Source organism: Mustela lutreola, chromosome 16, assembly GCF_030435805.1.
Source record: "Mustela lutreola isolate mMusLut2 chromosome 16, mMusLut2.pri, whole genome shotgun sequence".
Taxonomy (NCBI): domain Eukaryota; kingdom Metazoa; phylum Chordata; class Mammalia; order Carnivora; family Mustelidae; genus Mustela; species Mustela lutreola.
In genome coordinates this window covers 59,091,024-59,224,075 of record NC_081305.1, presented here as the reverse complement: position 1 = coordinate 59,224,075, position 133,052 = coordinate 59,091,024, and the positions used below count along the sequence as shown (strand labels likewise).

At 42.4% G+C, this 133,052-nt stretch overlaps 3 protein-coding genes, 1 non-coding gene and 1 pseudogene across 15 annotated transcripts; 1 reads left to right on the top strand and 4 right to left on the bottom strand.

The window, feature by feature from the left end:
• Positions 1-18,703: 18,703 nt before the first annotated feature.
• Positions 18,704-60,904, bottom strand: ZNF112 (zinc finger protein 112). Of its 9 annotated transcripts, none has more exons than XM_059152037.1 (8): positions 60,784-60,904; positions 59,468-59,565; positions 49,826-49,968; positions 45,001-45,167; positions 44,865-44,912; positions 41,564-43,245; positions 37,061-37,156; positions 18,704-22,904 (listed from the first exon to the last, which is right to left on the bottom strand). In XM_059152037.1, the coding sequence occupies exons 6-8, from the start codon at positions 41,595-41,597 to the stop codon at positions 20,422-20,424; spliced, it is 2,613 nt and encodes an 870-aa protein (XP_059008020.1). In that variant the 5' UTR covers positions 41,598-43,245; positions 44,865-44,912; positions 45,001-45,167; positions 49,826-49,968; positions 59,468-59,565; positions 60,784-60,904; the 3' UTR covers positions 18,704-20,421. The 9 variants fall into 9 exon arrangements, with proteins under 9 accessions (XP_059008020.1, XP_059008015.1, XP_059008021.1 ...); XM_059152032.1 differs by having other exon boundaries at positions 41,564-41,690; XM_059152038.1 differs by lacking the exon at positions 45,001-45,167.
• LOC131819069 (U6 spliceosomal RNA) lies at positions 23,831-23,938 on the top strand. Its single transcript, XR_009349048.1, has one exon. It is a non-coding gene; the product is annotated as a U6 spliceosomal RNA (small nuclear RNA).
• LOC131817723 (large ribosomal subunit protein uL1-like) lies at positions 48,024-60,715 on the bottom strand (annotated as a pseudogene).
• Positions 60,905-73,361: 12,457 nt separating the features above from the next.
• On the bottom strand, positions 73,362-93,555 carry ZNF285 (zinc finger protein 285). Its single transcript, XM_059152174.1, has 4 exons — positions 93,488-93,555; positions 84,801-84,858; positions 79,393-79,519; positions 73,362-75,822 (listed from the first exon to the last, which is right to left on the bottom strand). The coding sequence occupies exons 1-4, from the start codon at positions 93,538-93,540 to the stop codon at positions 74,168-74,170; spliced, it is 1,893 nt and encodes a 630-aa protein (XP_059008157.1). The 5' UTR covers positions 93,541-93,555; the 3' UTR covers positions 73,362-74,167.
• Positions 93,556-97,581: 4,026 nt separating this feature from the next.
• ZNF229 (zinc finger protein 229) lies at positions 97,582-114,638 on the bottom strand. 4 transcript variants are annotated; one of them, XR_009348696.1, is made up of 6 exons: positions 114,598-114,638; positions 106,963-107,208; positions 106,753-106,811; positions 101,986-102,112; positions 99,020-101,577; positions 97,582-98,602 (listed from the first exon to the last, which is right to left on the bottom strand). XR_009348696.1 is itself a non-coding variant. In XM_059152172.1 (5 exons), exons 2-5 carry the CDS (start codon positions 107,195-107,197, stop codon positions 99,344-99,346), a joined length of 2,655 nt encoding a protein of 884 aa, XP_059008155.1. In that variant the 5' UTR covers positions 107,198-107,208; positions 114,598-114,638; the 3' UTR covers positions 98,865-99,343. The 4 variants fall into 4 exon arrangements, 2 of the variants coding, with proteins under 2 accessions (XP_059008155.1, XP_059008156.1); XR_009348697.1 differs by having other exon boundaries at positions 97,582-98,599; XM_059152172.1 differs by lacking the exon at positions 97,582-98,602 and having other exon boundaries at positions 98,865-101,577.
• Positions 114,639-133,052: the final 18,414 nt, after the last annotated feature.

Here is a 133,052-nt window from a genome sequence, read left to right as displayed (position 1 = left end):
TTACACGGTGAAGTTAACCAAGATTTTTAGCGGGAGCAAGTCGGGGGATGGTGCTAAAAATGGAAAACGTGAAATTGACTTAGGCTGAACCTAAGTTCCTTAGGGGACTTTGGATCTCAAAGCTGCATCAAGTGTCGGCTCCTTGGATATCACCGTTACGACCGTCGATAATACGGAGTTTATTGCTAATCGCGGTGAGGGAGAACACCGCCGCAGCGGACACAGCAGCTCCACGGGGCCGCGAAGTCAAGGTTGGAATTCACTGAGAATTGCAAGTTTGGTTTCAATGCAACGAACTTGATTAGGTTTGCGTAAGGTTCATGGTACTACAGTCCAGGATTGGGGGGAGCGGGGAGGGTTTTTAGGTGCCAGGTGCTGCTGCTTGCTTTCGAAGAGATTTAAGGTTAATGGAAGATTGAAGATTGATGGAACCTGTGGAAGTTCCCGTGATGAACAATCAAGAAATCTGCTTGGACGGGAATCCCCTGGAACAGTAAAGGCGTGCTAATGACAACAGTTATGTTAACATAGACGGTATACTGTGGGGAGGGAGGGAGGGAGGCAGGAAGTTTCATTCCTCAGTGTCCAAGCTATCCGCACGATGTGTCTTGTGGGAAGGGAAGGGAAAGAGATAAGGGGAATGTGCTTGACTCCTCTGCCTCCTTTATTGTCCACAAGGCACCTAAGGGCTATCGACACTGTTTTGTGGCATGAGCTACTCATCCTAATAAGCTGAGAATTTGCAAAAAGTTGAAACATTGATTATGTTCCAAAGAGAAATATCTCGAATTTCATTTACAAAAATGAGTTGTATTAAAAAACGATTCAAGTGACTTTAAAGATCTAATTGGCTTTATGTAACGATTCTTGAATTAAGCATCATCCCTTCTAGTAAATAGAAGGGAGCTCCCAGGAGCTGCGCAAATGGTCCATACAAGGAGGTGATTAGGGAAAATTAAAAAAAAAAAAAAAAAAAAAAAAAAAGGAAGAAGGAAGGAAGAAAGAAAAGGAAGAAAAGAAAGGAGGATTATTTCAGGTCAGGTTACCTTGTCTTAGGGGAAGGCAGGGCAGGGAGTCTCATCAGGCAAATTAGTCCACTCCTGGGATAGAAGTCTTAGTTTGCCATCCTGGGGACAAGTGATTCCCCCTTCACTCGTTCATCGTTCGTTCCTTCCTTCCTTCTTCCCTCTCTTCCTCCTTCCCTCTCCCACTCTTTGCTTTCTCTCCCTTTCTTTTTCTTTCTCTCTCTCCTTTCTCTTTCTTCTTCCCTCTCTCTCCCTCTCTCTCTCCCCCTTCCTCCCCTTCCTTACTTCCGTTCCTTTTTTCCTTTCCTTTCCTTTCAAATAGTTGTGGCAGATGAAAATAGCTCTATTGCAGGGAACTTCAGAAAATACTGTGGCGTGTGCTTTTTATAAAATTTAAATTGTTTTGTAATTCAAGTTCAGCTTCAGATTATTTCATTACATAGTTTTACTATGTACTATTCTGTTCCCGAATAAAGTGTTTTGTGATTGAATAACCCAAGTGAAACCAGGAAGCCACGGTTTTTCTCCTCAGCTGGAAATGTATTTGTAGCTTTTTATTATGAAAGTTTTCAAACATTTACAAAAGCAGAGAGAATAGTAAAATGTACCTCATATACTTATATCCTAAATTTAATACCGTTTTAACCATCTCATTCATATATCATTTTAAAAAATATTTTATTTATTTGACAGACAGAGATCACAAGTAGGCAGAGAGACAGGCAGAGAGAGAGGAGGAAACAGGCTCCCTGCTGAGCAGAGATCCTGATGTGTGGCTGGATCCCAGGACCCTGGGATCATGACCTGAGCCAAAGGCAGAGGCTTTAACCCACTGCGCCACTGAGGCGCCCCTCATTCATATATCATTTTTATTTTTTAATTTTAGATACGGAATCTTAGAACAAATCCCTGACATCGTGTTTTTAACTCCTCAACACTTCGGTAAATATTTCCTTAAAATATTTTATTTCAAAACCACAGTATCATTATCACACTCAGTAATAATTACCAATAAACCCTTCACATCTCCCACTACCTGTAGAACTGTGCGCAGAGTTAGGGGTCTCCAGAAAAAGAAAGCGGAGGTACGGCTTTCATGACAGAAGTTACTTTAGGCCCCCAGCTGTTTTCCATTATCTCCGCTCTACTTGCCTTAGCACACTTCTTGCAAAACTTCCTAGGAGGTGTCAGAATTACAAAGATATGCAAAAACCTCAGTAGTTGTGGATTTTTAAGGGAACAATGAGAATGCAAAAACTAAGTCTCTAGCAGCCCAGGATATAGCCTAACCATATCAAAGATAATAAACCAGCAGTAGAACTCCAGTGCTGTTTTCTTTCTTTCTTTTTTAAGATTTTATTGATTTATTTGAGAGATAGACACAGTGAGGGAAGGAACACACGCAGGGGGACTAGGAGAGGGAGAAGCAGGCCTCCCACCGAGCATGTGGGACTGGATCCCAGGGCACTGGGATCATGACCTGAGCCAAAGACAGATGCTTAAGACTGAGCCACCCCGGTGTCCCATACAGTGCTCTTTCAAAAGCAAACAAGACCCCGTGTTCCTTACCCAGGACGAAGAGCTCAAGACCTCATCCAGTTTATACCAGCTCTCAGAGCACAGCCCCATACCCTTGTCCAACAGTTACCTCTGCTTCATTATTCCACTAAAGTCTTCACCCTTGGAGGAGCACACGATTCATTTACATAATATGGGACGCCTGTATAGGCATGTTTTTTAAAGAGCATGCGCAACCTTGGGCCCACCTTTGCATATAATGACGAAGCTCCCTCTGCTGAATATTCATCCTAACCCCTAAAAAGAAACCTCTCATCCCTGCTGGGGGAGTCACAGCTTTAGGAGCGAGTCCCTGTGATCTCCTTATCTGCTGCAAACAAAATTTCCTTGGCGGGTCAGCTCCACCCAGTGTAGTCTCTAACTCACCAAGGAGCAAACTTGCATTAGTTTGGTTGCAGAAACAAACTAAAATGGGAGTCTCTCATGTCAGGGACAAAATGGAGCTGGTGAATGCAAGTGCGAGAAAGGAAACTTATAACCTGACCTTGAAGGAGTGTACATCTCTTCTCAGAAATCAACAGAAGACACCAGCCAGTTTCCAGGCCAGTTTTCCGGGTCTGTTCATGGCCATCTCTGGACCTCCTTTCCTTGACTCCGCTACCCTGATTCAAGTAAAAAAGATGACTAGGCAACCAATGAACTAAAAAAAGCCAAATGACTTTTACATGTATCCCATAAATATCTCTTAGCCTGTGAACAACTCAGAATTCATTGTTTCTGTAGCCTTGAGTTTCCTGGTTTGCAGGTCAAAAGGCTGGCAGTAAACTCATCCTTCCACTTCTGTTTTACTCAGTATGTAGAAATTGCCTTGACAATTGACATGCCCAAGCCCTATTCAAATTTTTCACGTCCAAAATCTCTCATAACTGCTCTGTTTAAGTCAATGTCCAAACAGAATCCATTCATTCTATTTATCTGCTCAGGCACATTTATTCTTGAATACTATCCTACTGTTCCTTTTTTCAGATCTTTGGCCTGCTGAGGAATTGTGTCAGCTGTCACGATGTCCCACATCTGGGATCTCTCCAATTATTTTTTGTGTCATTAAACAATTTGTTTCTCTATCTTATGTGTTTTCTGTAAAGTTTATTATTTTAAGTTTATTATTATTATTATTTAGTAATCGCTACACCCAGCTTGGAGCTCGAACTCATGACCCTGAGATCAAGAGTTGCATGCTCTTCTGACTGAGCCAGACAGGCACCTCTATTTCTTAAAGTTTTATTTTTTTCAAGATATTATTTGAGAGACAGTGAGAGAGAGATAGAGAAAGAGAGAGAGAGAACGAGCATGAGGAGGAGTGGAGGGAGATGCTGACCCGCTGCTGAACAGGGAGCCTGACACAGGGCTCGATCCCAGGACCCTGGGATCACGACCTGAGCCAAATGCAGACGCTTAGCCAACGGAGCCACCCAGGCGCCCCTTAAAGTTTTTAATTCCATTAGTTAACACACACTATTATATCAGTTTCAGGTGTACAACATAGTGATTCAATTCCTACAAATCTACAGTCCTGATTAAAGTACATCTCTTTTGCCAAAAAACCATGGATGATACTAGAAATATCTGAAAAAGATGAACTGAAACCAGTTCCAAATCCTGGGCAATGTTCCTCTGAATAGGAAAATAAGTAACAGCAAATATGTGAAAAATAATGGTTTTAAAGAAAAGAAACTTTTTTTTCTTTTTTTTAAAGATTTTATTTATTTATTTGTCAGAGAGAGAGCAAGTGAGAGCGAGCATAGGCAGACAGAGTGGAAGGCAGAGGCAGAGGGAGAAGCAGGCTCCCTGCAGAGCAAGGACTCGATCCCAGGACGCTGGGATCACGACCTGAGCCGAAGGCAGCTGCTTAACCAACTGAGCCACCCAGGCGTCCCAAGAAAAGAAACTTTTTAAGGATTAACCATTTTAAGATCAAAGGATTCCTCCCCAAAGTAAAAATGTTTGGTAATATCTGTTTTGCAGTTTCTTATATTAAACAGGATCAGTCTGATTATAGGAAAGACAAAAGGACTGCCAAATTAGAAAATATAACAGAGACTTCCATTTTGAGTAATGGTAAAATAGGTAATTCCTGTTAGTTTACACACACACACACACAGAGTCTGTTGGTAAGCATCAGTAAATTGACAATGTGTACAGAATGAATAAGCCTGTAATTCAGGAGAACAGGGAGGCCTAGAGAGAAAGCAGGTTACTGGGAGCTACTTTTCCCCTCAGGGGCGTAGGCCAGTTCTGAAAACAGTAAGGCTGAGAAGCAAGACTCTTATCTTTGACATGGTCATATGTGTAGGGTTATAAAAGTTTGAGTCCAGGACCTGCCAAAAGTAGGTAACTGATAAAACTCCTATATTTTAGGGTTTTTAAAAGATTTTATTTATTTGACAGAGAAAGATCACAAGTAGGCAGAGAGGCAGGCAGAGTGGGGGCGGGGGGGGAAGCAGGCTCCCTGCTGAGCAGAGAGCCTGATTCAGGGCTCGATCCCAGGACCCTGAGATCATGACCTGGGCTGAAGGCAGAGGCTTCACCCACTGAGCCACCCAGGCGCCCCTAAAACTCCTATATTTTGTACTGGATAGCAGGAACCATTGCACCTAGGGGAAGAGTAAATAGCCTATAGATCTGCCCTGGCAGGGATCTGAAGCCCAAATCCAAATTAGCTATATCCTTGAAGCTATAGAAAAAGAATCCTGAATTTGCTAATGCCCTCAGCTATGTGAGAGTCAAGTGGATATCCTCTTTGGACTAAAGATATCATCCTAAGCCTGAAATCATTTTGACAAATTTTAAAATACAATGTTAATATCAGACAAAATACATATATTTATTTATTCATTTATTTAAAGATTTTATTTATTTGTCTGGGAGAGAGAGAAAGGGAAAGAGAGAGAGAGAGAGAGAGCGTGCATGAGCAGCAGGAAGGGTTAGAGGGAGAGGGAGAAGCATGCTCCTTGCTGAGCAAGGAGCCAGACATCGGGCTCGACCCCAGGACTCTGGGATCATGACCTGAGCTGAAGGCAGAGGCTAACCCACTGAGCTACCCAGGCGCCCCAGACAAAATATATTTTAAGGTAAAAAAGCATTGATAGACCACACAAAAGTTGCATGTGTATGTTCATAGCCTATTATTAATAATAACCAAAAAGGTGGAGGGGCCCCTGAGTGGCTCAGTGGGTGAAGCCTCTGCCTTCAGCTCAGGTCATGATCTCAGTGACCTGAGGTCGAGCCCCGCATCTGGCTCTCTGCTCAGCAGGGCGCCTGCTTCCCCCCCCCCCCCATCTCTGCCTGCCTCTCTGCCTACTTGTGATCTCTCTCTCTCTGTGTCAAATAAATAAATAAAATCTTAAAAAAAAAAAAAAAAAGGTGGGGGGGCGCCTCTGCTCAGCTCTCTGCTCAGCGGGGAGCCTGCTTCCCTCTCTCTCTCTCTCTCTCTGCCTGCCTCTCTGCCTACTTGTGATCTGTCAAATAAATAAAAATCTAAAAAAAAAAAGGTGGAAACTATTATCTATCAACGGATGAATAAGTAAGTAAAATGTGGTTTATCCACACGATGGAATATAATTTGGCCATAAAAAAGGAATGAAGTACTGATACATGGATGTACTTTGAAAACATGCCAAATAAAAGAAACCAGCCCAAAATGCTACATAGTATATGATTCCACATATATGAAATGTCTAGAATAGGAAAACTCATAGAGACAGAAGGTAGAGCAGTAGCTTCCAGGGGCTGGGAGGAAGGCAGAACGCGGGAGTGACTGTGCATAGGGATTGAGTTTCATTCTGGAGTGATGGAGATGTTCTGGAGTGAGAATAATGGTTGCACATTCTATTAACATACTGAAAACCATTGAATTGTATACTTTAGAAGTGTGAATTTTATAATATGTGAATTATATCAATACAACCACTTTAAAAGCATTGCTAGAGAGACTCTTCATAGTGATAAAATGTTAAATTCACCAAGACCATAGGACACTTCTAAATTGTATGCACCTGTGTAATAAATAGTTTGGCTGAAATTTGTCTCCAGGTCCTGGAAGATAGGCCTTAAATCCTTAGAATCTTCTGAGTGATAGGAATCTTTCTTATTCATGGTGGGGGGGGGTGTCCTCAGACTATACCTGCTCGTTTATGCTGGAAAGATGAGTTATGGGGAACCCCTAGATAGTCTGTGATGATGGATGGAATGGGGGCTGATCACACCAGAAAAACTAACCATGTGGTTCGAGGGTTGGGATTTGAGCTGGGTAATATTAATCTGTAGGTGGAAAGGAGCCTAGAGATCGAGGCACAAGACCAATGATTCAATCAATCATGTCTACGGACACTGAGGCTTGGGTAAGCTTCCTTAGTTGGCAATATTCTGAGTATTGTCACACGTCTGTTTGCTGAGATGGCAACATGTCCCTCCCAGACCTCAGCTTATTTGTCTCCCCTTTTGGCTGGTTCTGTTTACATACTTTTGCTAAAACAAAACTGTAATTCATATAGTGTTTTCCTGAGTTCTGTAAGTGGTTACAGTGAATTATCAAACCTGAAGTGTTGGTGGTCAGCTGGTCAGAAGTAAGGGTGGCAATGGAGTCCATGAACTTGCAGCTCTGGTGAGGACTTGAAGTCTTATGAGGACTGTGCCCCTAAAATATGCAATCTGACTTACCTCTGGGTAGTTGGGATGAGAGGTCATTGTACCACTGTACCATGTAATAACACAGGGGAATACTTTGATGATCTCAGGGTAGGAAAAGTTAACAAGTACATAAAGTTCCCCAATAATAAAAAAAAAAGATTGCTATATTATACCCTATTCAAATTAAGAATGCATCTGTTCATCACAAAACATTATGAGACCTCATTTTAACAGTGAACAAAAATACTTTAAAAATCCCATTTCTCAGACATTTGGGAAAGCAGGAACACTGACTGGATATTTGATGATGTCAAGGAATGTTTTATGCGTTGGGGCAGAGAGAAGGAGAAGAAGGAGGAAAAGAAATAGAGAAGAAGAGAATGTATTGTGGTTATGTTTTAAGAATAAAATTCTTATCTCTTAGAGATACATGCAGATGAAATGTGTGGAAATTGCCTCAAAATAATACAGGCTGGGAAAAGCAGGTGGAGATAGAGATAAAATAAGATTAGCCATGAGTAGTTATTTGTTAAAACTCAGTAATAAGTATATAATGGTTCATTATATTATATGCATTTACATTTTTTCTTAAAAAAAAAAAAGGTTAGGGCGCCTGGGTGGCTCAGTGGGTTAAAGCCTCTGCCTTCGGCTCGGGTCATGATCTCAGGGTCCTGGGATCGAGTCCCGCATCGGGCTCTCTGCTCAGCGGGGAGCCTGCTTCCTCCCCTCTCTCCACCTGCCTCTCTGCCTACTGTGATTTCTGTCTGTCAAATAAATAAATAAAAAAAATCTTAAAAAAAAAAAAAGGTTATAAGAGAGTAAAATGACAAAATGTTAATTTCACCAAGACCATAGACAAGTAAATCCAATACCATAGACATAGTAAATCACGGGATGGGAGAAGATAAGTGCAGTACATATATCTGACAGAGGGCTTATATTAAAAATATAAAAATAGCTCTTACAAGTCAAGAGGCACAAGCCAATAGAAAAACAATCAAGACACCTTAAAGGCAGAATACAGGAATAGGAGTCCTGAATGGGTCCCTCTTCTCCCCTACTTCTAATTCCCAGTTACCTGTATCTTTTGAGGCAGCCCACAGCTGCTGGGACCTGTAGGTGAATAACACTGCCAGCTTCCCTATAGCGCAGGTGAGGGAGCCAGAACTTTCTTCCTCTTCGTTGGAAAAAGTCTCAGTGAGTGTCTCAAGAGTGAGGAAGTGAGGATGTCAGTGTCTAGTCTGATGTCAAGGTCTGAGAAGTTTTACTGTGCCCAAGAGGTGTATACATTCCAGTTCTAACGGATTATGTAATAACTAAATTTAAATTAATTGTTTGAAAGGAAGCAAGGAAGAAATAAAGAAAAAAAAGCAAATATCCAGAATGATGAAGTCTGGCAAGAATTATAAACTTGGGGCATTGAGGTACTTACTTTTTTCCATTTGTTCCTTCATTAAACAAATATTTTTTAAAAGATTCATTTATTTGGGGGCGAGGGGCAGAGGGAGAAACCATGCCATGTCAGCCATGAATCACCTCCTCTTATTGAATCCCCCAACTCAGGGTGACATAAGCTCTGCCCTAGGCAAGTAGGCCAAGAAGACCTTCTCTCTCCATTTCCCAGTATAGGGCTATCATCTCCACCCAGGAGGACAGGCTAACATCATTTGTCTTTCCTTCCAGCTTGATGATGCGGAAGCTCTATTCCAGGCAAGTACGGTTGAGAAGTCTGGGACTCCTTTCCACACTCAGTCCCTACCTGGAGTGAAGGTTCTTCTCCAGATGTGGCAGACCAGAAAAATGGACCCTGATTGATCCTGCCCCAGCTTGCTCATGGGACAGAAGTCTTACCTCAGGAGAGGCTAGCTGATAAACCAAGGGCTCCTATCTCTGTATAATACCCTGCTTATAGAGAGGAGGGTCACTGTCCCAGCTCCCAGAACCAGAGAAGTGTGAAACATTCTGCCCAGGAGGAGAGGTAGACCATAAGAACAGAGAACTCTGCAGCTCTCCCTAAAGGGACTGGCTTTGTTTGAAAGAGTGTGGATGAGTTCAAGTCCAAGATCATTGTTCAAAACAAGGGAGATTTTGGAGAAGAGGAATTAAGAGGAGGTTAGTACCTCCATGGGAGCTACAATAGAAACAGAATACCTCTTAGAGGCTTGACAGAGAGAACCAGAGTGAGAGAGAGAAATGGCTAAGAAAAGCCCTCGTCAGGTTGGGGCAAGACTCAAAGGCCTACAAAAGGGCCCAAGGATTTACTGGTGAACTCCACCAAATATTTAAAGAAGAATTAACACCAGTTCTTCACAAACTCTCCCAGAACACAGAAGCCAGGGATACTCTCAATTCATTCTATAAGGCCTGTATTACTCTGACACAAAATCAACAAAAGTATCACAAGAAAACTAAAGATAATAGTCCTTGCAAATATAGATGTAAAAATCTTCAATGAAATACTGGCTAACTTAATCCAGCAGTACATAAAAGGGATTATACAGAATGACCAGTGGGATTTATCTCAGGAATGCAACGTTGGTTTAAAACCTGAGTATCATTAATGCGATGTACCACACTGATAGAATAAGGGACAAAATCCACCTTATTAACTCCTTAAATACATGAAAAGCAGTTGACAATAAAACAATTTTAAGAAGAGTCTATAAACTAGGAATAGAAGAAACTTCTTCAATTTGATAAAAGACATCTGTGAAGAAAACACATTCAGCCAACACTGAATGTTTTCAGGAATAATGCAAGGATATCTGCTCTTGCTACTTCAGTTCTGTACTGGTGTTTCTAGCTAGGACCAGCAGGCAAGAAGAAGAAAAAAAAGCATACAGATAGAAAAGGAAGAATGCAACTATATTTGCATATGATAAACTTGTATATTGAAAATCCTAAGAAGTCAACTTAAAATTATTAGAACTAATGAGGAAGTTCAGCAAGACTGTAGAAGATCAACATAAAAAATTAATTTCTATACACTAGCAATGGACAATCCAAAACTGAAATTAAGAAAAGATTAATATTTACTTAATAATTTCAGATATCCCATTTCACGTAGATTTACTGCTTTGGCAAAGTGACATTCACTGCAAAATCTAAAAGACAGAAGAAACCCACATAAAATCCTCCCTATCAGAACATTTATGTGAGGTATCCTGCACATGTTATCTGATGCACGTAAACACGCACACACACATTTTTTTATATTAATCTGTGAAGATTGAAACCTATTTTCTGTAAATTACATTATGTTTTGTCATGGTTTTAAAAGATTTTATTAAGTAATTTCCACACCCAATGTGGGGCTTGAACTCACAACCTCAAGATCGAGAATCACAAGCTCCACTGTGTAAGCCAGCCAGGTGCCCCATGTTTTGTCACGTTTATGCCATCATTTTAACAACTCCTTGTTGTTACAGGAATATACCAAGTCTTTTCGGGCTCTATTGATGAACACTTGTTATATCCATTTGTAAAAGCGCAATGACATCATTGATACTTATCTTTTCTGTTTTAAATTTCCTATTCTAAGGTTTGTAGATCTAAGAGAGACACATTAAACAGTTTAAAATATACTGGCCAATTCCTTTTCAACGTCTGTGTATGTTTTTACTGGCACCCACAGAGAAAAGTGTGTAAAGATGCCAACCTTGGGGCGCCTGGGTGGCTCAGTGGGTTAAAGCCTCTGCCTTCAGCTCAGGTCATGATCCCGGGGCTCTGGGTTTGAGCCCCACATCGGGCCCTCTGCTCATCAGGGAGTCTGCTTCCTCCTCTCTCTCTCTCTCTGCCTTCTTTTCTGCCTGCTTGTGATCTCTGTCTGTCAAATAAATAAATAATATCTTTAAAAAACTTTTTAAAAAAAGATGCCAACCTTGCCCCAATAATGAATACATTTGAAAATTAAATGACCAGAAGTGCCTGGGTGGCTCAGCAGGTTAAGGGTCCAACTCTTGATCTCAGATCAGGTCTTGATCTCAGGGTCATGAATTCAAACCCCATGTTGGGATCCATGCTGGGCATGGAGCCTACTTTTAAAAGAAAAATTAAATGACTAAATGTTAATAATTTAAAAAAACCTTTCCTTTTGGGGATTGGGATGAATACTTGATAGGGAACTTGAGAAAACTACTGTCCTTGAAGTTGAACATAATCCTACCTGAAATGTTGCTGGAAGAAATGCTCCCATACTCTGAATACAACCATAACTAAAGCCTTGGGACACCTGGGTGGCTCAGTCATTAATCATCTGCCTTTAGCTCAGGTCATGATCCCAGGGTCCTGGGATGGAGCCCTGCATCAGGCTCCCTGCTTGGCAGGAAGCCTGCTTCTCCCTCCCCCACTTCCCCTGCTTGTGTTCCCTCTCTTGTTCCCTGTCAAACAAATAAATAAATGAAATAGTTTTTTAAAATAATATAAAAGCCTCAATGAAACTATGCAGAATAAAAAAGCAATTACCAATTGCTGAACTTTACTTGCTTGAGTTTACTATGACAATTTTGTCATTAGTAACTACTTTTAACACTTTCTAAGTGCTACATTAAAATTCTATTTGAACACTGTAGTGGGGACAAAAGATTCAAGTGTTATGTAGTATCCTATTACTGATAGGCTAAAAAAATAATTTTCAGTTAGGCTGTACTGTCATAAAAATCACAAAGAATAGTTAAACTCATATTGTATGTAAGCAGTGGAACACCAGACAGAGTCCCAAATGATAAGAACCCAACTTGAGAACACTTCTATAAATTAGCCAAAGACAGCCCCTGTGTATTGGCTCTGTGTTGTTTACTTCTTCATAGCAGACTGGGACTGTTAGCTTAGAAGCCTGCTAGTGCCACACTCAAATCCAATTAAACGCATTCATTTGTTTTTGTTTTAATTAATTTTATTTTTTCAGTGTTCCAAGACTCACTGTTTATGCACCACACCCAGTGCTCCATGCAATATGTGCCCTTCTTAATACTCACCACCAGGTTCACCTAACCCCCAAGCCTCTCCCCTCCAAAACCCTTAGTTTGTTGCTCAGAGTCCACAGTCTCTCATGCTTCATCTCCCCCTCCGATTTCCCCAAATTCACTTTTCCTTTCCTTCTCCTAATGTCCTCTATGCTACTCCTTATGCTCCACAAGTAAGTGAAACCATATGATAATTGACTTTCTCTGCTTGACTTATTATACTCAGCACAATCTCCTCCAGTTCCGTCCATGTTGATGCAAAAGTTGGGTAGTCATCCTCTCTGATGGATACATAATATTCCATTGTATATATGAACCATGTCTTCTTTATCCATTCATCTGTTGAAGGGCATCTTGGCTCTTTCCAGAGTTTGGCGATTGCGGCCATTGCTGCTATGAACACTGGAGTACAGATGGCCCTTCTTTTCACTACATCTGTATCTTTGGGGTAACAGTGTCTTTTGAAAAGCACAAGTTTTAAATTTTGATGAAGTACAGCTGATCAATTTTCTTATATGGATCATACCAAGAATTCCGTGACTAACTCAAGGTGATAAAGAAAGCTATCCCACATTTTCCACTTTTTACTGTTTAGGATTTACATTTAGGTCTAAGACCCATTTTGAGTTATTTTTTTCATATGGTATGATGTATAGGTTGAGAGTCATTCTTTTGCACATGGATGCTTAATTATTCCTGAATACTTTGCTGAAAGATTATTTCTCCCATTAAATTGCTTTGGCACAGTTGTCAAAAGTCAACTGAGCACATATATTTGGGTCTATTTCTGGACGCTATTATGTTCTACTGTTTTATGTGTCTATCCTTTCACCAATATCACACTATCTTGATATTAAGTCTTGAGATCAGATAGTGTGAATCTTCCAATATTGTTTTGCTTTTTTATTTTTTAGTTCATTTTTATTTCTTTGCTTCTTGCAGATTTTAGAAATAGCTTGTCAATTTCTGCAAAAACTCCTGCTGGAATAGTGAGTGGGACTTGTTGCACTTATAGATCAATTTAGGATAAATTGCTTAACAAAATTGAGTCTTCCATTCTATGAGAAACTCATATCTATTTGTTTGAATGATCTTTTAATTTTTTCATCAGTACTTTGTAATATGCAGCATAGGGAACACACACACTCATGTCCCCTGCTCACCACCCCCCAATTATATATTTGGTGCTATTGTAAATGGTACTGCTTTTTTCTTTTCTGATTTCAATTTCCAATACTTCAGAACAAGTATAGTGATTTCTGTATATTAGTTTTTTATCCAGTGACTTTGCTGAACTAATTTGTTAGTTCTTTCGTTAATTCCTTGAACTTTTCTGCATAATCTTGGCTTCTGCAATTAGAGTTTTATTTCTTCCTTTCCTATCTTTTTTTTTCTCACCTTAGTGTGTTGGCTACTACCTCCCATATGATGGTGACATAGGGTGGTGAGAGTGTAAGTCCTTGCCTTGTTTGCAAACTTCAGGTGAAAGGATCCAATCTTTTTTTTTTTTTTTTTTCCATCTAGTGGTTTGTATTTTATTTATATTAACTAACCAGAATTAAAATGAAAACTTTAAAAAAGAATTCAATCTTTCACCATTAAAAATGATGTTATCAATATTTTTGCCAATGGCCTTTATCAGCTTGAGGAAGTTTCCCTTTAATTCCTAGGTTTTGGGTTTTTTTTTTAAGTCATGAATTAATGTTCAATTTTGTCAAAACCTTCTTCTCCTTCTAACTGAATTAGACAGTTTGACTTCTGTATATTGAAATAATCTGCAATTTCAGAATCTATACCACTTGTGATGAATTATCCTTTGTAGAAACTGCTAAATGATATTTTGTTGGGAATTTCCACATCTATTGTATTGAAGAATATTAGTACTTTTCTGCTTTTATGTCACTGTTGGATTTTGTTATCAGGGTAATGCTGCTTCATAAAATGACAGGTATCGTGTCTATAATTTTTTTAAGATTTTGATTAGAATTAAAATCATTTTTTTTCTGATGTATTTGGCTAGAATTTGCCAGTAAAGCCATTTGCCCCTAGGTTTTCTTCGCTAGATGGGTTTTTTTCTTTTTTAAAGTTTTAAACAAAAAAGCTAGTAGAACTAATTACTTTAGCAAGTTATTAGTTTTAGAGGTAGAATTTAGTGATTCATCAGTTGCATACAACACCTAGCTAAAATGCTAGATGGTTTTTATCTATACATTCAACTTATTTAGGAGATATAGGACTATCCAGGCTCACTTCTTGTGTATGCTTTGATAATACGTGTCTTTCAAGGAATTCATACATTTTGTTGAAATTGTTAATTTTATCAGCATAAAGATGTTTCTAATATGAAGTTTGTTCCCAACATTTTCAGGGACCTTGACATCTGGAAGCCATGCACTGGGTTGACATTCTAGAACTGCTGCTCCTGGTGGTTGGTAACAGGTATCACTTACTTGATACAATTTAATTCCATTTGGAATAGAGAACATACTTTGCATGATTTTACTTTTAAGTTTGGTCTGGTTTGCTTTATGGTCCAGAATACGATTTATATTGGCAAATGTTCCAAATCACTTGAAAGTAATGTGTATTCAACCACTATTGGATGACGTTCTCTAAATGGCAAATAAGTCAAGCTGATTGGTAACGTTGTTCAAGTCTTCGATATCCTTACAGATTTTCTGTCTTCTTGTTTTGTCAATTACTAAGGGAACTATTTAGTTTTCCAAATATACTTGTGGGTTTCTATCAGTTCTTGCTTCATGAATCTTGAAACACTTGTTAGGTACATACACATTTAGAATTGTATGTTACTTGCTAATATTCCTTGTATTAACTCTTTGTTGGTATGAATATAGACAGTCCAGTTTTCTTTTGATTTGTTTTAGCATGGCATACCTTTTTTCATCCTTAGTCTTTTAGCCTACTTACCTCTTTATATTAAAAACTTTCTCTTACAAAAAATATAAAGTATATCTTAGGTTTTGCTTTTTTATCCAATCTGATGATCTGTTTTAAGTGGTGTGTTTGGAACATTTACATTTAATGTAATTATTGATATCACATGATTTAAACATCATGCTAATGTTTACTATTTCCACCATGTGTTATTTGTTCAATTTTCCTGCTTTTGGATAGTTTTTTTTTTTAATAATTCCATTTTTTCTCTACTTCTGGCTTATTATATACCAGTTTAAGATTTTTAATGGTTGCTCTGGGGTTTATAATATGCACCTATAATTTTTCACAGTCTACCTTCTAATATTATGTGGATTCATGTAGTGTAGAACAGCAAGCTTCCAATTACTCTCTGCTCTGCCTTATGGTATTGTCACATTTTTCTTCTTGTATATGCTATAAACTCACAAAACAGCTCACACTTGTGCTTTAATGAATATTTTCAAGTGGTTAAAAATAAGAAAAACTATTTTATATTTGCCTTGATTTTAAGCATTTTCAAAGTTCGTTTATTCATTCTGTCTCAATTTCTATCTCTTTCTCTTTCCATTTCCTTCTCTTTCACTTTTCTTTTCTTCTCTCTTTTGATCCGAATTTACTTCTGGTATAATATTCTGTAGAAATTCCTTTAACATTTCTTTTTTTTAAAAGATTTTTATTTATTTATTTGACAGAGATCACAAGTAGGCAGAGAGGCAGGCAGAGAGAGAGAGAGGAGGAAGCAGGCTCCCTGCCGAGCAGAGAGCCCGATGCGGGACTTGATCCCAGGACCCTGAGATCATGACCTGAGCTGAAGGCAGCAGCTTAACCCACTGAGCCACCCAGGTGCCCCGAAATTCCTTTAATATTTCTTAAAGTACTGATCTGCTGGTAGTGAATTCTATTGGCTTTTATTTATCTGAAAATATTTATTTTTGCATACTTCTTTGAGAAACATTTTCATCGGGCTAGGAATTTTTGATTAGCACTATTTTGTTTCAGAATGTTAAAGATACCACTCCACTGACTCTGGCTTGAATGGTTTTTGGTGAGAAGTCGGCTTTTTTTCTCATCTCTGTTCTTTGTATGTAATGTGTCCTTTTTCTCTGCCATCAATATTTCCTTTGCTTTGTTTATTTTTAGCTATTTAGCAATAATAGATCAAGTTTCCTTTCTTGTTTTTTGTTTTTAAATCCTGCTTGGGTACTCAGAGGTTCTTGGACTTGGCAGAGGTCTTGTTTTATTTTTGGGGGAAATTCTCTGCTATTATCTATGCAAATATTTTTTTCTCTCATCTCTTCCTAGATTTCCATCACATTTATGGGACCATAAAGAAGTTTTCCCATGGTTCTTTGATACTTTATTCTTTGTTCTTCACACTTTTTGTTTTAGTTTGGATGATTTCAATTGATCTATACTCAAGTTCTGACACTTTTCTCAGCTTTGTTTTGAGCCTACTCATGAGTCCTTCAAAAGCATCCTTTGTGATACATTTTCTTTTCCAGCATTTCCTATTTGATTCTTCATTAATTTCTACTGAAATCCCCCCATCTGTTCATGTACATTGTCTGTCCTTCTCAAAGAAGCACTCAACACATAAAATTCTGATATTTCCAAAATATGCTCATCTCAATGTGTAGTTTATTAATTAGTCTATTGCTGCTTGGCAGAGGATTATTTGTTCTTTTCATTTTGTAATTTTTTTGATTGCATGCCAAATAGCATGTATGGAACAGTGGAGACTCAAGTAAGTACTATATATATATATATATATATATATATATTTTTAAAGGTTTTATTTATTTATTTGACAGTAGATGGAGAGGCAGGCAGAGAGAGGGGGGGGGAGCAGGCTCCTTGCTGAGCAGAGAGCCTGATGCGGGACTCAATCCCAGGACCCCGAGATCATGACCTGAGCCAAAGGCAGTGGCTTAACCAACTGAGCCACCCAGGCGCCCCAAGTAAGTACTATATTTGTCTTCAACTGGGCACTGCTATTCTGCTAGGATGTTAGGATGAACCAATCTGGTAAGGAACAAAGTTGGAATTAGATTCTGCTGTTGCAATAGTTATCTTTAGTACACCACTTCACATTTTTTCTGTTACCTGGTGTTTAGGGCAGGGGCTGGAGTGCTGGAGGATTTTTCTCAATGTTCCTTCTTCACCCTCAGCTTTTGGCCATCCCTGTGTACCTGTGCCTATCTTTGCCACAGGATTCTCTATGTTCTTGCCATTTTCCCAATGTTGCCTGCTATTGCTTAACGCTAAGAGCAAGTCATCCTGTTTATGCGAAAGAGAGATATTCTTTATTGTCCTGGCTTAGTCTCAGTTTTGAGTGGAGATTGGAGAGGACAGATTTTATGTATTTGGGGGAGCCAGGACTACATAACCCCCAAAATGAGACAGAAGTGCTCTTCCCTCAGCTGTGAGCAAAAAAGGTAATACTGCCATCTTCTGACCAATCTAAAGACAAGAATTCACACCAAAGGACAGGAGTGAGAGAATTAAAGAAAAGCAAAAACGAAGCTTCCTTGGCTGACCCAGACCCAAGTCTTACCCTGCCAGTATCTTTTCATTTATATGAGCTGAGAAATATGTTTGGTTTAGGCAACTCTATGTTACATTTAAAAAAAAATATTTTATTTATTTCTTTGACAAAGAGACAGAGCAAGAGAGAGAACACAAGCAGGAAGAGTGGGAGAGGGAGAAGCAGGCTTCCTGCAGAGCAGGGAGCCCAGTGTAGGGGCTCAATCCCAGGAACCTGGGATCATGACCTGAGCCAAAGGCAGATGCTTTATGACTGAGCCACCCAGGTGTTCCTGTGTTACATTTTTCACTACTTAAAACTAAAATCACCCTAAATGATAAAATCACCATGAGCTCTCATGATCTCCCTTTGTAAGTGATGACAGCAAAGAAATGCATTAGAAACCCTGATTTCTGATGATATAGTGCAACTTGAACTAGCCCCTTGGAAGCCAGGTTAAGTGAGTACTTTGGTCACCTTGTTCATCCAATGAGGGAAATGTGATTGAAAGATTATAATGCAGGGGCACCTGGGTGGCTTAGTGGGTTAAGCTTCTGCCTTCAGCTCTCATGATCTCAGGGTCCTGGAATCGAGCCCCGAATCGGGCTCTCTGCTCAGCAGGGAGCCTGCTTCCCCCTCTCCCTCTGCCTGCCTCCCTGCCTGCTTGTGATCTCTCTCTGTCAAATAAATAAATAAAATCTTAAAAAGAAAAAGAAAAATTATAACGCACCAATTTATAACACTACTGAATTGTACTAGGGCATTCTAGGCTAAATTGAGACCTAAAGAAATTTCACAGAAAGAGAAAGGTGCTGACACCCAATTTATCCGTTTCTCCCCAAACCCAGGGAATTTTGAAAATTAACTTCAGGGATTTTTATTCTTTAGTTTTGACCATAATGCCACCTACTGAAATAGAGTAATCACATTTGCGTTCTTAACCATTGGGAATAATATCTCAGCAGTTCATTAATTCAGTAAAGTTGGTAAATGTTAGTTGAAAAAAGCTATAAATGCAGTACAAAAAAGAAAAGACAAAGCCAAAATTTTGCTTGTCAGAGAAAACCATTGTATATATGATGATGAGTAATCTTTCATACAACATCTATGAGGCATGTGTTTGAACACATATGTATACAGACTTAAATAACTGGATATTATGAAGGTACAATCACATTTTCACTGCACAATATGCATGATTCTTTGTCATTTTTGATTGATGCCTTACTTTCTGTCACTCCATTTGATAGGAATTTAGAGAAATTTATTCAAACCCTTACTTATTTCCAGTTTAAAAAATTACCCACATTCTACAATTTTTTCTATTAAAATTGCTTTATCATAAATTATTATTCTATGTTTCCAGGTGGGTATGCACATTTTACATATATATACATAGTATTTCCATAGATATATATGTATGTATGTAAAATGTGCATACCCACCTGGAAATACTATATATCCTATATATGGTGTACATACACTATATATATACGTGTACATATATAGTATGACTCTGCTCTAACAAACTTGTGTTGTTTTCAAACCCACCAATAGAATGCATTGTTTTTGGAAGATAGAGACTAGCAAGTAAAAGGCAATCTTATCTTAATAACCAATACATTTCATAAGATGTTCAGAAAAATCCAAGATTTTTCCTTTCTTCGTGTGAGTGGGAGGACAGGGATGGAGAACTTGATAAAATTAAAGCCCTCCAAAAGCATCACAGATTCTAACTAAGGAGGTTTGAATTGGACAAAGACTGTAACTCTTAGAAATCAGTCAGATTAAAAGAACTTTGATGTCAATATGGAGACTAAAGAACCAAAGTATTATAATTTTGACATTTATTGAAAAAGTATTTTTCATTAGTAACCATTTCTGACACTTTTCAAATCTTACAGTAAAACTCTACCTTAACACACAGGGCAGGAGTAAAAAGTCAATTATGTAAAATGCAGTGTAACAAAAAACACTGTTTTTCAGTTTGTACTGTCATTTAAAGTGCACATACATGTGTACACACACACACACACACACACACACACACACAGTGCTAAACTTAAACTGATGATATACTGTATAGAAAGAGACTACATGGTAAGAATTCAGCTCCTCCTGTTTAAGACAGGACAAAGGATGGGAGCCAATCCCTGCAGGGTTACAGTCAAGTTCACGTAATTTCAGACTGCAATATTGCTTGATATCCAGTATTTCAAGGAATGTTTTCACATTTGAAGTGCTTATATCAAGGTTACTTGCAGGATTCCTCCTCCAAGCATTTTTAAATGTCTTTCTGTGTGTGGGGGGGTGGTGGGGGGATGAACTTAATAAAATTTTTAAATAGGATACTTTTATACATTTTTAGTCATTAGGCAAAAAGTACTGAGCACATACAATGAGTTACACAATGTCATGGTTTTGTAAACTCAGTAATGAATGAAGCCTCTTCCCTCACTAAGCTTGTATTAGATAGGACATGGGTTTAGGCACACTCGTCATTGTACTTTTGTTACTCTTATCTTTCAAAAGCCCTAGTGCAACGATAGTTAAAGTCACGCACAATGCCTGTTAAAGTTGTGACAAAATTCCTTTATGGTAACTCTCCAGTTAGATGTCTCTGCTGTGTGGTCGGACTATTGTGAATGTCGAGGTTGGGCAGAAATATTACATTTTCATTAAAGAAATTTTTTCTACTATAATAGCTGTAGCGATTGGAAAATTTCAGTTCCTAGTTGAGGGTTTCAGAACAAACAGAACTGTTTTATAGAACTTCATTTCTGTACGGATTCTCTGATGGATAATCCTTACCATACTCTTCACTTTTATAGAATTTATCACCACTATGGACTCTCTGATGAATAAGGAGACCTGAGCTCCAACGGAAACCCTTACCACATGCATCACATTTGTATGGTTTCTCTCCTGTGTGGACTCTCTGATGAGCCTGAAGGTTTGATCTCTGACTGAAGCCCTTTCCACACACCTCACATTTGTATGGTTTTTCCCCAGTGTGGACTCTGTGATGAGCTTGAAGACTTGAAAACCCACTGAAACCCTTACCACACTGTTCACATTTATAGGGCCTCCCTTCTGTGTGGACCCTCTGATGTGCTTGAAGGCGTGAACTCTCACTGAAGCCCTTTGTGCATACCTCACATTTGTATGGTTTCCCTCCTGTATGGACCCTCCGATGTGCTTCAAGGCGGGAACTCTGACTAAAGCCCTTCCCACACATCTCACATTTGTATGGTTTCACTCTAGTGTGGACTCTCTGATGACCTTGAAGATAAGCTCTCTGACTGAAGCCCTTCCCACATACCTCACATATATATGGTCTCTCTCCAGTGTGGACACTCTGATGGCTTTGAAGGTATGACCTCTGACTGAAGCTCTTACCACACTCATCACACTGGTATGGCTTCTCTCCTGTGTGGACTCTCTGATGGGCCAGAAGAGTTGAGGCTTTACTGAAGCCCTTACCACATTCTCCACATTTATAGGGTTTCTCTCCAGTGTGGACTCTCTGATGAATTTGAAGATTAAAGCTCCAACTGAATCCCTTCCCACACTCCTCACATTTGAATGGTTTTTCTCCAGTGTGGACTCTCTGATGGCCTTGAAGGTGTGAGCTCCGACTGAAGCCCTTCCCACACTCTTCACACTTGTATGGTTTCTCTCCAGTGTGAACTCTCTGATGGCCTTGAAGGTATGAATTGCGACTGAAGCCCTTCCCACACTCTTCACATTTGTATGGTTTTTCTCCAGTGTGGACTCTCTGATGGGCTTGAAGGTATGAACTCCGACTGAATCCCTTGTCACACTCCTCACATTTATAAGGTTTCTCTCCTGTGTGGACTCTCTGATGAACATTAAGAACTGACCTATGACTGAAGCCTTTACCACAGGCATTGCATTTGTATGGCTTCTCTCCAGCGTGGGCTCTCTGACGATCTTTAAGTTTTGAATTCCAACTGAAGCCATTCCCACAATCCTTATAAGCTTTCTCTCCAGTGTGAATTTTCTGATGACCTTGAAGATATGAATTTTGGTTGAAGCTGTTACCACATGCATAATGTTTATATGGCTTTTCCCTTGTGTGGACTATCTGAAGGTCCTGAAAATGGGAGGCCAGACTGAAGCCATTACCACAGTCCTCGGAATTATAAGGACGCTGAATGTTAAGATTTGAGCTACAAATAAAACCCTTCTCATATTCCACATCTGTGTATAGTTTCTCTTCGGTGTGGGTTTTCTGGTGAACTTGAAGACAAGAACTCTGATGAAAGACATCCCCATTCTCTTCATATTCATGGGGTTTCTCCACAGTACAGACCCTAAAAATACTGTTAAGGTCTAAGCTATGACTGAAGTCTTTCTCATAAATATTGCATCTACAGGAAGTCTCCCCCGTGTGAAGTTCACAAGTGTTGAGAGAGGGGCACTGACTGAAGTTCTCACCATATCCACATTTACATGGCTTCTCCTCTGTATGTTCTCTATGTTCTCTCTGATGGGACTGCAGGTGTGAACTCTCAAAAATACAACCATCTCCTCTATGAACACTTTGATTAATACAAAGAGCTGAACTGTAACTGCAACCCTTTCTACACGGACGGTAAGAATGCGTCTTCCCTTCTAAGTGTAACTGCTGATAAACTTCCGAGCTGGAATCATCACTGAAGGCTTTTCTGTACTCATTACAGGAATAGGGCTTTTGCCCTGTTTGAATTAAGTCTTGATTAAGCAATGAAACCTTCATGATGTTCCCTCCACAATTATGGCAGCTGTAGTTTTTTTCTGTTTGGTGCACTTCCACATTGTCATTGTGATGTGATACCCAACTGGTGCTGTCACACTTACAGAAATTATTTTTCATCAAAATTTGCTGACATCTACACTGATAATTATGTGACTCTGTCAGATACATTTTCCTCCAGGAATGCTGGGATCTCCAAGATGGAAATTCTTGACTTTCTAGGCAATTGGAAACATCCTCTATATGAGTCAATATACAGTTCTCCTCTTCAGAAATATGAACTGGCACTCCTGCCCAAAGCTTGCAGGGGACATTGCCTTGTTTTTGCAACTGAGAAATATTCCCTTGAAAAATTTTCATGGAATCTACACACCTGGTTAACCTGTCTGCACCCTGTTGCCAGGTCTGCCGGGAAGAAACCTCTTTGGGAGGAATGTAGTGTAATCCCACTTCTTGATTACTCTCCATATTGTGTTGACTCTTGGCTCCTATAATAATAAAGAGAATTTAGACATGTGCACAAGTGAATTTTTTATCCAGAGATTTTCAAGATTTTGCACTTAGGTCATGACATGAAACTTTAATGGACTATGGAAAAATTCATGTTACTTTTTTTTAAAAAAGATTTTATTTGTTTATTTGACAGAGACAGAGATCACAAGTAGATAGAAAGGCAGGCAGAGAAAGAGAGGGAGAAGCAGGCTCCCTGCTGAGCAGAGAGCCCGATGTGGAGCTCAATCCCAGGACCCTGAGATTATGACCTGAGCCAAAGGCAGAGGCTTAACCCACTGAGCCACCCAGGCACCCCTCATGTTACTACTTCTTTTTTTTTTTTTTTTAATATTTTATTTATTTATTTGACAGACAGAGATCCCAAGGAAGCAGAGAGGCAGGCAGAGAGAGGAGGAAGCAGGCTTCCTGCTGAGCAGAGAGCCCGATGTGGGGCTCGATCCCAGGACCCTGGGACCATGACCTGAGCCGAAGGCAGAGGCTTTAACCCACTGAGCCACCCAGGTGCCCCTCATGTTACTACTTCTTTTTTTTTTTTTTTAATTTTTTTTTTTTAAATTTTATTTATTTACTTGAGAGAGAATGAGTGAGAGAGAGCATGAGAGAGGAGAAGGTCAGAGGGAGAAGCAGACTCCCCAAGGAGCTGGGAGCCCGATGCGGGACTCGATCCTGGAAGTCCGGGATCATGACCTGAGCCAAAGACAGTCGCTCAACCAACTGCGCCACCCAGGTGCCCTCATGTTACTACTTCTAAGAGTACTTAGAAAGTAGCTCTTCTTTGGTTATATTCAGGAATATAAGTAGGACCCACATAATTCAGGCTATCTGTATGCCTCAAAATCAGGGCTTTGCAACACAGCCTAGAAACATCAAACATGGTAGCCCTATTAAAACCATGTAAGTAGTGCTCGCTTCGGCAGCACATATACTAAAAATTGGAATGATACAGAGAAGATTAGCATGGCCCCTGCGCAAGGATGACACGCAAATTCGTGAAGCGTTCCATATTTTTAAAAGAAAAAAAAAACCATGTAAGTATTATCATGGGTTTATCATGAGTTGCCTGGAGATCCCACAGACAAACTAGAAGGCGGTCTTCTCAAATTGGAAAGAATAGGATTCAAGCAGACAAATGGTTTTTGTACTGATAATAACTTCTGCTTTTTTTCTCTGGCATGTGGGTATGGCAATGTTTTAGTTTGTGTTAGGAGATAGTGTTAAATGCTGTGCAAAGGTAAACACAGAGGTATCATATGGACTCTCTAATAAACTGTTTATCATCATGAGAATAAACTATTCTTCTAAGTCACTTTATGCTATATCACTATATCATTTTCAACTCTTCAGAAAAAATGGTATGGTATATATGAACCATTATCATTTTTTTTTTAAGAACCATATTATATTTATCCATTTGTTGAAAGGCGTCTTGGTTGGCTCTTTCCACGGTTTGGTGATTGTGGCCATTTTTGCTATGAACATTAGGGTACATATGGCTCTTCACTGCATTTGTATCTTTGGAGGGTTTTAGAAGGGAGCGGGGTTGGGGGTTAGGTGAGCCTGGTGGTGGGTATTAAGGAGGGCACGTATTGCATGGAGCGCTGGGAGTGGTGCATAAACAATGAATCTTGGAACACTAAAAACACAAAATTAAATTTTAAAAAAGATATTTCACAATTAGCAAAGGACATTGTATAGATCATAATGTGAAACCCTGTGACAGAATTCAACTCCAAAGACAGAAAAAAAAAAAAAAAATGGAGGTAGAGGGAGGGAGCACAGCCAAGTTCCCTCACACCTTCGGGTGTCCTTTGAGGCAAATCATCAAAAACCAAAACTCAATGAACACTGACCTTTTCCTGGAAAAATACTTTTTTTTTTTTAAAAAGATTTTATTTATTTATTTGATACAGAGAGAGAGATCACAAGTAGGCAGAGAGGCAGAGAGAGGAGGAAGCAGGCTTCCTGCTGAGCAGAGAGCCTGATGTGGGGCTCGATCCCAGGATCCTGGGATAATGACCTGAGCTTAAATCAGAGGCTTTAACCCATTCAGCCACCCAGGCACCCCTGGAAAAATACTTTAATGTTTAGGGATTTTGAAGTACCAAAAGACTTGAAGACAGGCACATTTTGGTGGAGATGGTCAGTCACTTAGTTATTAACACTCTGCTTATAAGCAGACAGCAAATCCTAATATCCTGGTAAGAAGTATCCTTCCTGCAGAAAATGGATGCAGCAGGGCTGACATAATAATGTACTTTTATCTAGAATATTCATTTATTGAAGAGTGACATAAAAGAGTTGATACTGAAAAAAACATGTCATAAACCCCAGATATTTAAGAGGAATATAAAGTGAAACAATCTTTTAGTTCCTATTTTGGAAAAGAACAACTTGAAGCTTTTATTTTTTTCTTCTTGTTACAGGCTTGGTTTTATTATTATTTTTTAAATTATGTTCAGTTAGCCACTGTATAGTATGTAATTAGTTTTTTAAAAAAAATATTGTATTTATTTAAATATTTTAAATTTAAATTATTTAAAATTTAAATTATTTTTAATTATTTAAATTATAAAAATTTAAATTATTTTAAATATTTTATTTATTTATTTGACAGACAGAGATCACAAGTAGGCAGAGAGGCAGGTGGAGAGAGAGAGAGAAGCAGGCCCCCTGCTGAGCAGAGAGTCTGATGCGGGACTGAGATCACTCAGGAGCCACCCAGGCGCCCTGTAATTAGTTTTTGATGCAGTGTTCAATGATTCATTAGTTAAGTATAATACCCAGTGCTCATCACGACACGTGCACTCCTCAATACCCATCACCCTGTTACTACTCCCTCCACCGTCTTCCCCTCTGAAACCCCCAGATTGTTTCTCGGAGTCCATAGTCTCTGATGGTTCATCTCCCTCTCTGACTTCGCCCCCTTTGGATTTCCCTCCCTTCCCCTATGGTCCTCCATGCTACTGCTTATGTTCCACATATGAGTGAAACCCTATGATAATTGTCTTTCCCTGCTTGGCTTACTTCACTTAACAGAATCCCCTCCAGTTCTTTTCTTTAAAAGATTTTACTTATTTATTTGACAGAGAGAAAGGGGTGGGGGTCGAACAAGCAGAGGGAGCAGCAGGCAGAGGGAGAAGCAAGCTCCGCGCTGAGCAGGGAGCCCAATGCAGGACTCGATCTCAGGACCCCGGGATCATGACCTGAGCTGAAGGTAGGCACTTAACCGACTGAGCCACCTAGATGCCCCAACACATACTTTTTCTAATACTTGGCAGCCCATTAACTCTCTACAGCATCCAGAAAAGAAAGCAGTAAAAAAGGATTCTTTTCATACATGAATACTATCCTTAAACATAATCATTCTTCCTTTTCTACCTGTGTTTGTCTGTCTGTCCACACTACAACATATTATCTACCAGGATGAACTCTTTGATTCCAGCAAACAGGAGTTACTCAATAAGCATATGGCGAATAGATCCCACAGTGACTCATTCTCACTCTCAGAATTATAAGGGCATGGATACATGTTGTTGTTCATGGGAAAGAAACTGGTGACGGTAATTCTGCCATAAAGTTGAAAAGCTGTCTAAGAGGCAGGGCTACCATTAGGGGATCACCTGCTGATGAGAAAAGCCAAGGTCACAGGAATCTTGTGGATTGAGTTTTTTTAATTTTTAGAATAACTTAAAATAGTGTATTTTTTCTTGTATAATATCTACAGGTAACACCTCATTATCCCCAACTTAAAAAAAACAAAGAAAAAAGAAAATGCCACACTGATGCCAGGGTGGCATTAGAATTGGAGGCACTGCAAAGACTGCAGGGTAAAACTTTATGGCACATCCACACGTGCTCTTCTTTGTACTTAAGAAACAATGCGAGTGGGGCACCTGGGTGGCTCAGTGGGTTAAAGCCTCTGCCTTCGGCCCAGGTCATGATCCCAGAGTCTTGGGATCGAGCCCTTTGCTCAGCAGGGAGCCTGCTTCCCCCTCTCTGCCTGCCTCTCTGCTTGTGATCTCTGTCAAATAAATAAATAAAATCTTTAAAAAAAAAATTTAAATAAATAAATAAATAAAATAAAATACATTTAAAAAAAGATGAAGTGAAGGGACATACTACAGGAGGCAGATAAAGTAAATAGCTTATGTATGAGAAGCTTGGCATCTAGCTAGATAGAGTTCATCATGATGCTTAGTTTTGCTCGGTATCATCAGAAGCACTCAGTATGCATCCATAACGATACAGTTTAATATATCTTTTGGGACTGACATGGTGGCTTAAGGACATGATGGCAGCTTGCTATAACCAGTTTTTTGGGGGGGTGTTAGACGTAAACAATGATTCTTGGAACACTACACCAAAAACTAATGATGTACTGTATGGTGGCTAACATAATAAAAAATAATTTTTAAAAAAAGCTCTTTCAATAGACAACTGTACATCATTTATGACATGACCCCTCTCAAATATTTAAGAGATTAAAGTTTCCTTTTGATGAGTGGCTTTCTAATGTTAAAGTAATACAGGAAGGGGAAAAAAGGTTATTTCACTTGGTTTCAGGCTCTATGGAAAAATTATGCATTTAACGACAGTAACCTGAACTTCCTTCAGCCAGGGGTGCATACCAGAACACCTTGTCATTTCCTCCTCTTCTCTCAACGTTTAAGTTCTATCTTAGTATCAAAGGCCGGGTGCCGATGAGAAACTGTGTTAAGTCAAATTCATAAATGAACTTTTCTGATGGAGAAAATACACACTGCAAAAGAGCACTAAAAGACCTCATCTCAAGGAGGAAAGCTGAGAATTTATTTCACCTCCTTAGTGATCTTGCTTTAGAGATGGAGAAAGTCCATCATTCCAGCATCTTCTATGAACCAATTCAACAACAAATGTTATACATGTTGTAATACCAAACAATTCCTTTATTTTTTTTTAAGATTTATTTTTTAAGATTTTATTTGTCAGAGAGAGAGAGGGAGAAAGAGAGAGCACAGGCAGACAGAGTGGCAGGCAAAGACAGAGGGAGAAGCAGGCTCCCTGCCGAGCAAGGAGCCCGATGTGGGACTCGATCCCAGGACGCTGGGATCATGACCTGAGCCGAAGGCAGCTGCCCAACCAACGAGCCACCCAGGCGTCCCCAAACAATTCCTTTAAATTTAATAGTTAGCTAGTTAGAGCTAATGAATTAAGAGAAAAAAAATCTCAATTTATATTTTCTTTTTCTCTCCTCTTTTTTTTTTTTTTTTTTAAGATTTTATTTATTTATTTACAGACATTTATTTACAACCCTCAGTTTGTTTCCCAGAGTCTTACGGACCTTTTAGACAGCAAGAGAAAGGAAGGCACTTATTGGGCAGTAGAGGATACGGATAAACACTTGCACAGCTTGCCACTCCCTTCACCACATCTGAGACTTAGCTCTGGGAGAATATATTTAGCCTTTGGAGGATTTCTTGGGTCTCCACTGCTTTTCCTCACCATTGAATGAGCTTGATCTTTCTGTTTTGGCAGGTTATTAGTTATCGATTCAGTTTCCTTATCAGATTGTCGATTTCTTCTCATGTTAAGTTTTGGCAAATTAGGCTCTTCATGGAATTGGTCCATTGCATCTTGTTTATCAAATCTGTGGGCTTAGAGTTTGCCTACAGTATTCCTTTATTATCCTTTTAATGTCCATAGAACCTGGGTGATGTCTCCTCTTCCACATTTGGGATTAGTAATTTGTATCTTCTCTCTTCTTAGTTGGCCTGGCTAGATGCTTACTGATTTTAATTTTTCAAAGAACCAGCCTTTGTTTTCTTTTTTTTTCCTCTATTGGTTTCCTGTTTTCAATTTGATTTTTTTCTCTAATTCTTATTATTTCTTTTCTTCTGCTGACTTTGGATTTAATTTGCTCTTTTTTTTTTTTTTTTTTTTTTGCTCTTCTTTTTTTAGTTTTCTAAGGTAGAAGATTAGATGGTAGATTTTAGATCTTTCTCCTTTTTTAAAAAATATTTTATTTATTTATTTGACAGAGAGAGAGAGAGAGATCACAAGTAGGCAGAGAGAAAGGGGGAAGCAGGGTCCCTGCTGAGTAGAGAGCCCGATGCAGGGCTCGATCCCAGGACCCTGAGGTCATGACCTGAACCGAAGGCAGAAACTTAACCCACTGAGCCACTCAGGCACCCCAGATCTTTCTTCTGTTCTAATATAAAATGGCTCCAATTCCATGCCACAAGGCTATAATTTTAGAATCAGTTTTAATTCAGTCTGCAGGGGGAAACATATAATATATGGAAACAAAAACAGGTTATGTAGAGTGGGAGCAGAGGGCAAAATGTAGAAAATCCCCTTTATATGAGAGCATAAAATTCGCAGGGCTACCACAGCCTAAGATTTGATATCAGAACCACTATTAATGAACAAAAAAGTTATAAGAAAAACAGACTAAACATATATATAATTTAAAAACCAGATTTGTATATTTTATTAGCAACATGACATTTTCTCCATATCTTCCTTATGTCTGAAGTTAGTTAAGGCAAATGTGTTAAGTTTTCTATTAAAAAGTAAATCTTAGGGGCACCTGGGTGGCTCAGTGGGTTAAAGCCTCTGCCTTCAGCTCGGGTTATGATCCCAGGGTCCTGGGATTGAGCCCCACATTGGGCTCTCAGCTCAGCAGGGAGCCTGCTTCCTCCTCTCTCTCTGCCTGCCTCTCGCCTACTTGTGATCTCTGTCAAATAAATAAAATCTTAAAACAAAAAAAAAAAGTAAATTTTGGCAGGGAATTTTAACTCCAAATAAACATCAGTTTGGCACCTGTAAGATGTCCCTAAATATTTATGAAAGGTTGTGTTAGAACTTGAGGTTTAGGGGCGTCTGGGTGGCTCAGTCAGTTAAGCATCTGACTTTGGCTCAGATCATGATCTCAGGATGCTAGGACTGATCCCTGCATCGGGCTCTGTGCTCAGTGGGGAATCTGCTTCTCCCCTTCCTCACTGCCTCCCACCCTCTCATGTGCACTCGCTCTCAAATAAATAAATAAAATATTAACAAAAAAAGTCCTTGAGGTTTAAATTATGGTTAACATATAAAGTTAAACTATGGTTGTAATTATTAACACAGTGATGTTTGATATCCTAGTAAGCAAGAAGGGAATTAAAATTACTGAAGGAAACAGCTGAGAACAGCTGAGACCCACTGATAGGAATGGGGAGTTTCTTTGTTCAGTGCCAGACAATAATAATCTAAAGAAAGAGAATTAGGGGCGCCTGGGTGGCTCAGTGGGTTAAGCCTCTGCCTTCGGCCCAGGTCATGATCCCAGGGTCCTGGGATCGAGCCCCACATCGGGCTCTCTCCTTGGTGGGGAGGGAGCCTGCTTCTCCCTCTCTCTCTGCCTGCCTCTCTGCCTACTTGTGACCTCTCTGTCTCTCTCTGTCAAATAAACAAATAAAATCTTTAAAAAAAAAAAAAAAAAAAAGAAAGAGAATTAAAGATGAGGAATTCTTGAGAGACTATGGACTCTGAAAAACAATCTGAGGGGTTTGAAGTGGCGGGGGGGTGGGAGGTTGGGGTACCAGGTGGTGGGTATTATAGAGGGCACGGATTGCATGGAGCACTGGGTGTGGTGAAAAAATAATGAATACTGTTTTTCTGAAAATAAATAAATTGAAAAAATTAAAAAAAAAAGATGAGGAATTCTTAGGGACTGTCTGTAAGAAAAACACCAACTTCTCAGCTGTTCTTTTTCACTATAGGGAGTGACAATCAGGTTGGGACAGAGAAGGAGATCAGAGTGCAAGAAAATATCTGTGAGAGATTATTTAAAGATAATGCTGAAGAAATCTGGCCCACCAGTGGACTCATGGCACTTTATTTTTATTTTTAAATTTAATTAATTAATTAATTAGAGAGAGAGAGAGAGAGAGAGAGAGACCAGGTGGAATAGCAGAGGGAGAGGGAGAAGCAGACTCCCCACTGAGCACAGAGCCAGACACTGGGCTCGATCCAAGGACCCGAGGATCATGACCTGAGCTGAAGGCAGACACTTAACCAACTGAGCCACTCAGGTGCTCCTCACAGCATTAAAAAATAAGGCGGGAGGAGGGGGGAAGAAATAAGAGAGGGAGACAAACTATGAGAGACTCTGGACTCCAGGAAACAAACTGAGGGTTGCAGAAGGTGGGGGTATTGGGTAACCGGGTGATGGATGTTAAGGAGGGCATGTGATGTGACAAGCACTGTGTGTTCTATGCAACTAATGAATCACTGAACCACATCAAAAACTAATGAAGCACTGTATGTTGGCTAACTGAACATAATATAAATAAATAAATAAATAAACGGATTAGTGCCATGAAGCCAAGAAAGCTTCAATACTGAAAGAGCCTAATGTGTGTTCTGAAAATACTTTGATCTTCATTGAAGGGGAAGTTTCTGGGTTTCTTCAAGGTGTTCAAATGCTGGTACTGGCCTCAGGGTCCCTCAGCAGAAGAATCATTAGAACCAGAAGAGCTGTGCCACTTTGGGGTATGTGTGTGTGTAACACACGTGCACACATGCAGTCATGCCCAAGTTGCTCCTGGTAATGTGAATGTGGAGGTTTCTCTGCAGTAGTTGACAGATACAAAAATCTCACACAACACTCCTGCTGGTATATCTGACATCCTTGACATGTGCTTTGGAGTCTGTCATTCCATCCTCAGACTTTCTAGGAGCCTGGACAGTAGGAAGGATTATAAACTGGGAAGGACTGAGATATATTTAGCATCTCTTGAGAAATAAAACCGAGCCACAAGGACATGAAATGTACCCCTGGTTGAGGGGGAGCACTGCCTCTCTGTGGACTTGGGGGGGCCTCTTGCCAGATACTATGCTCACTGATGTATAGAGTTGCTGCTTTCCAGTCACTTCCCACAGAGAAAATTAAAATTGCCAAATACTTTTCTGAAAAGTTTAGTGGATTCAGATCTAGCTGTAGCCAGCCAATTACCAAGAGGAAGAAGAGCACGATAATTTGTAGGGAGCACCTTCTTACTTAAAGATGAGGGGATTCCTGGGGGGGCTCGGTCGGTTAAGCCTCTGCCTTCCGCTCAGGTCATGATCCCAGGGTCCTGGGATGGAGCCTCGTGGAGATCCCTGCTCTGCCCCTCCCCCTGCTCCTGCTCTCTCTTGCTCACTCTCTCCCTCAAATAAATAAAATCTCAAAAAGAAAGAAAGAAAGAAAGAAAGAAAGAAAGATGGAGGTTACTAAAAGTAAGGATCTCATGGTTAATGAAGTGGATGGTTTGGATATTATGGGAGATGACACTCTCTCATAATGCAAATGAAAAACAGAAACAACTTGCTATAGAAGAAAAAGAAAAAGAAAACCAAAGCCCTTGGTTTGTGGAGCCATGATGTCTGTCTGGCCCTATGGACCGAAACTTCGCTTTCCATCCCTGCTCTGGGAGTTTCATTTTTCATCAGCAGCCACAGGCACTGTTAAAGTACAGGGCTGGTAAAGGGCCATCACTCAGAGCCCCTGGGGACTGTGACACCTCATGGAAGCGAGGGCTGCAGGTGGCTCTAAGAGGCTGATGGCTGTACCTCAGACGGAATTAACCTGGCAGTTCCACAAAACAGATTCTGTTTACTTATGTGGCTTGATAAGTTGACTGTATATACACCCAATCACTTGTTTTACTGTAAGTAAAATTATTTTGCTTATCACTTTCCAAATATGAGACATGATTTATTGACTGGCAAGGAAGGCCGTACTTTGGAAAACAGATTACGAGATATTGCCAGATATATTTGGAACGTATGACCTAGAACAGCGTGAGAACACTAGTGGTGAGAAACCATTTGTGAGGCTTAAAATCGATTTAGTAGGTGATGCATGTAACTTAAAAAAAACCAGAAGATATCCGCGGTACACTGCATGTCCAGATATCACTGCATGAAATACTTGTTTCAGATGTGCAGATATATACGTATACATACATCTGTCTATACAGGGTTATATTACATAGCAGGGGACGTGACTGGAAAAGTACGAAAACCACTGGTCTAGATATTTGAGGAAAGTATAAACTTCACAATGAAATAATAGCAAGGCTCAAATGCAAAGTTCAAATGTGGAAATGTGGAAAAATATCAATGAGTAGGTTTGTACCTTTTAGTTTCATGCCTACACGGGCTAAAGTTTCAAAATATAAGGAACAAATTAGCACTTGAAATAGATTCTTTCTCAGGGGCGCCTGGGTGCCTCAGTGGGTTAAAGCCTCTGCCTTTGGCTCGGGTCATGATCCCAGGGTCCTGGGATCGAGCCCCGCATCGGGCTCTCTGTTCAAGTGGGGAGCCTGCTTCCTCCTCTCTCTCTCTGCCTGCCTCTCTGCCTACTTGTGATCTCTGTCTGTCAAATAAATAAATTAAAAAAAAAAAAAGAAAGAAAGAAATAGATTTTTTCTCTCCCTCAGGATATGTGAACCTTGAGAGTTCAGCTTCTTTTTTTCTGTTTACAATGGCCTCCAGCTGAAAGTTATACCCTAGATCCTCAAGAGAACGAAGATTTGAAGAAAAAAAAAAAATCTGGGCATTTCTTTAAGCTAATAATAAACTATTGGATAAATTAAGAAAACAATCCCATTTACAACTGCATCACAAAGAATAAAATATCTAGGAATAAATTTAACCATGGAAGTGAAAAACCTATAGGTTGGAAAAATTACAAGACACAAAATTAATGAAAGAAATTGAAGAAGACACAAATAAATGGAAATATATTCACGCTCATGGACTGGAACAATTAATATTGTTAAAATATCCATGCTACCCAGAGCAATTACAAATCCAGTATAATCCCTATCAAAATCCAATGGTATTTTCTGCAGAAATAGAACAAACAACCCCAAAAATTTGTATGACAAAAGATCCCAAATAGCCAAAGCAATCTTGAGAGAGAACAAAGTTAGAGGTATCATACTCCCTTATTTCAAACAGTATTACAACACAACGGGAATTAAAATAGTGATGAGCACTATGTTATATACACAACTGATGAATTACTGAACACCACCTCTGCAACTAATGACATACTACATGTTAGCTAATTAAATTTAAATAAGTAAAAAGATAATAAATAGTATGGTATTCATATAAAAAAGGCACAATGGAAGATCAATGGTACAAAGATCAGTGGAACAGAATAGAGCCCAGAAATAAACCTGCACTTATATGGTCAGTTAATTTACAACAAAAGGAGCAAGAATATGCAGTGGGGAAAAGAAATCTCCCCAACAAATAGTGTTGGGAAAACTGGACAGCCACATGCAAAAGAATGAAACTGGACCACTTACTTACACCATACACAAAAATGAACTCAAAATGGATTAAAGACTTGAACATAAGAAACTAAAACCATGAAACTCCTAGAAGAAAACACAGGCAGTAAGCTCCTTGACCTCAGTCTTGGTGATTATTTTATCTGACACCAAAAGGAAAAGCAACAAAAAAATAAAAGGTGGGACCACAACAAACCAAAAAGCTTCTGCAGAGCAAAGTAAACCATCAAAAAAATAAAAAGGCAACCTACTGAATGGAAAAAAATAACTGTAAATCACATAGCTGAAAGGCTAATATACAAAATACATGAATAATGGCTACAACTCAATAGCAAAAAAAATCCCCAAACAGACCACATAGAAAATGCGCGGAAGATCTGAATAGATATTTTTCAAAAAAGACACAGATGGCCAATAGACAAGAAAAGATAGTCAACCGTCACTCATCATCAGGGAAATGCATATCGAAGCCACAGTGAAATACCACCTCACACCTGTTACAATGGCCAGCATCAAAAAGGTGAAAGAGAGAAAGTGTTGGCCAGGATGCAGAGTAAAGGGAAGCCTCATGCACTGTTGGTGGGAATGGAAATTTGTGCAACCACTACAGAAAATGGGTTCCTCAAAAAATTAAAAAGAGAACTACCATATGATCTAGTAATTCCGGAGAGTGGGAGGGGTGGGGAAAAAAAAAAAAAAAAAAAAGATCTAGTAATTCCACTGCTGGGTACTTATCTGAAGAAGATGAAAATGTTAATTCAATAAGATATATACATTCCTGTGTTGATGGCAGCATTATGTACAGTAGCCAAGATAGGGAAACAACTGAAGTGTCAATCAATAGATGAATGGATAAAGAAATTGTGGTGTGGGGGTGCCTGGGTGGCTCAGTTGGTTAACCCTCCACCTTCAGCTCAGGTCATGATATCAGGGTCCTGGGGTCGAGTCCCGTATCGGGCTCTCTGCTCAGCAGGGAGCCTGCTTCCCTCTATCTCTTTCTGCCTGCCTCTCTGCCTGCTTGTGATCTCTGTCAAATAAATGAATAAAATCTTAAAAAAAAAAGAAATTGTGGTGTGTATACACACACACACACACACAACACACAAATATATTACATACACACACTGGTGTGTATATATACATATATATGCACGCATATATATATAGGTATGTATGTATATATACATATATGTGTGTATATATATACATACATATATATACCTATATCTACCTATAATATTGATAGATAGGTGTATATAGATATAGACAGATAGATAAATATAGATATAGGTATATATATATAGTGTAATATTACTCAGCCACAAGAATGTAATCTTTTTTTTTTTTAAAGATTTTATTTATTTATTTGACAGAGAGAGATCACAAGTAGGCAGAGAAGCAAGCAGAGAAGGGGAGGAGGGGGAAGCAGGATCCCTGCTGAGCAGAGAGCCCCACGTGGGGCTTGATCCCAGGACCCTGAGACCATGACCTGAGCCGAAGGCAGAGGCTTTAACCCACTGAGCCACCCAGGTGCCCCCCCCCCTTTTAAAGATTTTATTTATTTATTTGACAGACAGAGATCACAAGTAGGTAGAGAGGCAGGCAGAGAGAGGGTGGAAAGCAGGCTCCCAGCTAAGCAGAAAGGCCGATGCAGGTCTCCATCCCAGGACCCTGAGACCATGACCTGAGCCGAAGGCAGAGGCTTTAACCCACTGAGCCACCCAGGTGCCCCCACAGGAATATAATCTTGCCATTTGCAACAACATGGATGGACCTCAAGGGTATTATACCAAGTGAAACAAGTCAGACAACGATAAACACTGTATGATCTCTCTTATGTGTAGATTAAAATACCATAAAAAGATACCAAGTTTACAGACTCAGAGAACAGACTGGTCGTTTCAAGAGGAGGGGGTTGGGGACCGGAGATATAGGTAGGTATTATATATATATTTTTTTAAGTTTAAAGAAACTGAGTAAGAATTTTAAGAAAACTGCAGCTGGGTCAAGAGACTCTTCAAGTGTTAGAGGGTAAGAGGATGAAAAGAGAGGGTAGAATGGAAAGATAAAGAACTGGGCATTTGAACAAGGAAGTCAATGCAAGAGGGTCTCAGTTGAAATTGCTACCTGGGAAGGACCAGTTATGACGCTGGCACAGATCACTTTTGATATTGACTCTAGTTGACTGGCTTTTCTTAATCTTTTAAGGATAATGGCTACCTAATTTTTTTCTTAAAAATTTTATTTATTTGACAGAGATCACAAGTAGGCAGTGAGGCAGGCAGAGAGAGAGGAGGCAGGCTCCCCGCAGAGCAGAGAGCCCGATATGGGGCTCGATCCCAGGACCCTGAGATCATGACCTGAGCTGAAGGCAGAGGCTTGAACCCACTGAACCACCCAGGCGCCCCAACGGCTACCTATCTATACTCAAGCACACCTACACCATTAGAATTAGGATAGGCCTTCATCAGAAAACAAACAGCATTCTAGAATATCCTTTGATTGTGCTGATTTATTCTATGCCTGCCAGCTGTCCCACGGAGGACTGAGGACAGTTAGGGCCTTGCATCTGTTAACCAATTCATTCACTCAAGGCAAAGAGAAAAGCAAGTCGAGTAACCCGAAGCAGAAGCATAATTATGATGGTCTGATGGGCAGCAGTGAGGCAGAGCAGAACAGAATGAATGAGCAGAAGTAAACACCTATAGACAAATATGGAAAGCCAGAGGTGGCTGAGGGCATAGACAGCTTAGGGCCTGACATGTTCTGATTCATGTCTAAGGAGAGAATCTCTAGCTGCTGTGTTACTGCAGGACGGTTCTTACCTAAATATCCATCTCTTTGGGTTTCTGTCTCTATCATCAAGAGCTTTTCTTCTCTCTCCAGCTGGAATATAAGGTCTGGCTTGAAGGGCTGGTTCCCTGAAGAAAGGCAAGGAGAGCAGAAGTTTAAAGTTTTGATGAAGTCCAACTGATCTTTTGTTTGTTTGTTTCTGAATCATGCTTTTGGTGTCTACGAACTGTTTGCCTAACCCAAGGTCAAGATTTTCTCCTGTGTTTCTTTCTAGAAGTTTCATACTTTTACAGTTTCCATTAGGTCTTTTACCCACTTTGAGTCAATTTCTTAGTGAGATGCAAGGCATGGGTACAGATGCATGCAGAAGTCTAAATGTTGGGGCGCCTGGGTGGCTCAGTGGGTTAAGCCGCTGCCTTCGGCTCAGGTCATGATCTCGGGGTCCTGGGATCGAGTCCCGCGTCGGGCTCTCTGCTCAGCGGGGAGCCTGCTTCCCTCTCTCTCTCTCTCTCTCTGCCTGCCTCTCCATCTACTTGTGATTTCTGTCAAATAAATAAATAAAATCTTAAAAAAAAAAAAAAAAAAGAAGTCTAAATGTTTCAGCACCCTCTGTTGAAAACACTGTATTTTCTCCAGTAAATTGCTGTGACACCTGTAATACATCTAAAATAGTTTTAGGGGAGGGTGCCTGGGTGGCTCAGTGGGTTAAAGCCTCTGCCTTCGGCTCGGGTCATGATCCCAGGGTCCTGGGATCAAGCCCCGCATGGGGATCTCTCTCAGCAAGGAGCCTGCTTCCTCCTCTCTCTCTCTCTGCCTGCCTCTCTACCTACTTGTGATCTCTGCCTGGCAAATACACAAATAAAATCTTAAAAAAAATTAAAATAAATAAAATAAAATAGTTTTAGGGGGCGCCTCGGTGGCTCAGTAATTAAGCAGCTGCCTTTGGCTCAGGTCATGATCCCAGGGTTCTGGGATGGAGCCCCATATTGGGCTCCCTGCTTGGTGGGAAGCCTGCTTCTCCCTCTCCCCCTGCTGTTCCCCTGCTGGTGCTCCCTCTCTCATGTGTCTCCCTCTGTCAAATAAATAAATAAAATCTTAAAAAAAAAAAAAGTAGTTTCAGAATGGCTTCTTCCATCTCACTGCAATAAGCAAATCCACGAGAAATTCTTCAGGACTGCAGTTTGTTTTCCCATCCCCCTCCCACTGCACCTAACACTAAGGGGACACAGTCATGTGCTGTGCTCCTTAGCTACGTCCCTAAGTTCTTTCTTTCTTCGCTCTCTTCAGTGTGGTTAGGGTACCAGTTTCAAATCTAATTAATTTCATTTGTTTCATTGTTCTTTTAGTTTTAGATGATCATACTTTTGCATTCTTATTTTTTGTCTTTCAAGATTATATTTAAATTCTAGTTAGTTAACATAGAGTGTAGTGTTTGTTTCAGGGGTAGAGTGCAATGATTCATCAGCTGCATTTAACACCCAGCGCTCAGGTTGCCTGGGTGGCTCAGTGGGTTAAAGCCTCTGCTTTCAGCTCAGGTCATGATCCCAGGGTCCTGGGATCGAGCCCTGCATCGGGCTCTCTGCTCGGCGGGGAGCCTGCTTCCTCCTCTCTCTGAATGCCTCTCTGCCTACTTGTGATCTCTGTCAAATAAATAAATAAAATCTTTAAAAAAAAAATAATAACACCCAGCGCTCATTACAACAAGTGCCTGCCTTAATGCCCATCACCCAGTTACCCCTCTTACTTGTTTCTTCTTATTTAATTTGTATAATGCATTGAACTAATGGATTCTCAAAAATCCAAACCAGGCAGAAAGGCACACCCAAAGGTGTGTGACACATATCTTCCACACTCTTACCTCCTACTCACTATATGAGACTGGCTTCATGAATCTCTAATTAATCCTTCTTGGATTTCTTCTTATAAAGACAAGCAGATAGACGGAGGTTTCCTTATTTCCCTTCTTTCTTACACGAATTGCAGTATACTATTAACGCTCTTTTGCATTTTGTTATCTTTGGGGAAAATTCCTAGAAGTGAATTGCTAGGAACGTTGCTGGATAATTATCAAATTCCCCTCCTTCAGGGCTGTTTCATTTTGCTTTCCTACTTCTGATGCATGAGATTTTATTTATATTCATATTTATTTTTATATAAATTTATTATATTTATATAAATATTATATATTTATATTTATATTCCCCGCAAATTCCCCCACAAAACTCCAGTGTTGAGTATTTGAATTTTTGCGCATCTCACAGGCGAGAACTAGTATTTCAGGATAATTTTACTTAACATCTCCCTTATGTTTCATGAAATGGAACATCTACTCATGCGTGTAGACACATATGCACATGAAATATGCACATGCACACGTCTACCTTCTAGGTCTACCCACCGAGACCAAGAAACAAAGCCACCGCAGTAGCAGTGACAGTACCCAGCATTCAGATCCTGTTGTTAAAAATCACTCTCCAAGAAACAGATGACTCCAGAGCTGGGGTTATGAAACAAAAGATTAACACAGAGCAGCATCTATGCCATAAAGTAAAGGAAGTGCTCAAAAATATGGTGGGGGCATATCACAAAAGGCCAAATTTGGAAAAATTTCAGCACCGAAGTAATTACAGTAATATTATAAACCATTTTTTACAAAAAGAATTCACAAGTCTCGACAAATACATAAATAAGTAATTAAGGCACGTGGGGCTCCTGGTTACTGTAGAAGGCCAAGAGCTGACTGCCAACTGCGAAGGAGGTAATAAGTCAGAAAATCGTTTTGTAAGGACCCTCGTAAAGACCAGCAAAGGCAAGGATCAGCACTGGATGTTAAATCTACAGGGAAATATTTGTGTGGTCTTAAAAAGTGTTGCCCTATGATTGCAAGAGAAACAAAGAGGTAATTTTATAGTGGAGAAACTGGACATCTGGACTGGGGGATCAAAATCAGCACACACCAATGAGGGACAGATGCTGTGCCTCTACCTGGGATGTTCCCAAAAGGACTGCCAATGTCAAGTTCCAGCCAGAATGGATCATTGAACCAAATTATAAGGAAGTATTAGGAATGCTGTATGAAAAATGGGGGGCACGGGCAAGGGAGGAATAATAGTATTCTTCCAAAATGTTGCTGTCACAAAAGACAAAGAAATTGCTGTGGAAATGCTCCAAATTAAAGGAGGCTGAAGAGATGTGACAGTCAGACTAGACACAAGACTAGGCCTCACTCTGGAGAAAGAAAAATGTGCTTTTGGGAATGTAACTGGCTCTACTGATAAAATCAGAGCATAAATGAAAGACTGGATAAAAGTCTTACAGTTGCACTGGGAATATGTAAGAGAATATTCTTATTTCTACAAAATACACTGTTCAGTTAAGAATTAAGCTTGCTCAAAGAGAGGTCTGGTCTTTATCCCCAGCTCTTGGGAAGTGATCTTTAAGTCCTTGGGATTTCCTGTCTCGTAGGAATGTCTTTCTCATGTGGAGGCTTTGGACAACACCAGATTGCTTACCAATGTGATTTATGGTGGGGACTTTGGGCCATCTGCTATCAGTCTGATTTCCAGAGGGACTGAAAACTAAGGTCACACATTCAGGTGTCCAGCCACATCTATATGGCCAAACCACAGTAAAAGCTCTGGACACCACGGCTCGTGTGAGCCTTCCTGGTTGGCAGTGCTATACTCCATGTGTACCATGACCTGTCACTGCTGGGTAGAGTCCCTGCGGTCTACGTCTCCTCTGGGAGAGACAATTAGAAGCTGGTGCTGGAAATCCCCTGGACTCTGCCCCAGGTGCCTCTTCCCTTGGCTCTCTCCTTTTCATTTAATAAAGTGTAACCATGAGTATAACCGCTTTCAGTGCTTTCTGAGAGTTCTTCTAGGGAATTATTGAGGCTGAGGGTTATCTTGGGGACCCCTGAGCTTATAATTGGTGTCAGAATAAAGGCAATCTTGGGGACTCCCAAACTCTGCATATACACTGAGGCATTTAGAGATAAAGGGCCATGGTGTATATAAATTACCCTCAAATGGTTCAGAAAAAAATATGAATATCCATATGTTACCATATATACACATATATGTGGAGAGAGAAGGAACACGCTCATAAATAAAATAAATGGGTACAAATATTACTCTAGGTGAATCTAGGCAAAGGCTATAGGGGTACTCTTATTCTTACTTCTGCAAATGTTCTGTAACTTTTAAGTTATTCACAAATACACTGTTAAAGGAAAAAAAAATACCTCTGAAAAATCAAGTTAATACATAGTTGCTTTTGCTGGCACCCTTGGCCTGGGCGGGAGGGCGGTGGGCGGGGACGGGGGGGGGCAGATAAAAAAGTTAGAGTAACTCACTAAACTGACTACATGACAAACAAAAGGGCTGGACCACAATTCGCCCCATTATATACTGCGAAGGACAGAAACATCTTGTCAGTGTTGGACGGCGATTATTAGGACTCTTATCTGACCAAGCATGATTTCAAGGGTCTCAGAGCTTCAAACACCTGAGACACCGAGAGCCTGTCCTCACCCACAGAGACCAGGTTCCTGAAGTTCTCCAGCATCACATCGCAGTACAGCTTCCTCTGGGCAGGGTCCAGCAACCCCAGCTCCTCCTCACTGAAGACCACCGCCACGTCCTTGAACGTCACCGCCTCCTACAACACCAAGCACATGCAGACTGTGTTTATGGAAGAGGGGCAGCACTGAGAAAGTGTCAAGGATGGGAAGCTGTTCTAGAATCTGGGGGACCCAATCAAAGTAGCTGCCTTCTATGACACTCATTCCGTCCACCAAAAGGGACGCAAGAAATCGTGGACATTACATCGCCGCCAAACAAACAAAGAGCTGCCTTTTGTTAGCACTCCTAGGCTGCTATAATTTTAAATTTATAATTTTATAATTTATAATAAATTTATAATTTTAAATTTATAATTTTAAATTTTATTAGGAACACCATTTGCCCCCAGAAAAGCTTTAGTACCAATAGCATGTGATGGAGAGTCTCTGTTCTCCATTTTACACACACACACACACACACATTCCACTTACTTAGTTTGACAAACTTACAGGTATCGGTCTTTTACATACTGTTGGAGTATGGAGTTCACCCTCTATGCACCCCCACCCCCGCCCGGAGTGTGCAGCGGTGGCGTGGGCACAGCTCCAGAGCCGGGCTGCCTGTCCTCACACTGAATGCTCTGCCTCGTGCTAGCTACCTGCCCTTGGAGAAGGTCTTCATTCTCTCCTCCATGTGCTGATACCTGTACCATAGGGTACGCATAACAACATGAGCGACTCTAGGGAAAGCAATTTGGAGCAGGGCCTGGCACAGAGTACCCAAAAAATGTTAGCTATTATTATGATTAGTATTATTTATTTTTTTAAAGATTTTATTTATTTGTCAGAGAGAGAGAGAGAGCACAAGCAGGCAGAGGCAGAGCAAGAAGCAGGCTCCCTGCTGAGCAGGGAGCCTGATGCAGGACTTGATCCCAGGACCCTGGGGTCACAACCTGAGCTGAAGGCAGATGTTTAACTGACTGAACCACCCAGGCGCCCCTTATGATTAGTATTATGATCACGTCTGTCATCCTACTGCAGCACTGTACAGTAAGTCAATGATCTAGGTAGGATACGATCAACTCATCTAAATAATGCAGTTTTAGATTATCTATCATAAACAATGTCACAACAAAAATCCCTTGGATTATCTCCTTAAAATGAATATTGAAAAGTAGAAATGGTAATGCTGAATGAAAACTTTCAGCATTTTGATTCATGACAGGTGTTTCCTCCAAAAAAGATTTTTCCAGCTCATTCTTCTTCCACATATAAATCCCTAAACTTCTATACCAGATACGAATACTTAAAACAGATATGAATGCCAGATATGAATACTTAAAAAAAACTCTGATAATCTCAGAAGTAAATTTGGGAAGTAAAGACCAGTTATTTAGAAAAATTTTCACAAAGCTGATTAGTAATGAAGACCACTCCCTTTTATGTATTTGCTGGTCATCTCTTGCTCTTGCTGTATTCAAAATATTCATTTTGGGGACATTAAGTTCTTTCTTCCAAATATGTTGCAAATATTTTTCATTCTACTTGGGCTATTTGTCTTATAACTTTTTACTGTAGTAAAATGTAAATTTTTTGTGTGAAGATCTTTGTTCTGGCTGGAGCTCCAAATGTCACCACCTCAGGCCTGGGTCTCTGAATGAAAAAGAAAGATGAAACAATGTTTTGTTTTGTCTTTCTTTCTTCCAGTATCTCTTTCCTGATACTCTTTATCCATAAGGGAAAGGCTTTGGAGTTGGCAAGATACTTTGGAGTTGGCCAGATACTCATCTGCTACTGTAGGAACTTGAGCAGGACTTGAACTTCCATGAACCTCTTACCTTCATGTTAACAGTGCAGATTATTCTAAATCCCCCTTGGAACAGTGGATAAAGTGACAGATGGAAAGTGCTTGGATGTCCTACAGTATGACTACAATTTTTAAATTAAGTATCTATATTACTCTAATAAATTAATTCATGAAAGGTGAAACACACGAAAGTACATAAACATACAAAGACACAAAGTTTCAGGTTTGGGGAAGAAAAAAATCGAGCTTTTTGTATGAAAACATCTCACAATTTTTTTCTGAGTTCATTTTCAGTATGATCCTGTTAGACAAAAACATCTTTTAGGTATTCTTTTTGTAAAATACCCGAGGCATCACTTAGGAGAAAAAAGTTTCTTAGTTTTGAGTCCCTACAACGGAAGGAAAAATTATCTTAGAATTCTCTCAGAATTGCTTTTTGTGGGGCACCTGGATGGCTCAGTCAGGTGAGCATTCAACTCTTAGTTTATCGTCAGGTCATGATCTCAAACGTAATGGATCGAGCCCTGCATCAGGCTCCATGCTCAGTGGGGAATCTGCTTGAGATTCTCTCCCTCTCCCCTCCCCTATAAATAAACAAATAAATTAATGATCAATCTTTCAAATAAATAAATAAATCTTTTAAAAAGTTGCTTTTTAAGTAAAGACTGTATGTAGCAAAACTGATACTTCTGCACAAAACTGCTAGAATCCTCAAAAACTTAAAAACTTATGAATGGGGAATAGTGAAAAGTGGGGGTGGGGAACAGTGTCCACTAAAATAATATTAGATGGCAAATTAAGTGTTATAATCTTAAGTGAAAAAATTCAAAATTGTATCTATCATTTTATATAATAATATATATAAAATACCTGAAAAAATAAATAATTTATAAGCAGAGTGATATGTGAGCTTTTTCATTTTTTTGAATTTCTTTTTTTTTTTAAGATTTTATTTTTAAGTAATCTCACACCAGTGTGGGGCTCAAACTCACAACTTTGAGATCAAGAGTTGCGTGCTCCATTGACTGAGCTAGCCAGGTGCCCCCATTTAAAAATCTTTTCTCGGGGCGCCTGGCTGGCTCAGTGGGTTAAAGCCTCTGCCTTCAGCTCAGGTCATGATTCCAGAGTCCTGGGATTGAGCACCACATCAGGCTTTCTGCTCAGCAGGGAGCCTGCTTCCCACCTCTCTCTGCCTGCCTCTGTGCCTACTTGTGATCTCTGTCAAATAAATAAAAATAAAATCTTTAAAAAAATAAAAATCTTTTCTCATTTACACTATTATTTGTAAAAATAAAAAAATGACAAAAACCAAAAGGAAAACGTTTTTAAAAACAAAGAGCATGGCACATAAATGGTTAACACTTGCTGAAATTCTTTATTCTTGGCAAGGAAGAGTAAAAAAGGAGTCTACCTAACTGAGAAGTGAAAGAAAATGTTCAATGACAGAAATAAAAACCCAGCTCACCTGGAACTTGATCATTTTTTCCTCCTTTTCCTAGGGAAAGGCAGAGACCTGAGAAGGTAAAACAAGGTCATGAGAAAGAAGCCATGAGAGAAAGGGAGATGTATCTTTGTGTACAATAGGCAAAGGTGTCCCTTACTTGCTCCCAGAAGATGCTGCCACACACACCTTGGCAGGCCAGGTGTGGGCTTGATTCCAGCTACCATGAGGTTATCCTGGCAGGATGCCCTCATGCACGGGACAGTCTGCACAATGATACTCAGCGCTCCTCACAGACCTCTCTGCTCCTATGGACTCACTCTGATACTGGAAAATGTGGAAAAGGAGAGGCAGTGGTATGTACTGGTTAAAGCTGGACTCTGGGCACAAAATTCAGTTTTAAAATCTGGCATTGTTGTGTATTTGCTATATGTTGGCATCGCTACAGAATAAACATATGTAATATTTAATGTATAGGACATATATGAGTACAACATACAATATGTAATACACACATATGTTAACCATGGTTAATTAACCTCTCTAGGGTTCATTTCTGTAATCTGAAGCATGAGGACCATAATAGAACCAACACTATCAGATTGCTATTAGGATTTCATGTGAATAGCATAAAAATGTTGTAATTATACCAATGTTTTCTAGATGCTAAAAATAGAGCTTCCCTATATGACCCAGGAACTATACTACTGGGTATTTACCCCAAAGATACAGATGTAGTGAAAAGAAGGGGCACATGCACCCCAATGTTTATAGTAGCAATGTCCACAATAGCCAAACTGTGGAAGAAGCCACAACAGACGAATGGATAAAGAAGATGTGGTTCATATGGAATATTCCTCACAATGGAATAGTCCTCAGTCATTAGAAAGGACGGATACCCACCATTTGGACTGACATGGATGGAACTAGAGAGGATTAGGCTAAGTGAAATGTCAAGGAGAGAAAGACAATTATCATATGGTTTCACTCCTATGTGGAATGTAAGGAATATCGCAGAAGACCACAGGGGAAGGGAGGGAAAACGGAATGGGAAGACATCAGAGAGGGAGTGGAACTACAACAGACTCTGGATTCCAGGAAACAAATTGAGAGTTACAGAAGGGATGGAGTGGGGGGAGGGGGTAACCAGGTAGTGGGTATTAAGGAGGGCACGTTTTGTGATGAGCACTGGGTGTTAAATGCAACTAATGAATTCATTCAGCACTATATCAAAAACTAATGGTATGCTCTATGTTGGCTAACTGAACACAATAATAAAAAAAAAAAGGAGGGCACATGTTGTGATGGGCACTGAGTGTTATACACAACTAATGAATCATTCAATACTATCAAAACCTAATGATGGGGGCACCTGGGTGGCTCAGTGGGTTAAGCCTCTGCCTTCGGCTCAGGTCATGATCCCAGGGTCCTGGGATCGAGCCCCACATCGGGCTTTCTGCTCTGCAGGTAGCCTGCTTCCTCCTCTCTCTCTGCCTGCCTCTCTGCCTACTTGTGATCTCTGTCAGATAAATAAAGAAAAAATCTTTAAAAAAAAAAAAAACCTAATGATGTACTATACAGTGGCTAACTGAAAATAATTAAAAAAAAAAAAAAAAGAAAATCAGATACTATTCTCCATCATAAAACTGTCCTCGTAAATGTGTCTTATAAGACAACTGGGCGGCAAAGATGGCCTCTTAATCTGTTGCCCCAGTAATAATGTTTGTTTCGACATTGAGACCACACTTCTGAAAAATTTAATGATTGACAGCTATTCTTTTTATTTTTTTTACAGTATTTCTTTTTTCAAAATTTTTTAAAATTTATTTTCAGCGTAACAGTATTCATTGTTCTTGCACCACTCTCAGTGCTCCATGCAATCTGTGCCCTCTCTAATACCCACCACCTGGTTCCCCCAACCTCCCACCCACCCTTCAGCCCCTTCAAACCCCTCAGATTGTTTTTCAGAGTCCACAGTCTCCCATGATGGCTATTCTTTTTTAAAATTATTTTTTATTTTATTATTTATTTTTACTTGAGTATAGTTGACACATAATGTTACATTAGTTTCAGGTGTATAACATAGTGATTCCACAAGTTTACACATTATTCTTTTTAAGATTTTATTTATTTATTTGACAGAGATCACAAGTAGGCAGAGAGGCAGGCAGAGAGAGAGGAGGAGCAGGCTCCCTGCTGAGCAGAGAGCCCAATGTGGGGCTCGATCTCAGGACTCTGGGATCATGACCCGAGCCAAAGGTAGAGGCTTTAACCCACTGAGCCACCCAGGAACCCCTCAGAAGTTTATACATTATTCTATGTTTACCACAAGTGTAGCTGCCATCTGTCCCCATATTCTTCTTGAAGTCAGAGAAGGCTCAGATAGCACATCCCTTTTCCCACATGGATATAATGAAGGATATAATGATGCCACTATATTTCTCATATCCATGTAAGGTGTTGGCTCAGCACTTGATGCTTGCAAGGACTTGGGGATCAGGAGTTTAATTTCTTGGGCAAGGTTATTTATTGTATTCAACAGGTGTTTACTGTTATTTACTGTTTTCAAGCAACTTCTCGATCAATCGTGTAAGAGAAAGAACTCAAAAAAGGGCTGGTTGAGGCTGTAACTAAGGTAGAGCCTTTTGTACCACTTTAGAGAGACGTTTTCTTCTCCTGCAGCAGAGTACGCATCTCCTCCCAAGTCCCTGCCCACACAGGCCACAGGTGAAGAATCCACAGAATGTATGCACCACTACCAAGAGCAAGTATTGACTTGGCTTCACAGTTAGTAGTGAAAGAGCTGAGTTTTCTTCTCACTTACCCAATATTTATAGACCACCTTCTGAAAGGGATATAGTTCCTAGACCTCTAGTTGCTTAGAGTCTAAGTGTGGGAGACCAATTAGGAAATGAGCTGTTACACACCGACAGATGCCACAGTAGAGTGTAAACAGGGTCCTTTGGGGGAACATGGAAAGGGTCCCCAAACCTACACTGGATAAGCGAGAGAGTTAGATGGGCTCAACGAAGAAAACGAGGCCTGATGTTAGCCCTGGAGGATGACAGTGCTGTATCAGCCACTCAAAGCTCAACAGGGTACTCAAACAGAACAGTACTCGAACAGAGGGTACTTGTGGCAAATAAGGCGAAGAGGTGGTGAGAAGTCAAGAACCAAATCACATGCCTTAGAGGCATTGCCTCATTTAATCCTCAAACAACCCCAAGGATTAACACAATTTTTACTGTTGAGAATATTGAAGCATTGAGTTGTTGTTGTTGTTTTTAATGGCAACACTAGGGCTTATTAAGCTGTGCCTTAGTACAGGCACTGGGGCTTGCCCATGATCCTCTTGATGTATAAAGCCCGAATGTTCTACCAATTCCTCTTGAGCAATGACACCAGGAAACTGACAGCTAAGTGGACGTTGTACACAAGTCCATCATCTGTCATCTTGACATGGCCAACGGCCTTGCCAGACACAATACTTTCTTCATCTGGACTTTGATTTCGGACTTCACTTCATCCACTTTGGCCACCAGGTTCTCATGCGGGTCAGCAAGGAAGGGAAGTTGCCAGCTTATTCAGGCCTGGACCCAGAATTCGTGGATCTGTTTGATCAGAGATTCTGGAGCCCAAAAAGTATCATACTTCTTGGCCAACTTCTTGACTGATTTTTTTAATCTTATTGATGCTTCAGGGCCTCAACGCCCATGTGGGGAATATCCACAGCTTTGGCCTCATCACCCTAAATCACACCTGGAGAATGTGGGGCAGGGAGTGGACCTAAGCCTGATGATAGGGTCATAGTTCTTCAAGCTGACTTGCAGCTCCACAGTCTCCGAACACTTCCAGTGCTTATGCTGGTTCCTAGGCAGGACTTCCTGCATAGCTTCGTACAGCCTGTCCCAGGAGACTTTGCTGCTCGTGCTGCTGCACACTGCAGTAACTGGAAAAGCTGAAGCATTGAGATTTTAAGTTATTTATTCATGATTATCCATTCAGTCAGCAGAGCAGCCAGGATTATCATCCCAGAGTCCATGTTCTCAGTTACTAGGATGGTGGCTTTCAATCTACCAGCTCACTGGTAATTGTTGGGAAGCTAATAAAAAAATGGAAACAAAACTAATACCCAGGCCCCAGTCCAGGGTCTATAATTGGTATCTGTGGAGGAAGAGGTTTTGTGAAAATGAAACCTCTTTCGCTCATGTGACTAGTTTGCAGACAGGGTTGCAAACATAGATTCTGAGATGAATAGAAGCAATTTGCAGGCTGAGCCTATGCAATCAACCATTAGATCGTTCAACCTCCCAGTGAATATAGGGAATGACTGGAGAACACCTAAGCCAGGGGCAGAGGAGGGTCTGGGAGTCAGGCCTTGTGACTCCCAGCTTCCCACTGCTCCCTATTATAAGATGCTCTTGGAATTGTGTCTAAGTGTTGTGGATGTTTCTTCAGGCACATACTCAGTATGAATACAGGCCACCAGTTAGACTTGCTTCATCAGATTTACCAAGCAATAGGAGTTACGAATCATCCACGGGATTTTAAGAATTCAGAATATAAAGCAATTTATGTTATTATAAAAAATAAAGCAATTCGTTTTAAACAGACATTTAAACAGTAGTCATTCCACAGCTTTACATGTTAGAAAGAGTCTGATTATGTCCCTTTCTCGGTTAAAACATGTGCATGACTGCCCAATGCCTTTAGAATAAAGTCTAGACTCTTAGCAAGCCAGCTATAGAGGAATCTTCCATGTCTGCTCTTCCCTGTAAACTCCAGCTGTGTAAAGGACTTTACCTCACAGGAAAGCCTCCAGGATTTTGTAGGTGAGGAGAGGCTTTACAAAAAGAAGTATGGGCAATAGTTTGCCGACGTGCATCCTAAATCCTCTTGGCTTTTTATACCAGCTTATACGTCCCCTGTTCTAAGATACCTTTTAACAGGCTTTGCTACCAGCCTTATCAACTCCTAAAACCCACCTTGCCAGTCTGATAAAAGCAGAGTGTTTTGGCCAAGAGCCTAGGCTATAGAATCAGGTTGCCAAGCTTCAATCAAGATTCTGCCACTTAATAGCAGAGTAAACTGCAAAATAATTAACCTCTTGATGTTTCTGTTTCTTCATCTGTAAAATGAAGACAAAAGTAGGGTTATTATGAAGAACAAATGAGTTAATGCATCCAAGCGTTAGAAAGTCCATGTAGTTCATAATAAGCACCCAACAAATGATAGCTGCTATTGTTATCCTCATTGTTGTCACCATGAAATAAATATAGAAGCTGCACATCAGCCCTAGTTTGCCTCTAAGAGTATTTATTTTAGGTTAGTAATTAACACTAGGCATATACCACCTTTTGAATATTCTGAAAAAGTGGGTGGCTTCAGCATCCTATTCAATCTGATTGAGATAAAGGGCAGAAACTATTTATATCGTTTGTTTATCCGACATCCATTTTCAGAAAATTTGAATACAATCTCACTGAGCTGAAGGTCCCTCTTCCCTGATGCCTGTTGGAAAGCTACATCAACCACAAACAGGTACTGAATAACCCCTCTCTGTCAAAACCTATACTTGGAAATAAGCACAGAGAACTTGACATTGTCCCTATTATATAGAAACCTGCAACAGAGTGGGAGAGACAGAGCAGAAACACCAGTGAACTCACAGACAGGTCAACAGAAATTATCAGAACTGAAGATCATGCAAATCGTGCATTTTGTTGTCTATTTCATAGTGTGTACTGGAAAGGTTATTATTATTATTCAGGTCTTTTATATTCTTACTGAACAAGCCTGCTTGTTCTATGAGTTACTGAGAAGAGTACTCAAATCTCCATATGAAATTGTGGGTTTCTCCATTTCTTCTTTTGGTTCTGTCCAGTTTTCCTCATGTGGTTTGAAGTTATGTTGTTTTGTGAATACACATTTAGGATGGAATGTTATGTCTACTCGATGAACTTACCCTTGGTGTAAGTGTCCCTCTTTGTCCCTGATAATAGTTATTTGTCTGAAGTCTCCTTTGTCGGATATTACTATAGCCATTCCAGCTTTCTCTTGATTGTTGTTTTCATGGCACACCTTTTTGGGGTAATCCCTTTAACCTTTACCATATCTATGTCCTTATATGTAGGACATTAAGTAGGCTCTTTAGATAGCATATACTTGGTTCTTGTTTTTTAATCCATTTTATAATCTCTTAATTAATATATTTCGGCCATTAGCATTTAATGTAATTTTTATATGGTTGGATTTAAGTCTATCACTTTACCCTGATTTTCCTCCCTTCTTTTTTTTAAATTTAAATTAAATTAGCCAACATATAGTACATCATTAGTTTCAGATGTAGAGTTCAATAATTTATCAGCTGCATATAACATCCAGTGCTCATCACATCATGTGTCCTCCTTAAATGCCCATCACCCAACTGCCCTATCCCCAACCAAATACCCTATCCCCACCCCTACCCACCTTCCCTCCAGCAACAGTTTCTCTCCTATAGTTAAGAGTCTCTCATGGCTTGTCTCCCTCTCTGATCACTTCAAATTCAGTTTTCCCTCCCTTCCTCTATGACCTTCTGTGTTGTTTCTTATCTTCCATATATGAGTGAAACCATATGATAATTATCTCTGATTGACTTATTTCATTCAACATAATCTCCATCCACATTGATGTAAATGGTATGTATTCATCCTTTCTGATGGCTGAGTAATATTCCTCTGTGTGTGTGTGTGTGTGTGTGTGTGTACAGGCATTGTTATTATATATACATATATATGTGTATATATATATATACACACACAATGGAATACTACTCACATTCTTTATCCATTCATCTGTCTATGGACATCATGGTTCTTTCAATAGTTTGGCTATTGTGGACACTGCTGCTATAAACATTTCCTCCATGATTTTCTTCCTCAATTACCCATTTCCTGCCTTTTTTGGGGTTATTTGAAAAAAAAATTTAGGATTCCATTCATTTTAATTTATCTGTTAACCTATGGTTATAGCTCTTGGGATTTTTTCCTCTAGGTTCCAATATATACACCTAGTCTTTCACAGTGTACTTAGTGTTATTGTTTTACCACCTCCACTAAAATGCAGAAGCCTTACCATCAAATAGTTCCCTTAACTCTCTCCCACATCATGTAGTAGTTGTATCTATTACTCTATATAAAATACTCTAACCAAGTTATAATTTTCACTTTAAACAGTCATGTATATTTTTAAGAGGAGAAAAACAATATTTTATATTTATCAAAAAACTTAGCATTTTGTTGCTCCTCTTTCATTTCTTTTTTTTTTTAAGATTTTATTTATTTATTTGAGAGAGAGACAGTGAGAGAGAGCATGAGCAAGGAGAAGGTCAGAGGGAGAAGCAGACTCCCCATGGAGCTGGGAGCTCGATGCGGGACTCAATCCCGGGACTCCAGGATCATGACCTGAGCTGAAAGCAGTTGTCCAACCAACTGAGCCACCCAGGCGCCCTCTTTCTTCATTTCTTAAGTTCCTAGTTTTCATTTGGTATCATTTCTATTCAGCCTAAAGAATCTCTTTTAGTATTCCATTTTAGCATAGATGTGACACTCCTCCCCCTTCATTCCCAGAGGAAATTTTCACTGGATATATAAATTTGAGTTGGCAATTCCTTTCTTTAAGCACTTTAAATACGTTGTTCTGTCTTCTGGCATGCATGGTTTCTCCTGAGAACTCTGCAAATATTTAAATCATTGTTCTGCCACATATAATGTGCTACTTTCTCTAGCTTTAGTCAAGAATTTTTATCTATAATTTTCAGAACTTTATGATATATTCAGAAGTAATTCTGAGTTTCTTGTATTTGATATTCACCAAGCTTCTTGAATCTAAATTTATGTATCTCACCAAATTTAGGGGGTTTTCAGCTAGTACTTCCACACAAATATTCCTCTCCTCCTCTCCTAAGACTCCAATCACATGAATACTAGACTTTTGATATTGTCCCATAAGGATCTAAGGTTCTGCTCATATTTTCAGTATTTTTTTCCTCTCTGTTGCTCAGACTGAAAATATTTACATTGCTTTATCTTTGAGTTCATTGATTCTTTCCTTTTTCATCTCCAGACTGCTATAAAATCTTATAAAGTTTGAAATCTTATAAAGTATTTTTCAAACTGTAATAGAAATAAACTAAAGATGAATAACAAAAAGATATCTGGAAATCTCCATTTGGAAATTAAACAGCACACTTCTAAGCAACCAAAAGGCCAAAGTCATAAAAGAAAGAGCATACTTTAAACAGAATCAAGATGAAGAAACAACATATCAAAATGTGTGAGACACAGGCAAAGCAGATATTATAGAGAAATGTATTCACATATTAGAAAAGAGGAGTCTAAAAAAAAAAAAGAAAGCAAAGAGGAGTCTAAAATCAATTTAAGCTAACAACTAGGAAAGGGCAAATAAATTACACTTAAAGTAAACAGAAAAAAAGGAAATAATAAAAAGTAGAGAGAAATCAATAAATCCAATAAACATAAGGCATAAATCAATGTAACTAAAAATATAAGAACCCTAGAGAAAATAAGAGGTTTAGCAAATTTGGCTACCATACAGGCCCCTGACTGTTTTTGTTTAGCTGTGAGCTAACAATGGGACTAACACTGATTTTTTAAAAAGACTATTCTTTTATGGTATGTGAAAATGATCAAATGATATTATTCCACAAATTCTATAAGGTATTACTGGAATATAGGCATGCTCATTTGTTTAAGTAATATTTCTGGTTGCTTTCATATTACAGCAGCAGAGTTATATAGTTGTTAATATAGACTGCTTTATGCTGAAGAGTTTATATACAAACCTATCAGCAACCATATATCAAAAACCACTACTAAACATACAAAAAATAGAGAGAAAGAAATTCAAATACATCACTAAGGAAAATCAGCAAAACATGAAAGAGAGGAAGACAATAAAGGATCAGAGAAAATCTCCAGAAACCACCACAAAGCAAGTAACAAAATGTTAATAAACATGTATCTTATCAATAATTACTTTGAATGCAAATGGACTAAAGCATCAATCAAAAAACTAAGGGTGTCAGAATGGATTAAAAAAAAAAAAAAGACCTATCTATATGCTGCTTACAAGAGACTCATATTTGACCTAATAACACCAGTACATTGACAGCGAGGCATGGAGAAACATTCACTAAGCAAATGGATGTCAAAAGAAAACTGGAGTAGAAATACTTGTTTCAGACAAACTAGACTTTTTAAAAAAATATTTTATTTATTCACTTGAGAGAGAGAGACAGAGCAGAATCAGAGGGGCAGGCAGAGGGAGAGGAAGAAACGGACTCCCCCCTGAGCTGGAAGCCTGACGTGGGGCTCAATCCCAGAACCTTAGGATCATGACCAGAGCCGAAGGCAGACACTTAACCATCTGAGCCACCCAGGTGCCCCTGGACAAACTAGACTTTAAAACAAAGACAGAAAAAAAAAAAAACCCACAAAAACAAACAAACCAACAAACAAACCCAAGACTGTAACAAGAGATGAAGAAGAAGGACATTACATAATAAAGGGGACAATCCAACAAGAAGATGTAACAATTGTAAGTATTTATGCCCCCAATGTGGGAGCACTCAAATATATAAAACAATTAATAACAAACATAAGGAAATATATGATAATAATACAATAATAGTAGGGGACTTTAACACCCCACATATCAATGGGCAGATCAACTAAGCAGAAAATCAACAAGGAAACAATGGCTTGAATGACACACTGGACCAGGTGAACTTAACCGATATGTTCAGAACATTCCAACCTAAAACAGCAGAATACATATTCTTTACAAGTGCACATGGAATATTCTCCAGAACAGATCATGTATTAGGTCACAAATCAGACCTCAACAAATACAAAAAGACTGAGATTATACCATTTTATGTGTATAATTACACCATTTTATGTGTATGATATACCATCAGCACATTTTCTGATCACAACACTATGAAACTTGAAGCCAACCACAAGAAAAAGTCTGGAAAGACCACAAATACATGGAGGTTAAGTAACATGCTACTAAACCATGAATGGGTCAACCAGAAAATAGAGAAGAAGTTAAGAAATATAGAGACAAAAGTGAAAACATGATGGTCCAAAATCTTTAGGACACATCAAAAGCAGTCCTAAGAGAGAAGTATATAGCAACAGAAGCTTACCTCAAGGAGCAAGAAAAATCTCAAATAAACAATCTAACTTACATGTAAAGGAGCTAGGAAAAAACAAAAAACAAAGTCTAAAGCCAGCAGAAGGAAGGAAATAATAAAGATTAGAGCAGAAATAAATTATATAGAAACTAAAAAACAATAGAACAGATCAATGAAACCAGGAGGTGGTGCTTCTTTGAAAAAATCAATAAAATTGATAAACCTCTAGTCAGACTTATCAAAAAGAAAAGAGAAGGGACCCAAATAAATTAACAAATGAGATAGGAGAAATAACAACCAGTACCACAGAAATAAAAATAATTATAAGAGAACATTATGAAAAAGTATAGACCAACAAATTGGGACAGCCTGGAAGAAATGGATGAGTTCCTAGAAATATACAAATTAACAAAACTGAAACAGGAAGAAATAGAAAACTTGTAATCAAAAATTTCCCAAGAAACAAAAGTTCAGAGCCAGATGGCTTCATAGGGGATTTCTACCAAACTCTTTTTTTTTTTTTTAAAGATTTTATTTATTTATTTGACAGAGATCACAAGTAGGCAGAGAGGCAGGCAGAGAGAGAGAGAGGAGGAAGCAGGCTCCCCACCGAGCAGAGAGCCCGATGCGGGACTTGATCCCAGGACCCTGAGATCACGACCTGAGCCGAAGGCAGCGGCTCAACCCATTGAGCCACCCAGGCGCCCCTCTACCAAACTCTTAAAGAAGAGTTATACCTATTCTTCTCAAACTATTCCAAAAAATAGAAAAAGAAGGAAAACTTCCAAACTCAACCTACAAAGCCAGCATTACCTTGATGCCAAACCAAAGAATCCATTAAAAAGGAGTATTATAAGGGCACCTGGGTGGCTCAGTGGGTTAAAGCCTCTGCCTTCAGCTTAGGTCATGATCCCAGGGCCCTGGGATTGAGCCCCGCATCGGGCTCTCTGCTCAGCGGGGAGCCTGCTTCCTCCTCTCTCTCTGCCTGTCTCTCTGCCTGCTTGTGATCTCTGTCAAATAAATAAAGTGAAAATCTTTTAAAAATCTTTAAAAAAAAAAAGGAGCATTATAGGCAAATATTCCTGATTAATATGGATGAAAATGGATGAAAAATTCTCAATAAAATACTAGCAAATTAAATCCAACAGTACCTTAAAAGAATCATTCACCATGATCAAGTGGGATTTATTCCTGGGCTGCAAGGGTGGTATAATATTTGCATATCAACCAATGTGATACCCTACATCAATAAAAGAAAAGATAAGAACATATGATCCTTTCAATAGATGCAGAAAAAGCATTTGACGATGTACAACATCCATTCATGATAAAAAACCTTCCACAAAGTAGGGATAGAGGGAACATATCTCAACATGATAAAGGCCATATACAAAAAAAAAAAAAAAAAAACCCATAGTTAATATCATTCTCAATGGGAAAAACCCGAGAGCTTTTCCTCTATGGTCAGGAGCAAGACAAAGATGTTCATTCACAGCACTGTTATTTAACATAGGACTGGAAGTCCTGGCTTCAGCAATCCAACAACAAAAAGAAATAAAAGGGATCCAAATCTGGAAGGAAGAAGTCAAACTTTCACTATTCGCAGATGCCACGATACTCTGCAGAAAACCCAAAAGACTCCACCAAAAATTGTTAAAAGAGTTACGCAAATTCTGTAATGTCACAGAATACAAAATCACTGTATGGAAATATGTTGCATTCTATACACCAATAATGAAACAGCATTTACAACTGCATCAAAAACCATAAGATACCTAAGAAAAAACCTAATCAAAGAGGTGAAAGACCTATACTCTGAAAACTAGGAAAAACTGATGAAAGAAATTGAAAAGGAAACAAAGAAATGGAAAGACACTCCATTTTTGGAAGTGGAAAACATTGTTAAATGTTTTCTTCCACTGGAATAAAAAACATTGTTAAAATTTCTATACTACCCAAAGCAATCTACACATTTAATGCAATCTTGATCAAAATACCTATAGTATTTTTAACAGAGCTAGAACAAACAACCTTAAAATTTGTGTGGAACCACAAAAGACCCCAAACAGCCAAAGCAATCTTGAAAGAGAAAGCAAAACTGGAGGTATCACAATTCTAAGACTTCAAGTTATATTACAAAACTATAGACATCAAAACAGTATGGTACTGGCACAAAAATAGCCACACAGATCAGTGTGTCTGTGTCTGTGTCAACACACAGAAATCCCAGAATTGGACCCACAACTATATGGTCAATTAACTTTAGACAAAGCAGGAATGCATACCCAATGGGACAAAGCATGTCTTTTCAACAAATGGTGTTGGGAAAACTGGACAGTACCATGCAAAAGAACAAAACTGGACTGTTTTCTTACACCATACACAAAAATAAATCCAAAATGGATGAAAGACCTAAATGTGAGGCAGGAAACCATCAAAATTCTAGAGAACAGAAGTAGTGAGCTCTCTGACATCGACCATACCAACTTCTTTCTAGATATGTCTCCTAAGGCAAAGGAAACAAAAACAAAATAAACTATTGGGATTACATTAAAATAAAAGGCTTCTGCACCGTGGAGGAAACAATCAACAAAACTAAAAGGCAATCTATGAAATGGGAGAAGATATTTGCAAATGACATATCTGATAAAGGGTTAGCATCTAAATATATAAGAACCTCTATGAATCAACACCCCCCAAAAAATTACAATTAAAATATGGACAGAAGACATGAACAGGCCTGTCTCCAAATAAGACACACAGATGGCCAACAGACACATGGAAAGATGTTCAACATCACTTACCAGGGAAATGCAAATCAAAACTATAAAAAGGTTCTGCACAGCAAAGGAAAGAGGCAACAAAACAAAGAGGCAACCCACAGAATGGGAGAAGATATTCACAAATGACACTGCAAACAAAGGGCTGATATCCAAGATCTATAAAGAACTCCTCAAACTCAACACTCAAAAAACAGATAATCACATCAAAAAATGGGCAGAAGACATGAAAAGACACTTCTCCAAAGAAGACATACAAATGGCTAACAGAGACATGAAAAAATGTTCATCATCATTAGCCATCAGGGAGACTCAAATCAAAAACACAATTGAGAAACCACCTTACACCAGTTAGAATGGCCAAAATTAACAAGACAGTAAACAACAAGTGTTGGAGAGGATGTGGAGAAAGGGGAACCCTCCTACACTGGTGGGAATGTAAGCTGGTGCAGCCACTTTGGAAAACAGTGTGTTGAGAAATTAAAAATAGAGCTACCCTATGACCCAGCAATTGCACTACTGGGTATTTACCCCAAAGATACAGATGTAGTGCAAAGAAGGCCATCTGTACCCCAATGTTCATAGCAGCAATGGCTACAGTCGCCAAACTGTGGAAAGAGCCAAGATGCCCTTCAACAGACAAATGGAAAAAGAAGATATTGCTCATATACACAATGAAGTATTATGCCTCCATCAGAGAGGATGAATACCTAACTTCTGTATCAACATGGACGGGACTGGAGGAGATTATGCTGAGTGAAATAAGTTAAGCAGAGAAAGTCAATTACCATAGAGTATCACTTACTTGTGGAGCATAAGGAATAACACGGAGGTCATTAGGAGAAAGAAAGGAAATGTGAATCGAGGGAAACCAGAGGGGGAGACGAAGCATGAGAGACTGTGGACTCTGAGAAACAAACTGAGGGTTTGGAGAGGAGGGGGTGGAGGGATGCGTGAGCCTGGTGGTGGGTATTAAGGAGGGCAAGGATTGCATGGACCACTGGGTGTGGTGCATAAACAATGAATCTTGGAACACTGAAAAAATAAGATAAAATTTTTAAAAATGAGATATCACTTCACATCTATTAGAATGGCTAAAATCAACAACACAAGAACAATTGTTGGTGAAGAAGTGGAGAAAGGGAAACCCTTTTACACTATTGGTGGGAATGCAGACAAGAGCAACCAATGTGGAAAATAGATGGAGATTCCTCCAAAAGTTAAAAATACAACTACCCTATGATCTAGCAATTGCATTACCATGTATTTACACAATGGATACAAAAAGGCTGATTCAAAGGGAAACATGCCCCCTGATGTTAATGGCAGCATTTATCTACAGTAGACAGATTATGGAAACAGCCCAAGTGCCCATCGACTGATGAATGGATAAGGAAGATACGGTGTATAAATACAATGGAGTATTACTCAGCTATAAAAAAGAATGAAATATTGCCATTTGCAACGATGTGGATGGAGCTAGAGTGTACTTTGCTAAGTGCAATAAGTCAGTCAGAGAAAGAGAAATACCGTATTATTTCCCTCATAGGTGGCGTTAAAGAAACCAAACAAAGGAGCAAAGAAAAAAAGAGAGGCATACCAAGAAAGAGACTCTCCACCATAAAGAACAAACTGATAGTTACCAGAATGGAGGCTGGTGGAGGGATGGGTGACACAGGAGATGGGGATTAAGGAGTGCACTTGTCAGGAACACAGAAGTACGGATCACTATATTGTACACCTGAAACGCATATTATGCTCTATGTTAACATACAGGAATTTAAATAAAAGCTTGAAAAAGTAAATATAATTGTTATTATTCATGCCCAAGAACTCTCCCATACCTTCCTGTATTTATTTATTCAACAAAGTCAGGGCATCGCGGTAGAAGAATTTACAGATGGGTTAAGGAAATACCTTCTCCCCTGAGAGGAGATAACCTAAGAGGAAGAGAGACGCTAAGTACTACTCCGGAGACGCTCTGCTTCCAGGAGCCAAAGCGCCATTCCCTCCTCCCAGGGGCCTTTTTCAAGAAGTCCAGGCTGGGGAAGGAAAGGAGGCTGAGAGAATCACAACTTCATTAGAACTCCCGCATAAATTACGGTGGTGTCCCAGACAACAACCAGGAATGACTCTTTATAACTACTTAAATTTAGATTAAAAAAAAAAAAAAAATGGGGGGGGGGGGCGCCAGGGTGGCTCAGTGGGTTAAGCCGCTGCCTTCGGCTCAGGTCATGATCTCAGGGTCCTCGGATCGAGTCCCGCATCGGGCTCTCTGCTCGGCAGGGAGCCTGCTTCCCTCTCTCTCTCTCTGCCTGCCTCTCTGTCTACTTGTGATCTCTCTCTGTCAAATAAATAAATAAATAATCTTTAAAAAAAAAAAAAATGGGTATCTGGGTGCAGCCTCCCTTCCTTCAGGGATCCCAGAAGGGTCAGAGCTCGGACCCCATCCCAGGTTCACAGATGCTTTTATGGAACTGAGAGCTTCTCCAGAAATTTAAAAGTACTGCTTATCAAGAGACCTAATTTTTTTTATCCCAAGCCAGACTCTAAGCCTTCCGCTGCTGCATCCTCATTTAACTCTTAAAGTAACTCTACTAGGTAGACACGACTACCCACTTAAAGAAAAGAGGCAGAGACACAGGTTCTCCGAACAGTATACAGCCGGGGAGCTGGGAAAGGGCAGCACTGGCCGGGGGTCGGGGAAAGGGTCGGGGAAGTGCAGAACCCGGGAGACCCTCACTCCCAGCGACGTCGGCGCCCGGCCCCGGCCCTGAGCCGGGGATGCACGCACTGCCCCGCACTCCACGGAGCTCATTCAGAAGGAACACAAACCCCGCCCTTCGCCGCCGGCGGATTCTCTTCCCCAGGGTCGACGGCCAGAGGACCATGGGCCCACGGCGAAGTGACGCCAAGTCACTGCGGCTGCCGGGAGGGTTCTCGAGGAGGCAAGGCTCACCTTTCGCAGAGGAATGAAGGCCGCGTCCTCCTGTACCGGGAGCGGAAGCGACTCTGTCTACAGAGACGTCCTGGACTACGCTTCCCAGAATTCCCGACGGGAGCAGGGTCGCAGCCTCTGCCTCCTACAGCGGAAGTTATCCTGCTGTACTGTGTTCCCGGACTACACTTCCCAGAATCCCCAGCACCCCTCTCGTCGCCTTCCTAGGGCGGAAGTGTCGGCTGTCACACCGAGATCCTGGATTGTATTTAAAAGCGTGTGGCTACGGATCGAATTTTGTAACCCGGGAATGCTGCCAAGTGTATAGAACTCTTTAATGTACGTCTGTATTTTCTCCAGCCAACGATGCATTCAGGGCGTCTTTCCGGAGCTTAATGCGTCTGACCTTGTGGATCTTGTCGACCACAAATCCCGGAATCTCCTGCGGAGTGGCCCTTTCCTCAAGGCTCTCCCTCTGTTTGGGATAGTCAGCGTTTAAATAGTCGGTGTTCTCTTTTGGAGAGTCAGCCTGAATTAATTCTATACTGTTAGTCTAGCTTGGCCGCCCCGCCCCCATCGTTTTCTTGAAATTTTTTCTTCCAAATGTGACAAAAACTAAGACAACTCAACCAAAGCAAACTACCTATTCGAAGAAGCTTCCTTATAGACGCTAGAGAACCTTGAACTGGGAGAAAGAGGAAAGGAAAGTGAGAGGAAGGAAGGAAAACATTACAGAAAGGAAGAGATGGATGCAGGGTTTGGGAGGGGCGGAATGCAGATACTATAAGGAAATTTTTGCTGACCCGTACTCAGTATCGAATTTGACAAATATAGAGTCTCAACCTTAGTGTGACTGGTTTGCATTTCTTTATTCTTTATGGGCATGCATGCATTCAGAACTGACTGAGAGAGATAGAACAAGAACAGGGCAAGAATGTTCCCATTCGGGATGCCTGGGTGGCTCAGTGGGTTAAGCCTCTGCCTTCGGCTCAGGTCATGATCTCAGGGTCCTGGGATCGAGTCCCGCATTGGGCTCTCTGCTTGGCAGAGAGAGAGAGTTCACAAGTAGGCAGAGAGGCAGGCAGAGAGAGAGAGGAGGAAGCAGGCTCCCTGTTGAGCAGAGAGCCCGATGCGGGACTCGATCCCAGGACCCTGAGATCATGACCTGAGCCGAAGGCAGCGGCTTAACCCACTGAGCCACCCAGGCGCCCAATAAATAAAATCTTAAAAAATAATAATACCATTAGCAACCCCCTAAAGGAAATACTTAATTACACACCTAACAAAATGTGTAAAAGATTGATAGAGGAAAACCACAAAACTCTAATGAAAGAAGTCAAAGAATAACTAATTAAATGGAAAGATATTCCATGGTCATGGATAGAAAGACTCAACATACTCAAGATGTCAGTTCGTCACAATTTTATCTATAGATTCAGTGCAGTCTTGGTCAAAATCCCAGGAAGTTATTTTGTGGATACTGAAAAACTTTTCTAAAGTTTATATGGAGAGGAAAAGACCCAGAATAGCCAACAAAATATTGAAGAATAAAAAAGTTGGGAGTACAGACACTTCTTGACTCTAAGGCTTACTATGCTACAGTGTAACTACAGTGATGGAGACAGTGGAGATACTGATGAAAGAACAGACAAATGGGGGTTCCTGGGTGGTGCAGTCAGTTGAAAATCTGACTCTTGGTTTTGGCCCAAGTTGTGATCTTACAGTCATAAGATCAAGCCCTGTGTCAGGCTCCATGGTTCAGCACAGAGTATGCTTCAGATTCTTTCTCCCTCACCCTCTCCCTCTGCCCCTCCTGCTTATTCTCTCTCTCTCAAATAAATAAATCTTTAAAAAAAACACAGACAAATAGATCAGCACAACAGATAGACAACCCAGAAATAGACTCATATAAAAATAATCAACTGACCTTTGACAAGGGAGCAAAAGCAAAACAATGATTCAGAAATAGTCATTTCATCAAATGGTTCTGGAACAACTGGATGTCCTAATACAAGGGGAAAAAAGGAGGATCTAGACCCAGACCTTACATACTTCACATAAATTAACTTAAAATGGATCAAAGACTTAACTATAAAAACCAAACATAAAAATCCTAGAAGATAGTACAGGGGAAAATTTAGATGATCTTGACAATGACTGTGCCTTTGTAGATACAATACTAAAGTATGATCCATGAAAGAAATAGTTGACAAACTGGACTTCACTAAAATTAAAAACTTCTGCTCTGTGAAAGTCAACCTCAAGATAATGGGAAGATAAACCACAGACTGGATGAAAATATTTGCAAAAGACACATCTGATAAAGGGTCTCTGTACAAAATATTCAAAGAACTCTCAACACTCAACAAGAAGACAAGCAATCCAATTTAAAAATGGGTCAAAGACCCATATCAAAGCAGATATACACATGACAAATAAGCATATGAAAAGATACTCTACATCCTATGTCCCCAAGGAAATGAAAAGCAAAAGATTACTTTCTCATTTTTTCCTAATCAAAATCCCATCAATAACTAAAATTTTTAAATATATCTATACAATGGAAGTACTAGTCAACATTAAAAAGAAACTAAAAGTAATTACTAGATTTTTGCAACAATAAGGATGAGTTTCACAAGTATTACACTAAGTGTAAGAATTGAGACAAAATATACATTTTATGATTCTATTGCTATCTCATACTGCAAAAGAAAAGAAAAACTACAGGAAAAGAAATTAGATCCGTGGTTGTTCAAGGATGGTAGCAGGTTAAGTGGATTGAGGATGTAGAGGCACCAAGGATATGTTTTTGTTAGGCAAATGTTGTGTTTCTAACTAAGACAATTAACTTTTTAAAAATATTTTATTTATTTATTTGACAGAGAGAGATCACAAGTAGGCAGAGAGGCAGGCAAAGAGAGAGAGGAGGAAGCAGGCTCCCCGCCGTGCAGAGAGCCCGATGAGGGACTCAATCCCAGGGCCCTGAGATCACGACCTGAGCCGAAGGCAGCGGCCCAACCCACTGAGCCACCCAGGCGCCGGACAATTAACTTTTTAAAGATCAGTTTCTAAATGGTAAAAATGAAACTGAGAAAGCACTTCATGCAATAATATGCAGAAGATAAGAACTTAGCTCCTACGCTATGGATATATAGTGTTCAGACCTCTATGAGAGGGTAGAAAAATATGCAAGTATGTGCACTCCCAGTATAATCTGAATCATCTGTAGGTCTCTCTGGACTTGAACTTATCAGCCCACCATGCTTACCCCAATTACAAAATATATAGACCACTGACTGCTGCCACACAGTCTAATGACTTATATTTAAGTTGTCCTTGCATTCTTTTATTCATATGCAAATATACTATATTGCTTCTTATAAACTTGAGAAAAGAACATCAGTGTGTTCAGTGAACTCTAATGGGATCCACTGATTTCCCTAGTCTCCCTGTCAGACACAGGAATCTCACAGACTGCTCGAAAGGCCTATTGTAGATTCTACTTTAGTAACAGCTTGGAGACCACAGGTTGTGCAGTGAGCATATTGAGCTACAAGTTGACTATTCATATCTTTTATATTCATATCCATATTTCTTTTTTTTAAAGATTTATTTATTTATTTGACAGACAGAGATTACAAGTAGACAGAGAGGCAGTCAGAGAGAGGAGGAAGCAGGCTCCCTGCTGAGCAGAGAGCCCGATGCGAGACTCGATCCCAGGACCCTGAGATCATGACCTGAGCCTGAAAGACCCCTCCCCTAGAAAGACCCCTCCCTTAGTAGACAGATAGGATAACTAACCGCTTGTTTGCTTTTCTGTGAACCGCTTGGCTTTTAGGGCATGACACTTGACTCCTGTTTGAACAAGATACCCTCTCCTAATAGCAGGGGCATGGTCATGTAGGCAAGGGGGCTGCATGGTCACATAGGTCACGTAGACAGGATGCCTTTCTGCTGAGTAATAAGGTTAAACTTCCCCTCTTTGTTTCCCCTTCCCGCCTTTCTCTTCGCGCGAGGGGGTCTTCCAAAGCCAATCCGCTAACACCAAGTATGCCTTTTTCAAAAGTTCAAACTGTCCACCAATCAGTTGCGCCCCACCCAAAACTTGTTTGTACCTGTCTATAAAAATCCTGCACCACCCCAGCCAGGTGTGCTCAGCTAGCAGGAGCTGCTGACCACCCGCAGGCGTGTGCTGACCACCCGCAGGCGTGTGCTGACCACCCGCAGGCGCCTGCGTAACAATAAAGAACCTCTTGCTGATTGCATCCAGTAGCAGTGTTGGATTCTTGGGTAAGGGGATCCGCGGGTCTTTCAAGCCGAAGGCAGCGGCTTAACCCACTGAGCCACCCAGGCGCCCCCATATCCATATTTCTATTGGAGTTTCATTACCTTATGAATCTCCAAGATTAAGCCACTTTCTAGCCTATATGTTGTTCATATTTTCAGCCTGATTTATTGTATGTCCTCTACACCTGTATGTATGGTGCCTTCTTAACATAAGGAAATCGAAAACTTTCATACAGACTTGCTTGTTGTTACATTTACTTTGGCTGGAGCCCTGTGCACCCATAACCAGAAGCAATCTTTTCTGGGTGTCATCACTGTTCTCTAGCGTTTTTGTTTGTTTGTTTGGGTTTTTTAAGATTTTATTTATTTATTTATTTGACAGAGAGAGATCACAAGTAGGCAGAGAGGCAGGCAGAGAGAGAGGAGGAAGCAGGCTCCCTGCTGAGCAGAGAGCCCGATGCGGGACTGGATCCCAGGACCCCGAGATCATGACCTGAGCCGAAGGCAGCGGCTAAACCCACTGAGCCGCCCAGGTGCCCCTCTCTAGCGTTTTAGAAGTATTAACTAGTATTGTAAGTACACACCGGAAACTTATTCACAGCGAGCAACTCGACCAACATTACAGCGCTAGGAAAAGGCAACGATGATTGGCTAGCCCAGGAGACGGCTTGGGGAGCTCAGCACCCAGGAGACCACCAAACAGTGAAGCACAACCCTGGCCTGTCGCCAAGCTCCAACAAGTGATCCGCCCCAAACGCTAGGAAGCTCCGCCTAGCAAGAGGGAAATGCAAATGTCTCCACCGCTTCCTCCCTCGGACATCACTTTTTGCCCTTAAGACATTGGGCTGGGACACCACTGGTCCCTTGCCTAACCTGAAGAGGCCTAGAATCGTTGCTAGGACTCAAGTCTCCCCACCACATGGGGAATAATGGCCGCAGGCTCCCCTGGAGCGGAAGTTCCTGCGCCTTCCTTCCTAGAACCCCGAGCCCCACACGAGCGACGTCATCCACTGCACGGAACTTCTGGACTACACTTCCCAGCATCCCAAGGAGGCTTAGGGCTACAGCCCCGCCTACCGGGAGTGGACTATACCTCCCAGAATCCTCTGCGGGAGGGCTACTGCCCTCCCGCCTCTATTTCTTTTGCTTAATTAAATGCTTCTACCTACCTGAGTCACTTCCCTGGCGCTATTAGCTTTTGAATTTTTTTCTTTTTGTATTTTTTTCCCCCCTCAGGAACTAGTAAGTGGGAGAAAGGTGAAGTTTTTCGTATGAAAATAAATTGACAATTTTTTTTTTTTTTTTTTTTTTTTTTTAGCAGAAAAGTGATTGTATGTGACAAAAGAGAAGATTTTTAAAGGACTTGGTCTGTGCTGCATGAGGAGTATTTTATCTCGGACTTGATTTGACTTGATTGCCTCTTTACCTGTGCCTATATTCGTCTACCTCTGACTGTGCTACCTGGCATGAACTGTTTATTTCAAGATGCCAGGAATCCTCAAGGAACTCCAGGCACAGATGAGGCTAGGCAACAGAAACAGCAATGTTATTTCTGACAAGTGAAAGGAACTGCACTAGCAAGGAGTTGGAGAAAATACTGCAATGGGGAAAAGTCTCTTTCCTTTAAATTTTTTTAGTTCAAACTCAGGCTTCCCTTTGACTACTCCTTTATTGCTTTTCGATATTATGTATTTGCTATGAGTATTTTGCTTTTAATCAGGAGGGGGGAGGTAGATTGAGGTGGGAGATGGAGTCCAGGTAACTATGACAGGTGAAACTATAGGAAGTACGTACTTACTCTTTTCCTTTGCGCAGAAAACAATTTTTAAAATAAAACAATAATACAAAAGTATTGAAGATAGTAATATGAAACACTTAAATTCTACACTTAAAATTTTTTTCCCACAATGGCTTCACTTTTTAAAAAAAATTTGTTTCTGAGGTATTTTAAAGAAATTCCTTGCAATTGTTATTTCCTTCCAAATACTACATATATCACTTAAAAATAACAATATTTTTTATGTAGACACAAATTCATTACCTTATGAAACAAAATGAACAATTCTTAGCATTATCTAAACTGTATGTCAGTTTGAGTTCCTGTTCATTGAAAAAATGCTTTTTACAGCTAGTTTATTCCAATCAATATGCAAACAGATTATATTTGATCCTGAAACTCATTTGTTCTGAAACTGTATCTACCCTCCCCAACACACACCACCATCATTTTTTTGTATTCTTGTACTGTTGTAGAAATCAAGATGTCAACTTGGGTATCCAGGTCTGCATTTGCCTAATAGCATCCTCACACTCTCTCCCTCAATATTCTAAATTTCCTGTAAAGTAGAATTTTTATTTGAAAGCTAGGTGGATACAGGGTCATGGTGGGGGGACAAGAATACTTTATAGAAGGGACTGGAAATATTTGAACAAGAAACCATATTCCCTTCAACTAAACCCATGCAAATCCTGGACAAGTTTCCCTTTGGAGAGAAAAGCAAAAAGAAATAACAACAAATATGTAAAAATAGACAGGGCTTCAAACAAGGAAACCATTATAAAAAATCAGACTATATGATCTCTTACATAACAGATACTATCTCCATGAAAGGAAAAATAATATTCAGTTCTCGAGTTTCACATACATTAGGATAAGGTAAAAGCAAAGATTTTTTTCAGAGAAAAGAATTTTTAATTGCAGTGGGAGGCAGTAGAGCCTACAGTAGCCAGCCAGCCAGCCTCTTGATCACCTAATAAGTACAGACATTCTCTGACTTACAGTGGTTCCCCTTACAAAGGCGTGAAAGCAATATCCACTCAGTAAACAACAAACTTTGAATTTTGATCTTTTCCCAGTCCAGCAATATGCAATAAGATACTCTCTCACGATGCTGGGATGGTGGCAGCAAGCCACAACTCCATTTTCCAGCTCTGTAATTTGGTCACTTTGATGATGGTATTTAATTGGAATCATATAGTAGGTTGGCTTTATCACTCAGCAAAATGATCTCAAGATCCATCCACGTAGTTGCATGTATCAATAACCCATTGCTTTTTATTACTAAGTGGTATTCCATGATGTAGATATGCCAGACTTTGTTTAACCATTTACCTATTGAGGAACATTTTCATTGTTTCCATTTTTTGCTATTATAAATAAATATGAACATTCATGTACAGATTTTTATGTGTGTCTGTACATTAATTTTTTATTTCTCTCTGGTAAATGTCCAGGAGTACAGTGGCTGGAGTGTATAGTAAGAAATGTTTAGCTCTTTAAGGAAGTTCCAAACTTCTTTCCAGAGTGGCTGTGCCATTTTATATTCCCAACAGAAATGTGTGAGAATTCCAGTTTCTATGCACCCTTGCCAGCTTTTGACATTGCCACTATGTTTTTTCTTTAAAGTGGGATTTTCTGTTTGGACAAAATTTCTGAAGTGAAAAAGCAGTATTTATTACTAATATGTCAGTGAAAGTGGCACAGTGGGATATGAGATGACCATGAAATTGTCAGTTCTATCATAGCCACATTAGAGCAAAATTTCATCAATTCAGAAAACTCTGATGCAAAATTGGGACACTTATATATAATTCTTATTGAGTTAAAATTCAAATTTAGGGGTGCTTAGGTGGCTCAGTGGGTTAAAGCCTCTGCCTTCAGCTCAGGTCATGATCCCAGGGCCCTGGGATCCAGCCCCACATCGGGCTCTCTGCTCAGCAGGGATCCTGCTTCCTCCTCTCTCTCTGCCTGCCTCTCTGCCTACTTGTGATCTCTGTCAAATAAATAAATAAAATCTTTAAAAAAGGTTCAAATTTAGCAAGAAAATTCAGGACTTTTTGATGTAGGTTTGATGACCTATTACCTGTAAATTGCATTTGCATATTGAATAAAACTGGCAAAATAAAACAACATAAAGAACAATATACCTTGAAAAGTATAAAGTGTCATAAAAATAAAAATATTGTAATTCACCTTTCTTTCATTAACTTTTTTCAGATTTTAAAAATTGAGATGCAACTGGGGTGCCTGGTTGGCTCAGTGGGGTGGGCCTCTGCCTTCACCTCAGGTCATGATCTCTGGGTCCCGGGATCGAGCCCCGCATCGGGCTCTCTGTCAGCGGGGAGCCTGCTTCCTTGCCTCTCTCTGTCTGTCTCTCTGCCTACTTGTGATCTCTGTCTGTCAAATAAATAAATAAAATCTTTAAGGAAAAAATTGAGATGCAATTGACATAATATTATATTAGTTTTACGTGTACAACATAATGTACATAATGTTATGTACAACATATACACGTGCATATGTATATACTCACATGCACATTGTTAAAGGATCACCACAATAAGACTAGTTAACATCCATTACCACACAGTTACAACTTTTTTTCTGGTGATTAGAAAGGTCTACCTCTTTTTCAATTTTTAATTTTTTTTATTAACATATAATGTATTACAAGCCCCAGGGGTACAGGTCTGTGAATCGCCAGGTTTACACACTTCACGGCACTCATTAAGGTCTACCTCTTAGCAACTTTCAAATATAAAGTCCTGTATTGTTAACTATGGTCCCCACGCTGTACACTACAACTGCAGAACTTAATATATAACTTGAGGTTTTACTTTTTGACGACTCAACCTTTGAAACCACTCCTCATTCCCTGCCTCTGGAAACAAATCTTTTCTGTTTCTTTGAGTTTGGTTTTTTGTTTTAGATTCCACATATAAGTGAGAGCATATGATATTTCTCTCCTCTGAATGGATAATATCAAATAACTTGTCTTCAAATTCACAGATTCTCTGTTCTACTTGATCAAGTTTATTTGACAATCTCTCTATTGAGGATTTTTTCTGTTTCATTATTGTATTCTTCAGCTCTAGAATGTGTTCAACTTTTTATTTTATTTTATTTTTAAAGATAAAAGAGAGAGAGGGGGAAGCAGGCTCCCTGCTGAGCAGAGAGCCCGATGCGGGGCTCGATCCCAGGACCCTGAGATCATGACCTGAGCGGAAGGCTTCAACCTACTGAGCCACACAGGTGCCCTGCGTTCAACTTTTTTAAAAAATCGATTTATCTGCTGATATCCTAGTTCATGCATTGTTTTCCTGATTTAACTGAGTTGTCTGTCTGTGTTCTCTGGTAGCTTGTTGAGTTTTAAAAAATTATTTTGAATTGTCAGACAATTCTGAGACCTCCTTTCTACGGGATTGATTACTGGAAAATTATTGTTTCTTTGGTGGTATCCTATTTCCATGATTTTGTGTGTGTGTGTTCTTTGGAGTCTTGTATTGCTGCTTTTGCATTGAACGAAGACACTTCCTCCAGTGTCTTCTGACTGTCTACTGACCGTCTTTAGAAGAGAAATACCTTCACCATTCAATTTGGTTAAGGATTCTGAGGCTTTCTTAGACCTGGTTTATGGATGTGCCCATTCCATACCTTTTGTTCTCTCTTGGGGAAAGTTCTTAAGATATATATGCCTTCTCTTGATTCCACAAAGCCAGGTGAAATGCTGAGAGCCTCCCATTTGTTTTCCCTAGGACAGTGCTCTGAAATGCTCACATCTATGAGTCTTCTATCAATTTCACAGGGTTGAGATGGCTTTCTGCATGTGCTCACTAGCCATCTGCAAAGGTTCACATTCACCCCAGGGGAGCACATACTGGCAGCCAGCCATGTTCAGGGCAGAGTGAGGTGTGCAGAGCATGGGCAGGGGCGGGGGGTAGTGTCTGTGGGCCAGCTGGAAAGGATGTCCACAGATGAGGTGTTCCCAGCAGTTTATGGGCAGGTTTTCTGACAGGGTCTGCAAAGGGTTAGTGAGATGAACTGCAGAGTGGTTGGTAGCATTCCTTTGATGAGTTGCTAGCCCTGTTTTCTGTGCTCCCAGGCTCTCTCAATAGTACACGGGGCACCTGGATGGCTCAGTGGGTTAAGCTTCTGCCTTCACCCCAGGTCATGATCTTGGGGTCCTGGGATCAAGCCCCGAGTCAGGCTCTCTGCTCAGCGGGGGGCCTGCTCCCCCCCGACCTGCCTCTCTGTCTACTTGTGATCTCTCTCTATCAAACAAACAAACAAATAAATAAATCTTAAAAGTTGGGTATCAGTCAGGGGTCATCCTGTAATGATCTTTTACAATGTAAAAGATTTTTCTTTTAGACATCCAGATGGCCAACAGACACATGAAAAAGTGCTCCATATCACTCGGCATCAGGGAAATACAAATCAAAACCACAATGCGATATCACCTCACACCAGTCAGAATGACTAAAATCAAAAAGTCAGGAAATGACAGATGCTGGCGAGGATGCGGAGAAAGGGGAACTCTCCTACACTGTTGGTGGGAATGCAAGCTGGTGCAGCCACTCTGGAAAACAGCATGGAGGTTCCTCAAAATGTTGAAAATAGAACTGCCCTATGACCCAGCAATTGCACTATTGGGTATTTACCCTAAAGATACAAACGTAGTGATCCAAAGGGGCACGTGCACCCGAATGTTTATAGCAGCAATGTCCACAATAGCCAAACTATGGAAAGAACCTAGATGTCCATCAACAGATGAATGGATCAAGAAGATGTGGTATATATACACAATGGAATACTATGCTGCCATCAAAAGAAATGAAATCTTGCCATTTGCGACAACATGGATGGAACTAGAGCGTATCATGCTTAGCGAAATAAGTCAAGCAGAGAAAGACAACTATCATATGATCTCCCTGATATGAGGAAGTGGTGATGCAACATGGGGGCTTAAGTGGGTACGAGAAGAATCAATGAAACAAGATGGGATTGGGAGGGAGACAAACCATAAGTGACTCTTAATCTCACAAAACAAACTGAGGGTTGCTGGGGGGAGGGGGTTTGGGAGAAGGGGGTGGGATTATGGACATTGGGGAGGGTATGTGCTTGGGTGAGTGCTGTGAAGTGTGTAAACCTGGTGATTCACAGACCTGTACCCCTGGGAATAAAAATATATGTTTATAAAAAATAAAAAATTAATTTAAAAAAAAGATTTTTCTTTTCTCCAAACTGTATTGGAAAATCTTACATCATTTTTAATGGTGACATTTTGTTTTATTATATGGAAGTACCATAATTTATTCAATCTCTTAGGTATCTTCAGGTTTACAATTTTTAGTATTATAAATATTCTTGGAATATGTTCCCTTCTGAAAGCATTTTTCACCAATTGTGCAATTATACTGTAAAGATAAACTCCAAGAAATGGAATTATTAGTTAAAAGATAATGCACACTATACCCTTTGATAACTATAGACAAATTCCTCTCCAGAAATGGTGTACCTATATTTTTTCCCACCAACCTCTAGTTTTTCCATTCCCTGACACTGGGTTTAATTAATATTTCACTGTTGCTCATCTGGATCACTAAGAGAGCAACAATTTAAGGATCGTTTTATTTTATTTTGAATGGCTGTTCCATATATAAACCATAACTCATAGGAAATTATAATGTAAGAAAAACTAGGAGAAACACATGAGCCCAGAAGCTTGAGCCTGGCTTCCTCCATATTTCTCCCTATGTGCCTTTTCCCTTTGCTGAATTTTATCTGTATCTTCCATTGTAATAAACTGTAACCATGCATTAAAAAAAGGAAAAAAAATGAAAACATGATCCAAATGAAGAAACTTAAAAATCAACTAAGATACTAAAAAAGACATTTTTATTGACGATGAAAAAAGATACTGTGACTATATCTTCTCCTCCCAAATCCATCTATAATCTCAAATTAAATCACAATTATGGAAGAAACTTGACAAATGAGTACCTCCTAAAACCCCATTTTTATTAAACAAGATTGTTGAGAAGTGGTGGTGTCAGAAGCCAGCTTCTGACAATGAAAACTCTTGGTCTTCTGTTTAGTCACTTCAGTAAATATTAGTTTTACTTAATTCACTTTATTAAGACCATTTGCAGGATACCTAGTCGGATCAATTTCTTATTGACAAACTTTTCCCATTATTACACCTTACAGAGTTTCTCTAGTGCATGGGATTTCTTTATGTCTATAGATTGTACTTTTGCTAAAATTTTAGCACATGAACATTATCTGGAACATTTCTTTTTTATGAACAGACCAATGAATGAAGATTCTCACTGAAGAAGTCCTAGACACACCATTTTAGAAAGCTGCACTGACACATACAGCCTTAGCAACTTGAAAGTTTGGAACTCAATTATAAAGTTGCTTTCTTATATGAACTCCAATGACCATGAAATATGTTGCTGTTAAATCCCTCTGTCATAGTCAGCATAGCCTGGGCAATACTAGCAACAAATAAATTGCCAAAATAATAGTAGTATAAAACAGCAAATGTTTATTTCTTACTTGAGAAAAACAAAGTCCAACACAGGTCACATAACCACCTTCTACCAATCCAGCCTCCAAGGTCACCGTGGCAGGAAAGATGGCCTGAGGACAACACAAGATGTTTCTAAGGCCATCTTAGTACATCACAAGATGTACTCTGTGGCTTGGCACTCTATCATGTGGACCAGCTCTTAACTGCAAGGGTTTCTGGGAATTGGAGTCTCTGTGTGACCAAGAAATGGAGCCAGCGAGATGAACACAAGCCATGCCCATAAAGTATCACTTTTACAGAGCTTCTCCCTGTGTAGAAAATCTAATAGATTTGAAAACCTGAGAATGGACTTAGCACACTGATAACATGGGTTTCATTTTTGAGCACTCTTCTGAGTCTTTCTAGTGGGTACTCTCTTTAAAAAAAAAAAAAAAGCCTACAGATTTTGGCTGGCCTTAAGTCCTCATGGTACCCATCTCAATTATAATTTCCTTCCTGGGCATATCCACTCACGGAAAATTGATCTCCAACTATTGTCATTGCCACAAACTGTCCATCTATTAATTATCACTGCTCTGCCACTGCAGCATACGACAGTTGCTGGGAGCTCTGTAGAAGCTTTTGAGATCCATGTAGTTCCCTGGGATGCTCTTAAGAACCCCTTGCTTCAGAGCTGCAGGGCGACATCATGGGTGGCAGCGTCCTTGTCCTTTGTTGCCCCAGCCCTCCGATGACTGAGTAAGCCTCTATCACCAGAAATACACAGACTTGCTTGGTTTCTTCATTGGCCCCTTTGAAAATTACATTGAGAGCGTTTCTGTCCTCTCATGCAGTTTTTGATGAGCAAGAAAGTCTGAGCTATGACTAAAGCCATTGCCGTGCCCATGACATGTATATTGGACCTCACTGGCATGGGATCGCTGGTGAGCCAGAAGATAAGAGTTACGACTGAAGCCCTTACCGCATCCTTTACACTTATAGGGCCTCTCTCCTGTGTGGACTCTGAGATGCACATGAAGGTCTGAATTCCGACTGAAGCCCTTACCACACTCAACACATTTATACGGTTTCTCTCTGGTGTGGTCTCTTTGATGCAAGTGAAAATACGAGCTGTAACTGAAGCCTTTACCGCACACTTCACATCTGTAAGGCTTTTCCCCCGTGTGAACCCTCTCATGAGTGTGAAGAACTGAACTATATGCAAAAGCCTTTCCACACACATTGCATTTATAGGGCTTCTCCCCCGTGTGGACTCTCTGGTGAATGTGAAGGTGTGTGCTTTGGCTGAAGCCCTTTCCACACTCGCCACACCTGAAAGGCTTCTCCCCTGTGTGCAGCCTCTGGTGGACTTGAAGAACAGAGCTTGAACTGAAGCATTTGCCGCACTCACTGCATTTGTAGGGCTTCTCTCCAGTGTGGACTCTCTGGTGGACAAGAAGATTGGAGCTCTGATCAAAGCCCTTCCCACACTCTTCACATTTATAGGGTTTTTCCCCTGTGTGTACTCCCTGATGGATGCAAAGAAGTGACCTAAATCCGAACCCCTTCCCACACACGTCACATCTGTAGGGCATCTCTCCTGTGTGGACCCGGTGATGGTTGTGAAGAGAGGAGTTGCGCCTGAAGACCTTGCCACATTCGAGACATTTATAGGGTTTGTCTCCTGAGGGGCCCTTTTGATATCTGGGAAGGGCTGGGTTCTGCTTGCTGCCCTCTGCCCACTCTCGACATTCATAAGCTTTGTCATCTGAACGAGTTTTAGAATGAACAGTAAGATCTGAGCTCTGACTAAAGTCCTTTCCACACTGGTCACATCTACAAGACTTTTCACCTATGTGAATGCTGGGATGAACAGGAGGGTCTGCACCACCTACGAAGCCCACACCATGGTTATGACATTTGATAGGTCGTGGTACCACAGGGACCGCGTTATGTTGTTTGGCTGTTGATTTCATAGCCAAGGGATTCCCACAGTCAGTGGATCTACAAGGTTCCTCCTCTTTACATTCTTGGGAATCATCATGATCACATGATGTCTGACTGACGTCATCAACACAGTGAGCACATCCATACAGTCTCTCTTCCACATGAATTCCCTCATATTGTCCTTGAGAATTCTGGGGCTCAGTCATCATGTTGGCTTCCCACCAAGATTCTGGGGTAAGAGCCTGTGTCATGCCTTTCCCTGCTGCGCCATCTTGATTTTCTAAATTAATGGTATTTATTACATAGTTGTCATGTTCAGAAACCTGAAGAGACTCTCCTGCCCACTCTTCACAGAGGGAAACATCTAAAGATTGCAGACAATCTCCTTGAAGATTCACGACATACTCCTGACTCACAGTTAATTCACTGATCCTTTGTTTCCAAATCTGCCAGCAGTAGAGCACTCCTTGAGAGAGATAACTCAATGCTTTTCCCTGAAGATGTGAAGTGTTGTTTTTAATCCTGTCTCCTATGAAGAGAAAGAGAATTTGGCTAAGAGAACAAGTAAGTCATCCCTCCAGAGGCTTTGAGAAATGAAGTAGGATGGGGTGGCCCCTGTTGATATAGGAAACCATCAGAATCATGGTACTTCTAATTCATGAGCTGTCCATTAAAATCAGATGTTGCAGAGAAATCAAAAGAAATTTTGGGAACAATTTATAAAGAAAGAAATTCACCTCCCTCCTATAAAAGCAGCTGATAAAACATCTTTAATCATTTTTCTACAAAAGGAATGGGGAAGGGGTACCTGGATGGCTCAGTTGGTTAAGCAACTGACTCCTGACTTCGGCTCAGGTCATGATTTCAGGGTCGTGAGATCAAGGCCCATATTCTCCCTCTACTTCTCCCTCTGCCCCTCCTCCCACTTGCACACATTCTCTCTCAAAGCAAAAAAAAAAAAAAAAAAAAAAAGGTATGAGGAAGACTTTCATATGATTCAAGGTGTGTGCATATGTATATAGGAGACAACAATGGGAGTGCTGGACATGGTGACAGACACAAAGGATCACAAAGACTTTCCAAGATACCATATAAAGTTGCAGAAATAAGCAACAAGTCTTGTCTCACTTTACTGTCACATGAGGTGGGATTATCATGTATGTTTCTGCACAATCTGCCCAACTGTATGTGGTCAGCCTAAACAGCCATGGGGACTGCTATAGGGATAATATCGTGAAATAAGGTCCTGGGGTTGGTGGGGGAGGCAGATGTACACCTCTGAGGCAGGCTTAAAGTAACATCCTTTTCTCTGAGCTTCTCTGGATTCCATGAAGAGATGATGTCCACCAAGATCCTATAATCCATCCAGTAATCTTTTCCTTTTTTTAAAAAAAAATAAGCAATTTCTACTCCCAATGTGGGGCTTGAGCTCATGACCTCAAGATCGAGAGTTGCAGGCTCTAAGATCCTGCAAATCCATTTCCTTAACATCTCCTCTTTAGGTAACTGCAGAAACTCAAACAGCCACAATTAGGAGAATGGAAAATGTGGACCTGTCAATGGCCTGGCTCCACAGAAGTAAGATTGTGCCAAAGGGCCATAGAACATATGGAGATGAGGTAGAGGAGGGTGGTCCCACCCTTCGCACCCTAAAATGGGCTTCAGAATGGCAGGAACACAATGGTCAGGAGCATCTGGACATGGCTTCTCGTTCAAGGTAGTTTCTGAGTCATCTTATTGAATGTAACGTTAGTGTGTAAGGTGGTGTCAGAGAAAGGGGGAGTTGGAGTTCCCCACAAGAAGCCTAAAGGAGCAGTTCAGTAGTTTCGATAGTATCCATAGTAGGAAAAGCACCCATACCGTGACCCAGTAGGCACAAATAGACACTGACTTTTAACCAAAGCAGTTTTACCAGCTGATACTTACCTTCCTATGTGCAACATACTCTGATAAATTCTTTTGTGTTCTAGTCCATTAATCTATCATACTTTTTAAAAACTGCTGATCATGGGGCACCTGGGTGGCTCAGTGGGTTAAGCCTCTGCCTTTGGCTCAGGTCATGATTTCAGGGTCCTGAGATGGAGCCCCACATCAGGCCCTCTGCTCAGTGGGGAGCCTGCTTCCCCCACCCCCGCCTGTCTCTCTGCCTAAATACTGCCTATCTCTCCCTCTCTGTCAAATAAATAAATAAAATCTTAAAAAAAAAAACACCCTGCTGATCATGATACAGTAACTTGATTTCAGACTCACTGACAGTGTTGAATCCTGCAGACCAGCCATATGTCTATAACCTATAGACATCATGGTACTTAGTTTCACATGGTTATTGAAGGGTCTGGGGGCACCTGGGTGGCTCGGACGGTTAAGTGTCTGACTCTTGATTTAGGTTTGGGTCATATCTCAGGGTTGTGAGATCAATCTCCTCCTTGGGCTCCACACTGAGCCATGAAATCTGCTTAAGTTTCTCTCCCTCTCTCTCTGTTCCTTCCCCCACCTCCGCTCCCACATGTACACATACATGCTTTCTCTCTCTCTAAAATCAAAACAAAATAGAACACAGGGTCTGCAGCCAGGTTAGGAGGGTTGGCAGCCTACTTCTTACAAGCTGTGTGACCATGGGCAAGTTATTTAACTTCTCTGTGCATCAGCTGTTCCCTTTGTAAAAGAAGGAATAGCAACCATGTCATAAACTAAACCAAGGTAATAGATAGAGCAGGTACGTGAACCTCTGTGACATTAAAATTAGATATTTATCAACAAGAAAGCAACGCAGCTGACACTTGTAACACACTCACTATACCAGATCCCGGTTTAGTTCCTTTAACTCTAGTTTGTCCAAAACACTGGTTTTTCTGCAGAAGCAGTCAAGGGACCAAGGCCCTTGGTAGTGTGTGAACTTTATGAACCTTGCTTTGCGAAACATGGAGCAGATGACAGCCTAAAATGAGAGTAGGCCAGGCTGGTCTCGCCAACTGTACCACCAACCCCATGGGCCTCGGGGTGCAAACTGTGAGGGTTGCCTCGCCAACACCTCACAGGGGACCATTTGCTCACATTCATCTGCTAAAACTCACTAACTTCGGGGGTCTCCTTGGCATGTGCATCTCTCAAGTATTCGCACCAGTGGCCAAAGTTTCTCTTTGTGCTCCAACTGGAATATTCTACCTGGTTTGCAGCTGATTATTTGAGGAAATAGGGCCCGTGGTTTGCGGCTTAGGTACAGAGGCTGAAGGACCCCAGGTCAGAATTATACTATAGCCTATAAGTTTTAACATTCTTTTTATAACCAGCTTATGCTAACTGAGAAACTGTAGCTAGCTGACGATAGATAAGGGAGTCAGCAAGCAGCATAACAGGATAACGAATAGCGAAAATCTGTGTTTAACCCAGCTGTTTCTGGCTTCTGTATAATAATGCTTCTAATGCTTTGCTAAGAAATGAAAAATTGCTTAAACCCTCAACTCTAAGGAGCAAGAGGCTGGCTGAGGACAAAGCAAAAGCTGGCGCCTTGCACCCCCCCCTTCACCCGCTCCCCTCCATATGTGTAGCATTATAAATAGTTAACTTGCAGAAATCACAGTCCTGCAGGGTAGGAGTCTCCCTTGGTTTGCAAATGTCCTTGAGATTTACAACAAAGAAGTTACCTTACGTTTGATAGCAGGAATGTAACATTTCACCAGGAGAGACTCCCAATTGTCTTTATGTTAGGACCTCATTAAAGGGAAAATGGCCTTGGCTTGATAGTAACCAGGCCTTCAATATCCTGATAGTGCTTTCATTCGCATGCGTGGGCTAACCGGCCAGTTCTGCTTCTGTAAGATTGCTTTGTCTGCTTTCGCACGTGGGTCCCCTGATCCACTCCACTGACGCCAAGTATGCCTGTTCAAACTATCAATCAGTCAGCTCAGCCCCTCCCGAAACTTGTTTGTCCATAAAAATCCTGCACCACCCCAGCCTGGTGTGCTCAGCTAGCAGGAGCTGCTGACCACCCGCAGGTGTCTGCGTAACAATAAAGAACCTCTTGCTGATTGCATCCAGTGGCAGTGTTGGATTCTTGGGTAAGGGGATCCGCGGGTCTTTCAAGGCTTATTGTCCTCACCCACTGAGACAACGTTCTTGAAGTTCTCCAGCATCACGTCCTGGTACAGGTTTATCTGGGTCTGGTCCAGCAGAGCCAGCTCCTCCTCCGTGAAGACCACAGCCACGTCCCTGAACGTCACAGTTTCCTAAAACATCAAGCACACGCCACATGGACCATCCACAGATGAGCACTGGCGGATGGGCACAGCTGGAAGCTTTGTGGGTCCTTAGGTGACTGTCCTGCTCCAAACTCTGCAGCTCAAACCGCACTTTGCAATGCGGGAGCCAGGACTCTGCAAACACACGGAATCTGAGCACTGGCTCTGCGCGAGGCTCTGCCACTAGGGGGCGCAAGAGGGGCCTGCAACGTTTGGGGAGAAAGAAGGGACTTTTCCTGGCCTGTTTGCCTCCTGTTCTGGTATCCTCTCTGTAATGCTACGCTCTGCTGGTGGCAGCAGTCCCTTTCCCTAGTGATACCAGAAGTCTGGGTCCCTGGTCCCTAGGCTTCTTTGCTGAGCTCTGAGATGCCAGCCAGCACCTCCTCTTCACGTTTTGGCTCCACATGGCCCGTCCTCTAAACTTCCAAGTTCCCATGATTCAGTCTCTCCCTCTGGTTCCCTCAGCCAGGCTAGCAGTTACTTCCCATAGCTGGTGCTTCCAAGATATTGCAGAGTTCTCTTTATGCCCTTAGTTACCCGTTGAATTACCCCTAGGTAGGACTAGGTAGGACTAGGTAGGACTCCATACCTAGTCAACAATTCTATTAAGTTCTTTCTGTTCAAGTAGCCAGTGTCCTTTTTGTGTCCTGCACGGACCCTTACCAGTGCAGAAGAAATGAGAAATACAGAAGAAATTCAAAGTTTTGGGCAGGCCAAGTTTTTCTTCTTTTCTCCTCCTTGCCTGTGTCCCCGTTAACCATCCACAGTTGCACAAAGAATGTTCCAGTAAACATCCAGGAACATCTGTCTCTGAGTGCTTGTAAAAGCATTTCTATAAAATAAACTCCCAGACCAGAGACTACTGAGTTACTTGGGTTATGCATATTTTACACTTTGATATTGTCCAAACTGCCCTCCAAAAAGTTCATGCTGATACACTGACCTAGTAGTGTCTGGGTGTTCATTCCCTATCATACATCAAGACTTGATATTTTATTTTCTCTGTCACGGCAGATTAATCTACTTCTATTGGACTAAGCAGACAAAGCAACTAAAAGCATGGGCTGCCAGATTTTTTTTAAGTAAAAAGTAAATTATTGGGACACTCAGGACCATCTGAGTATCAACTGAGTATTAAAAAACAGTAGGATCAATAGTAGAATTACTGGTTCATATGGTAATTCAATTTTTAATTTTCTGAGGCACCTCCATACTGTCTTCCATAGCAGCTGTACCAATTTTCATTCCCAAAAACAGTGCACAAAGATTCTTTTTATTCCACACACTGGCCAACACTTGTTATTTCTTGTGTTTTTATTTTAGTCGTTCTGACAGGAGTAAGTGATATTTCATTGTGTGTGTGTGTGTTTTTTTTTAAGATTTTATTTATTTACTTGAGAGAGAGAGAACAAGAGAGAGCACAAGTGGGGGAAGAGGTAGAAGGACAGAGGGAGAAGCAGACTCCCCACTGAGCAGAGAGCCCAATGCGGGGCTCGATTCCAGGATCCTGGGATCATGACCCAAGTTGAAGGCAGAGGCTTTAACCCACTGAGCCACCCAGGTGCCCTCTCATTGTGGTTCTGATTTGCATTTCCCTGACGATGAGTGATGTTGAGCATCTTTTTCATGCATCTGTTGTCCATCTGCATGTCTTCTTTGTAAAAATGTCTATTTGTGTACTCTACTCCTTTTTAAGTTGGATTATTTGGCATTTTTTGGTGTTGAGTTGTGTAAGTTCTTTACATATTTTGGATATTAACCCTTATCAGAGAGAGCATTTATAAATATCTTCTCCCATCCAGTAAACTGTCTTTGTTTTGTTTCTGGCTTCCTTCTCTGTGCAAAAACTTTTTATTTTGCTGTTGCCCCAAGAGTTTAATTTTGCTTTTTGTTTTCCTTCCCAGAGGAGACATATCCAGAAAAATGTTTCTACTGCTAATGTCAAAGAAATAACTGCCTACATTTTCTTCTAGGAATTTAATGGATTTCAGGTCTCACATTTAGGTCTTTAATCCATTTGGAGTTTGTTTTTATGCCTGGTATTTACCCAAAGGAAATGAAAGCACTAATTCAGAAAGATATATGCACCCATATGATCACTGTAACATTATTTACAATACGCAAGATGTGGAAGCAATGCAAGTGCCTATCGATATAGACGAATGGATAAAGAAGATGCGGTATACATATACAATGGAATATTATTCAGCCATAAAAAGGAATGACATCTTGCCATCTGGAGGGACCTAGATGGTATAATGTTAACTGAAATAAGGCACTCAGAGAAAGACAAATACCATATTGTTTTCACTCACATGTGGAATTTAAGGAAAAAAAAAAGATTAAAGGAAAACAAAGAGACAAACAACAAACCAAACTCTTAAATACAGAGAACCAACTGGTGGTTGCCAGACGGGAGGTGGGTGGGGACAGGGGGAAGCAGATAGAGGGGATTACGAGCACACTTATCGCCCTGAGCACCGAAAAACACATGGGATTGTTGAATCTTTACATTGTACCCTTGAAACTCTAACACTGTATGTTAATTTTACTTGAATAAAAAAAGAAATGACTTGAGTGTGATGGCAGTAATGTGGGAATGTAGGAAAACACTCTTATTCTTAGTAGATACATGCAGAAGTATTTAAGGAAGAATAATTGTGATGCTTATGAGCTTCTTATGCAGCTCAAAAATGCTTCCAACCACAGCTGTGAGAAGTTACCACGTATTTCACAAAGAATTTATTCCTAAACCTGACAATTGGGGCACCTGGGTGACTCAGTTGTTAAGCGTCTGCTTTCAGCTCAGGTCATGGTCTTGGGGTCCTGGGATCAAGCCCGCATTGGGCTCCCTACTCAGCAGGAAGCCTGCTTCTCCCTCTCCCACTCCCCCCTGCTTGTGTTCCCTCTCTTGCTGTGTCTCTCACTGTCAAATAAGTAGATTAAAATCTTTTTTAAAAATCACACCTGACAATTACTGAAAACAAAAACTAGGGGGGGCATTATAGCACTTCATGCTTGTGTCCTGAGGAAAAGTAAATAAAGTTAAATTTCTTCTAAACCTAAATCTCATTAACAAGGATGCTTGATAGCAGGAATGTAACATTCCACCAGACTTCCAATTGTCTTTACTTGATAGCAACTAAGCCTTCAATATCCTGATAGTATTCTTTGCCCCAATAGCCCTTCTGGACACCCCTTTGTCCTCACCTACCCAACTCCTGTGTATATAACCAACCACCCCTCACAACCCCGGGGCAGCCGCATCTCCGCCTGCCCATGGGCCCTGTCCCCGTGCTCTAATAAATCACCTTTTGCACCAACGACGTCTTAAGAATTCTTTCTTTAGTCGTCGGCTCCGAACCTCCTCACCCCACCGAACCTGACTTAGGTTCTGGGACTTCATCAATCTCAGCCATTTCTTTTGTATTTTCGGTAGAAATAGACAGTGGTAAATTAGACTGCTATTCAGCAAATAGCATGCTCCCCACTTCCACACTCCCCACTTCCACAAGGATCAGTGCGTACTTCCTTGCTCCTTGACCTTGGATTTGGCCCTGTGACTTGTTCCCGTTCTGAGCCTGGGCCTTCAGAGGTCTGGCAGGTTCCGCTTGCTTCCTTGGCCCTCTCCCCACACCCATCACGTCTGTGCTAACCAGTACAAAGATGCCACCATAAACAGAGCACTACCAAAGAAATACCTCCAGCGGTATCTGGGGACCCAGTGGCAACACTTGGGGAAACTGTTATCAGAGACTGGAAAATATGGTAGCCCCTGGGTGATACAGTGTGAAACATTTGGTAAAACAGTCATTGGCAGTAACGTAAGATGGAAAATGCACTTAATGGGACTCAGTGTGGACCCGGGCAAGACAGAAATGAGTAATGAACTCAAAACAAAGCCAATACAAAATGAAATAACATGTTATCCAGGGTATTCTTTTAAAATGCTTTGGGACATCCAACTCTTGGTTTCAGCTCAGGTTGTGATCTCAGCGTCATGAGATCAAGCCCTGGATTGAACTCCGTGCTCAGTGTGGAGTCTGCTTAAGCCCCTCTCTCCCTCTCTCTCAAATAAATAAACCCTAAAATAAAATAAAATGCTTTGGGAAAGAAAAAAGGAAATGGAAAAGATAGATTAAGCAGATGTGGCAAGATGTTGAAACTTGCACTATGGGGACTACACACAGAGATTCACAGTACTATTTTCTCTTTTTGAGTAATTTCATAATTAAAATATTTTTCATGATTTAAAAACATCCTTGTTCTAACCTCTGATGGCCTTTTGAGGCATCAACTTGGCTAGACTATAGTCCTGTTGTTGAAGCAAACATTAATCTAGGTGTTGCTGTGAAGATATTTTATAGATGTGATTGAAGTCCATAATCAGATGACTTGGAGGGAAACTACTTTAAATAATCTGGGTGAGCCTTGTATAATCAGTTGTAGGGCTTCAAGCCCAGAGCTGTGGCTTCCCTAAGAGAAGAAATTCTACCTGTAGACAGTAGCATCAGTCTATGTCTAAGAATTCCAACCTGCCCTGGGATTTCCAATTTGCCCAGTCCCCACAGTCACAGAAAATAAACTTCTTACAAATCTTAATATATATCTCGTACTGTTTCCGTTTCACTGGTTGAACCCTAATGGATACATCCACACTCATATCTTGCTACTGCTGTGGACTGGACCCAGTGCCACTCCAAGTGTGGTCTTGTACATACCAACCCCAACCATGCACTCAGAGGTTGTGACAATACTTCATTGCTACAAGGCTTTCTGAATGCAGGGCCCCTGGATGGCTCAGTTGGTTAAGTGACCAACTCTTGGTTTTGGCTCAGGTCATGATCTCAGCGTCGAGGGATCCAACCCTGATGGATCCATGCTCGGTGGGGAGTCTGCTTCTCCCCCTCCCTCTCCTTTTGTCCCCCCTCCACCCCCCCCTCAAATAAATAAATAAATAGATCTTTTTGAAAAAGAGTTTCTGAACCCTTACTCTGGATTGCTTTATTGCTCTCTCAGTGATAAGCAGCTCATGGACTGGCACTTGTGTGTGAACTTCACCTGGACATCTGGACATCTGAGAGCCTGTTTTGTTATGTCTGCAAAGGGAGTGGCACCACCAGTCTCCCACAGCGGTTACGAGCAAGGAAAAGCGCCCAACATGGAGCCGTCCCTCAGAAATGGGTGACCTCCCTTCAGAGAATCGAGGTGTCCAGCTCCTTAGAAGTGACACTGGCCTTTAAGAGAGAGAAAGGAAACCTCAGCTTACCTGGAATTTAATCATACTGTCTTCCTCTTGGAAGGAGCAGGATCCTGAGAAAGCAGAGCTGCAAAGAAAGAATCCACGAGAGCACGGGTTTGACAAACTGTGAGTGAATCCTGGTTTCTCCTTGTCTGTACAATTTTCTCACACATTCTTCTCTCCCGAGATCGCTTTATCTCTCTCATTCCCAACAGACTCCCTCCCACCTCCTCAAGCCTTGTTCCCCTGCCCCCACTCCACCTGGATTCTTGTAGAACTCCTATCTCTCTCCCCAAGCCTTTGGGTCCAAATTGCCACACTTTTTCTTGTTCGTAGATCTGTGAATGTGTTGGCGTCACCCATATCCTAATTACTCTGGAAAAGAGGCTCCAGAATTCCTGACTTGGACAGGGATCTCAGAATGACAGCAGACCTCCCTCTGTGTCTACTTTCTGGTGCGAGATTTGCTCTGAAGAACTTTCTGTTAGCTCAGATCTTAACTCTCATCTTCTAGAATGATCTCCCTCCAGCCCCCATCCTTTGGGGCTCTGTCACTTTTACAAATACTTCACGATATACCTACACCATGAAATGCATCCCTTCTTCAAGATGTTTTTCTTCCATTTGCTGGAAATTATTATAATATACTGCTTCTGTCAGAACAGAGAAAGCAGAAACAGCCCTGACATACTAGATGCACATCCATAGACACAGCACATCGGGCTCTCTGCTTCCAGAACCGGTTCTCTCCTAAGAGCCAACGATGCGTCAGCTTGACTTACGAGCACACATGCATCCACACACATGTGGGAGGGAGTTTGGTTTCCCAGATGTCTGGTTTAAAGCCCTCTTTGCCTTTATGAAGTTGGGGCCTGGGCAGGAACCAGGTGGCACATTCAAATTTGAGGGGGGCAGTTAATCAACAGACTACTTACAGGGGTATAGCTGGGCATAAGGAAGGCATGGGGGAGAAGGCACCATGCCGAGGAGTGACAGGCGGTTGCCATTAATACATCTGGGCCTGAAGTGGGTAACAGGAGGGAGATTCCTGGACCTGGAACAGAGTGTGCAAAAGATCCCTGATGGGAACTGTAACTTTTCGTTGAGAAGGGCAGGCAGCCTACAGAGAGAATTGGGGAGACCAGATATTTCAATTCACTCTCCTCCCTCTCTCTCTCTGTCTCTCTCAAACTCTTCTATTGGGACTTCCCACTGGCCAAGGATAACCAGGCCAGAGGGCAGTGGCAGGCTCTCAGCATGGATGGCAGGGTGGAAAGGTGAAGTCGATCTGGAGGTGGGTAACCGAGAGAAAGTGGCACGTGATGCCCCGAGACCCTTGTTTCCCCCACACCTGCCCAGGAGCACACAGCTCTCTCCCACAAATGCTCCTCTCGCTTACTCAACCCAGCCATCACTGGGATGGGAGCCCCTGCAGCAGGACAGAGAGCAGGTGCCCACAGTGACCTCTTGAGGGGAAGGGGACCCAACAGGAAAGCAGAAGTTGAATTTGGAACTGCAACTGCCTGGAAACACAATCAGAAATACAAGCCCAAGTTCTCCCCAAAGTCCTGCTTCCAGATTCCTGGCTCTTTTTCTTAGAATTTCTAGAGCATTCAGGACCGAGGAGAGAGACTGACCTGAACTCTTCTGGATATACCTAGCAATCAAGTGTAATTGTCTGGGGAACAGGATAAAGGCCATTTCTTCCATGTGTGTGAGAGACTAAATGTCATGAACTGATGACAAAGTCACATATCTGTGATCCGTGAGTATCTGAGCCGAAGGACTCTAGGAGGTCTAACTTTAGCCCTAAGGGCCAGAGGCTGGACTGCAGGCAGGGCTGTCTCTAGCCCCTGCCAATGCGCCTTTAGACTGATTAAAAAATGCATCCCTTCTTCAAGATGTTTTTCTCCCATTTGTTGGATGTCAGAACAGAGAAAGCACTTTTACTGCTCCTTGCTGAAAAACTGTGTGTGAGTCTTCTGTGTGAATGGCACAGCCTCAGTGTGGTCGCCTTGTGCAGAACCCAACCTGCACAAATGGGCACGGCAGTCGTACCCTCAGAAAGCCCATCCAGAAACCTGAGACCAGGGGCTCCTGGGGGGCTCAGTCAGTTGAGCATCTGACTCGTGGTTTCAGCTCAGGTTCTGATCTCATGGTTCATGGGACTGAACCCCACACCAGACCCCTCACTAAGTGCACAGTCTGCTTGAAGATTCACTCCTGCTCCCCCTTTCAAATAAAGAAATCTTGGGGCACCTGGGTGGCTCAGCGGGTTAAGCCTCTGCCTTCGGCTCAGGTCATGATCTCAGGGTCCTGAGATCGAGCCCCACATCAGGCTCTCTGCTCAGTAGGGAGCCTGATTCCTCCTTTCTCTCTCTCTGCCTGCCTCTCTGCCTACTTGTGATCTCTCTCTGTCAAATAAATAAATAAAATCTTTAAAAAAAAAAAACAAATAAGGAAATCCTAAAAAAAATCTAAGGGGCGTCCAAGTGGCATGGTCCAACTCTTGGTCCAGCTCAGACCATGATCTCAGGGTCCTGGGATCAAGCCCCATATGGGGCTCCACACTCAGTGGGGAACCTACTCTCCCTCTCCCTCTGCCCCTCCCAACCCCTGCATGCTTTCTCAAATAAATAAATCTTCAAAAAACAAAGAAAGAAACTCAAAGACTACTGAGACATGGCTGCGTGAATGTGACAAAGCCTATCACTGGCCACTCCAAGTGACCACAAAGATTAGGACGATGAAAGGGCTTTTCTAGTGACCTTCCCAAGTCCCCTGTCCATGAGGGTCATTCTTCTTTGGTCAGACCACAGGATCCTGCACTCACATCCACTATAACTTTTCATATTGTACAGCCCTTTTTCTGGTTACTTTTTGCTTTCTCTCCTGTAATGTGTGCTCCTGAAGAACGGAAATTACACCGTTCACGAACATGTGGCAAGTTTAGCATGTAATAGGTGCCAAATAAACCAATGAATGGACAAGTCTGGGCCTTTGCCAGACTTAATTCTCAGACTGAAAAGATCAGATCATGATATCAAAAGTGCAAGGAAAACTGCCCATAGGTGACCCATGCATTCAGTGCTAACTCTGGGAAAAGGCAGCAGACCCTGGCTGTTAAAAAAAAAAAAAAAAAAAAAAAAGCAGGGGCGGGGGGGGGGGCACCTGGGTGGCTCCATCAGCTAAGCATCTGCCTTTGGCTCAGGTCATAATCCTGAGGTCCTATGATAGAGTTCCTTGTCAGGCTCCCTGTTCAGCGGGGGAATCTGCTTCTCCCTCTGCCCCTCTCCCTGTCCTGTGTGCTTTCTCTCTCTGTCTCTTACTCTCTCTCTCAAGTAAATCAAATCTTAAAAAAAAAAAAAAAACTCTAAAGCCACACTGCTGGGTTGACTATATGCCCTTGGGCAAACTATCTCCTGGTGCCTCAGTTCCTTCCCGTGTAAAGACAGGATATTGAGAGAACCTATTTCTCAGTGTCATGTGGGAACTCGGTAAGTCATCACATGGGAAGTGCTCAAGGCAGCGTGTGGCATACAATGACCAGTCAATACGTGTCCACCCTCGTGTACTGGACTGCCCGCTAAGTGCTCCAGGTGTCAAAGTAAAATTCAGTCCCTGATCTCAAGGTAGACAAACTAGGGGGGAGAGAGTTGAGCAAATAAATTCACAGGAATGCGAGAAGTTCTGCAACACATATTCCACAAGACCGAACAAAGACCCAGGGAACAGGAAGCCGGCACACCCCAGAAGGGGCCCAAGCTGTCAGGGGTTTTGGAGAGATAATTGAGCTGTAGCTGAGGCCTGAGGAAACAGCAGGCACCGCCAAACTGACATGGAAGTGTAAGGGCCTACTTAGCCAGAGCAGGCCATTTTGTTGTTTATGCAGTAAACTTAGATTGAACCTGCCCCTTCCCCCTAGAGGAAAGTGCTTAGAAACAGAACTGGTGAAATACGGCCAAATAGCCTCCAATAATGGAGCACAGATACCAGGACATGTCAGACTGGGCAGAGATAATGGAGTCCAGATACAAGGACATGTCCAGCCAGGTGGAAACGTCCAACTAAGGGAAAGCACACGTATTACCTCCCTACCCGCCAAGGACGTGTTCGGCCAGGTGGAGACATCCAATCAGGAAAGATCCTCCCTAACCACCCAAAAATGTGGGCCCTGCCTTTTGGGCGCCAACTCTGACCAGAGTGATAGGCTAGTTCAAATAACTACTATAGGGTGAATTGTAATTCAGTTGGCCACCTGTGTGTGGCCAGGCTCAACCACATGGCCTTTGCTCTATAAAAGTTAGTCTGTGAGGCTGGGAAGGGTTGCCTCTTTGCAAGAGACGGCCCTGGCTGGTCAGTTTGATTCTCAATGCTTGGCATGAAATAAAGCTTTGCTTGACCTTCGCTTTGTATCAGTCTCGTCCTTTTGTCTACGGACCCTTTCAGAAGGAAAAGGCTAATGAGCAAGGGTGGCCTTGCGGGTGAAAAAAAAACACGAGTGCAGAATGCTGGGGTCCCATCAAAGGCCAGGACGCAGACTCGCAGGGCCAGGTGGCTGAGATAATGTTGGGAACATCACCAGGGGCCATACCCTAGAGAATCTCAAAGAGCCTGAACACTGTGTGGCTATTACTATCATCCTGCAAGTCTGTTTGGGAGTCACCTCCTCAGGAAGCCCTCCTTGATAACCCCCACTATATTAGGTACTGTCTGCAACCTTCCAAGCTGCACAGACTGGGTGCTTACAACCAACAGAAATTTCTTTTTTTTTTTTTTTAAGATTTTATTTATTTATTTGATGGAGATTGCAAGTAGGCAGTGAGGCAGGAAGAGAGAGAGAGAGGGAAGCTTGATCCCAGGACCCTGGGGTCATGACCTGAGCTGAAGGCAGAGGCTTTAACCCACTGAGCCACCCAGGTGCCCCCAGAAATTTATTTCTCACAGTCCTGGAGGCTGGGAGCTCATGATAAGGGTGCCAGCACCATGCAGGGAGGGCCATCTTCTGGATTACAGACTTCCTGCTTCATCCCCACAGGGCTGAATGAGTAGGGGAGCTTTCTAGAGCTTCATTTATAAGGGCATTGATCTCGTTCATGAGGGCTCTGCCCTCATGCCATGATCACCTTCCAAAGCCCTACCTCTTAATACCACCCCATTGGTCCTTAGCATTTCCACGTATGAATTTCAGGGGATACAAACACTCAGACCATGGCAGGTAGCTACCGTGGCTGGCATTTCTCCTCTTGGTGAAGCACTACACTACACTGTGGCTGCATAACTCTCTTCCACTTTTGCTATAAGCTCAGGGAGAACAAGGATGGCATTTTCTCGTTCAACACATATTTATTAAGTGCCTACTGTCTGCCAGGCTGTGATCTGGACACTGAAGACAGAGCAGTGATAAGGGCTATGGAGACAAAAAACAGGGGGTGGCAGGGAGATCGGGAGTGAAATGGAGTGTTCAGGAGAAGACTCACCAGGGTGATCTGTAGGAAAAGACCTAACAAAGCAAGAGAGTGAACAACACAAGCATCGGTACAAAGAGCATTCTAAACGGAGGGAACAGCAAACACCAGGACCCGGAGGCGGCAGCGTGCATGGCATGTGGCTGATGTGGAGTGAGCGAGGGAAGGAGCACTGCGAGATGAAATAAAAGGAAATGTGGGCCACATGGCATGCGGTCTTCTAGGCCATTTCAAGGACTTGGGCTGTTACTCTCATTACATGGCAACGACGGGAGGAACGCGAACAGGAGAGTGACACGATCTCACTTTAGGTATCAGCAGGATTCCTCTGGCTGCTGTTAAGGAGGGACTAGCAGTGGCAAGAGGGGGAGCAGGAAGACCCGGTAGGAGGTTTTCCCGATAACGCTGGCAAGGGATGATGGGCCTTGGGTCAGGGAAGCAGAGGTGGAGGTAGTGAGAAGTTGCCGGGGTCTGCATTTCTTTGAAGATACAGTCGATGGGATCTGCTGATCACTTGCATCTGGGGAAGAAAGCGGGGAGTGGAGGCTTTGACCTCAGGGCCTGGAAGGATGGAGTTGCCATTTACAGAAATGGGGATGGCGGGGGCCGGTTCTGTGGAGGAGCAGGAGCTCAGTTTTGGAAATATTAGGTTTGAGGTGCAGAGCTAGAAGATAAAATTATCCTGTTCACAGGAGACAAAAGACATAAAACACCTATGAATCAATTTCCTTAGGAAAAAGAAAAACTTCAGAATTTTATTGAAACACCTTAAGCACAGTCACGGAGCTCACAGTGACTCCCAGGGCCCAGGGGTCTAGATTGAGGGGGAATTCATAACATATTGGAAAACTGTTTGGAAAATATTTTATCATAAAAATTTCACACCCAGGGCGCCTGGGTGGCTCAGTGGGTTAAAGCCTCTGCCTTCAGCTCAGGTCATGATCTCAGGGTCCTGGGATCAAGCCCCACATCGGGCTCTCTGCTCAGTGGGGAGCCTGCCTCTCTGCCTACTTGTGATCTCTGTCAAACAAATAAATATAATCTTTAAAAAAAATTTCACACCCATTCAGAGGTAGACTGGAGAGTCTAATGAGCCCCCCAGGTATCAATCATGCAGCTTAATCAATTTTCAACACATGGTCTCTCTTGATTTAACTATACCTTTAGCCCTCCCCACATCCTCGAGTATTATTTGGAAGTATATCCCTGACACCACATTCATCACATTGTTTAAATCAGAAATACTGCATCATGTCGCTCTAAAAGGTATGAAATAGTTTTAAAGGTGCTAATATTACACCTAAAATAATTACCTCAATTCTTCAATTTTATCAAATGTAGAGTTAGTTCTCAAAATTCTAATTTGTTCACAGCAATCGAACAATCCGCCGTTTGCTCTTTGTCTTCCACGCCTCAAAGTTTGCATTCCCTGCCCCACAGCGTGATAGGTGAGGATGGGGTTAATAATTTGGGGCTGTTCTCTTTAAACTGTATTCAGATTTCTTTTTTTTTTTTTTTTAAGATTTTATTTATTTGCCAGGGAGAGAGAGAGAGAAAGAGAGCGAGTACACACAGGCAGAAAGGCAGGCAGAGGCAGCGAGAGAAGCAGGTTCCCTGCCGAGCAAGGAGCCCGATGGGGGACTCGATACCAGGACCCTGGGATCATGAAGACAGCAGCTTAACCAACTGAGCCACCCAGGCATCCCTGTATTCGGATTTCTAACTAGAGAGAGGAGAAAAGTCAAGATGTAAGGAGAAAGAGTTAGAGGTCCCCCGAGAAAGATGAGACATAGCTTCTTGACATTAATAAAAGTCATTTTAGTCATTCTGGGTCCCAGCCATCTTGAGATTGAAGCCTGACTGGCACTATGTGCCCAAAGCACCTTCCTCGAAGAATTTCCTGGGATATGTTGAAATTGCAAAATAGAGTTATTAATTAAATAGTTAATAATTTTAAGGGAACAAAAGAATGGAAGAATAAACAGCCACTATCAGGACAGGAGATAGCCTGATCCTATCAGGGACAATCAATCAACTGTAATAATTTGCAGGGCTCATTCAAACGTGAAGAGTGAGCAGAAGTATGTTCTTGAGTTCTCTTTTTAGGATCTAAACCCCTTTGAGCACCCAGATAACAGACCAACTGAAGCCAGGGAATTGATGATGCTGATCCTTGCCAGCCCTCAGGACTTCCATCAGATCTGAACTCTGCCAACTAAGATGACTTATGCCCCCCAGTTCCAGGCTGAATTCCTCATTGCACAAGGCCCTCCATGAATATGTATGCACCATTATCTTAAAACTTCCCAATTGGTGCCTGGGTGGGTCAGTAGGTTAAAGCCTCTGCCTTTGGCTCAGGTCATGACCTCAGAGTACTGGGATCTGAGCCCTGCATCAGGCGCTCTGCTCAGCGGGGAGCCTGCCTCCCCCCTCTCTCTGCCTCTCTGCCTACTTGTGATCTCTGTCTGTCAAATAAATAAATAAAATCTTAAAACTTCCCCAGTTTTGTCATTCCAGGAGACACTGCTTTGGAAAATATCCCCCCCTCCCCGGCAATCTGTTCTCCTTTATTCGTTGCAAGTAAAATCCTTCCTTTTCCTGTTTGTTTCCCCCCCCCCCCTTGGTTGTGTCTTTTGGCTTAACACCCACCAAGAAGTGAACCCAGTCTGGGGGAACAAAGATGCCACCCCACCCCAGAGTCGGAACTGCCCCATCCCCAAAACAGCGTTCAGAATCCAAGACTCCAAGAACCTCGGGCTGCTGAGCCCGAATGGCCTTCCAAGCCAAGGCCAGGAATGTTCAACCCAAGTGGTTCCCCATACTCGGAGATGAACTGCTTGAGCGGATCCCTCTCCGCAGTCAGGGACACTTGGCCCAAACCGTTATCCCCGCAAACCTGAGCCAACGCCCTCCTGTTCCCGCCCCGGGCCAGAGATGCGCATTCTAAGCCTGACACCAGTCCCAGTGCGGGGACGCACAGCCCCTACCCCGAAACCTGCACCGGTGCTACCGCAGTCAGACCCCCAAATCGAGCTCAAGCTCATCCCACCTCTCCCCACCTCTTCCCAGGGAACGCCAGGCGAACCCCTCAACACTCCACCCCGCCTCGGGGGTTCTTCCATTGGCCAACAGTCACTGCTTCCAACTCCTCCCACCCGCCAACACTGCCGGGTCACAGCTACACACCCCCACCACCCCCATCACCCCCGACGCCTCCGAAGGGGGCGCGGTCGCGACCGGACTCACCTCAGCGCCCCAAACAATGTCGCCCACAGCGAGCGCCTCTGCCCAAAGCGCATGCGCAGGAAGCCTGTGGACTACACCCCCCAGAAGTCCCTGCGCCGCAGTGGCGCCGCGCCGGGAGGCTGCCTGGGTGATCCGTGGTCCTGCTGGGGGGCCACCTGCACGCTTGCCATTTATTTAAAACAACAATAATATCAATCGCAATGGAGATAAAATAACAGTGAAATGTTAACGACAATTAAGGCAAATCACCGTCCACCCGTGATGCTAAGGAGGGGCAAGCTTCAATAATCTCACCACCTGGAAATCAGCACCTGTTCCCAGTTTAGTGAAAACCCTTACAGGATCTTATTCTGTAGAAGTATACCCTTTAATTTTATAAACGCGCGATTTTTCCACTAAAGCTCATTTAAATACCCTTTTCACGGTTTGTTTCTACTAAAGGGACTCTGGAAAATCTTCCACATTTGACAGCTGACAGTCCGCTAATATGTTTCCCTTTCTCTGGAGAAGCAGAGAGGATTAAAAACCAGTGCCTTCTGCTTTGAATCAGGTAATAGCACGAGTCTGGGAGTGGAAAGGGTCTTATAAGAACACATATTTTCACAAATCATGAAGACGTGGAACATTTTCGGATTCCCTTTGAGAAGTCTCCCCTATTGGTACTTAACTTTTGCATTTTAAGATTACTGTTAAACAAAGTTTCTTTTTGTGCCATCATGGGGGAAGAAAACTGTATAAGGATTTCACCAGAGGCCCACAGTTCTGGCCTGGAGGAAAGCACCAAAAAGAAAAAAACAAAAACAAAACCCACACACACATACACAAAACCGGTGAGAACATCATCTCTTTGCCACCTTTAGTCCTATACTAGACAGATAATTGAAGACCCCCACCTCCTAGCAGCTGGCCAGAGCGGGACACATCATATCCATATATACAGCCTGGCGTTGCAACTCATGACACATACAGGGGACAGCAAGATTCTTTCGGATTAACTCTGCCTTTTGATGTCTTGATGTTAGTTTCATGGCAGTTAAAAAAAAAAAAAAAAAAACTAGCAAGATCTGCCAGAGAGACGGGAGTGACCTTTAATTTTGGCAGATCCTAAAACAGTCCTTTTACAGGATGGAGGAAGAGTTTTCCTTTGACATGCTTCAGTAGTATCTGTGATTCTGTGTTAAGTATGTCAAACTTCCACATCTGAGTTAATTTATTCCTTCTAGTCTCTCCTTTTTTTTTTTTTTTTTTTTTTTAACCTTATTTTCTATTACTTTCCCCCTTGCCCATTTGGTCCACTAACAGGTCGGGTCAGTAGTGTCCCCAGTGCTTAGACACACAGTGCCTGACACATAGTAACTACTGATTAGCCAAAGGTCAGTCAGAAATAACAATTCGAGAAGTTGGATATGCAAGCCCTGCATGGCCGTATTACATGATACCATGTTACACTGTGACACTGGGGTCCAAGGCAAAGCCAGGCTTAGCTTGTTTTCATAGCTCTGAGCAACACATCTGAATGCAGGACATCTCCCAAGTGAGAATAAACCAAATTTAATTTCTGACCTACCATGATACACCCTCATCCTGGTAGGCTGAAATACTGAGTTGGTGTATTTCATTCTCCATCTCGTGCTGGAATAAAAATAGGCTGGGTTTTAAACCTTGGATATTTATATTCAGGCTAAGGACTGTTCTGAGGAACAGTTACAATTTGTCTGGACCCACAAAATCTACTCGGAAATAGGTATCTTGGGACACCTGGATTGCTCAGTCTTTCAAGTGTCTGCTTTCGGACCCCAGAGTCCTGGGACTGAGCCCTCCCTGCTTCTCCCTCTCCTTTTGCTCATGCTCTCTCTCTCTAATAAATAAACTTTAAAGAAATTTAAAAAAGGGAAACATATTCTAAGTCTCTGACTCTACCTTATAAAATGATCACTCATCACCTGTTGGCAAAATACAATGTTACTATCACAATCAACTTTATATTCTATACCAGACTTATCCGCCCTACCAACCCCCTTCAGCTAGAGAAAACTCATTCACCATTATTCTTTGTAGGCTACCAACCATTCAGTTTCTGACTCTGCCCACAGAGGGTGTTTTTACAACCCTCCAGATGCCCTGAAACTTGTACTAACCTTCCTACCATGCAACACTCAGAGAATGACAACAGAGTGACATCTTTACTTTTCCTGCTGATTTTGCAGAAAACGCACTGCAGTTTAGTGTCTGACACCAGCCAATCCATAGTGGTGATAGCACTCCCCTGGACACTTGTGTACCCCTTGCCTCCACTGAAATAGCAGCAGCTGATCGGCACCTGGGTAAACTTTAGGCAACCCAGTGGGACCTTGAGGACAGCCTCTAGCTGGTAGGATGGTTAGAACACATCGACGAAGGTCGCCTGTTGGCATGATCGTTCCATCGGAATCATTTGCTCATGCTGTTAGTAGGTACAGTGGTTTGAAGACCCATCCACAGGTTCTCTGGTACTTTTTGTGAGGGGTAGAGCCTAATCCCCCCACCCCCGAAAAATTAGTGACCCCTAAGAGAAGAAAGTGGAAGTGATGGTCATGTCGGAGCCTGGGTCACGGAAGGCCCTGTGGCTTCCTGCTTGTGCTCTCCAATCTGGTCACTTGCCCTGAGGGAAGTTAGCCGCCATGTCCCAAGGCCCTCGGGTCGTCCTGTAGAGATGCCCACGTGGTGAAGAACTCAGGCCTTTTCCAACAACCACTGACGAACTGAGGCCTCCTGTTCAAAGCTCTGTGATGCCCAGAGCCATCTGGGAAGCAGATCCTTTCAGTGCTGGTCAAGCATCCAGATGCTTAGCGGCAGGCAGCCAGCATGTAACAACTACTTCCAGAACACTGGGGAGAGACTGCCCAGACCAACTTAAGAACCCATGGTCCTCCCTTTTTTTGTCTTGTTTTTTTCCTTGCCTTCCTCTGTGTTCATCTGTTTTGATTCTTAAATTCCACATCTGAGTGAAATCGTACAGTATTTGTCTTTCTCTGACTTATTTTGCTTGGCATAATACCCTCTAGCTCCATCCACGCTGTTGCAAATGGCAAGATTTCATAAAAACAGAGAGGGAGGCAAATCCAAAGACACTCTTAACTCTAGGAAACAAACTGAGGGCTGCTGGAGGGGAGGTGGTGGGGGGAATGGGGTTACTGGGTGATGGGCATTAAGGAGGGAACTCGATGCAACAAGCACTGGGTATTATACACCACTGATGAATTATTAAATTCTACTCCTGAAACTAAAAACAAAATCAAAATTAAAATTTTGGAGCTTTTAAAAATGCATAAAATAAAATTACAGAAAAAAAAGGAATCTGCAGGGCAACTGGGTGGCTCAGTGGGCCTCTGCCTTCAGCTCAGGTCATGATCCCAGGGTCCTGGGATCGAGCCCCCGCATCAGGTTCTCTGCTCAGCAGGGAACCTGCTTCCCCGCTCTCTCTCTGCCTGCCTCTCTGCCTACTTGTGATCTCTGTCTGTCAAATAAATAAAATCTTAAAAAAAAAAAAAAAAGAATCTGCAATCCTCCGTAGGAAATCCATTTAGAGAGCTGAACTTTTCAACTATAGACCTTAAGGGTCTGAGGGGTAGGGTCTGTGTTCTTTGGCTGTAAAACCCATGCCACGACTGGAACGATGCCGCTGCTATTCCCCAAAACACCTGAGATTTTTTTTTTTTTTTTTTTTCCCAAGCCCCTTTGGAAAGCTAACCATTTCAGCTATGGACACTTTGCTAAAAAGTTACAATCATTAAAGACATATTCTTTAACTGTTCATTTAGATAAAAGGGCCCTCCCCCACCTCCCTGTCGCACCTATAACTGATTCTTTACGCAGTGGCCCAGGCAGCAGAGAAGAGCTCGGCCCACACAATGCCCCTGGTGAGGGGGTGAGACTGGAGGGGCCCCATCCTGGTGCACTGCCTTCTAGAAAGCCAGGCTTGGGGGCTCACGGTCCCAGAGGGCCAGAATGTAGAGCAGAGCACCAAAGTTCCTCCCAATTACCCAGGTCAACCTCCTTTCCAACCAAGCCAACAAAAATGATGCATCCAGTTAAGAGAGCATCTAAGTCACAAATTTCTCCATTCATCTGTATACCTTATATTTGGTACTTAGGTGCCAAGTACACAGTAGAAAAAGCAACAGCAACAAAATTACAGAGGCTGTGACATGGATCTTTGACATAAGGCACTGTTCTGCCAGACTTTTTTTTAAAAAATAGCTTTACTATTGTTATAAAATTGATATATGCTCTTTGTTAAAAAGTAAAATATATAAAAGTACATGAATGTATTACACACCCCACATCCCACTTACTAGAGATAAGCAGTTATCATACTAACCTTTCACACATTTTCATCTCTCTCGCTCTCTAAACATATGCACGCAAAATGTATTAACAAAACAGGGCCATATTAAAATGGTTCTCCAACTTTCCTGGTTCACAATATAATTTTTGGGCAACCTTCAATGTCAATGTATGTGTATGAATATTTTTAGTGATTTTCATTCATTTACATGTGCCTTAGTTTATTACACTTGGAGTATTTTTTTTTTTGCTGTTAAGACAACGCTAAGAAACTCAGCCATACGCGTACATCTTTTTCCACATGTGCAACTATTTCCCGAGTATCTCTTACTCCACACTTAATGCCACTTCAAAGGTTAATACAAACTGAACTTGACACACTGACGCTTTCCCCAAATGACTACTTTTTTCACCCCCACCAATAAATTCACAGGTGCATGTTTCCATAGATTCCCCACCGATGGTGGCTCTGGTTACTATTTTACCACAGCTGTTCCGACAAGTTAAAATGGTGTTTCTGACTCTTTAAGATGCTCTAATGGTTGCCTTGTCTAAGAACACTATGAATGAAACGGGGCAGAAGAATTATATTCATAACAATAAAATAAATTAACCTATAAATTCAGTGCAATGCCAATGGGCTTTTGCTTTTAAACCCAATAAAATGAGGAGCACCTGGGCAGCTCAGTCACTTGAGCATCCGACTCTTGATCTCGGCTCAGGTCTTGATCTCGGGGCTGTGAGTGAGTTCAAGCCCCATGTTGGGCTCCACGCTGGGTGTGTAGCCTACTTAAAAAAACAAAACAAAACAAAACAAAACAAAACCACAAAACAAACAACCTGATGAAATGAAACGGCCCCGCAGTTCAGTAACTTCTCTAGGAGAGCAGTTTATCTCTAGGAGATAAAACACGTTCACCGCAACGGGACATAAAAAGCGTGATGGAGACACATCACCCAGACCTGCAGAGAGGGGGACCCTCCCACACCCCCCCTCCAACTGTTCAGGCTCTTCTAAAAGCCACTGGCCTCAACCAATAGTAATGTCACCTTTTGTTGTGTTTTTTTTTTTTTGTAAAAACCATCTTCTAAGACGTACACACAATATTGGTTTTGGTGAGGTAAGCACTCTTTCCTACATCTGTCCCATCCCATCTGTAGGTATTCCCACCCCCACCCCACAAGGAGTCCATGCCCACAACCTACTCATCATCATTCATAAAAGCTCCCTCCTGAGCCAACTCTGAGGAGAGTGACGATTTTTACTGAGGCCCCGTCCTACTTCCTTGAGGACAATCCACCATGCGACAGACTCTTGGGGACACTTGGGGGCAGAAGCCTGGGACTCAAGTGCTCTTCCCATTTCTCAGCCTTTCGGGTCTTCGCTTCCCCTTCAGAAAGGGCCACCATGACCAGGTCAGTCCCCTTCCCGTCAACCGTGGCCGACCCTACACACCATGTTTCCAAAGGCTTTCTCCCGCACTGGCGCTCTGACGACTAGAAAGCTCGGGGTGCCAGCCCCACGCACGCCTACTTGTCGGGTTTCTTGCTGCCGTGCACCCGCTGATGGTTCCGCAGGCCTGAGCTGTAACTGAAGCCCTTCCCGCACTCCCCGCACTTGTAGGGTTTCTCGCCGGTGTGGACTCTCTGGTGCACGTGGAGACAGGAGCTTCGGCCAAAGCCCTTCCCGCACTCCCCACACCTGTAGGGCTTCTCGCCCGTGTGGACCCTCTGGTGACCCTGCAGGTGGGAGCTCTGACTGTAGCCCTTCCCGCACACGTCACACCTATAGGGCTTCTCCCCGGTGTGCACCCTCTTGTGACTCAGAAGCCCTGAGCCGTATCGGAAGCCCTTGCCGCATTCGTAACACGTGTAGGGCTTCTCGCCCGTGTGCAGCCGCTGGTGGGTGCGCAGGTTGGAGCCATAACTGAAGCCCTTGCCACACTGGTCACAGGTGTAGGGCTTCTTGCCTGTGTGGATCCGCTGATGCTTGTAGAGGCTCGACGTGCAGCGGAAGCCCTTGCCGCACTCGGTGCATCTGTAGGGCTTCTCGCCGGTGTGGACCCTCTGGTGAATGAGGAGCCCGGAGCTGTAGCTGAAGCCCTTGCCGCATTCGGCGCACTTGTAGGGCTTCTCGCCCGTGTGCGTCCTCTGATGGATGAGCAGGTCGGAGCTGTAGATGAAGCCCTTCCCGCACGCGCCGCACACGAAGGGCCGCTCGCCCGTGTGGACCCGCTGGTGGCTGTGCAGGTCCGAATTCCGCCGGAAGCCCTTCCCGCACTCACCGCACTTGTAGGGCTTCTCGCCAGTGTGGACCCGCTGGTGCACGTGCAGGTCCGAGCTGCGGCCGAAGCCCTTCCCGCACTCGCACTTGTAGGGCTTCTCGCCCGTGTGTAGCCGCTGGTGCCTGAGCAGCCCCGAGCTGTAGCTGAAAGTCTTGCCGCACACGTCGCACTCGAAGAGCCGCTGCCCGGTGTGGACGCGCTGGTGCGCCTGCAGGTAGGAGTTGTAGCTGAAAACCTTGCCGCACTTGTCGCATTGGTAGGGCTTCTGGGTCGCGTGTGCCTTCTGGTGGCTGCTGAGGTGGGAGCTGCAGGCGAAGCCCTTGCCACACTGGCCGCAGCTGTAGGGCCTCTCCCCGGGGTGCGCGTGCTGGTGCTTGTGCAAGGCCGACCTGGCGTAGAAGCCCTTGCCGCACTCGCCGCACGCGTAGGGCTTCTCGCCTGTGTGCAGCCGCTGGTGCACCTGCAGCACCGAGCTGTAGCTGAAGCCCTTGCCGCACTCAGTGCACTTGTACGGCTTCTCACCCGTGTGTACCCTCTGATGCACCAGCAGGTTGGAGCTGCGGCCAAAGGCCTTCCCGCACTCCTCGCACACGTAGGGCTTCCTGCCTGTGTGCACGCCCTGGTGGATGAGGAGGATGGACTGGTATCGAAAACCCTTGCCGCACACGTCGCACCGGTAGGGCATCTCGCCGGCAGGGGCCCGGGCACGGCGGGGGCCGCGCGTGTTCTGCCTTGGGCCCCAGCCCCTCTCTGGACTTTTAGAGGCTTTCTCCACCGAGGGAGGCCTTTGGGGTCTCTCAAGGTGGGCAGTCGGCCTCAAGCCCGAACCCAACTCGTTTTTGTGGCTTCTCTCTCTCCAGGGCCCTCTGGGATCAGTGGGAACGCATGACTCTTCCCTGAAGCCGTTTCCATGTTCATTTCTTGTCCAGTCATGCTCTGGGGGGTTAGGGCGATGATGAAGTACCAGCTTTTTAATGCGGTCCTTTCCACACTGACGGCAATCACAGGGTCTCTCTGTTTCAGGTAACCTGTGGTCATCGTGACGTGATATCCAGCCGAAGCCGTAACCGTCCCCCTCATGTTTATATATTATATCTTGCCTGTCAAGTTTTTTACACCTTTCTCGAATGTTCCATGGCTCGTTCACAAAGGCTTTCATCCAAGAATCTTGAGCGGGTACCACTCTTACAGCTTTCCATGGTGGAAACGCTCGATTTTCTGAACCGATGGGTCCCTGAAGATTGCCAACCAAATTGTCAATGTGTGGACCCCGGGCAGGGGCTCCTTCCCACCCTTGGCAGTGAGAAGTGTCTTCTGAGAACTGGAAACTTCTCCCTTGAAGATTTCCTCTATGATCCCAACTCCCAATTAATTCACCAGCCACCTGTTCCCAGATTTTCCAGCAGGACACCTCTCTGAGGTAATGGCCCTTTAATTCTCTTCCTGGAATATACTCCATTTCCTTTGTATTCTTGTCTCCTGTGGGGTGAAAGACAATTCAGAGATGAGGTTATAAACACAAGATGGTCAGGGATCTCAAGCCAAGTCAGGCTTTCAGACTCGGACCAGTAATAAGCCGAGAGCAAAATTCACCTATGTGTATCCTAACTACCAGGGCACTTCTTTTATGTCTGAAAAAAAAGAAGAGGGTCCTGTTAACACCCTTTGAAGCTAAATGTGAACACAATCCTACTAGTAACAAACTACATCTCATCATCTACTTGCCAAGCAAGAAATTCCCAACAGATTTCTGCAGAGAAAATTCACCTCTCCACGTACAGCTGTCGTTGCTAACAATAACGATAACATCCAACGTTACTGCAACACTCCCCCATGTGCCAATGATGCCCCCCAGAATAACACCGATTCCCCAAACATTCCCCTTACCCACAGACAGCAGGTTCCTGAAGTTCTCCAGCATCACGTCTCGGTACAACTTCCTCTGGGCGGGGTCCAGCAGCCTCAGTTCCTCCTCAGTGAAGACTACCGCCACGTCCCTGAAGGTCAATGGCTCCTAAAAGGTGAAACACTGTTAACACCAACACCTGCCTGGTGAACAGTCAACTTGGAGTCACTGAGAAGAGTAGGCAAGCCAGCAGGAAGCTGCTCCCTCTGGCAGGTCAAACCAAGTTTTGTTAATGTCTGATGCTAATAGTGTCCATCGTAACCAACGGATCTTCCATGTTATCCCAAGAGCAAAGCACGGAACCCTAACTACTCTTTGCTCGGGGTAAGCACTTCTGAAGGCAATTCCATGGAGCTACCATTCTTCATACGGTTGGTTCATTTAACTTGGGAGAATACCAACTTCTCCTCCACGATGACTGTGCCAACAGTGCGTAATGTTCGCGTGCATCCCCAAATCACCTTTTCCACCCGAACGACTGGTCTTCACCAACCAGCCCCTTGTCCCTCCCTCCCCCAGAAGCTGGGCAAATCCTGCTCTTTGCTGCCCTAGCCCACACCCCCCTCCACACACACGTCTTACATGGGCCTCTGTGTCCGTGCTGAACAGAAGCAACTGAGATGTGTCTATGCAACTGTGTCCCCAACCTGCTGAGACCCTACGAATCACGCTTTGTCATCCTCAGGTATGAACTGAGCCCCAGGGGTTTTTGTGAAGGAGAACTGGAGTATGAACGCTTTACTAATGCAACACTCTGAGCACTGCAGAAATCACAGTGATTAAAAACCCTGTCCTCGGGGAGCCTGGCTGACTCAGAAGAGCACGCTACTCTTGATCTCGGGGTTGTGAGTTCGAGCCCCATGCTAGGTGTGGAGATTACCAAATAATAATAATAATAATAATAAACTTGAAAAAAACTCCGTCCTCAAGGAGTCTATAAATCAAGACACAGGTTAGCAATGGTCTTCGAAATCAGAGTTTGTGATCTCTTCTGTTCCGTGGACTGATTTGGCAGTCCGGTGATACTGCGGACTCTAACGCAGAACAATGTTGTAAATGCGTAAAATAAAACACAAAGAATTGCTTTAAAGGCTAATTATATGGGAATACAATGTTCAAAAATAATAAAACACAAAAGATGTGCTTCTTTGTACACATTAAATATCAAGAATGAATCAACTACTGTATTTTCGAAATAGTCACGAGTGTAATACTTTGAAACATCTACATCAGCTAAGACTTGGTGTGGCTAAAAACAAAAAGAACAAAGCAAAACCAGCAAAGGGAAAAGCCCTGTGGGGTGAAGTCTGGAGGAAGCCAGGTGCCAACAGGTGTGCTGCTGTAACCTATCGTGGCCATAACTACAACTACACACTGAGTCCCTCGGGTCCGGCAAATCTCTGAACGTGGGGGTGGTCTCAGGGACCCCCGAACCAGCAGGTGAAGTAACCTGGCTGGGGTCACACAGCCACTTACAGAGGTCTAGTTCTAGCTGAATACTCAGTCTAGTTCCAGAGCCACTAAGCCTTCACAATTGTCCTATGAAGGCCAAGATGTGTATCACCAGGGGACCAGTGAGTCTATAAAGCAGATGATATTATAGCTTATATTTACAGAAAAATGACTGTAAGGCAGGCTCTAGCCTAACAATGTTCCTTAAAGATTTATTTATTTATCTGTCAGAGAGAGAGAGAGAGAGAGAGAGAGAGCGAGAGCACGCACAAGCAGAGGGAGCGGCAGGCAGAGGGAAAAACAGGATCCCTGCTGAGCAGGATGCCGGATGCCAGACTCCACCCTAGCACCCCACAATCATGACCTGACCCTAAGGCAGATGCTTATTGGACTGAGCCATCTAGGCGTCCCTCTAGCCCAAGTATTTGTGTATGACTGACCTCACTTAAACCTCAGAGAACTCAGGGACAGTGAGAGCTTTCTAGAGTGTTGGAAATGTTTTCTCGTCTGCTCTATTACCAGTAACTACTCACAAGGTAGTGACTAGTGCCACTGGTGAGAAACCTGGGGTCTCAGAAAGGCAACATTATTTGTCAAAGACCATGTATCTAAGAAGCAATGAGTGAGGACTAGACCCAGGCAACCTCGCTTCTCCATGCAGAAACGACTCTGCTATCCTGTCATCCCAGTGAGGTCAGAGGGGCCAGACCAGAGGAACCCACCTCCTGATTTTGGAAAAGGAGTGCCACTGAGAGAGCACATTTCTGAGCAGAGTCCTTGATCAATCCCAAGACTAGAGGCAGTGTAACAGTAGGGAGAAAGCTTGGGCCAGAGACAGTCCATCTGACAATTGATTAAATTGATATGAACCACCATTAACTCCCAAATTTTTATACCCAGCGCTGTCGTCTACACTGAGCCCTGCCAACTCCAACTATTACCTGGGTGTCTAAAAGGTATCTGAAGCAGAAACAGCCCAATCAGAAGTGAGTGTCTCCTCCCAAATAGTCTTCTAACCTCCTTGATGTGGGTAAACACAAGCATCGTTGACCTTTAAGGCATCCTCGATTCCTTCCTTTTCCTTATTTCTTACTCTTATTCATTTAAAAAAAATCTGCCAATTATTATTTCAGAGTAGATTTCAAATCTGTTTCTCCCTATCATTACTTCCACCTCTCTAATCTGACTTGTCACTGTCGTTTGCTTAGATGACTGCAGAAACCTTCTCTCAATTCATCCTGCCTATGCCCCTCAAGACACTTGAAAGTGATGATCTTGTTTTTAAACTGTCTGCTACCTGTTTCCCCCTTCTAGAACACCAGCCCCACAAAAGCAGGAGCATTCTATCTGTTTCGCTCTCTGATACATCACGAGGGCTTAGAATAATGTTTGGCCCACAGCAGGTGTCCAACAAATGTTTGTGAATGAGTAGGGAAAGGAAGAAAAAATAACTTCTCAACTTAGAAAGTTCAATGTTCGATATAAGTGGTAAAACAATACGTAGACATACAAGTAACTCAGCGGACCAGAGCACAGAATGCAGGAACAGTCCCGTTAAAGGAAAGCGAAGTCAACAATGCTTTCCTTCTTCCAAATGTATAATATATACACCTATTAAATATATAAACGTGTACATGTATAAATACACACAAAATATACAAATGATAAAGGCAGTACTTTAGTCGACTTGCATATGAATGAGAAAGATAATAAACGGCACCGTCATGATTGGCTATCCATCTTCAAGAAAATGAAACTGCATATCTTACACCACTTACAAAACCAAGTTACAGCCATATTAGAGATTAAAACGTTTTTAATCTAAATAAAAACCCATTTACATGTCTTTTGGGTTAAGCTTAGAACACATAAGGCCTTCGGGAGCTAGGTATGGAACAAGATTTTCAAAAGGGAACTAACCAATCATTTAACAAGGTGAAAATGTTACACTTCTTTATGGTCAACTCACCATTCACAAAGTCAAGAATGAAAGAAAGTAACCATTCACACTTCAGATGGGTGAGTTAACAGCCCTACTCTTGAAAGAGCTCCTTTCATTAATTAATGCAAATGGGCAAGAGCCTTTCCTAAGCAATTCGCAAACAAAAAATATAACAGCAGCAAACATAAGGAAGAGCTCCTCACACACCGACCACGTGACGAACTATAAAATACATGGGAGGTCTCAGCGACACAGCCTCCTCCATCAGATTAGCAAAAATGTCTAGTGCTGGGAAAGCCTTGGTGGGGCTTGTGTGTGCGTGAGAAAGAGAAAGTGCGAGCGTGTGTGCATCTTTCTACGTCCTAAGAGTTTCATCCACTTTATCTCCCTGGACAGCAGCAGAAAATCCACAAGAAAACAAACGAAACCGTAATATTCCAGCAATCCAGTATCAATCCAACAAATGACATGGAGTCCACTCCACGACTTTTTTTTGTCTTTCTTTGCTATTATGAACAACACTGCAATGATCATTCTGCAAACACGTGCTCTGATTTAGAATGAACTTGAAGAGTGGGGCAGACGTACACAGAACTTCCAGAAAGGCTAAAAATGCGCCTTCCGATTGCATGCATGTGCCCGTTTCTCCATCGGGATCACAGTGAATGCTGATCTTTCCAATCTTTGGTCATTTGCTTAAAAAAAAAAAAAAAATCCTACCTTGTTTTAATCTGTACTGCATTGACTACTAGAGGTTGATCATCTTTTCATATAATTATTGGCCGTTTGTGTTTCTTCTTTTCTTCCTTCCTGAACAAGAATGCTTGAGCATTTGAACCCCTCTTCCGAAAATAAAGATACTATAATTTGTAATTTTGTCATAGACGAAATGTCTTTTCCTCTAATATGCTCTCTTTTAACCTGGTCCATGGGGTACTTTTTGGTAGGGTGTATCATCTGGAGAATATAACATCTGTAAATGAATCCGAGAAAGGTCCCACGGAGGACAGAAACTCAGGCAGAGATGGATTCATTACCTGGAGTCACCTCTCTGCTTAATTTAGGCTCGGGCCCTTAGAGAAAATGATTATTGATGGGCAGGAACATGTAGAGCAGAATGGCAAATGACAGCCATGCTGACCTGGATTCAAATCCAGGGTTCCTCGCTCATTTCTTTCTTTTTAACCCTGGATCCCATCACCTCTCTCACATGGCTACTTTGTGGATACACGCAATGAGCAAAGTCATTACTCGCCCAATACATTGTTTTCTCTGTTCCCTTTTACCAATGGAGGGGACATTTTTATGCTCTGACGCCTGGCGTGTCATTTCTGGAGAAGAGATCTCAACCCACCTGAAACTCGGTCTTGTCCTCTCCATCCTGAGAAAGGGCTGAGGCTTGAGAGCGGAGAGCTGTAGGAGGAGAAGGAAGCCATAAGAAGAGGGGGCTCCCGCCTGGGCTCACTGACACACACACACTGGATCGTTCTCCTGCACCTCACTCTTCCTCTTTCCACGCCCGGCTCCGATCCTCCCCCACCGCTCCCCCTTCCTGAACTCGCACCTCTCTCCCCAGGCCTGGAGGTCCAAGTCTCCATGGTCACCTCTCCTAGGTTTTCCCAGGGTGGCAGCGATTTCATTTCTCCTCTGATCTTCCCAAGCCTGAGAAGCAGAAGATCCAGGCCTCCTTCACTCTTGAGGTTCTCCAAGCTCTGACGAGGAGTGTTGGGATGGCTCCCTGGGCTCAGAGGGAAGGACCTGCCTCCACCTTCACGCTCCACAGCCTGGTTGGTTCCCATGCTCCAGGGACCTGTGGGCTCAAGAGGGAAACTTGACTTTATGCAGGCCTTTCTTCTGGGCCCCAGAGCTCTGGGTCTCCAGTATGGTGCACACCCTCTGGACACCGACTCGGTGGGCGCTTACTGAGTCGCTGTACGCATAGTCCCTGCTCCAGAGAGACCCACGGTCCACAGAGTCAAGAACACTGCAGATGGCTGCAGACAGTCTGAGAGTTTCTGCGGGGAGGGCCTAGCAGCAGAAGTGTCGCAGTGAGACACAGGGCCCTGCAGCAGGGTACAGATGCCACAGACACGAGACCTGTGTTCTGTGAAGGGGACTCTGGACTGTGAACGCTTTACTAACGTGATACTCCGAGCACCGCAGAAATAAGAACAATCAAACATCCTGTCCTTGCGGTGCCTGGCTGGCTCAGTCAGAAGGAGTGTGCTACTCTCATTGGGTGCAGAGATTACTAAAATAATAATAATAATGATAATAAACACCTTAAAAAAATCTCAGTCCTCAAGGATTCTATAAATTAAGATACAGATTAGCAAAGGTCTTCTACATCAATTTGTGATCTTTTCTGTTCTGTCTTGACTTACAGACTCTTACTCAGAAGAACGCTATAAATGTAGAAAATAGAACACACAGAATTATTTTAAAGCCTAATCATACTAGAATACAACGTTCAAAATAATAAGATATCAGGGATGTGCTTCTTTTTACACATGGAAATATCAAGAATTAATTAACTACTGTATTTTCAAAATAGTGATGAGCATAAGTAATATTTTAAAACATCTACACCAACTATAATATAAAAATATCTATGATTTACATGGATAGCAGATTCATGGGTTCTGATAATAACTACTGTGGTTTGTCACCTGCATTCATAATGAAAGGAAATGCAATTTTTTAGTTCAATTAGTGTTTACTTTTTCCCCACTCAAGTTCATGAACCCTCTACATTACACCCATGGACTGGAGTTCAAAAGCTCTTCTAAGGGAGACCTTCTGCTGCCACCAGATCAAATTAGTCACTCTGGGACCCAGAACTGCTTTAAGTTGCTGGCTTGCCACCTCTCACACAGCTGCCCTGTTAAGATCTCTAAATCATTGGGGTACCTCAGTGGGGTCTATTGGTTAAGCAGCAGGCTCTTCATTTTGGCTCAGGTCACAATCTCAGGGTCCCGGAATCGAGCTCCATGATGGGCTCCGAACTCAGCGGGGGAGTCTGCTTCAAGACTCTGTCTCCCTCTGCCCTGCCCCTCGCTCATACGTGCGCTCTCTCTCTCTCTCTCTGAAATAAATCTTCAAAAGGGGGAGAGAAAGAGAGATCGCTAAACCATCAAGGGAATGGGGCCTTCTTCCTCTATTCATGTTCTCCATTTTGCAAGGGCCGGGCACATTGGGCACGTTTAACAAATTCCATCACCAGGCTTGAGGCAGAGAGAAGACCCAAACTCTTGGAACCAGCCCGGGACCAGTCAGTAGGCAGCACAAACACATGGACTGCCAGTTCCCTCCCTTCCCCTCTTTGCCTGACCCACTTCCTCCTGAGACTCAAACCACAGGGTAGGTTCAGATAAACACAAAAAAAGCACCCGGGGGGCCCCTTCCAAGACACTCCCTACACTCGATGGTTTCAGGAGCTCACGTCTCCACTTTGCCCTTAACCATCCAGTCCCAGACCTCTGCACAGCCTGCCCCGGCCAGCGCCTTCCAGTCTCCCAGTTTGCACACTGCCCTCCTGCACAAGGGACTGCCCTCTGAAGCAAGTGTGCAAGACTGGGCCGCCTATGGACCGCCTACGGGGAGGACCGAGGTGTGTAACAGTGTCCTCCAGACCGCTGCCATTGAAACCCAGCCCCTCAGGACCCTCTAGGAGGGTGCTCCAGAAACTTAACCTTCTCAAAAATCACCATGACAGATGGCTGAAACAGACCTCAGGAACCCAGCCCCAAAGATGCTAATTCAGCAGCTCTGCAGTGGAGCCTAAGATTCTGTGTTTCAAGCAAGTTCCTAAGTGAGGCTGATACGGCTCCTCTGGACCCACACTTTATAGAAGCAGTGCTAACACACTCGCGTGTCCTTTGCCTGGCTCGCTTCCAGGGCTTTCTAGTTTACACAGAATTTCCTCATGGTTCCTTCTCATATCTCCGACCTCCAAAAGCCAGGGCTGCCTCAAGCTTCAGTGCATGAAGTCTCTCTCTCTCTCTACTCATTCCCTTCCTCACTGAACCCATCCAGCCTCGGGACGTCAAACAGGGTCCATACGCTGATGACTCGAGGCCAACTCGACGTGTCCACTTGGCTGTCTAGAAGATGTCTCAAACTTAACATGCCCCAAACCAAGCACAGATTTGTCTTTTCAAATAACCACGCCACATGTTTGTTTGTTTGTTTTTTAAAAAGATTTCATTTATTTATTTGAGAGTTCACAAGTAGGCAGAGAGGCAGGCAGGGGGAGGGGGCCAGCAAGCTCAAGCTCCCCATCGAGCAGAGAGTCCAATGAGGGGCTCGATCCCAGGACCCTGAGATCATGACCCAAGCCAAAGGCAGAGGTTCAACCCTCCGAGCCACCCAGGCGCCCCAAGCCATATGTTTTGATGTGGTCTTTGATTTTTTTCCCCCTCTTCTTCATACACCACATCCAACCATCAGCAAAAACCTTCAAATGCTAGCCAGAATCCAACCAATTCTCTCACTACTGTAACGGTCCAAACCACCATCATCTCTTGCCTAAACCACTGAAGTTAACTCCTAACTGGTTTCTCTGCTTCTGTTCCTGTCCCCCTACAACCTACTTCCTACACAGCAGCTGGGATGCTTTTTTCGTTTTTTTTTTTAAGGTTTACTTACTTGAGAGAGTGCACGCGAGAGTGCATGTGCACAGGGGGAGGGGCAGAGGCAGAGAGAATCTCAAGCAGACTCTTTACTGAGTGCAGAACCTGGTGCAGGGCCCAGCCTCATGACCTTGAGGTCATGACCTGAACTGAAATCAAGAGTCAGATGCTCAACCGACTGAGCCACCCAGGCACCCCTGCTAGAATGATCTTTTATTTTTTATTTTTTTTTAAGATTTTTAAAATTTATTTGACAGACAGAGATCACAAGTAGGCAGAGAGGCAGGCAGAGAGAGAGGCAGAAGCAGGCTCCCCGCTGAGCAGACAGCCCGATGTGGGGCTCGATCCCAGGACCCTGGCATCATGACCTGAGCCGAAGGCAGAGGCTTTAACCCACTGAGCCACCCAGACGCCCCTAGAATGATCTTTCAAAAAGACAAGAAAGGTATGTCACTCCTCTGGCCAAGAACTTCACCTTGCTCAAAACCTTCACGAGTCCTATCGATAGCCAAAAGATGCCACACTATCTGACCTCCTAATACCCAACTTCCCATTTACTTTTCCTCTTCTCTTTGGGCTCAGCCACTCTGGCCTCCTTACTGTTGTTCACATAGACCAGTCAGTCCTACCCCCTGCCTTGGGGCCTTTTCTGCTGCTCCCTTTCTCCAGGGAAATGGGCTTCTCACTTCCTTTGGGTGTCTACTTAGCACCTTTTGAGTGAAATCACCACCTGTTCACTGAAGTCATATCCTGATAATCCTACTTACGATTGCAAGTCCCTCTGCCAGCCCTCCCAAAGCATCATCCCTGCTTCATCTTTCCCCATGAAACTTATCACCAAACCTACGATCTGTTGGTCTCATTTACTATCTCTCTGTGCCCATGATAATCAGAGCTCTATGAGGCCTGGGATTTTAGTTTGCTCGGGGCACAACATGGGAACCCAACACATACATCAATGGGAAACTGGGACCAAAGTGAACTCAGCCCGCTGATATTTGGATCCTGGGATCTTCGATACCAGCTACAGAGCACAATGGTTTTGTCTGCCGTGTGTTCGCTTAGTCAGTTACATGCTAAGGACCACGCTGGGCCGGTTGGGACACAGTGGTGATCGGGGCAGATGAGGACGGCGCTCGAGCAGCTGCCGTTCTAGCTGGGAAGACTGCACACATTCACTGGAATTCTACCATGGATCAGGTGCTTGGGTTTAAAGAAAGATACCCCTTTACCATATGGGGCTCATCCTGGGCAGAGAAAGCTGACCAGCACCACTGGTGAACCGGGCAGTGGGATAAAGAGGTAATGGGAATGAGACACTGGCAAGGCAGAAACAACAGGACTAGATGAACGATTACACGCGCGGATGAAAAGGAGAACTGAAACAGGAGTCTGGAGCTAAAGTTTAAGGAAAATGGGTAAATGATGGTGTTTCAATCCAGACAGCAAGACGGGAGAGGCAGGGCTGGGAAGCTGCAGGTCTTGACTCTGGATGCTGGAGTTGTGGCCTGGGGTAAGTTCCGGCTCAGCCACTCTGTAGCCACATGAACACTCGGAGACAAATCGCTAAAGGAGTCTGTTCCTCTGCCGTGAGGACGGTACTTCTTACTCGCAAAGTTGCAAGGATTCAGTCTTTCTTGCGCGCATACACATGGATATGCATTTGAATAAAGCTCATAGGCTAGTACATGGCACCTAGAAAATCCTCAGCCTACTGCTATCATCGCCGTTAACTCATTCATCTTAGCACTAACCTAGGAATACAGGCACACATCTGTTTAACGAAGACTTATTTGGTGTCTCACTATATCTCGGCGGTGTAACAAACATTCTGGACACTGAGGCAAATAAGATGGACAAGGCACTTGTTCCTACGGTGCTTGCATTCTGGTAGGTAAACCAATCTACAAATAAGGTGATTTCTGAGTATAAAAAGGGCAATGACGAAAATAAGACCGACTGTTTACGAACCAGAATATGGGGGCTCTGGGACAGAACACAGGAGGCAGGTGTGGGAGGGACAGCATTAATCACGTTGTCGAGGATGGTCTCTAAGGCCGATGTGAAAATAAATCAGCCGCGGGAAGATTTGGGATGGGAAGAGTACAGAGGGAGGGGCAGGTGCAAAGGCCCTGACTTCCGCTTACAACACCTCAGCATAACCGGTATAAAATAAACAATTAATGCCTAACATTACAGTTACTATAATTATTTTTTCCCTGTACCTAGCACAGCCCTGAAGTAGTGTAAGCCTGAATGATTTACTAACCCAATGGACAAGTATGAGAAGCCAGGGAGAGCTACACTAAATCAGGACACCGGGAATTGCCCCAGCTGTAGAAAAACCCACTTCTGGGGGGAAGGCAGCCATGCTGAGGGGCCTGAATGGGCATCTGTCAAGACCACGGTATGAAGAGTGAGGTCAGGAGAGCAGGCCCTTGTTTGGGAAGAGAAGTGGCACTGCCATAAAACAACAAGAAACCGAAATTCTACTCCCTTGAAGCTCTTATGTCAAGAGACCAGAGGTTATTCATTTCTCTTACACCCAGTTCTGAGAAAGGAACAGTCCCAAGAAGGCAAAGCCATAAATAAAAGTGAGCCAGGAGGGGCACCTGGGTTGCTCAGTGATTAAGCCTCTGCCTTCGGCTCAGGTCATGATGTCGGGTCCTGGGATTGAGCCCCACATTGGGCTCTGCTCAGCGGGGAGCCTACTAACACCCGTCTCTCTGCCTGCCTCTCTCCCTACTTGTGATCTTTCTTTCTCTGTCAAATAAATAAGCAAAATCTTAAAAAAAAAAAAAAAAAAGATCCAGGAGATAACAATGATTTTATCACTCTTCCCACCACACAACATGGACAAATCTCTGAGCCCAAGCTGAATGGAATCTAGCCTTCCTGTAATCTACTCCTACTTCCAGGAAGGGGACCTCTCTCCCTATAGGGCTCAGACAGAGGGTCCACACCATTCCTGCCATGGGCCTTGTCTACAAGCCTGCATTCACTGTAGCTCCCAGGAGACAATCACATGGCCAACAGACACGTGAAAAGATGCCCAACACCACTCATTATCAGGTAAATGTAAATCAAAACCATAGTGAGATATCACCTTAAACCTGTGGGAATGGCCAGACTCAAAAAGACAGGACGTAACAAGTGTCTGTGAAGATGTGGAGGAAAAGGAATCCCAGTAATACAGAATGGCACTGCCATTGTGGAAAGAGAACAGTAGGGAGGGTCCTCAAAGAATTAAAAATAGAACTACCATATGATCCAGCAATTGCACTGCTGGTGCCGGGAGAGCCTAAATATATACCTAAAGATATACCATGTTCATTCAATTAAAGGTTGTGGGGCGCCTGGGTAGCTCATTGAATTGAGCCTCTGCCTTCGGCTCAGGTTGTGATCTCAGGGTCCTGGGTCGTGATCTCGGGGTCCTGGGATCAAGCCCCGCATTGGGCTCTCTGCTTGGCAGGGTGCCTGTGTCCCCCTCTTTCTCTGCCTGCCTCTATGCCTACTTGTGATCTCTCTCTCTCTGTCAAATAAATAATAATAATTTTTTAAAAACCTAGACTAGTCAAAACAATCCTATTCAAAGAAAATTTGGGGCAAAATTTGGACTCATTCCTTCTGACTTTAAGATTTATTCTTTTTTTTTTTTTTTTTTTTTTTTTAGAAGGAAGCAGGCTCCCTGCTGAGCAGAGAGCCCGATGCGGGACTCGATCCCAGGACCCTGAGATCATGACCTGAGCCGAAGGCAGCGGCTTAACCCACTGAGCCACCCAGGCGCCCCTAAGACTTATTCTAAAGCTACAGTAATCAAGAAATAGTGATATTGCAATAATGGAGAAAAAGATCAATGAGAAGAGTCTTTACAACCTATGGAGTTGAAACAACTGTTAAATTCGTACGTACCCCACCTTAAATCATAAACAAAAATGCATGCAATACGATTAAAGATCTACTATTAAAAAAATATTTGAATTGAATTCACACAACATCGTAATGTTGTGGGACAGAGTGGAATTCAACCCGTGTGCCTCAGACGCTGCAATAAAACAGACCTAGCACCACCACATCAGCAAAACATTCGCTTAAAACTTGTACGGCGCTTAATAATTCTCAAGGGAACACATACAGAACATGAGAAATCAACTTCTGCAGCTCCTTATGGAAATGACTTCACAGAAAAGTCCGAAAATTCATGCAGAAGTGGGTGTGCGTCCACCGTGAAAGAATTCCAGATATCATCAATCTGAGACTGCCTGCATTGGAGTCTCCCAAACCAAGCGATGCACGTCTTAAAGCCACAACTGCTGACCTGAAACTGCGGCTTCCAAAGCTGGGGGTGCGCAGCACAGCTGCCCGAGCCCCGCCCCACTCCATCCCAACCGGGGATGCCCAGGGCATCCGCCTCCTCAAACCTCTCCTTCGCCAGGCAGAGCTGTCGAAATCCCCTGACTCTGACCTCCGCCACACGCCCCCTCCCCCGAGTTCCTAAAGACCCAGCCCCTGTCCCTGCGGCCGGAACCAAGACCTCCAAGAAGCCCCACGTCCCATAACCTACTCACCATCGCAGAAGAAATTATGGCACTGCTGCGGTGGCCGGAAGCGGAAGTGGGCAACTCGGGAGGGCCGGGACTACACTTCCCAGAGCCCTCTGCGGCTCAGTGCAGACCTTGACGTAAAAAGCGTACACCTGAAGCCCCGCCCAAGGCCAGGTGAGAGGCTGAGTACCCAGCCGGTGTGTCCTGGTGTGTGGGAGGACCCACGATGTTCTGGCTCTCAGCTTGGGAGCACCACTATACCTTTTTCTCTCTTTCCTTAAAAAGAAGTTATTACTCGCTGCTAACATGTTCACGTTGTGTCCATGTGAAAATCTGACACTACTCTCCAGCAGATGAATCCATAATGCCATCACCAGGGGACATAAAACAATGATGTTTTGGTATACATTTTATATGTATGTAATATACATTTTAATTATATATATTTCAATTCCAAAAACACTGCATGATCAACGTGAAGAAAAGATTGTAAAATGAAAAAAAGGAGGAAAAGTAAGAAAAAGAACTAAAAGTCCTCTGTAATCCTCACACCCATAAACAAGCATCATTAATATCTTGGTCTATGAATTTCCAAATTTACTCTTTGAGTAAATATATATACAAAAATTTTTGTCCCCACAAAATTGGCATCATCAATTTCAGACGCTTTTCTGCCTCCCACTTTATGTATCATGGGTAGCTTTCTATGTCACTAAATAATAAATTTATTTTAAGTGCTTGCTTAGGACTCTTTAGTTTTAGATCTGTTACGCCCTAGTCCACCAACGAAGTTAGACTTCCAGTCTTAGAGTGTTAAAACTAGGAATAATTATTACCTTTAATTTCTTCCAATCTGATAGCCCAGACTTATTGATTGCATTTCTTTGCTCATGGCGATGTTGAATAAGTGTCAATATGTCAGTGGTGGGTAAACTGCCTTCTTATATCCTTTACCCATTTTTATCTTTTGTTTGTAAGTTCTCCTTGCATACAGATGGTATTGGCTCTGTCCTGTATGATTTTTTCTTATAGTTTGGACTTTTTTTTTTTTTAAGGATTTTATTTACTTGACAGAGAGAGAAACAGTGAGAGTGGGAATACAAGCAAAAGGAGTGGGAGAAGGAGAAGCAGGCTTCCCACTGAGCAGGGAGCCAGATGCGGGGCTAGATCTGAGACCCCTGGGACCATGACCTGAGCCCAAGGCAGACACTTAATGACTGAGCCACCCAGGCACCCTTACAGTCTGGACTTTTATAAAGACGTTTTTAAAAACCACCAAACCTTTATTTGATCAAATTGATCAGTCCTTGGGGCGCCTGGGTGGCTCAGTGGGTTAAAGACTCTGCCTTCAGCTCAGGTCATGGTCCCAGGGTGCTGGGATCGAGCCCCAAATCTGGCTCTCTGCTTGGCGGGGAGCCTGCTTCCCCCTCTCTCTCTGCCTGCCTCTCTGCCTGCTTGTGATCTCTGTCTGTCAAATAAACAAATAAAATCTTAAAAAAAAAAAAGTTGATCGGTCCTTTCATTTTGGATTCTGTATTTTTCCATATGATTATAAAGACTTCCTTCCCCGATATCCAGTAAGTACACATCTATATTCATTTCTGTTCTAAAAATCTCTGTTCTGAGATTCATTTTAATCAGGCATGGTAAGACACACCAATACAGAAATGATAGTCAGGAAGAAAGAATTTTATACTCACAAATCCCTAGAAACAGAGGGTATTGCACACTATGCAGGGCCTCAAGGAAAAGGACAAGGGTTGATCAGGAGACAGAAGAAGAGAGAACATGGTCCAGAGCCTTTACTGAGTTTTCAAGGGAAGGAATGGGTCAATCAGGGAAAATATGATGAATAAGTTTAGGACTGAATAATTTATTTTTATTTATTTATTTTTATTTATTTGACAGAGAGACACACGGTGAGAGAGGGAACACGAGCAGGGGGAGTGGGAGAGGGAGAAGCAGGCTTCCCGGGAACAGAGAGCCCAATACGGGGTTAGATCCCAGAACCCTGGGATCATGACCTGAGCTGAAGGCAAATGCTCAAGGACTGAGCCACCCAGGCACCCCAGGACTGGATAATTTAAATAATTCTGGTGGGCTCTGGACTATAGGCATAGTCCATGGGTATTCAGTACCTGCTCCTGGGTTTATTTAGGGCAGTGGAATACTGCCTTGGTGTATGAGTTTGATAAAGGACATGGTTGGGGTGTGGACTCTACATTGTTTTGTTTTGTTTAAATCAAAGATACTCTCATAAAGTAGACTGTAATTTATGAATTAGCTAGCCCTGGGAGGGAGCAGATTCTCTGGGATCAATGCTTCAAATGCCAAAACACTGAAATACAGAAAATAAGAAGATATAGTCAATTCAACTTTCAGGGATTTTATTGTTCTATTTTATTCCTCTGTGATTTATTTCAGTATAAGGTGTGAAGGAGAGACCCACTTTTCTTTTTCACCAAATAGCTGTCAAGTTTTCTCAGCAAAATTGACTGAAAAATTCATTGTTTCTCTACTGATCTAAAATGTCATCTTACTCATTTACTACATTATTGTATACTTACATATTTTCTGGGATACAATTGGTCTAATGATAGAGATGTCTTTCTGTGCCAGGATAAAATCTTTCAATTAGAGTTATTACTATCTTGTAACATATTTCTTTATCTCTCCCTCTGTATTCTATTTTATTAAAAGTTAAATCCTAGAGGGGTGCCTACGTGGCTCAGTGGGTTAAGCCTCTGTCTTCAGCTCAGGTCATGATCTCAGGGTCCTGAGATTGAGCCCTGCATTGGGATCTCTGCTTGGCAGAGCACCTGCTTCCCCCCTCTCTTTCTACCGACTTGTGATCTCTCTCTCTGTGTCAAATAAATAAATAAAAATCTTCTAAAAAAAATAAATCCTAGAAATTCTAGCATTCTTTTCCAGATGAACTACTGAATTGTCTTGACAAATTCTCAAGACTTGTCAAGGATTCCTGTTGCTTAGAAAAATAACCCAATCCCAGCATTACACACATCCAGGCATGTGGTCACAAACCCACCCTTCTTTGCTTGAGTGTGAACAGTTTAAGTTGCCAGCCCAAGTCCTGCCATTTTTATAACTCTCTTTCTTTGTTGATGTTAATCACTCTGAAATGTCCAGCCCCTCCTTCACTTTTGAAACCTTACCCAATTTTTAAGACTCAATTGAATATCCACTTCCTCCATGGAAACTGTATGAGTTCTATGACAAATGAGTGGATTAGCCTCTGGTTCAGGAGTTTTAGGTGAGTACAGTTAAGGAGATCTCAGTTTTAGAACTTTCTCATTTCCCTGGGAAAGCAATACACTAGAGTGTTTTTACCTGCAGAACTAAGGAAGAGTCCCTGTAAGAGGAGGGCAGATGAATCTGTCCCAAGGCTCTAGATGAAGTCCCAACCTGCACCTCAAGTTTACCTGTCATGACGAGCTCGTGTTAAATATGAAGTGGGGTATATCACTTGAAGGAACACAGTGATAAGCAGAAATCAAGTAAGTAGAAAACAGAAAACCAATGATACCAAAATACAGTTTTCTGAAAGCATCAATAAAATTGATAAACCAAGAATAAAGAGAAGAAATGATCAAAATCAGAAATGAAAGAGAAGATATCACAACTGTCAATCAGACAAAACTAAAAAGAGTTACAAAAGGACATTATGAATAATTTTGCACCATCAAATTAGACTATGGAGGTGAAATGAATAAAATCCTAGTAGGGCATCAATGATCAAAAATGACTCAAGAAGAAATGGAAAAATCTGACTAGACTTATAACAACTTAATACGTTGAATTAGTCATTAAAAATCTATCTACAAAGAAAAGCCCAAGCCCAAGCTGCTTTGTTGGTAAATTCTATCAAGTATTAAAGGAAGTAAAAATAATAAACATACACAAAACTCCCCAGTTCAATCTATGAAACCAGTATTACTCTGATTTCAAAGTCAAACAAAGATATCATGATGAACAAAATTAAAGACCATTATTCCTGATGAACAAAGATGTAAAAATCCTTGACAAAATATTAGCAAACTGAACTCCCCCATGACCAACTGGGATTTATACCAGGAATGCAAAGTTGGTTTAACATCTGAAAACCAAAGCATATAAAACATCAGATCAATATAATAAAGGACCCCCAAAAAATGATCATCTCAAGAAGGCATAGGAAAAACACTTGAGAAACGAATGTTCATGACAAAGACAAAAGCTTTTAACAAAATAGGGATATGAAGGAACTTCCTTGACTTGATAACAAAATCTACATCTAACAGATCATTTGAGACTAGAACTAAACCCTTTTGCTTATTACTGATTTTCAACAAAGATACTAAGTTTTGCTTAGAGTAGCCATAAATCCAAACACTGCAAATACTCAGTGTCTCTAGATAGTGTTAGGTTTTGGGCAAGGAGTTCAGAACCACTTTTCTAATATAATAGATTTAAAAACAGACTTTTAAAGCTTTTCTGTATCTTAGACTCAACTTCCATTGTCTTTGTCCGCCGCCAGGCCTCTCTTGCTCCACCACACTAGAGAAGATAGGGGAATTGTTGTCTGTGTTTGTTCACCTAAATGCCCAATTTTCACTCTCCCTGAATTGTGTGGTTTTAGGTCCCAGTGAATAGGTGATCATTCTCAAGATCAGCTGAGATTATCCTGAACGCAGGAGGGTCTGAATCTAATATTTTCCAGATATTGTATCTGTCCCTCTGTGTAAAGGTGTTTTTCTATAAGTCTCCAAACTCCCTGACAAGGCAGGTTCTACCTATGTCCTATATCTTAAGACCTGAAGACTGTACACTTTAGGGAGTATTGTTGTCATGCACTCTGGTAGTTTGGGGAGGTCATGAACAAGGTTAACACCCCATTTAATCATTTCCTAGAGAACTCAATAATAAGTAATTCCTTTTCCACGTGTGATGAAGACTGGTATTCTCAGCAGCATAACCCTGAGCTGATCTGCCATGAGAAAGGGAGCAAAGTCTGTTTCCTGTGAGTTCCACACCTCTATGATACTGGGTGCCTCAGCTGGGGTCCCCAATCTGTCATGATAGGACAACAGGCCCTATTCGTGACCATTCAAATGTGTCCTTGCCTGAGACAGTACTTTGGTCCATCTGGCCAAGGTCATTTTACCTGTTAATGATTTAATCTGTTGCTTTAATGTTCTATTTTTGCTATCAACCCTGTTACTTGTGTGTTATAGGACAGATGAAACTTCCATTTAATGGTATGTTTTTTGCCTAGTCTGGGATATTATGACCTTTGAAATGTAATGCCCAATTATCATCTATTCCATGAGGGTATCCATAGGCAATACTCAAGTTTCTCTAACCCCCTAATGGTGGCAGCCTGGTTTATATGGGAGCAGGAAAAAACTTGGGTGAGGCCAGATGCAGTGTCCATATAAACCAGTCATATTGGAACACTCACTCATGGGGGAAGGGGGGAGAAAATCAATTTGCCAATCCTTCAACAGTTAGGAACTCCAGGGAATGGTCCCAGATACTCTGGGCAGTGGCCTCGGGTGTTGTTTGGAACAGACAGGACAGACTCTTGCTGCATTAAGCAAAGGCAATCCAGCATCCCCAGCAATATGCCATCCCACTTGGGCATTGCAATGATTATTCTCCATCTACTGAAGGATCGACAGCTAAAGCTTCTACGTGAGCCAGGGCATCAGCTTCCTGACTATAAGGGCCTACCCGTGCCTTGTGAGCCAGAACATGGAAGACAGTAAGGGTTGTCTAAGGCTCTTGTAGATGGACCCAAAGTCTTGCCATGTATCTTAACCCTACAAGAGATTATTCATAATCATCCAACCCTCAGCTTCCCACTGTCCAAGTCATAGGGTTAATCCCTTTAGAACAGCCCAGCTCTTAGAGTAGCAGGGTTCACAGAGTCATCAATCACCAGCCACACTGCTCTGAGCTCAGGCCATGGCTGCTCCCATTTGTTTCTGTTTCCATCCAGAAGGTGTCGGCCTATGACCCAGCAATTGCACTACTGGGTATTTATCCTAAAGATACAAACGTGGTGATCCAAAGGGGCACGTGCACCCGAATGTTTATAGCAGCAATGTCCACAATAGCCAAACTATGGAAAGAACCTAGATGTCCATCAACAGATGAGTGGATCAAGAAGATGTGGTATATATACACAATGGAATACTATGCAGCCATCACAAGAAATGAAATCTTGCCATTTGTGACAACATGGATGGAACTAGAGCGTATCATGCTTAGCGAAATAAGTCAAGCAGAGAAAGACAACTATCATATGATCTTCCTGATATGAGGAAGTGGTGATGCAACATGGGGGCTTAAGTGGGTAGGAGAAGAATCAATGAAACAAGATGGGATTGGGAGGGAGACAAACCATAAGTGACTCTCAATCTCACAAAACAAACTGAGGGTTGCTGAGGGGAGGGGGTTTGAGAGAAGGGGGGTGGGGTTATGGACATTGGGGAGGGTATGTGCTTTGGTGAGTGCTGTGAAGTGTGTAAACCTGGCGATTCACTGACCTGTACCCCTGGGGATAAAAATATATGTTTATAAAAATAAAAAATTAAAAAAAAAGAAGGTGTCGGTGTTGGAGGAAGAGGACTGCGATCTGTGTGGATGGACTTGACTAGTCCCTTGACTAGACCCATCCACATACCAGGCACCAGCAGGACTCTTCCCTGACCCTTCCTTACAGGCTGTGAGGCTGCCCTAGGAACAGGGGAAAGGAATCTGGAGGATAATATACTCCATAGGGCTTAGCAGCACCTCATTTCTAGAGACAGAGGGCTTGTGGACAGAGCACTCCTCTGCCGCAAATCAACATGCCACCTTATTCAAGGGGGGATCTGAGCCATGGCGAAGGTGGGTGTTGTCTCCATGTCTTGTTTCTGCCACAGTGCCCAGGCCGTATCTTCTGGAATCACAGACACATTTAACTCAGATGGGAGCCCTATTTGACAGCTGCCCAGAGCTTCAGTCCGCTTCACTAGTATTTCTGCCTTCTCAAAGACAGCCTGCTGCTCTGATCCCCAGACCCCCACATGCCCTTGCCTTATCAGGTGTCGTAAGAGGTGGAGGCCGTGTCAGGTGTGGAATAGAAGTCCCTCGTAAGCCCCCCAACATCCTTACAAAAGGGTGAACATCTTCCATATTCTAAGGGGCTGGGTAGGCTTGCATCTTACCAATCACAGCTTCAGGGTCAACACTGGTCTGAGCCCACAAGACAACTCCCAGAAGCTTTTCAGTGGTGCCTGGATCTTGAATTTTCTGTGGGTTCACTGCCTTACCTCTCCCTCGCAGGTGCCCGAGCAGAGCCTGTGAGGTGTCCTGAAACAGAGGCAAATCTTCATATGTTAACATTATAACATCAGTTGTAAATGTTGTGCTTATGTGTATTTTACCACAATGTTTTAAAAATGGAAACATAAAATCCCCTGTAATAACATGACGTAAAGACTATTGATGTGTGTAAACACACACACACACACATGCACTGTATGTTCTTGCAATCTCATTGATGTGGGGAAAGAGAACAGGGACAGGTCTTGGCTACCACCCCCATGACATACAGTGGGGCTATGCAGGTAACCTTGGGGGAGCACCGAAAGCTCCATTGTTTCCATGCCTTCACATGGATTTTGTGACTCAGTGGCCAGAGATATACTTAAAAAGGCATTTTCTAAGTCCAGCAGAGCATGGTACATTCCTAGGAATGTGTCTAAAACATCCATGTGTTGGGCACAGCCACATGGATGGGGAACACTACCTTATTTAGGACACTAAAATAAGCTACCTTATTTGGTGCCATCTGGAGCTTTTCTACTGGTCATACTGAGCTATTGAAACTCCCATGGGCAAGGTGTAAAATACTTACACGGTGTAAGTACAGATGGTTTCCCAATGCACCCAACAATTTATACTGTTTGATACATACCATTCTATGCGGGGATGGCGGGCTTATTGGTTGCCAGTTGGCACTTGCCCTCAGCATGGGTTTGATTACTCTAACCTGAAGGTGTCAGAGATTTGCAGTTTGATCTTGTAGGATATCAATGCCCAATATGTTCTCTGGTATTGGAAAGATAAAAACCTCATAATCTCAGGTGGGGTGGGGAATGCCCAAGAGAGCCTTTCTGACTCTGTCCTACAGAACTATACATGGCACTGAAGGGGGCAGGAAACCTCTGTGGGTTACTAAATATTAAAGTACCTTGACCTCAGGATCCACCAGAGCTGTCAGCATTTTATGTATTTCTGGAGGACCAGTGGATAGTGAGCTCAACAAGGGACCTCTGGTCACCTCCAATGGCCCTTCCCTGGAGGCAGACTTGTCCCGCATCTTATGTCCAGGATGAGGGGGCACCCAATAGGAGCCAATGAGACAGGTCTAAAGTGTTGCTCTGGTTTTAAGGCTTTCCATAGGCCAACCCAATCTATCTGTTTAGGCAGGGTCCCTGCAGCAATGAGATCATACCGTATTTGCCTCCAGGTTATTCTAACTGGACCCTATATAGGGAATTGGGATAGCCTTTTGGATTTCTGGGCTTCCTCTCTATCTCTAGCCTTCCCAGGCGCCCATGTCTGTTCCCGGGACTTGTCAGTTTCCTCCAGTTCAGCAATGGATTGCCCAACATGGTAAATATCTTATCTCATAACAGGGCTCAGCATGGATACCAGTGTTGGGGGGGCAAACTGGAGAATCTTGGCTTTTATCCCTGGAGTGAATGTGTTCTATCAGGACCTTCAAAATCAGGAGCTCAGATCACTTGTCTCATTCCCAGATCCCTGAGATTTTGTTATACCTCCTCCATAGATTTCCAAGGTCCCACATACCCAGGGAGACAATTCTTCATGGGATCAAGCCTCCCTGCAGGATAAAATAATCCAACCTATCAGGAAGTGAGTATCCTGATTCCTGGGCACCACACAGGTGCTGCCAGAGAGCAGGGGGCCTGGTGATGCTCATTTTCTCTGACCCCTGCTGGGTCCCTGGTATCCTACAGCCGCACCAACAATGCCAGGATATTTTCCCTGACCTTTGCTGAAACGTGGCAGCTCTATATCAATAAGCTCAGTGGGCATGGATTCTCTTAATAAATTACACTAAACGGTAACTGTAACCTGCTTTGTCTCCTAACACAGGCCAGACTCGCCCCTGCCCATCAGCAAACCCGCGTTCCCAGTGTCATTTCCGTGCATCCCTCCTCCTTCCTGCTACAGTTGCATCTCCCAGGGATTATCCGTGTCCACAAAGCCGCCATGGAAACATCTTCCCGCGCACCTGAATTCATCCCAATGATAATACACATGAAAGGCATCCCGGGTGGAACTTCTTTCTAAGAGATCCGGGTGCAGGAAAGAAACTAGGAGCAGCCATGAAACGTGTCACGCGGGTCCTACGAGGCCCTGGGCTGGGGGAGAGGGGAAACCTTGACTGGAAGGGTCGAACCACAGGCGCCACAGGGGCAGGTCCCGGGTGATGACGCTCTGGTTAGGGAGGCCCATTCCCCCGCCCCCCTTCCTAGGATACAGAGACTGGCTGCAAGCCTTCCATCACTGCCGCGCATGCGCGGTGGTAAAAATCGAGGTCACATTCCCACAGCCAGGTGGCGCTGTTTTCTGCTTCTGCAGGAACTGTGTTACTGGAGGTTCCCACGGGGATTCCACCCAGCACATGTGCATGCACCCAAAGAGGTATGCCACAACCCTGTCCCTCTCCCATGCTCTGATCTGCAGTTTTAACTGGTCCTTTACACGGTCTTGGGCCTCTGAGCACCTGTCCCTAGCCCCGCCCCCCACGGAAACATCCAGGCCTGAACTACCGTTGATTACTAGAAGCTACAAAGAACTACCTTCGCCAACCCGGGGTCTTCAGCTCAAGCACCACGCAGCCTCACAGTGGATCCGGGGATTCCTTGTCTAAACACCCACGTAGTACCCCTCCACCCCAACCAGGTTCCTTAATCCAGCAAGCCCAAATCATCGTACCTAATAAACACATAAGTATACCACGATTAGACTCCGGAGGAAACCTTGACTATCTTCAAGCTTGTTCTAACCTAGAGCCACGCCTCGTAGGTTCCCCGGCCTCCCCACCCCACGTGGTCACCACCAGATTCCTCCTGTTTGCAGTATTCCAACTCAAACATACAAAAGCTTCACCCAATTGCTGGTGTCTCCACCGATCTGGGTCTGCAGGCCACTTACTAGAAAAAAACCTTCACAGATTATTATTTTTGCGCCCACAAACCATCACTCCCTTCACCCCTTACTTCCACCCATCTGAACATCCTGGGACGCTCCCACTACACAAGGGACATAGCACTGAGGCCGTTTCCCCTGGACAACCTCAGTTAGCTCCTGGACCCACCCGCCTGTCAAGAGTGGTGCTTCCCGGAACCACTGCCTCCCAAATTCCTTTACATGTGGGCACGTGCACAGCTCCACCCCTCCGAGAACTTAGATCTCTAACCTGGGTTTCCACCAAGACGAGTTTCATAACCTCACCCACCACCATTTTTTCCCATATCCCGGGCCTGGCCCACAGAGTCTGAGGTCATGTCCCTGCCTGCATCTTTGAAGAGGAAAGGGGGCCTGTCTAGCTGTTTTTCTCTCCGAACTTCTTAGTTTGCAGTCCTTCTGAATTCTGGACTCTCAAACCCAACACCCCCAAAACAAATAATCCAGTTAAAAAATGGGCAGAAGACATGAATAGACATTTTTTCCAAAGAAGACTATGTCTGAAAGACACAAAAAGATGTTCAACATCACTCATCATCAGGGAATCAAAACTACAATGGGATGTCACCTCAGACCTGTCAGAATGGCTAAAATGAACAACACAGGAAACAACATATGTTGGCGAGGATGCTGAAAAAGGGGAACCCTCCTACACTGTTGGTGGGAATGCAAACTGGTGCAGCCACTGTGGAAAACAGTATGGAGGTTCCCCAAAAAGTTAAAAACAGAACTACCATACACTACTGGGTATTTACCCAAAGGATACAAAAATGCTGATTCCAAGAGACACATGCACCCCAATATTTATAGCAACATTATCCACAATAACCAAATTATGGAAGAAGTCCAAGTGTCCATTGACTAATGGATGGGTAAATAAGATGCGGTGTGTATACACACAATGGAATTTACTCAGCCACCAGAAAGAATGAAATCTTGCCATCTGCAATGATGTGGATAGAGCTAGAGTGTATTATGCTAAGAAAAATAAATCAGAGAAAGACAAATACCATATTATTTCACCCATAGGTGGAATTTAAAAAATGAAACAGACAACCATAGGGGGGAAAATAGAGAGGAGACCCGTAAAACAGACTCTTAACTATAGAGAACACACCGCTAGAGGGAAGGTGAGTGGGGGATGGGCTAAAGGGGTGACAGGTACTAAGGAGGGCACTTGTGATGAGCACTGGGTGTTACATGTAGGTGATCAATCACTGAATTCTACTCCTGAAACTAATATTACACTAGATGTTAACTAACTAGAATTTAAATAAAAACTTGAAACGACAAAAAAGAAAAGAAAACTGAAAACACAACCTAGCAAACTTATGGGATGTAGCTGAAGCAGTTCTTTTAGGGGAATTGATAGCTGCAAATGCCTATATTAAAACAACAAGAATGTCAAGTTAATAACCTAACTTTTTCCTTTCAGACAATGAAATAAAAACAAATTAAAGCAATCATGAAGAAATAGGATTGAGCAAATAATGAAGTACAGAATAACATTAGAGAAAAATCAATGAAACCAAAAGTAGGTTCTTTGCAGAGATCAACAAAATGTACAAATCTTTAGCTAGATTAAGTAAGTTAAAAAAAAAAAAGAAAGAAAGAAAAAACTCCAATTACTAAAATAAAAAATTAAACTGACTACTGATTTATTTTTGAAATCATTTTAATCAAAATAAATTTTTAAAATTTATATTAAAATTTAAAATTAAAATTTTTAAAATTTTAAAATCAAAATTATTACTGACCTTTATGATACAAAGAGGATTATATGGGAATACTAAGAACTACTACATGCCAACAAATTAGATAATTAGTAAGTTTCTAGAAAGACACAAATAATCAAAATTGACTCAAGAATAAAGAGAAAATCAGACTAGACCAATGATAAGAGAATTAATGATTTTTAAAAGCACAAAGAAAACTCCAGAATTAGTGGCAATTCTTTTTTTTTTAAGATTTTATTTATTTGATAGAGAGAGAGATCGAGAGATCACAAGTAGGCAGAGAGGCAGGCAGAGGAAAAGGGAAGCAGGTTCCTCACCAAGCAGAGAACCCGATGCAGGGCTTGATCCCAGAACCCTGAGATCATGACCCAAGTCGAAGGCAGAGGCTTAACCCACTGAGCCACCTAGGCACTCCATTAGTGGCAATTCTTCACAAAAATATAAGACAAGGAAGCATATCCCAATTCATTTATAAGGCTGATACTGCCAAAATCAGGGAATGATATATCTCAAGAAAACTATATGCCAATGTCTTTCATGAATATAGATGCAAACATTCTCAAGAAAATACTAGCAAATAAAAATGTCTTGTGTAAATCATGCATCTGATAAGAAGCTTATATTTTGAATACAAAAATTGTGCTTACAACTCCATAATAAAGACAACCCAACAAGCAAATGATATGAATACACATTTCTTCAAAGAAGAAATACAAATGGATTAGAAGCCCATTAAAGGATGGTCAGTGTCATTAGCCCTTGGGGAAATATGAAAATCAAAGCCACAATGAGATACCACTAGGATGGCTAGAACAAAAAATACAGGTAATAACAATTGTCAAGGATGTAGAGAAATTGTAACCCTTGCAGGCTGCTGCTGGATGTGTAAAATGCTTCAGTCACTTTGGAAAACAGTCTGGCTCTTCCTCAAACATTTAAACAGAAAGTTTCCATACATTTGGAAATCCCACTCTCAGGTAGGTACCAGAGAGAAAACATGTGTTCACACAAAATCTTGCACATGAAAATAAGGTACAGAAACATTATTTATAATAGCCAAAAAGTACAAATAAGCCCACATCCATCAACCAATGAATGGATAAAGAGAATGTGGATTCAGTGTATTATTATTTGATAATAAAAAGGAATGGTGTTCAGTCAGAATGGCAAAGATTGACAAGGCAGGAAACAACAAGTGTTGGAGAGGCTGTGGAGAAAGGGGAACCCTCCTACACTGTTGGTGGGAATGCAAATTGGTGCAGCCACTTTGGAAAACAGTGTAAAGATTTCTCAAAAAATTAAAAATAGAGGGTACCTGGGTGGCTCAGTGGGTTAACCCTCTGCCTTCAGCTCAGGTCATGATCTCAGGGTCCTGGGACTGAGTCCCGCATTGGGCTCTCTGCTTGGCAGGGAGCCTGCTTCTTTTCCTCTCTCTCTCTGCCTGCCTGTCTGCCTACTTGGATTTCTCTCTGTCAAATAAATAAATAAATAAAATATTTAAAAATTAAAAATAGAGCTACCCTATGACTCAGCAATTGCACTACTGTGTTTTTACCCCAAAGATACAGATGTAGTGAAAAGAAGGGCCACATGTACCCCAGTGTTCATAGCAGCAATGTCCACAATAGCCAAACTGTGGAAGGAGCCAAGATGTGCTTCAACAGACGAATGGATAAAGATATGGCCATATATACAATGGAATATTACACAGCCATCAGAAAGGATGGATACCCACCATTTGCATCAACATGGATGGGACTGGAGGGGATTGTGCTGAGTGAAATAAGTCAAGCAGAGAAAGTCAATTATCATATGGTTTCACTTACTTGTGGAACATAAGAATAGCATGGAGGGCATTAGGAGAAGGAAAGGAAAAGTGAATTGGGGGATAACAGAGGGGGAGATGAACCATGAGAGACTGTGGACTCCGAGAAACCAACTGAGGGTTTTGGGGGGTGGATAGGAGTGCCCGGTGGTGGGTATGAAGGAGGGCACGGATTGCATGGAGCACTCGGTGTGGTGAATAAACAACGAATATTGGAACACTGCATCAAAAACTAAGGATGTATTTTATGGTGATAACATAACACAATAAAAAAAAACAAAATAAAGTAAAATAAAAAGGAATGGTGTTGTGGTACACTCCACAAAATGAATAAACCTTGAAAACATTATACTAAGTGAAAAAAGCCAGTAACAAAAGTTCACATATTATATGATTCTATTTATATATAATGTCCAGAATAGGCAGAGCCTCAGAGACAGAGAGATTACTGGTTCCCTAGGGCTGAGGGTCGGGAATGTTGGACATAAGGTGAGAAGTGACTGCTAATGTTTATAGGGTTTCTTTTTTTTTTTTAAGATTTTATTTATTTATTTGACAGAGAGAGAGAAAGAGGAAACAAGTGGGGGAGTGGGAGAGGGAGAAGCAGGCTTTCCTCTGAGCAGGGAGCCCAATGCGGGGCTCAATTCCAGGACCCCAGGATCATGACCTGAGCCGAAGGCAGATGCCCAACGACTGAGCCACCCAGGCACCCCCTTTACAGGGTTTCTTTTGAGGGTGATAAACGTGATTGTTGTGGTGGTTACACAACTATATGCATACACAAAAAAATACCAAATTGTATATTTTTTAATCTTATTAAATTCAATTAGTTAACATATAGTGTATTATCCATTTCAGAGGTAGAGGTCAGTGATTCATCAGCTGCATAGAACACCCAGTGCTCTTTACATCACATGGCCTCCTTAATGCCCACCATCCAGTTACCCCAACCCCCATCCCCTACTCTCCAGCAACCCTGTTTGTTTCCTAGAGTTAAGAGTCTGTCATGGTTTGACTCCCTCACTGCCTTCATCTTGTTTTATCTTTTTCCGCTCTTCTCCTATGACTTGGGAGATATGGCCAGTAAGTACATCATGCTGATCAGTGGTTTGGCCACATCTTGGAATAAAAGGACAATAATGCCGAGTGGTTGGAAGGTCGTGCCTATGTCCAAGTGAGACTTGATTTGCGTGTGAGGACCCAGGAGGAGATCTGAGAGTCACTCCTGTGAAGAAAGGAGACATTGGGGATGCCTGGGTGGCTGAGTTGGTTGAGCAACTGCCTTCAGCTTAGAGTCCCACATTGGGTTCCCTGCTCAGTGGGGACTCTGCTTCGCCCACTGACCTCTCTCCTTTCATGCTCACTCTCTCTCTCTCAAATGAATAAAATTTTAAAAAGAAAGAAAGAAAAAAGGAGACATTGGGAGGGAACCTAGTGAGGTCTGTGAGTTAATAAATGTCTTCTGTGGATGATGGGCTGACTGTCACAGAGACCTGGGCAGGGTGCGAGAAGAGCTAGACAAAACAGGGGACACTCTGAGTTCTGGGGGTGAAGCGATAAGAGGCACCGGGGAGGAACCCCGTGAAGTCCGTGAGTTAGTGTTTCCCGTGGTTAATATGCTGAGTCTCACAAAAATCTGGTGATGGCTGGAGAGTAGCTAGGTGACTTGGGAGGTTCTCTGAGTGATGTGGGTGAAGTGCTTGGTGATGAAAGTAAGAAGACAGAGTATGCTGTCCATAGGTATGGTGACCCTGAGGAAACCCTAGAAGACACAGCCGAGGCCAGTGGCTTTGGTGATTGTCGGGCATGGTTTGGCGAGGGCAGTGTGAAGTTGTGGGATGCCGGTAATGATGGAGGTGAATCTGGTGACCTTCTGGGAGTACACAGACCAGCCACCCCAATAAGGAGTTTTCCATTATGGACGTGTTGCTGGGAGAGGGGAATGAGAAGCTGCCTGAGGTTGGCTGTAGTTTTCAATGTCTGGGCTGCGGGACCCTTCAGAGGGGCCAGATCCACTCTTCTCTGTTGCAGGCGTGACTCCAGCTCCCATCCTGCTCCTTCTCTGACCCCAGAAACGGAGAGCAGTGGGGTGTGTGTGTGTGTGTGTTGTGGAGGGTGGGATGCCCTCTTAACAAATGCAAGAGTAAACGAACGAAACACACAGACAGACTTACTTACCAAGTGTTCCGTCCTGTCCTGAGTTCGACTCCACGCAGGTAGAACTCTGGAAGAAACGACCGCAGGCTGCTTGGACAGATGGCTCTGAGCGCTGCTCTCCTGAGATGATCCGAGCGGAAGGCCGGGCGAGTTTTAATACCAGAAGGCGGGGCCTGGCCGGGCCTGGGCGGGGCTTTACACCTGCTTCCCCTACGTCAGGTCCAGCGGCCGGACTCCGTCCAGCAGAAATTTGAAGCCGAGTTTCAAGTTTGGGACAAACTTCGATTCTTTGAGTTCATGTTTACAATATGGAAAAATTTAAGGTAAGAACTTAGAACTTTTGTGAGCTAATTATAAATTAACTCCGTTTAAACATTTCTACCGCGGCGATTCTGAGATTGTGAGCCTGGACCACAACGGCAATGGGTGCAAATCCTCAAACCCCAGCCGAGACCTCCTGAATCAGAAACCCTGGGTCAGGTTTCTGGGGACTCAGAATTCTGTGTTATAAGAAACCCTCCCTCCTTTTCTGATGCACGGCAAAGTTTGAGAACCACCTGTGTAGTGGAAAAGAATTTTTTTTTTTAAAGTTAAGATATACATTGTATAAATAAAATTATTTTCTTATCTGGGGACATAGGAGCTAGGTGGGTGGAGATCAATTGCATTTTGGTGATTAGGTTAGGAATTTGAACCAATGTTTCCAAACAATCAGATCACAAATGCCTATTTATAAATAGGCATTTATACATCTAATTCATTGTTTAAATAATATGAAATTGTTTAAATTGTTTGATATGCTAATTACTGAGAATTGCAGGGCTCAAGTGTGACACATAAGTGATTTTTTAAAAAAGATTTATGGGGGCGCCTGGGTGGCTCAGTGGGTTAAAGCCTCTGCCTTCCGCTCAGGTCACGGTCTCCGGGTCCTCATTGGGCTCTCTGCTCGGCAGGGAGCCTGCTTCCCTTCCTCTCTCTCTGCCTGCCTCTCTGCCTACTTGTGATCTCTGTCAAGGGAATAAATAAAATCTTTAAAAAAAAAGATTTATGATCTCTCTCTCTCAAATAAATAAATAAAACCTTAAAAAAAAATAAAAAGGATTTATTTGAGAGTGCGGGAGAGAGCAGGGGGGCTGATCCCAGGACCCTGAAATCGTGACCTGAGCCAAAATCAAGGGTCTGTGGCTTCACCAGCTAAATCACCCAGGCACCCTGTGACAGCTAAGTGATTTTATGTAAATGTTAACATCAGAATGTAAATCTTATTTTCCACCCTCATGTGCTTGTGGGCTTATTCAGGGTCATCCCCTTCCTGTCTCTTGGGTTGGTGTCTCAATTGCAAAGACTTTCAGAGACATTACGGGGGAGAAGGAGTTTATGTCTGACACTCTTTCACCATCCAGCACCTTGTTAAAGAAATATCACCATTTGCTTTATTCTTTCATTATAATTCTTTTCCAAGCTTCCTGAAATGAATAAAAAAAAAAGCTTCTCTTTTTCATTAACATATAGAAAAAATGGTGGTGACAATCCATGATCTGCTGCCATTGTTTTAAATTTGATAAATTTTCCCATTTCTTTTAACCCTAGATCACAGTAGCTATTTTTAATCTGTATTTATTATGTTAAATCCAGCTTATGAACCATGAAATTGCATTAATATATTGGAAACATTCTTTTAGCTTAGTAAATGATTCATCTTACCTTATATCAATAGGCATTTATAAAGTGCCCATCACTTTTATATAACATTCAACACATTACATTACACCAGGAAATCTAATATCCAGCCACATAATACCTTCCTTCACATGATACATACAGAGTATGAGATCAGTTAAAATCCCCCCCCCCACATGTTTCTCTTGATCCCCTTTGTCTTCCTGAAGATAAGGCAAATTGAAATGGACAGACTTGAAACTTTGTTCAACCCCGCTCCATCTCTACAATGTGGCTGAAATTGATCCAAGTTCCTTTAAAGACATGACCCTCTCTATTTTCCAGAAATAATGACAATATCATCATCTTTTCCTAACTTTGAATATTTTTCTGTGAATGGGGGGGGGGGTGCGGGAGGATTATTTAAATACTTGGAGTTAAGGGTAAAATCATGGATTATACTGCAAGTTTATGAAATAAAGCCCTAGGCTTTCTTTGTGATGGGACAAAGCTGGCCCTGCCCCTGGCCAGACCATTATTTTCCTAATTTAACAACCCTCTATCTACTCACTCTACTCAGACTTCTACTTTATAGTGGTTGTGATCTCTGCCTGATCATGTCAGGTAGTATGTGGGCTCCAAATCTTGAGATGTACATTTTGAAGATTCCTGTCACTCTCGCCAGCAAGGACTAGGAGATCAGCGAAGCAAGCTTTATTTCTGGGTAGCTGTTGGGATCTCCCCTTTCACTGCCCGCGCATGTGTATATATACCAAAGTTGTACAACCAATCACTTGCAGCCACATAGATACAAGAGGCATTTTGGACTACTT

Excerpts from the sequence above, each read along its gene's own strand:
- ZNF112 (XM_059152032.1), bottom strand. Across the intron at positions 37,157-41,563 it reads CAGGAACCTGGTCTCTGTGG|GGAACCAGCCCTTCAAGCCA; the intron begins GTGAGGACAGGC and ends GCCTTTCTTCAG. Across the intron at positions 22,905-37,060 it reads CCAAAGAGATGGATATTTAG|GAGCCAAGAGTCAACACAAT; the intron begins GTAAGAACCGTC and ends TTATTATTATAG.
- ZNF285 (XM_059152174.1), bottom strand. The coding sequence starts at position 93,540 with ATGCGCTTTGGGCAGAGGCGCTCGCTGTGGGCGACATTGTTTGGGGCG. Across the intron at positions 79,520-84,800 it reads ACAGTATGATTAAATTCCAG|GAAACTGTGACGTTCAGGGA; the intron begins GTAAGCTGAGGT and ends TTGATGTTTTAG. Across the intron at positions 75,823-79,392 it reads CAAGAACGTTGTCTCAGTGG|GAGACAGGATTAAAAACAAC; the intron begins GTGAGGACAATA and ends TTCTCTTCATAG.
- ZNF229 (XM_059152172.1), bottom strand. The coding sequence starts at position 107,197 with ATGGGAACCAACCAGGCTGTGGAGCGTGAAGGTGGAGGCAGGTCCTTC. Across the intron at positions 106,812-106,962 it reads CTCCAGGCCTGGGGAGAGAG|CTCTCCGCTCTCAAGCCTCA; the intron begins GTGCGAGTTCAG and ends CTCCTCCTACAG. Across the intron at positions 101,578-101,985 it reads CAGGAACCTGCTGTCTGTGG|GAGACAAGAATACAAAGGAA; the intron begins GTAAGGGGAATG and ends TTCACCCCACAG.